This window comes from Nelumbo nucifera, chromosome 7 (genome assembly GCF_055504915.1).
Source record: "Nelumbo nucifera cultivar China Antique chromosome 7, China Antique-T2T, whole genome shotgun sequence".
In the NCBI taxonomy this organism is placed as follows: Eukaryota; Viridiplantae; Streptophyta; class Magnoliopsida; order Proteales; family Nelumbonaceae; genus Nelumbo; species Nelumbo nucifera.
This window is the reverse complement of record NC_142655.1, coordinates 35,947,569-36,091,747: the sequence shown is the minus strand read 5'-3', so window position 1 is coordinate 36,091,747 and position 144,179 is coordinate 35,947,569. Positions and strand designations below refer to the sequence as shown.

Genomic DNA, 144,179 nt, shown 5'->3' with positions numbered 1-144,179 from the left:
TACTGTCCTGAGTTGCCTGCCTTTGCCACGTGTCGGGCGATTGCGAGGTCGGGCCAAATTTCCCTTCATCAATTGCCCCCCACTCCCTACAACAAGGGTCCTGTCTTGGCGCGGGGAGTTCGTAAGGTAGCAGGAGGGTTTTGGTCCGTGCTGAGGGCACTCGATTTAATTTGACTTTCAAAAAAGGGCGCGCGTTTGGGAGACGTGACGGCAGTCGTTCGAGAGTTGGGCTGCAGATGCTTTTATTGCGAGGAGACGTGCGCCGACACCCCGTCAATTTCGAGAAGGTGCGTGCTGACACCCGTCCTCTGACAGGACGTGCGTGATGCTCCGTCAATTTCAGAAAGACGTGCGCTGATTGGTCTCGGAAGACGTGCGCTGTGGGTCGTTGGATTGGCTTCGATCTGGGCCGTCGCTTTCCGGCCGCTGTTGATATAAATAGCGTGCGGGGGGGGGGGGGGGGGGGCGTCCTTGCTACTGTTGTACATCTTGAGCTCGCGCCTAAGTTTCAGTTCGCGTCCAGGCTTTTCAGCTCGCGTCCCAGGTTCCTTGCTTGTTCGAGCTTTCGTGGTCTGCTTCAGTCTTCTTCCCGGGTGAGTGCTTTTGGAATCCCGTTCCGTTTCCCGATGTCTAGTTCGGAGGGTTCAGACTGTTCAAGCGGATCTGATGTAGGTTCTACGAACCAGTTTGCGTCCCCCGGTAGTTCAAGTGAGCCCGATGTAGGTCCTGAGGAAGGGGTCGGGCCCACAGCCCGAGGTGCTTCGGGTAGGTCGGCGTCCACCTCCCGTCATGGCCGGGTTGTAGATCAGTTCGGCCCTTCGACTATGACGCCTGAGGGACTTCAATCCCTCATAGACTACTACGACTTGCCCGGGGAGCACGGTTACTTCATCCCTACGGGCAGCTTCCCTTGGGAACACGGTCCTAATGAGATCGTGATTTTCCGGGAACAGCTTGCTGCGGGGCTGCGACTGCCCTTTCATCCTCTTCTCATCGAGGTTCTAAACCACTTCGATGTGACGATTGGCCGGCTTCACCCAAACTCTATTAGAAATTTAGTGGGGACGATCTCCTGATTTTGTGACGAGAACTTTCCTTTGGATCTGGAGATTTTCTCCTCTATTTTAATGCTGAAAAAACAAGCGGGTCCCCTTCCTGGGCGTAGGCGGGCATACTACCTGTCTCCTCGCCCGGGCTTCAAGCTCTTACACGGACTCCCTAATAAGGTCCCGGCATGGAAGCAGGACTATTTCGGGGTGCGAAGTGCGCTGGGGTGGCCATTTCAGACCGGCTGGGGGATGGCCGCTCCCGATTCCGGCATCACACTTGATAAGGAGACGGCGAAGGACCTCCGGCAATGGGCGCGGCTTGGGCTGGATTGTCAATGGTATCTGACGGAGGCCAAGCTTATTGCTACGGGCCTGAGTTCGGGTAGGTTCTTTCCCTAGTGATCCTGTCTTGCTCTTCTTTTACGTCTTACTGATGCCGAACTCCTTTTCGCAGGTACGATGGACTCTCGAGGGGCCCGAGGTGGGCACTTGTTCCAGGGCATGAAGAGGAGAAAACGGGTGGCTAAGCGAGCTCGCGCTGAGCCATCCCAGGGTGCGGAGCCCGAGGTGCCGGATTATCCTGCAGAGGAGCCCGAGATGGTTCCTCCTTTGCAGGAGCCGGCGGGGGCTCCTTATGCCGAAACCACACACACGGGGGCTCCCGCTTACTCCGAGTCTGCCCATACGCGAGCTGGGCCGTCGGGCTCGGAGGCCCCAGGGGACTTCAGGAGCGTGCTATCGCCTATTCATGCTCTTCAACGGAGTAAGGAGGCGATGTTTCCCAAGGAAGTTATGGCGTGGACCGAGCTCCCTCTGCACCAAGTGGCCTGCCGTGCTGTTACTCATGCCATGGTGGTAAGTGCTCCCTTCTTTAGAGTTCGGCTTTTATTCTTCTATTCGTTCCTTTGATCCCGTTTTCCTTTGATAGGTGAACTCTTCCATTCACGCCTTGGCGAACCAGGTGGAGAGATGCTCGAGGCAGGCGCGAGCTGTTGAGGAGGCTGCTCGAACTGCTGAGGAGAATGCTCGTGCTGCTGAGGCTGCTGCTCGCCTCGCGCGGTCTAGGCAGGCGAGGTCTCAGAGAGATGCCGAGGCCATGGGAGTGGTGGTGAAGCATATGGCGGAATTAAAGCTGGACCTGGAGCACCAGGTTGAGTATCTTCAGGAGGATATCAGGGAGAGGACTCAGATCTTCTCTCAAGGCATCGAAGACGCGAAGAAGAAAGCTGTCAGTGATTATATTGCTTCGCCGGATTTCGATGATTTGATGGTGGACTCCTATAGGAGGGGTTTCAAGCTAAGCCGGTGGATGATCCGGAATACGTACCCCGACCTCGATACCAGTGCCATATCCACTTTGCGCATTACTCAAGAGATGACTAATGCTGCGGATGCCGAACCGGACTCCGAGGGGGAGGCAGGTCCTTTGGGTGTTGTCGAAGTGGCTTCTGATAATGATGAAGTAGCCCTTGGCTTGTAATGGCCTTTTTTTTTTTTGAATGTACACATCTGAAATGAAATGGCTTTTTGTTCAAGTGCTGGTTATGTCTTCGAGCTGCGTTTTTTGCCGAACTGACCATTTCGGTCCTTCAGTTCATTTTCTGACACCTTTATCTGAAATAAAATGGCTGTTTTTCTGGTCGTCTTCGAGCTGCGTTTTTTGCCGAACTGACCATTTCGGTCCTTCAGTTCGTTTTCTACCTAGGCTTCGGGGTGCTTGCCTTGGTGGTTTATAGGTAGTATCTTCTTAAGTTGACGACGTTCCATGCTCGGGGTACTTGTTTTCCTTCTAGGGTTCCGAGCTCGTATGCTCCCCCACCGAGTGCTTTCATTACTCTGTAGGGTCCTTCCCAGTTTGGTCCAAGTTTCCCTACGCCGGGTTCGGGCACCATAACCTTACGGAGAACCAGGTCGTCGATGCGGAAGTTCCTCTTCTTTACTCGCGCGTTGTAATACCGAGCTACCTTTTGTTGGTAGGCCGTAGTTCGGATGTGCGCGAGGTCTCTCACTTCGTCCAGTAGGTCGAGGTTGGTGCGTAACTCGCCCTCGTTTGTTTGTTCGTCGTACGCTTCTAGTCGCAACGTAGGCACTTCGATTTCTGCCGGGATCACCGCCTCGATGCCGTAGGTGAGGTTAAAGGGGGTCTCTCCTATGGCGGTTTTTTCCATGGTTCGGTGAGCCCATAGAACACTTGGTAGTTCATTTGCCCACAAGCCTTTGGCTCGGTCTAATCGTGCTTTCAGTCCGCGGAGGATGGCTCTGTTCATTACTTCTGTTTGGCCATTTGCCTGCGGGTGTGCGACCGATGTGAAGTTCTGACTAATTCCCATACTTTGGCACCATTCTTGGAACTTGATATCTTCGAACTGTTTGTCGTTGTCAAAGATCAGTACCTGAGGTAGGGGCTATAACTATTGCTAGGGGTTCAGCTTCTATCCACTTTGTGAAGTAATCTATTGCAACCACTAGGAATTGTCTCCCGCCTGTCGCTGGTGGGAATGGCCCCAGGAGGTCGATGCCCCATTGGGCGAAGGGTCATGGGCTGGTGAGGTATTTGAGGTCGGCAGCGGGCTGATGGTGGATGTTGGCATGCTTCTGACATTTGTCGCATTTTCTGACGAGCTCGATTGCCTCTGTCTTCATTGTCGGCCAGTAGTATCCTTGTCGAAGTGCCTTTTGGGCGAGGGCTCTGCCCCCCAGGTGTCCGCCGCACAAGCCTTCATGGATGTCGCGGAGTACCAGCTCGGCTTCGGCTGGGCGCAAGCATCGCAGATAGGGGAGCGTGTAGGATCGTCGGTACAATCGTTCGTCTATCATGACGTATTTGGCTGTCTGGCGCTGCACCCTCTTGGCTGCATTGCGGTCCGCGGGGAGGGTTTTGTCTAACAGGAAGCTCGCGAGTGGGTCGATCCAGCTCGACTTTGCTTCGGTGACGGGAGTGACCTCTTCTGCCCCACCGAGAATGCTGGGCCGAGGTAAGTCCTCTACGTACACGGTTCTCCTGGCGTTGTGGCTCGTGCTAGCCAGTCGGGACAGGGCATCGGTCTCAGCGTTCTCTAACCTCGGGATTTGCTTGATGAAGTGTGACTGGAAGTTGAGCAGAGCCTCCTTTACTTTTGCCAAATATGCAATCATTGTGAGCTCGCGCGCTTCGTATTCGCCTGTAACTTGGTTGACCACGAGCTGGGAATCACTACAGATAACCATGTGCTTTGCTCCGACGTTGTGTGCTAGGTTTAGCCCGGCTATCAGTGCCTCATACTCCAGTTTTAGCCCGACCTTGTGCGTATTCCAGTTTTGTTCCGCTCGGGCCGCGTAGCACTATTCCAGCCCCGCTACCTTGTTGGTTCGAAGAGCCATCTACGTGAAGGATCCAGGGCTCCTCATCCCAGTTCGCGCTTGGTCTAACCAGGAGGGATGCCACACTGACTGCTACTTCACAGGGTTCGGACTCATTTGGCTTGGGAGCTCTGAGTTCGCCCGAACTGGGGATCTCGAGCTCGACCAGCTCAGTTCGAGGCTAAACGTGCATTCTGCGATAAAATTTGTCAAGGCTTGGGCCTTAATGGCAGTTCTTGGCTTGTACTGGAGATCGTACTCGCTGAGTTCGATGGCCCACTTCGTCAGCCGGCCGGAAACCTCGGGTTTGAGTAAAACTTGTCTCAGAGGTTTGTCGGTCAGGACAATGACGGTGTGAGCCTGGAAGTACGGGCAGAGTTTCCGTGCTGCTACCACCAATGCATATGCTAGCTTTTCTATCTGCGGGTACCTTGTCTCTGCTCCCTGCAAGATTTTACTAACATAATATATGGGTTGTTGGACCCGGTCTGCTTCCTTTACTAGTACCGAACTGACCACCTCGTCGCTAGCCGAGAGGTACAGTTCTAAGACTTCGCCTTCCTCGGGCCTAGCTAAGGTTGGCACACTGGCGAGGTAGCCTTTTAGCTCGTCAAACACGAGCTGACAGTCTTGGGTCCATTCGAACCCTTTGCCTTTGATTGCTTTGAAGAAGGGTAGGCAGCGATCTGCCGACTTGGACATGAAGCGACTTAGAGCGGCTATGCGGCCGTTTAGCCTCTGGACTTCTTTTATTTTCCGAGGTGGTCTCATATCTAGGATGGCTTTTATTTTGTCCGGGTTGGCCTCGATACCGCGTCGATTGACAACGTAGCCCAGGAATTTGCCCGAGGTGATGCCAAAGATACATTTGTTGGGGTTCAATTTCATGTTATACTGACGCAGGATTTGGAAGACAGAATCTAAGTCTTGTATTAATTCTTGGGAAAACTGTGTTTTGACGACCATGTCGTCTACATATCACTCTATCTTTTTGCCGATCAGGGGCCAAAACAGCATATTTACAAGTCTTTGAAAGGTCGCCCCGGCGTTTTTTAACCCGAAGGGCATGACCTTGTAACAGTATAGACCGAACTCGGTTATGAAGCTGGTTTTCTCCTCGTCGGATTGGTCCATCCTGATTTGGTTGTAGCCTGAGTAGGCATCCAGGAAGCTTAGCAATTCATGTCCCGAGGTCGCGTCCACTAGGCGGTCGATCCTAGGAAGGGGGAAGCAGTCTTTCGGACAAGCTCAGTTCAAGTCAGTGTAGTCGACGCACATGCGCCACTTGTCGTTCGCCTTTTTCACCAGCACAGGGTTGACCACCCAGCTCGGGTAATGGACTTCCCTTACGAAGTCTGCTGCGAGGAGCTTCTCGACTTCCTCGTCGACCGCTTTCCAGCGCTCTGGGGCTAAGTTCCGTTTCTTCTGTCTAACGGGTCTGACTAAAGGGTTAGTGTTAAGTTTGTGAGTTATAAGACCAGGGTCAATACCAGGCATATCGGCCGCGGACCATGCAAAAATATCTAAATTTTGGAGTAAAAAACTTACCAGTTCGGTCCGTAGGGGTTCTTTGACAAAAGCACCAATCTGGACTGCGCGAGCTGGGTCCGTAGGCGAGGTCGGGATCGCGACTGTTTCTTCTATGGGCGAGGCTCGTTCTTCGCCTTGCTCCGCGAGCCGCTCCAGATCGAGGTCGCCGGCCGCCTTGGACTTTCCCTTTAGGGCAGCAACGTAGCACTTGCGGGACTCGAGTTGGTCGCCTCGCACTACCCCCACACCGAAGTCCGTAGGGAACTTAATGGCCAAATAGTAGGTGGAGACCACCGCCCACAGGATATGCGTGATTGGCCGCCCTATTATGGCATTGTCTGGGGAGGGGGTCGCGACCACCAGGAAGTCGTGGTTGAGTCTGACCGCACAAGGCAACGTGCCGACTTCCACGGGCACCGTTATTTTTCCAAGGGGCCTGACTTCCTCCCCGCTGAAGCCCACTAGGGGAGTGCTTGCGGGCTTTAGTTCGCTCCTTGGCAGCTGTAGCCGATCAAACGCCGATTTAAAGAGGATGTCCGCCAAGCTGCCCGAATCTACGAGCACACGCCTAACCTCGAAGTCGCTGATCCTTAGTTTAATGACAAGCGCGTCATCGTGAGGGTAGCGAACTCCTCGCGCGTCGTCTTCTGTGAAGAGGATTGGCTCTTCGGTCTTTGGCCTTTTCGGAGGGTTCCGCTCCTCGAGGACTGCTTCGCGAACCGAAGTCCGGGCTGCTGCCGATGTGCACCCCGCTACCACCGAACCTCCCACAATTACATGGATGGTTCCCCGAATTGGCCTCTCTGTCGGAGGCTGTCACTGCATCGGTTCGGCAGGCCTGCTACTAGTCTCGGGGGTGTCCTTTTCGTGCTCACCTAGCCGATCCGCTTTATTGCTATTATTGTTGTGCTGTACAAAGTTCCTTAAGTATCCACGACGGATGAGCCCCTCTATTTCGTCTCGGAGGTTATTGCACTGCTCGGTACTGTGACCATGGTCCCTATGGAAACTACAATACAAATTCTTGTTTCTTTCGTTCGGATTTCCCTTTAGGCGAGGTGACCATTTCACATACGGGGCGTCCTTAATCGTCATTAAGATCTCGGTATGCCTCGTGTTCAGTGGCGTGTAATCCGTCTGAACTGGCAGGGAAGCTCGGAACGACTGGTTCGGTTTTGGGTCCCGGGCTGGGTTTTTTCGGTCGGCTAAGTTAGAGGGCTCGCCATCCCTCTTTCTTTTCTCGTTCCCGCCCTCAGTTCGCTGGTTGATTTCCTCCTCCGTCCTCATGAACTTGTCCGCGAGCTTGAGGAACTCGGCCACGGTCGCGGGTTGGTTGGCTACCATGTGCCATTTGAACTCCTTGTGCGTCACCCCTCTTTTTGCTGCGGCAAGCTGCACCGCAGGGTCTAACCGCGGTATCTGTAAGCATGCTTCATTGAATCGTTTGATGTAGCCCCGTATGGGTTCTCCTTCCCTTTGGACTACCCCGAAGATGCTTTCCTCTGCTCTCGGGCACCATTTGCTGGTGACAAAGTGTGCAGTGAAGACCTGCACGAACTGAGCCCAACACTTTATCGACCCGGGGGCCAGGTTCCTGTACCAAGTGCGGGCTACCCCCATGAGGGTGGTGGTGAAAGCCACGCACATGCATGATTCGCTGGCTCTGGCGAGGTGCATTTGGGACTGGAAAGCATCAACGTGGTCGTTGGGGTCGAAGGACCCGTCATACTTGTCTAGAGGCGGGAGCTTGAAATCTCTGGGCAGGGGGCTGCCAGGAGTTTTGACGCGAGGGGGGAAGGAACTGAGAGAATCGGGGCAACTCCTACCTCATCCGAGCTCATCTCGCCTTTGCCTCTGAGCTCTGACAGGACGCATGTGGTGGTTCGTCGACCTCGACGGTGCCTTCGCTGTTGAGTGGGCCTTGTACTGGCGCTGCTGGCCTTCGTGTTGCCGAGCTCGATGGGCCCGGAGTGCTGGTAGTCCATTTCTGCCAGTGCGCCGAATCGGTTTTCCACGAGTGGGAACTCCGGTTTGGAGCCCCGAGGTGCCGATCTCACGGGCGAGGTTCCTGACCCGCCTGCGAGTTGCGAGGCGGGGATGACTTTTCTCTCTCTCCGGCCTAGGGACGAGGCCTGGCTGTTTGGGGGGATCTGGGGCCTGGAGGCCTTTCCTTGGTGGAAGCGTCCATCCTGCGGAGAGGCCTTGACCGGCTTCGGAGCAGGGTGGCGAGGTGGAAGTAATGGTTGGTTCGGTGGCAGTTGGGGGAACTGCTGTTGATAGTGATATTGGGAGAGGTTGTGCAACACTTGGTGCTGGTGAAGCTGGTGTTGCTGGAATTGTTGCATCTGGGCTTGCATTGCCTGCATGCACTGCATTAGGTCGTCCAACCGATTTTGGCTAGCTGCCAGGGGGATGGCGGTTGGTTCAGTGAGGGTATTTTCGATAGGGAGAGGAAAGGGGATGTTTGTGGCAGATAGGTTTGCAGGCGCCAATGCTTGTGGCGTATTCAGATTGGGAATTCCGTCCACCGAGAGGGGGATGGTGAACTGTCCAACACACACCACGGGAACTTGAGGCTGTTCCCCGGTGGTGTTTGTCTCTGTGCCGCGTCCGGCGTTGCTGGAGGAGGCCATGAGTATTGAGTTTTTCAAGGAAGAAGAAAGGGGTGTGAAAGTTTTGGAGGGAGGCCTTTTGAAGCGTTTCCACAGACGGCGCCAATTGATGATGCACAATCCGGCCGCCCTTAGCTGTCAACGATCTTGCCTCTGAACTGAGTGGCAGGGACCTGAAACGGAAGGAGAAGAGAAGCTCCGGGGAGAACCCGGCGTAAGGGCTCCGAAGCTCAAGTTAGAGTCTTTCAAAGGCAAGATAGACCAGATAGCGCAAAAGTTAGCATACCTCGTTCCTGGGGGGTAGGAGCCTTTTATAACCACCTCGCGCACTCACTTCCAGGCTTCCGTCAGATCGGGCATGATTACTTCTGAACCCCTGCCAGATCGGAGCCGTCTCTGCGGCTAGTGATGACGATTGTAGGTGGCGGTAGCAGAAAGCCGTTTGAAGTGCAGCTGTCAGGCGTCAGATCCCAAATCAGTCAGGTGCGTCGCCCTTGGATACGGACGTCCTTGGTGTCGGGTACGTTTGGTCAGCCTGGTGTTTCGGAAGCGAAGTGTTGGAGTGGCGAGCGAGGTGTCTTGAGTTCGGTTTGGAGTGTTCCGAGCTGCCATGGGCCAGCTCGGGTCAGCTTTGTGAGGCTTGGGGCCCAGTATAGTTCGTGCTCCTTGCAGGGAGCTCGGGTTCTCAGTAGGGAGCTCGCTCTTAATAGGGAGCTCGGGCTCCCAGTAGGGAGCTTGCTCTTAATAGGGAGCTCGGACTCAGTAGGGAGCTCGGGCTCCCAGTAGGGAGCTCGGGTTCTTATTTAGGGAGCTCGGACCCTTAACAGGGAGCTCGCTCTTAACAGGGAGCTCGGGCTCCTAGTAGGGAGCTCGGACTCTTGGTAGGGAGCTCGGACTCAGTAGAGCGGTCTAGAGTTCGGGCTCGGTAGTGAGCTTGGACTTGCTTCCGATGTTCGCTTCGGGCACTCTACTGTCCCGAGTTGCTTGCCTTTGCCACGTGTCGGGCGATTACGAGGTCGGGCCAAATTTCCCTTCATCAGAATGGTTCAAGAATTCAATAGTCTAGGTTAAACCATGATATCATAATTAAATAATAAAAAATAAAAAATAGACAGAAATACTCAAAGCTATGAAAAACAGGAACGTTTATATAAAGAGACATCCTTGATATTTTACATTCATCACATTATATAAAAAAGAATTGTTTTTATTAATAATGAAAATGGAGTAAAATGTTTAAATTTTACATAAAAATAGATCCATTTTTGTGTTATGTTAAAAGCGACAGCTCATATCATAGTTAAATAATAGAATTTTAAAAATACAAAAGATTATAGAATAATTTTAATCTAAGAATATCTCTGATATTATTATTATTATTATTATTATTATTATTATTATTATTATTATTATTATTATTATCTAAAATTGCCACATGCAATGCACGTGCTCATTCACTAGTATATATATACACCAGACCTCAAGTAGTAGTTCAATCATCCCCTAAACCACCTTTTGAATAGTCATTAAGATGATCTACCAGACCTCTACATCCCTCTAGAATGTACCATTTAAATGAGTATCTACTTCTCAATGATGGATATGAGCCAAAAAGTTCTAAAGAGGCTATATTACACAAAGACAAAGAGCAATGGTTGATGATAATGCAAGAAAAAATGAAATCCTTGCAAGACAACCATGCTTATGATCTCGTGAAATTTCCTAAAGGCAAAAGAGAACTCAAGAACAAGTGGGTATTCAAAATTAAGGTAGATTGGGAGTGATTCAAAGACTCAATACAAGGCTCATCTAGTTGTGAAAGGTTTCAGGCAATGATTAAAATATTGATATGATACTCCTAGTATTAAACGTAACATTTTGGTATTGGTGTAGCCAAGGTTTAAAGTATCGGAAACACCAAGTGTATCAGAAAGGCAATTTTAAGAGACGTATTGAGATACATTTTGGATATGCATGCGTATCGAAGAAAAACTAAGATACACATAAATATGCTTTGAAACACTATAAATACTTTAATAAATCATAAAAATACATAACAACACTAAATATAAGACCTAAATGAGGTGTATATACATTAAATTAATATATTTTAATGGTTTTGTCAAGAAATATATTGTAATTAATTATAATTTCATTAAAAATCCTATACTTAACTATAATTTATAAATTATAATTCTAAAGTTTTGATGTTTAATGGGATGGGAAAAAACCAACTCTCTTATCCAACCATAAAATATGCATCAACACAACTTCTAAGTGAAAATATACTTAATAATTATTTATTTTCAAAAAATATAAAAAATAAATAAACATTATATAATATATTCAAAAAATAGTTATTAGAGAAGAAATTTCAATTGCCTTGTGGAATATATGATAAATCATCCATAGAATTATAATATATTCAATCATTGTGATCAAATGATAAAATATAATTAATTATTTATTTTTTAATTCTATAAGTATAAAAATAAAAAAATCTTAAAGAAGAATTTTCAATTGGTGTTGTCAAACAATAAAATATAATTAATTATTATTTATTTTATTCTAAAAATATAAAAAATCAAAAAAATATTAAAGAAGAAATTTCAATTGCTCAATGGATATGATAGATAAATCTATAGATCTAAAACATATTTAGTCTTTATATGCAGAGAAAATTTTATATTTTCCCCAAATAACTCATGAAATTTCCATAAATCTACAGATAACACAAAAAAATGTGATTTTGGAGGTAAGAAATGTAGATTAACATAAATTTATACATTCAAGAAAAAATAAATCATAAGATATTATAAAAAATTGAAAAACAAATTTACCTATTTTTTACCATATTTTTCAAAATTTGAAAAATCTTAAAAAAAATAACGATTCACACCTATTTCTTGCAAAATTTTGCAAATGTAGCACTCTAGGAATGAGGTTTGGAGTTTTAGAATCATTTGGGGGGTGAAAGAATCTTACTTTTTCCCTTTATTTTTTTTTTTTTTGGTTTTTGGCCGTATCTTTTTCGTCGATACGCTACCGATACACCCCCGATACGCATGAAAAAAGATGATACACATGATTTCCATGCGTATCCTGTATCTGTTTTTAAAAGATACACCCCGTATCGGGTGTATCATATCAAAATTTTAAACCTTAGGTGTAGCAAATATGCTTGGATACATTGATACACAAACATTTTGAAATTTTTAAAAGGTCTTAGACCTCTTTCCTAATCTTTTGATTATTATAAAATGAAAAGAAAACCAAATAATATAAAAACATCAATATCATCCATATCTATATGCACCAATACCTATGTTTCGATATCAGGCATATAGATATTTTAATCCATGGTTTCAACCAAAGAAAGGGAGTTAACTTTGAAGAAATTTTCACTTGTAGTAAAGATGTCCTCCATTAGGGTGGTTATTGCTATGACTGCTAGCATGGACTTAGAATTTCAGTAGCTTGATGTGAAGACTGTATTTCTCCATGGAGATTTGGAAGAAGAAATTTACATAGAACAACTAAAGGGGTTCCAAGTCAAGAGAAAAGAGAATTGGGTATGCAAGCTGAGAAAAAGTCTGTATGGACTCGGGCAAGCTCCAAAGTAATGGTGCAAGAAATGTGAATCATTTATAATGAATCATGGATTCAACAAAACCTCATTTAACCACCACTATGTTTTGTGATGTATTTTTCAAGCAGAGACATCATCATCCTTCTTCTATATGTCGATGACATGTTGATTGTTGGCCAAGACACTAAGAAGATAGAGAAGTTGAAGAAGAAGTTGGGCAAATCATTTGCTATGAAGGATTTGGGACCGGCCAAGCAAATTTTGGGCATAAGGTTTCTTTGAGATATGAAGAATAGAAAGCTATGGCTGTCTTAAGAGGGGCACATTGAAAAGATACTTGAGAGGTTCAACACGAGCAAACCTAAACCAATTAGAACTCTACTTGTAGGACATTTTAGATTGAGTGCACAATTGTGTCCTACACAAGTGGGGAAGAAAATGAAGAAATGAAAGATGTGCTTTATGCATCAACTGTGGGAAGTTTTATGTGTGTTATGGTATTCTCAAGGCCTGACCTCACTCGTGCCATTGGAGTTGTGAGTAGATTTCTGTGAAATGGATCCTTAGATACCTCCGAGGCACCTCCAAAATGAGTTTATGCTTTGGGAAAGGCAATCTTGTATAGATGGTTACATAGGCACTGGTATGGCTAGTGATTTGGATTAAAAAAAAATCCATAATTGGATATTTGATTACTTTCCGAGGGGGAACGTCTACTGGTAGTTAAAACTTCAAAAGTTTATTTCCTTGTCCACCATTGAAGCTGAATTCATAGCCATCACTAAGGCAAGTAAGGAGCTACTATGGACAAAGAAGTTAACATAACAACTTAGGTTAAAATAAAAGATATATTCCACCTAGATAACCAAAGTGTCAACCACCTCAGTAAAAACTCCACATTTCATTCAAGGTCTAAGCACATTGATGTTAGATATCAATGGATATGCAATTGGAACTTGAGATGCATATACTAATGAAAATTGGTCAAATATGATGACCAAGACAATAACAGTTGAGAAGTCTGCCTTTGCAAAAGTGAAAGGTTTGGTAGAGCCCTCCTCATAACTCGTAAGAGAAGATTTATTGAATTTTCCCTCCTCATGAGGAGGATGAGTTATCAATTCTTAGCCTTGTAGTCCTGTGGCCTTGTGGCCTCATAGGATGGCAGTCTCATAGCATTGTAACCCCATGGATTCGTTGTTTCTTTCGGTAAGCTTTGTCAATAGGTGCTTCAATATTCCCTCAATTATTGGCATGTCACATCTCCACCTTGTCGCATCTCAGCTTCACATAGCTCCAGCCTCGTGGTTCCTCCTCCGACATCACTTTCCAACCACGCTCCTCTGCCCGCAGACCTCACTGGCTGTATGATCTTGGCCTCGTGCCTCTTTGTATTCCATAAGCTCGTGCTTATGTTTTCAAGGACCTCCTAACACTACAGTGAGTAGGGGTGCTCACGGTTCGGTTATTCGAACCGTGGGCTTATTTTTTAAATTGAATCAGGGTTACTGGTTTTTGGAAAACTGGTAACCAAAATCGAATCAAAGCTGATCAAGTTAATTGGTTGACCGGTTTAGTTAATCATCGATTCAATTTATCGGTTCATTGGTTTTTTATTATTTATAATATATATTATAAAAAACATATAAATATATAATAAAACACTAGAAATATATATAATAAATAATAAATAATAAATTATATGTTATATTTATATATTTATATATAATGCATATTTATTAATTTATAATGTATAAAAAATATAAAGTATACATAAATATACAATATATATAAAAATATGTATACTGGTCGGTTTGATTAACCGCCAATTTCCTATTTTGGTTAACCAAACCGAACCGGTCATTTCAGTTAACCAAATTTTTGGTTTGTTTTGATCGGTTCAGTTTTTCGATTTTTCTTGCTCATCCCTAATAGTGAGGCAATTAATGATTTAGGTATCTCAAATGATTGAAGTTTTAGAAGTTGAATTGTTACCCTCTTCTATGTATATGTGTATCATTTAAATAGAGGAAGGGTGAGTAGTGTATCATCTACTGCTAATTGGTGCAACAAGAAAACACCAAGGTCATCCTCTGTATAAAGAAGAAGTATTCATCTTCTTGTATATTGTTCTGTTTATCCTCTTGTAAAAACCAGAGACATTGTAACCCCATCATTGGAAGTGATAGTGGAAGTTTTTTGGACTAGTGTCCCATGTTTTTTCCCTTCAAAGATTCAAAAGGGTTTTCAATGTTAAAAATTCTTGTGTATATACTTGCCTTTCGTTCTTACTCTATTATTTTGTTTCCGCTATACTGCCTATTTATTTGCCTTAGAAATCACACACCTCCTTCATGACACTTTGAAGGGCACTTAATCTCCTAGGGTTTATTAAAACAATCATTCTAACTATTCATAAGCCTATTTTAATATCCTTTACTAAAACAATTGTAAGACTATTGGACTGTATATTTAACTTCTGGGCTTGGGCACAAACCGATTTGTTTGACTATTCATAAGGGGAAGGGGAATTTCCAAAATTTTCTTTCATCATATTGTTTGGGACTAAGGTTTGGAGTCTTGAAATGTTCCAGTTCTTAGATTGGTCCTCTATTATGTCTACCACTTTCAAACCTCTATCTAGGTCCTGTTGAGTAGGGTCAGTGTTGTAAATTTTTGGGCCTCTAGGAGTCCACCTAAAGATGCCCAATATGCATGTTCCAATGTAATTCTTTTATTAGGTACTCTAAATAATGGTGCTCACACACTATGCCTTTGCAACCCCAAGAGGCTCTATCAGGGGTTTAATTACCTCAACCCATACACTCCTCTCTTCTTTTACTTTCTCTAGCCCAAATTTGGAGACATTAGCAGCATTGGCCCATTCTGATTTTCTTAGGCCCATAACTCCCTCTTTATGGGTTTATGCATGAGATTCCAATTAGGAAGAACCCTGGATTTCTTCTTCATATCTTTTCCATAGATGAACTATTTTTGAATTGATTCCATGTTTCTAACGTATTCCACAGCACATGATTCCAATTAGGAAGAAGGTACATGAGTGTGTATCAAAAGGGCTCCCAAATATTTCTCTCTCTTAAGCCTAATAGAATGTTTAAAAACTTAGATATTATTTTTTGCAATCCCCTAGGAATATTTTTAGAAATGGTAATTGATGACTTTTGGAAATTAGGGTTTTGGCTCAATGCTTTTGCAAATAGATGAATCATTCTTTAATTTCGTGGTAATTGCAATTAAGGCATTTGCATAAATAATAGAGTAGTCATCTAAAGTGAATGATAGGTATTATTGAGCCCAGTTTTCATAATTTATTTTTCCTTCTTCCTAATTCACTTATTATTTATCTCTTTAATGGCTCCATACAAAGAACAAAAAACATATGAGGATAAAGGATCACCCTATTTTATTCCCTTTGTTGATTTGGGATTTGTAAAAGGTGCTCTTTTTTTTAGCACTTTGTAAGATACTGATTTGATGCACTCAATGTCAATTTTACAGTTTATATATCCTGTCTTCCATTTTCTTCTTCATGGAGTTATAGAGTTCACATACTATTAGTATATTGTTAGTTATTTGCCTATTTTTCACAAACATTTTGGTATAGAGAAATAATTTTACCCAAAATAGTCCTACTAGCCAAAATCTTGGTCAATAGACCTAAACTGGTCAGAACTTGTTGGGCCATCTTATCTCATCTTATTTAATTTCACCTACGACTTTGACACACCTTCATTTTGAGGTCAACAAAAGAAGAAAAAAATAGGAAGAGAGGGAAGAGGAAAAAAATGAAGGAGAATTTGTGATGGCCTTCTTGCTTGCAATAAGAATTTGCGATGAACATCTCACTTGTGATCAAAATTTGTAATGGGTCATTTCACCTACAACTTTGATGCATCTTCTTTTTGAAGTCAACAGAAGAAGATGAGGATTTGTGATGGCAATCTTACATGTTATGAAGATTTGCAATGGATGAGAATTTTGATAAACATCTCATCACTTGTGATGAATATTTATGAAGGGCCATCTCACCTCATCTCATCTCACGTGCGACTTTAGAGCATCTCCATTTTGAGGTCAACAGAAGAAGAAGAAGAAGAAGAAGAAGAAGAAGAAGAAGAAGGGAAGAAAGGTTTCAATGTTTTCCTGATGACAAGCTTGTTGAGAAAAACATCACCAATCAAGAAATGGGTGGTAGATTTCTCAAGGACAATAGCGAGACATTAAAGCTATGTTTGGTTTGAAAGAAAGAGCAAGGAAAGGACAGTGTAAAGGTTTCCCCACCTTTCCCTTCCTTTCCCTACTTTTTCCTTCAAACCAAATACAGCCTAAATTCTCATGTGGCAAGAACTAACCACTTGAAAACTAACAAGTATTCAATTCTCATGTGGCAAAAGTGGCTTTCAAATATTACAAAGGCCCTCTTCTTAGACCTTCAAAAGATACCAAATGTTGCATTCTCAGCAATCTGCTATACACCCATGGACACATGTTTGCATGCATGTAGCCCATAGTTGAGAGAGGGAGAAAAGGGAAAAGATGGAGGGCAGGAAATGCAATGGACACATGTCAGCATGCAGCAGTTTAAAGCGAGGAGAAAAGCAAAGAGAGAAAAAAGAGTGTGAGAGAGAATAAGATAGGGAAAACAAAGGGAGAGTGAGGGAGAAAAAAAAGAAGGGAAAAAGCCTCTTGAGAAAGAAAGACCTAGAGAGGTACTTGTGTCAATACCAAAGCTTAAAGCAATTCCCCCATTCTCAATGTTAAGACCCGGACTGTACTATAGATGATATACTATAGATGATAGTCACAAAGACTGGATCTGCTCCTCATACATGGCGCCTCACACCGATCATAAAGGCACATCCCACCATGCATTGAGAACATCTCCCATACTTATGTGTTATTATTTACGGGAGATGTTCTCCATGCATGGTGGGATGTGCCTGTGAGGTCGTTGTGAGGCACCTTGTGTAAGGAATAGATCCCAATTCATAGTCACATGCTATGGCATGTGAATAGAATACAACAACACACTAATGATAGGGGTGGAATTAGTCAATTGTCAGAAAAATTAAGGATACTTCAAGAGATTATTTAAACAATAGGGATAGTATTAATCAATTTCCTAAAACATAGGGATACCTAAAAAATCAGTAGTTAAAGTTTAAACCACCTGTTCCTGAGGTTTGAGGTATTGAGAGTTGATTTTAGAGCCACCATGATTTCCACCTCCCTCACATCTTTTTCCAAATTTGCATTTTCATATATAATTTGATCCTTAGAAACCTTTAAACCAATTAAATGAAGGGCTTCATCAATCCTATTAGATCCTTCTTACATGAATCTTTCATTAAATTTGTGTACAGACTTTTTATGTCATTAGAGTTGGTCGCTCATTCTCTTTGCTTCATTTTTTAGGGTAAATTACAAAGACCCCCCTTTTACTATAATCTTGAGATAAAGACTCCCTTCCATTAACCTTCCGTTAAGTCTGCCGTTACAATATTTTTTTGTTTCCACAGTTTGGGGCATGTTGGGCTATCAGTTGCTAGATTCATGTGGTGATTACAAGTCGCCCGCGGGTCTTGTGGCGTACGGTTCGGTGAGCTGTTCCTATGTTCGTGGTAATGGTGTTCGTGAGGGCATGGCACGCGAAATGGTTTTGGAAAAGCTAGTGTTGTCAGCGGGTTGAGCTCACCCCAGCTCGGCCGCACACCTAATGTTGGTTGCCACATGTTGGTTTGTCAAGTTGTCTTGTTGAGTTGGACGATATCTTGCCAACAACGTCCACATGTCGATAATTGCATGGGGTGACCAACATGGTTTAAAGTATCGATACGATACGCCTCGTATCGGGCGTATCGTATCGTATCTTTTGAAAAAGATATGCTCCGAAATGCTTATTTCCAGGTGTTTCGGAACCCCAACTTTTTTAAATAATAAAGAACATGTTTTTAGCTTCCAAAAAACCAAAATTTTGAAAAAAAAAACTAAAAAAGAGTAGTGTTTCGAGCGTTTCTAAGTACTGATATGATACTGTCAATATGTGTAATCGTATCGATACTTTGAACCTTGGTGACCAAAATGCCCCTCATCAGGTAGTATAGAGATTAAAAAATATTGTAACGGAAAATTTCAACGAAAGGGGGTTTTTGTCTCACGGTCATAGTATAGGGGGGCCTTTGTCACAGACCCCATAGTACAGGGGTCTTTATAATTTACCCTTTTTTTAATTTTAAACATTCTATTTCTGTCTTCTTATTACAGTTGTAGTTGTAGTGTAAAAGAAATGGCATTATTTTGTACACTTGTTTTATTCAAGACCTTTGAGCTGAGAATTACTCATTTTGACTTAATATCGTAATTACGTCAGGGAAAACTTTGGTTGTTGGGGGCCAACAGCCTTTCCTATTCAGAAAGCTTCTGGATTGTGTACGTTATTATAAGAGTGGGCAAATTAGTAATTGTCCATTAATTTATTTTGAATAAAAACAAAAGCATGCCTATGAATTAGTAAACTGCCGTAAACGAGCCCAACCTAGAATTCTCTCAACAGGAAAGGTTATTGGCCCCAACAGCCAAAGTTAATCCATTGCGTCTTTGCATAACTTTCTCTTTTTGATAATGGACACATATCACACCCTTGGGGCAACCTCATCACTCAAATAGGCCTCGGGGGCTAACCATGGTAATTTCACTCCATCCTTAATGATGATTATAACGAGGGACCATTATTATTGTTCGGTTAACCATTTTTAATTATAATGGGCTGATCATTGTTTAGTTAAAACCAAAAATTGAACTGAAATTTTTGGTTTTGGTTTATTTAGTTCGATTTTTTTTTTGTTTTCAGTTTTTTCAGCTTGATTAATTTAGTTTTAAAAATTTTTTGTTTTGATTTCTGTTTTCAAGATTAAAAATTTTATTAATCAAAAAAACCAAATTAATCAAAATTTATTATATACATAATATAATATATATTATTAATATGTAAAATATAATATATTATAATATCTATAATATACATTAAGATATATATATATATATTATAATATACAAAAATATATTAATATGTATAATATATAATATATAATATATAATATGTATTAGTATAATATTAATAAAATCTGGTTTTAATCGAAAACCAAACCGAAAAATTCAGTTCCGGTTTTTTTGATTTTTTTAATAATTCAGTTTTGATTCGATTTTATATTTTATAAGTTTGGTTTTTAATTATTCAGTCTATTTAACCGAATAATCCGAATGCTCACTAGCTGCGTCCTCTGATTCGTTAATGCTAGAATAACACTCAACCGCCTAGTCACTACTTAATTGGCCTTGGCCTTTATTGCACCCTAAGGTGTGAAAGTTGTTACAAAGAGCCAATAACGCAGCCATCAGGAGGACCTCGCCTATAAATAAGGGTAGGAACCACTGGTAAGGCTCTTATGCACTCCTTTTTTTTTTTTTTTGAAAGCCCTTAGGCAACTTCATTCAACTTTCAATCTCAGTTACATCCTTGGTCAATAAACTTAGGAGTAAATGACCAGGTTTGAGAAGAGAGACAAGTAAGAGAAAATTTGGCTATGTGGTGAGCTACTTGGTTACCAGATCTTAGAGTAAAAGTAACTGAGGAACCGTCAAGGTAATTAAGGAGACTCCTACAACTTGATAAGAGAGTAAGGATACTCCAAGGAGGATTAGGGTTTTCCTCCAACAAGAGCTTGATAATTGATTCATTATCACCTTCAAAGATGGTATGAGAGAAACCCATGGAAATGGCGAACTTGATACTTTCCAAAAGAGCAGTGGTTTCAGACACAACTGGAGGAGATAGATTGATCGGAATGGCTCATGCAAAAATGAAGGAAACCGTGTGATCTCTCACAACAAAACCCACACTTGACTTTTGAGTGGAGTTAGCGCCATCAAAGTTTATTTTTAAAAAGCTGTTGGGGGCTTTGTCCAAAGCACTAGCTGCACCAATCTATTGCCTGCATGATCCATCAAGTTATCATGATAATTAGAGAAGATCAAAAAGTTGTGAAAAGCTAAGTTGGTGGCACGATGAGCAATAAACTGAGGAGCCCCAGGCTTGTTCTTAAAGATGAGTGCATTCCTTGCAAACCAAATATGCCAAAGAAGAGAAATTATTTTTAGTAAGCCAACATCAGTGATGCACCTTGATTTAAAGAGCTTAATCCAGGATGTGATCCAATCTGCCAAACTCCTTTCTGAATTTAGATCAGAACGGATAGAAATATCTGCACCAAACCAAACTTGCTTAGCAAAAGGGCAATTGAGAAGTAAGTGTTCAAGTGATTCTTCTTCATTGTCACAAAAAGAGCAAGAAATGGGTATATGTTTCAACGCCACTTCCAGTCTTCTTTTAACAGGAAGAGCATCATGCATAATCCTCCAAATAAAAATTTTTGGTTTAGGAGGAATGAATTTCAGACTCTAGAAATAGTGCCATGAGATCCTGTTACCTAAGAGATGAGTAGAGGATTGTAACGGTTTTTCAGATAATAAGAGTTTAAACCCCGAGGCTGTTGTATAATTCCCATGCAGAGTAAGGGTCCAAATCAAAGTGCCTTGCATCTCTGCATGCGGAGTAAGAAGAACCACTATTAATTTTGAGTCTCCAAAAGTTTGAGTTCTTGACATATTTAGCATGGAGATTTTTGCCCACAGAGCATTGGGGTTTTTCAATAAACGCCAACCTAACTTAATAATGAGCGCCAAATTTCTTAAAATTTGCATCACAGAATCCAAGGCCACCAAAATCCTTAGGAAACATAAATGAAGACTAGTTTCGGAGATGTAAGGAATTGGAGCTCAAGTCCGACCACCAAAAGTTACGGCAAACACTGTTCAGCTCATTACAAACTGATGTCGGCAATAGATACATTTGCATTACATATTGGGGTAATGCCTGAAGAGTAGATTTTATGAGCACACTTCTTCTAGCATGAAAGAGGGTATTCCTTTTCCAAGTCGATAGCTTCAATTTCAGTCGATCTACCAAATAATTCCATTCAATAGTCTTAGCTCTTCCTAAGAAGAGAGGTCCACCCAAATACTTTTCTCCTCATTTCATGAAGGACACACCAAAGATGCTAGCTTTGCGGATTCATATTCTTCTATGAGTGTTGGTACTGAAGTAAATGGATGATTTGCCAAAATTAATCTCTTGACTAGACCAGTTACAAAACGTTTACTACAAACCCAGAAAGCGATTTGCCTCAGTATAACTGCATTTTCCAAAGAGAAGAAGATCGTCTACAAACATCAAGTGAGACATATGGATGGCGGTTCTGGTGAAGTTGAATCCATGAATTTCCCTTTCCTAAAGCTTAGATTCAAAAAGCCTGAACAACACTTCCATACACAAAATAAAGCGGTAGGGCGATAGTGGGCACCCTTGTCGCAATCCTCTACATTGACAGAAAGGAGTACTTGGTTTGCCATTTACAAGTACCGCAAATTGGGTTGTAGAGACACATTGATAAATTATGTTACTAATTTCAGCTTAGACACCAAAGTGATGAAGAACAAATCGCAAAAATGACCATTCCATTTTGTCATAAGCTTTAGCCAAATCGAGTTTAAGAAGAAAGTTTCCAACTCTACCTTTTTGCTTCTTCATGCTATGAAGGAACTCTTGAGTGATTATTGTATTGTCAGTAATATTTCGCCCAGGTGTGAAGGCACTTTCGAATGGGGAGATCAGTTTGGGGAGAATCAATTTCAGACGATTACAAACAACCTTAGCAACAATCTTGTAAAGAACATTGCTCAAGCCAATGGGTCTAAAGACTTTTGCACTTTCAACTGTCTACGCCTTTGGGATCAAGCAAATATAAGTAGAGTTCATAGGTTTAATGTCCTTTGGAGCTCTGAAAATATGTTGAACCCAATTTGTAATGTCATTGGCCACAACTGACCATTGCGGCTGTAAGATGCCAGCATGCATTCCATCTGGCCTTGGCGATTTCCAGGGATTGATCCCAAATAATGCACTCTTTACCTCCTCAGTAGAGGGAATGCGAGAAAGCCAATCATTCTCTTCAGGAGAGAGAATAATGCCTAAATTTGGATCTTGGGCATTTGATAGATCTGGAATAGAAGAAGTAAAAAGATCCGTAAAGTATGAAACCAAAGTTTTGAAGGGATGAGAGATCAATCATATGGATGGCCAAACCCTGCAGGTAGGTTGGGAAAATTTTCAAAAATTTCTCTCTCCCATGTGGGAATCACATTCCCAATTTTAGAAAACTGCATTTTCAATGATCAATCTTGAACCTGAACCAGACCAGATCTGAAACAAAAAGGTAGGAGAGGGATATATCAGATATGGAGTAATAGTAACCCCCAACGAAGGTGTTCACGCCCAAGGAAAATACCAAAAACTGCTCCCACTGAAGATGACACAACGTAGGGAGGAGCAGAATCAGCAGGGTGGTTCTTCAGCAAGAACCGAATTCTTCAGCAAAACCTCCATGGAGGGTAGGTGAGCACGACTTCTGATTATCTTTTCTCCAAAAGATAATATCAAGAACTCTTCTTGATTGCTCCTATAGGTGGAGATTGAAATGGTAATGGCGGCAATAGCAGGAGAAGGCAAGAGCAGAAAATGGCGTTAGTCCAACTATATGTTGTCTTCTCTCTTGAATTAGTAAGACTAAAGGATGATTTGGGGTCCGCCCTTCTCCTCTATTTATAGCCTTAAAGAGAGGTTCTCCTAATCCCATTAGGAGTTTCCTAATCCAAATCTTGTATTTGGATCTGGACTCTCTTTAAGAGATAAGGATAAACCCTTATCTTATCTAAAGATAAAGATCAGCCCTCCTAATCCAATTAGAAGTTTCCTTATCCAAATTTTTATTTGGATCTAGACTCTCTGAGTGGATAGGGACAATCCCTTATCCTATCTACTGATCTAAATTCCATAACCACCCCTCTTTAATTAATCTAATTAAGCCAATTCGAATTAGGCTTTAGGCCCATTAAGTCCATGTGCTCACTTATCCTCCAAACTGCTGCCCAGTTGAATATCCTTGTATGGCGTGGGACCCAAACATTGATCTACACATCAGCCATAGGGGTTCAGCCCAGCCTCTGTTACAAGGCCTAGCCGAACTCACTGTAGGAGACAGTGAACCCCTGAGTTCATCACCACGGGCTCTTAATGGGCCCAACATTAACACTAAATGGTCATTGGGTCAAGCCACCTTATAAAAACCCAAGGACTGTGGGCAGATGCAAGATTAGCCCATTAGGTATTACCCTCAATGGTCTTACACTTAACCTCTCAGCCCATAATGATCAAACACTGCCCAACAAAGGAGGACCTCTCCCTCGGCTGCAAGGTACAGTGTTGCACTCTCTACTTACATGGATCCCGGGAATTAAAACCTTTTGCAAACATTTTGAAACCATAATATATATATATATTGCAAAACAAATTTCAACGGTTGAAATCGGTTGCCGACAGCTTTGGTTTCCATCATAGAGAGTGCATCCCTGATCATTCACTTTGTCCGACAAAGGGGCTGATCCTGTAACTATGATCAACCACTCAGATGAATTCCCGGACTATCCCAACATTCCCAGGTTTTGATCCCCTCTAAGGTTCTCATTGATTGGCATATCAAAGACAGCCAAATACAACACCTACTGCAGTATCATAATCGAGTCTAGGGGTCAGGTGTAACATTCCAGTTTTTCCCATCTACCTCCAAGGTCTAAGGCAATACTGGAATTCTGGTCTGGTTCAGTGTTTCTAGAAAACCTACACTGCATGTACCTCAGGTCACACCCTGGCAGCTGAGACAAGCTACCCTAACCAACTTGGCGGCACATCAGTGTCAGCCTTGGCAGGATAAATCTCCCCAGATCTATCCAACGGCTGTGAAGATTCTAAACTAACTCGAGTCTCATATGTGTCCAGTTTAAGGGTATTACACAGAAACACACCATAATAACATGAATCAAATATGTAGTTTATTTATTTACATTAAATGTCATAAAGTACATCATTCTGATTGGAGCTAAGGGCATACACTATCTAACAGCTCCCACTTGCACTTAGGTTCAATCGGGTACAAGCCGGAGTCCCAGACTTTCAATGTGTTTCTCAAACACTTTCTGTGTCAGTGGCTTAGTCAATGGGTCTGTCACATTGTCCACTGATGCTATTTTTTAACATCAATCACCCATAGATCCAGTGTTGTCACACAACAGTGGAATGGGTGATGTGTTGAATTCCAAACTCTAGAATGAATACCTTCATTCATTAGGCAGCCTCACTTGCGGCATTGTATCCGGCTTCGGCTGTGGAATCCGTCGTGGACCCCTATTTGCTGCTTTTCTAGCAAATAGCACACGATCCTATCATGAAAACGTATCCAGATGTAGACTTTCTATTATCTGGATCTGACTGGAAGTCAGCATCAGTATACCCATGGATCTGTAGTGAACTACCATCAAATACTAGACAAAACTCTTTTTTCCTTCGAAGGTACTTGAGTATGTTTTTTACAATAGTCCAATGCTCCTGCCCTAGATTTGACTGGAATCCGCTTACCACACTCACTGCCTAAGCAATGTCAGGACGAGTGCACAACTGGCATACATGATGCTCCCTACAGCTGAGGCATTGGGAACGTCCTTCATGCCCTCAATCTCTTCAGGAGTCTTGGGAGACATACCCTTGGAGAGAGTGACTCCATGCCTGAAAGGAACATTTCCTTTCTTGGAGTTCTCCATGCTGTATCTCTTTTCTATCTTGTCAGTGTAAGCAGATTGGGATAATCTTATTATCCTCTTCGATCTATCTCTATAAAGCCGAAGACCCAGTATGTAGGAGGCTTCTCCAAGATTTTAAATGGAGAATTGTTGTGAAAGTCATACTTTCACAGTAGTCAACATTCCTACATCATTCCCAATGAATAGAATGTCATCTACATACAGAACCAGGAATGTAACCTTACTCCCACTAGATTTCCTATAAACACAGGGCTCATCCGGATTTTGCTCAAAGTTAAACTTTTTGACGGTAGAGTCAAACCGAATGTTCCAACTCCTAGAAGCTTGCTTAAGTCCATATATGGACTGGTTTAGTTTACATACCATGTGTTCCTGACCCGCAGCCACAAAACCTTGCGGTTGTTGCATATAGATATCTTCAATAAGATCTCCATTCAGGAACGCAGTTTTGACATCCATTTGCCAAATCTCACAATCATGGTACGCTACTACAACTAGTAGGATCCTAATGAATTTAAGCATGGCAACGGGCGAAAAGGTTTCCTCATAATTGATTCCTTCTTTCTGAGTGTACCCTTTCACCACAAGACGAGCCTTGTAGGTCTCAACCTTACCATCAGGGCCCTTTTTCCTCTTATAGATCCATTTGCAACCAATTGCTTTTACCCTAGGGGGCGGATCTACCAGAGTCCAGACTCCATCGGTCTCCATTGAGTCAATCTCAGCTCTCATGGCATCTACCCACTTCAAAGAATCTATGTCCAACATAGCTTCCATATAAGTCACAGGATCCTCCTCACTGGTCGTGACTTCCACTAAGTAACTATCCTGGTCATAGTCGAAACGAACTAGAGACCTGGAAACCCAGGTAGATCTTGTAGGTTGGTCATTACCTGGAGCTTGTGGGACATCTCCCACTACCTCTGAGCTCTCCTCATCAAGAACAACTTCTTGACGATGATTGTTCAGGATGTAATCATCTTCCAAGAAATGGGCATTTCGTCTACAGAACACCTTCTGTTCTCCTAGGTCATAGAATAGGTAACCCACAAAGCCTTTGGGGTAGCATATGAATAGGCAACGGCTGGTCTTGGATTCCAATTTGTCTGCACTCGTTCTTTTAACATGTCAGACAACCCCAAATCTTCAAGTGTCTCACACTTGGTTTCATACCGGTCTAAAGCTCATAGGGAGTCTTCAAAATTGATTTGGTTGGAACCTGGTTCAGCATGTATATCGCTGTTTCTAATGCGTAACCCCAAAAGGATGTGGGTAACTCTGAGTGTACGAGAAGTGATCAAACCATATCCAATAAAGTCTGGCTCCTCTCAGACACACCGTTTAGTTGTGGTGTCGCAAGAGGAGCTAACTGTAATACTATCCCATTTACCTTCAAGTAGTCCCTGAATTCGTAAGAGAGATACTCGCCACATTGATCTGATCGAAGGGTCTTAGTTTCTCTCCCTAACTGCTTCTCGACCTCTTGTCTGAACTCTTTGAACTTTTCAAAGGATTCAGACTTGTGTATCATTAGGTACACGTAACCATACCGTGAGTAATCATCGGTAAATGTTAAAAAATAAATGTGTTGGTTACGTGTCCTAAAACTCATGGGACTACATACATCAGTATGTATAAGGTCAAGCGTGTCTGTACATCTTTTAAGCTTACCGTTAAATGGTTGTTTCGTCATCTTACCCTAAAGGCAAGGTTCACAGGTTGGAAGATCTTCTACAGTTGGAAAATCCAAAGGACTATCATTTACCAATCTTGTGATACAATCTATATTAATATGGCCAAGTCGGAAATGCCACATACACGTGGGGTTAACTGTATCACAGGTTCTTTTCTTAGGGATATCATCCGACGTAGTTTCGGTTATGTTAGTTTCCAGAGAATGATGGAGAACATAGAGACCATTCTCAAGATTTTTGTATGCGAGGAATTTGTTATTTATTTTGATAGTAATCGTATTACTAAAGAGAATAGAATATCCATCTGCACAGTTTTAAAACAGAAATCATATTTCTTCTCAAATTCTATACATAAAGACAATCTTTCAGTACAATAATTCATTCACTAAAAATTAACTCTATAGTTCCTATAGCTGTAAATGCAACAATTAAAGAAGTCCCCAAGTAAAGAGTCACTTCTCTGTCACTCAGTCTTCTGCTTATCCTGAACCCCTACAGTAAGTTACACGCATGAGTCGAAGCCCCGGAGTCAATACACCAGGAAGCAGAAATTACCAACAAATTGGTTTCTATGAAAAAGGATTTGAAATTACCTTGTTTCTTGGATTCCAAGTACTGAGGACAGTTCCTCTTCCAGTGGTCGGCCTGCTTGCTGAAGTGACAAGCATCCGATGTTGTCTTTCCTCTGCCTTTTGGTCTTAGCATCTTTCTTCTGAGACTTTCTCTTTGCCTTCCTCTTTTTCTTGCCCGATTTACCAGCTTCAACAAGCATGGCAATGGGCTCATCCTTCTTAATCAATTCCTCGGCCCTCTACAACATATTGTTGAGTTCTTGGATGCTAACATTTAGCTTATTCATGTTGTAGTTCATGATGAACTGATTGAAGAAAGGAGGCAAAGAATTTAGGATGGCGTACACCTTAGTGACATGGTCAAGTCCGGATCCAAGAGCCTCAAGTTCATTGATATATCCCATCATCTTAAGACAATGGTCATGAACCTATTGGTTCTTGGACATATGCGCGGTCATGAACTGTTTCAAGACCTTCTGTCGAATAGAACGATTCTGCTCTTCGTACATCATCCTCAGACTGTCCAAGATATATCCTTGGACAATTCGATCTGATTGAACTGTCAGTGTATCAGATTGTCTAAGGATGCAATGATGTAGCAGCAGGCAAGGGAATTTTTCTCTTTCCATTCTTGGTAGTCTCTCCTACGGGCTTCAGAAGCCTTATCTCCTGGACGTTCCGGAGCAGGGTTTTTAGCTACTTTGTCCAACTTTTCTGATGTCAGGACCAGCATAAGGTTTCGGTATCAATCAGCGTAGTTTGGGTCCTTAAGTTTGTTGTCATCCAACAATTTAGCGAATTGTCTATTTGCCATTTCTAATAAAAAGCAAACATTAGTCCACAACCGTATTTGATTCATGTTATCTACATAGATATAACTTTTAATCTATGTTTCATTCCCATTTATTCATCTTCGAGATTTCCCTCCTATCTCAGTGACGGATACTGGGAATTATGTCTCTGGAAATATGGAAAATCACATAGGGTGCATGGAGCCAACTATTTCAATTGCATAACCCCACCACCTTTCTGTGAAGGATCATATCCACTCATCTTATGAGCTTTCCCTTTGGCCTCTGTCAGACAAGGTTCATTGCAATTTTAAGTTAAACATTTTTATCCAGTGAGTACTTACCCATCATATTCGTGAACGCCAAGGTACCGTGAGAGAGTCTTCCATTTTAGGATAGGCCCCTCCCACATCGGTCTATGACGCCCCTATCATCTTATGAAACATTCCAACAGATCCAACAACAAATGGACAGCCCAATTTTATGGTGCATTTCCTCATTACTGAATGACCATCTTCGTGCTAATGATGGAAGGCCTTTAGAGAGTTCTCCATATGAATCTCCCTATCACATGCACTCATATTTCAGCGGAGGGAACAAAAATTACGCCCTAGTTTAATTTAGGTCAAACCAAAGTGGCTCTCACTGACTTTCATAAAGCCAGATTTCGATAGGCCCTAAACTGCTAGGGTTCCGCAAGGTTCCTCTTGGGGAGGAAGCTGATGTGGGGCCCACCATGAAGGAAGATCATCCAATGATCTTAAGGACATTGGTGTGCACAAGAGCCACTATCGTATCATCATGGGCCAAGTACTTATGGCCCATGAACGTTGCACATCACACATCCATACATCACATGCATGAAAAACAGAATTGATCCAATCAATTAATATCTGTAAAACCCATAATTAAAGCCCATAATTATCCATAATATTACTGATTAATATTGTCTAGGTATATGGGCTGAATTGCAAGGAGCAGTTCGGCCCATATAGCTTTTATGCAGTTAATGGGCTAAAGCAGTTTTAACACATTAAAACTGGGTTTTACAGGTGTGGGCTGCATTACATCTTGAAATAAACCATCAACTCCTGGACCCAAGAATGAAAAATTAGGGTTGAAAACAGCCCTCATCGAACCACAGATCCGGTCCAATCAGTTTGGTCCAATTTGGTTTGAATGGGTCTAGGTTTTGATTTTTAATTCAATATTTAATTCAAGATTATGATCTGAAATTAAATTACTGATAAAAGACATTCAAGAATCAGTACAAGGGTTGTTCGTAGATCTGCTACCCTATAAAACAGAGGTTAGTTTGCAGTTTGTAGTTTCTCAAACTGCAAATCACAGATGAGCGAACCCTAATATGTGAAAATCTCCTCCTTGTGCCTTCTGCTTCAACTTTGAATGAAATAAAAATAGAAAACCTAATTTCTATTAATATTACATCAAATCGAATTCCTATACATTCAGTCTAAAAATTAAAAAAAAAATATTTACAGACCAAGAATGTAAAAGAACAGCAAAATGCAGGTTTCTTGCACCAAAAAAAAGATTTCGATCTACACCGTATGAACAACCCATAAATCAAGAAAAATATAAAGAACTATTCTAAATAAAATTCAGATTTATAAAAATTTAATTTTAGATCAATCGCCCAAAAATCTAGGAACCGATTTTCCAGAAAATCACCAATCTGTGCAAATCGGGTAGAACGCCTTCTACCCATTTGCATAGTTTCAGATCTGGTTAATTTTGATTCAAGATTTGAACATGGATCTAATACCACTGAAGGGATGAAAGATCCATCATATGTAAGGCCGAACCCTGCAGGTAGGTTGGGCGAAATTTCAAAAATTTCTCTCTCTCCCATGTGGGAATCACATTCCCTATTTTAGAAAACTGCATTTTCAATGATCAATCTTGAACCTGAACCAGACCAGATTTGAAACCAAAAGGTAGGAGAGGGATATACCTGATATAGAGTAATAGTAACCCCCAACGAAGGTGTTCACGTTCAAGGAAAATACCAAAAACTGCTCCCACTGAAGATGACACAGCGTAGGGAGGAGCAGAATTAGCAGGGTGGTTCTTCAGCAAAAACCAAATTCTTCAGCAAGAACTCCATGGAAGGTAGGTGAGCACAACTCTAATTATCTTTTCTCCAAAAGATAATATCAAGAATTCTTCTTGATCGCTCCTATAGGTGGAGATCGAAATGGTAATGGCGGCAATAGCAGGAGAAGGCAAGAGCAGAAAATGGCGTTAGTCCAACTATATGTTGTCTTCTCTCTTGAATTAGTAAGACTAAAGGATGATTTGGGGTCCACCCTTCTCCTCTATTTATAGCCTTAAAGAGAGGTTCTCCTAATCCCATTAGGAGTTTCCTAATCCAAATCTTGTATTTGGATCTGGACTCTCTTTAAGAGATAAGGATAAACCCTTATCTTATCTAAAGATAAAGATCAGCCCTCCTAATCCAATTAGAAGTTTCCTTATCCAAATTTTTATTTGGATCTAGACTCTCTGAGTGGATAGGGACAATCCCTTATCCTATCTACTGATCTAAATTCCATAACCACCCCTCTTTAATTAATCTAATTAAGCCAATTCGAATTAGGCTTTAGGCCCATTAAGTCCATGTGCTCACTTATCCTCCAAACTGCTGCCCAGTTGAATATCCTTGTATGGCGTGGGACCCAAACATTGATCTACACATCAGCCATAGGGGTTCAGCCCAGCCTCTGTTACAAGGCCTAGCCGAACTCACTGTAGGAGACAGTGAACCCCTGAGTTCATCACCACGGGCTCTTAATGGGCCCAACATTAACACTAAATGGTCATTGGGTCAAGCCACCTTATAAAAACCCAAGGACTGTGGGCAGATGCAAGATTAGCCCATTAGGTATTACCCTCAATGGTCTTACACTTAACCTCTCAGCCCATAATGATCAAACACTGCCCAACAAAGGAGGACCTCTCCCTCGGCTGCAAGGTACAGTGTTGCACTCTCTACTCACATGGATCCCGGGAATTAAAACCTTTTGCAAACATTTTGAAACCATAATATATATATGTATACCTCTATATAAATATATTTTGCAAAACAAATTTCAACGATCGAAATCGGCTGCCGGTAGCTTTGGTTTCCATCAGAGAGAGTGCATCCCTGATCATTCACTTTGTCCGACAAAGGGGCTGATCCTATAACTATGATCACACACTCAAATGAATTCTCGGACTGTCCCAACATACCTAGGTTTTGACCCCCTCTAAGGATCTCACTGATTGACATATCAAAAACAGCCCAATCCAACACGTAGTCCGGTATTGGAATTCTGGTCCAGGGCAATATTGGAATTCTAGTTTTGTCCATCTATCTCCAAGGTCTAAGGCAATATTGGAATTCTGGTCCGATTCAGGGTTTCAAGAAAACCCACACTAGATGTACCTCAAGTCACACCCTAGCAGCTGAGACAAGCCACCCCAACCAATTTGGCGGCACATCAGTGTTAGCCTTGGCAGGATAAATCTCCCCAGATCTATCCAACGGTTGTGAAGATTCTAAAATAACACGAGTCTCATATGTATCCAGTTTAAGGGTATTACACAGAAACACACTATAATAACGTGAATCAAATATGTACTTTATTTCTTTACATTAAATGTCATAAAGTACATCATTCTAATTGGAGCTAAGGGCATACACTGTCTAACAAGTTTGTGAGATTTCAGCATCATTGGTGGTCCAATTTCCAATGAAATTTTTAAGATAGTAAATTCCATTATTTCTTCTTCTATTGGTAGTTGAGATGTGAAAGAATTTAGTGCATCTATCACCATGCAAAGTCCAATCAGCCTGGGCGCGCTGCTTCCAGTATTGTTCTTGTCGCTTCAACCTACATTCAAGGTCATTTTGAATTCTGGAAATGTCTTGAAGTGTTTTTGGAGAAGCAGAGAGCGATTGAAGTTGAAGCAATTCAGATTCAAGATGGTTGATTGTACGTCGCATTTGGCTACAAGATAAATTGCTCCATTTCTTCAAATCAGATAAAACAGAATGGATCTTGAAATGTAGTGGATTAAGGTTGGATTCCCATAGATTTGTGAATACACTACTGAAATCTTGTTCATGAATCCACAGTTGTTCTGAAAGAATAGTAATATGGTGAGCATTCCAACACTTCTTTGATTGCAAGAGAATTGGGTTATGGTCACTACCATAGCGAGCAAGATGTTGCACATATGCTGAAGGGAACAAACCAATCCAATCAGTGGATGCCAGGAATCTATCAAGCCGTTGACATATAAATTTGACAGGACCTCTGTTGTTTGACCAAGTAAAGCGGGGACCCGAGAAACCAAGGTCAATAAGATTGCAATCAGCCATCGCCATGGAAAGGAAGTTGTTTGAGTGGGAAAAAACAATTAATGCCACCAAAATTTTCAGATGGTGATAGAATTAAATTAAGATCTCCACATGCGATCCAAGGGCGGCTGGCATTAGCATAAAAGTCCCTCAATTCATCAACAAAATTTCTTCGATCAGAATAGGTTGGCGGGACATAGAAACAAAGGAGATCCCACTCCTGGTAATGAGGTTTATTCTTATCAGTGCAGTAGACAACATTATCAACAATTTTCAGAAACTCAATAGAGAGGGTAGAATGCCAGCCGAACCAAATGCCTCCCGATCTCCCAATAGAAGGAATTATTTCAATATGATATCTAGAAAGATTTTTGAGAATACACTGTGATTTTTCCAAGCCATTTTTTGTTTCAGAAATAAAGAAAATATCGGGTTTGTGCATGGAGAGGAGCCTTGTCAAACGGGACACTATCAAGGGGCTCCCCCCGCCTTGACAGTTCCAAGAAAGGATTTTCATGGCTCCTAGTGGGGCAGTTTAGGCCCTGCCGCCTCAACCGTGGGAGTCAGTTGAGCAACAATATGAAGAGATCTGGTACGAGCTTGCTTCTTTAATCTGGTTCGGCTACTATTTTCCGTTGTAGGATGGATTCCATCAGTAAATTGGGGGTCATTTTCAATATCCTTCAATTGGAATTCTTCAAAGCTCCTCTTCCGCTTGTTGGAGTGTTTATCTCTATCAAATGGCTCAGAATCAATGAACATTGGTTCGGAATCACTTCTGTTACTTGACAAAGAATGACTCTGAGTTAATAAGGATTTCATCGAGGCAGAGCTTGGAGTAACACACCTGATTTGGCGGAAATACTTTCAGAGTTGGATAAAGTAATCCCGCCATCCACTTGGGAAGAGTTGTCGGAATCTAAAGCTTCACAAATAGATGGTGTTGTCCTGGATGCTTTGGGGCATAGAGGTGCTGTGTTCAAATACTGGAGTTAAATTTGGAGAAAAAGATGGCGCCTCATGCAATAATTTTCCATCTGATTTGGCGTTGTACTTGTTCTTGCCCTCTTACTTTTGCACCTCGGTTCTTAATTACTTCAGATAACTTAACTGTCAGAGACCTTACCCTTGGAATCACACTTTGGGGCATGGTTTTCAAAATCGGACTGAACCGGAAAAACCGGGAACCGGTCAGGTGACCAGTTCCATTTTTTCTCAAAACCAGATATTTTACAAAAAAACATTGATTTGGTCAGTAAATCGTTGAATCGGGCAGTTGAACCGTTCAAACCATTCAAACCGTTCAATAGTTTTGACCATTTTTTAATTTTTTTTTTTGTTAAAACGATCGATTTGAACGATCAAATTGTTCAACCCGAGAACCGGACCCCTGACCAATTCGTTCTCCAAGTCGGTTTTAGGGCCTCTGGTGTCTTTTTGTTACCAAGAGCCAATAACTCAGCCATCAAGAGGACCTTGCCACAGGTGCTTCTGTAGTTACTTTTGCTCTCCTCTTACCTCTGCACCTCGGCTCTTAATTACCTAAGATAACTTAACTGTCGGAGCCCTTGCCCATGGAACCATACTTTGGGGGCATCTGGCGTCTTTTTGTGCTGACACATTGAGACCCTCGGCAAGATCATCTTGGGAATTCCAAGACTACCCTTGCTGCAATATTCGAAATCATCAGGCTCTATAATTTGGGGCTTCCATTTGAATTATTTTGGGGTTTCTTTTGCGAGGAGACTAAATCAGCTCATAATTCGGGGTTTCTATATGCCTTTGCATCAGTGCAAATTAATGAAATTGCTTCTTAAACAAATTAAGCCTAAGAGAATGGGGGAGAGCTTAATCAATAAGCAAAATTCATGTAAATTTCTTCATTTCTATCTGTCCATTACACGTATAAACTAGATGTTCATTAGACACTAGTAAATCAAGATCGATTATATATATATTCCGTATTGGGAAGAGTATAAATACAAATTTGTATCGTGCAAATACATATAAAATAATACAAAATACAAGGTTTTGCACTCTACAAATTTGTATTTGTATTTCTTCTAAACTGAGCCTAATGTTCAAATACTACAACATATATACCAAAACCTAGAGACTGAATTATACTATTACGTACCACAACCTGGATTAACTTTTGTTTTCAAAAGAAGCAAAATCTCCGGCCGGCTGATGAGCTTTGATAAGATCTCCGGCCCCCTAACGTTCCTTGCCAACGTCCTTATTTATAGCTTCTTTTCCTTTTGGGGTCTCCGGCATCTGCATCCCCTTCTTTGCTCTTTCTAAGGCTTCCAGATTGCTGCTGCGGCCATCAACTACCAGTGCCCTTGGGCTGTTGTGAAGTTTTGGACCATCGCTCTCCATATGTTGACGTTCCCATTCTGCCTCCAACTTATCTTCTTCTTCTTCTTCTTCTTGGTTCTGATGATCTCCTTGTTCTCCTTCCACGTTGACTTCGTCCTCTGCCATGTCTCCATCTTCAGGGTCATAAGCTTCATCGTCATCTTTGATCCAGCAATTTTCAAGGTTCAGTCCAATCGAGTAGTCTTCCTTAGCTTTTGGGTTCTGATCAGGGCTTTTGATCACCCAGTTTGCACCCCCACCCACTAGCTCTAGAGAAATAAAGCCTGGTGCAATTGCTCCGGCTCCGGCCTTCCTCACTAGCTTTTTGGTTCTGCTGCTCATGCTCATGGGTAGACCCGCTCTGTCATTCCTAGCAAACAACTTCGTCCTTCTATTCGATCTTTACCTTTTGCCAGTTGAGATGCTTATAGTCTTTTCCATGCAATTAATCCATCTATGGACGTAGTAGTTTCTTCAAGAGCAAGAGGGACTCTCCAGCTACAGTTTCCTAGTTTATATAAATTATGATCTTCATCATATCTAACTTAGAATAGAATAGCAAGTCAGTATATCTTGAAGAGGAAAGGAATGTTGTATTTGAAGAGGAAAGGAATCTCCTTGAGAGATTCTCTCATTATTGTTTTATCCTCAATAGAAGCACACAGGTACGTGAGTTCACATCTCTGTCCCCTTGGTACAGAGAATTTCCTGTACCAGATCAATAGCAATCTGCCACATCATTTAAAACAAATCATTTTAATTTTAAAATAGGGACAACAGGATGATGTGGCAGATTGTTATTGGTTCTGCACTAGGTTGGCATTTTTCCAGTTCGAAATGTACACTGAAATTGATAAACGTTTTTATGTTTTCTGACGGTATGGCCGGATAACGGGCGTCCTGAATGGGTTTTTCCGACCCATTGTTAATAACTTTAAATATTATCTGCAAATTATACCCGTTTTTTCTCGATTCGGAAGGGGATGAAGTTGATGGGTTTTCTCGACCCATTAGTGGTCAAGTCGAGGTTCAACCCGACCCATTTATTAACCAACCTACTTTATAGTTTTGGAAAATTAAGATAGGTACCTTGGCCTGTACCTTACGGGTACGTAGTAAGGGTGGCAATATTCCCATTTCCCCGATCCCTACGGGGACGAGGCAAGTATGGATGGGGATGATTTCCCCTCTAGAGAAGAGAGATGGGAAAATTTTTATCCCGAGTTAATTAATAAGTAAACTCATTTAATCTAATTAATTATTTATTTAAATAATAAATTTATTAATTTATGAATAAATTATAATAAAAATAATTAATTAACAGTAATTATTAACAACTTGAAAGCAAAATAATATTAATTAAAAATCAAATGAAGTATAAACTTTTCAAAAGGCCTTTCTTTCAGAAGCCCAAGTGAATTATAAATAACAGTAATTAATAGTAATTAGTTTAATATATGATTTTCTTATTTCATAGTAATTAATGAAATTATAATTATATAATTAAAGGTTTAATGCATTAAATTTATAAATAACTAATTTTGAGTTTTAAATTCACTAAACAAGCACAATTAACTAATTTTATATGTAACACCCCCTAAGTTTATAAACTCAATAACATAATCAATTAACTAAAGATAAGTTAACTTATAACTTAATTAAATTTATTTAACTAAATTATCTTAATGAATTATTAACTAAAGTAATTTAATTAAAATAAATTATTAATAAAAATGTTAGTTTTATAAATATTTTTTATTAATTTAAAATCCAATTAAAATAATAATAATTAATGAAACCTAATAAAATAAAGCTTTATCTTATAATAACAAAAACTATTAAATTATAATAAAAATAATTACAGATTAATTAATAAAAATAGTATATTAACTCATATAACATTATTTTCATTAACTCACTTGTTTAATTATGTTTAATTAAAAATATTAATTTCATTATGTTTAATTAACAAGCATAATATTGAATTAGTTTCCTTCAATTTTTCATTTTCTCAATAGCTGATCTTCTAGAAGCAATTGGAGCTCCAGCTAGCTCCAAATGAACACTTGCTTCTCTATATACTCTTGGCCTTATAACAGAGTTTAAATCTTTTGTAACTGCCAATATCAGGGGTGAGCAAATGGACAGGTTCTACCCGAAACTGAATGGAACCAACCTTGAACTGACCCTACCCAACTTGTTACATAATGTTTATATTTCCAGTCTTTCTAAAAAATCTCCTTTAAACAGTTTCTTAGTTTACCAAAGACAATAATTCTTATTTTTACTTTCACCCTAATTTTTTCTTTGTTAAGGATTGTACTTTGGGGAAATTCTTCTTCAACGGCATAGTATGAATGTGTTATATCAACTAGCTTTTGGCAATAGTATTTCAAATAAAGATAGATAATTATATCTCTTATAGGTGAATGTGTTTCTATTGATCAGCGGCATTCATGTCTTAGTAATTCTGCCTTCAAAATTGTTCATAGAATCCTTGTTGGAAGGGTTAGAAATCAAGTTTGACATGGCCGAATCAGGTTTGGTGGCTGGCTGAATTTACAAAATTTTATAACCCAATGCAGGAACCAATTTTCCAGTAATTTTGAAATATAAATTTTTTTTTATCGATCTTGGACTAAACCAGACCAAATTTGAAACCCAAATTAAAACTGATCTTACCTGATATGGAGACCACAAAACACAAAGATTTTGTGGGACCCACAAAGGTTTCATACAAGTTCATTTGGGTTTGGGCCTACCTCTAGAAGAGATTAGGCCAAATTCGTTGCTCAAGGTAGTGAGCCCCTGACCCAATCAACTTGGGCTAAGTTTGGGCCTAACATTTAACCTAAATGATCCTTGGATTCTGCCACCCTATGAAAACCTGAGGATAATGGACTTATGTAAGATAAATCCTATCAAGTAATCAGCCCTATAATGGTTTCTTACACCTAACCTCTCAGCCCATAATCATCAGAGCACTGCCCACAAGGAAGGCCTCTTCCTTGACTACAAAATGCAGTGCCACACTCTCTACTATGATGGATTCCGGGATTAAAACCTTTTGCAAACCCTTTTCATAAAATAGTAATTTAAAATATAAATACATTTTGAAAATCATATTTCAAATATAGTTGAAATCCACTACTGACAATTTATGTTTCCATTAGAGAGAGTGCAAAGCCTGATATTCACTTTGTCTGACAAAGGGGTTGATCCTATCACTATGATCACCCACTCAAGTAATTTCCCAAACTGCCCCAACATGCCCATGTATTTGACCCTTGATGAATCTCACTAGTTGGCACATCAAAGACAGCTCAGTCCAATACCTAGTGTAGTATCATAATCAAATCTATGGTTAAGTGCAACTTTCCAATTTTACCCATCTATTTCCAAGTCCAGGGCATAACTGGATATTTCTTCAGGTTCAATGTTTCTTTTAAACAACCACTAGCTGTGCTTAGGGCTAACCCTAGCAACTAAGACAAGCTACTCAACTAATTCAGCAATACACTAGTGTCAATCTTGTTAGGATAAAGTCCACAAGTCTTTCCAATGATTAAGAACATTCTAAACTAACACGAGTCTCATAAGTGTCCAGTTTAAGGAGTAATTTGGGCATACACTTTCTAACAATCCTTAGTCATTTGAGCTTACAATGTTACCCAATACTACTACTATTTGTAGTGCCAATCAATTTGATAAAAATTCCTTGTCTTCCCATCCCCTTCCACCCACCCTTTCTCCATCCACTTCTATTGCACCATTGGAATTGTTTTTCTCTTTTTTTTTTTTTTTTGATGTGTAAGGTCCTGCTCCTACTAGTTCTATCAATGGTTGAAAGTTTTATGTTGTTTTTGTTGATGACTAGAATATATACTTAGTTGTTTCCTCTTACTCACAAGGCTATGGATCAGTTAGGATCAAGTAGGCACACATAGTGAGCACATTGACTAAGCACTTTTCATACAATTGTCAAAATAGTTATTTAAGTTCTCATTGAACATGCTTAAAAATGTTGTGCCTACTAGATCCAAACTCACTTTCTATTGCTAAAGGTGTTTATAGCCATAGGTTAGAAGAAGAAGAAGAAGAAAAGTGAAATAAAAGTGGGTGGTAATGTCTATTGTCCAACCCTAATTTAGTATTTAAAAGATATTTCAAATGTACAAGAAAGGACAAAACTACCCCCATTAGTAGGCAGTTAGCAAGAAATAAGTTATATAACATAAGCCTAGGCCCTTTAAGCAATACATGAAAAGAACATTACAACCCAACCTATATACTTTATATCCCACAACAATCCCCCTTAAGTTGAGCATAGACACCTATCATGTGCAACTTACACAACAACGCCTTAAATTGTTGAAAACATTGGTAATTGTTTCCTTGAGGCTATGTAAAGAATACATAGATCTCCAAATTCAAGTTTTTCTCTAATAAAATGTCTATCGATTTCTTTATGTTTAGTCCTATCGCGCTGAATTGGATTGCTAGAAATATTGATAGTTACTTGATTTTCATAATAAATCTTCATGGGACCAGAAATTTCCATTCCGAACTCCTTCAACAAGATCCAAATCCACAATAGTTCATCCACTCCATGTACTGGCTCTATGTTCTTCTACAACACTTGATCTAGCCACTCCATGTGCCCAATAGTAAATCTCTTATCTCCTGTAGATCTTGGCCAATCAGCATTGAAGTATGCCTCACATTCTATTATATCATATTTCTTAAACAATAAATCATTTTCTTGGGTAGGTCTTTAGGTATCTAAGAATTCTTTCAACAACTTTCATGTGTAAAACTCTAGGAGCATGAATAAATTGACTCACTATATGCACAATATATATGCAATAAATACCTTGTCTAGTGAGGGGTAGGTAAAGAAGCTTTTCCACTAGTCATTGACATCTCTCCTTGTCATGATATAGCTCCTCATCCCCCTCTCTTAACCCATGGTTTCATTCAATATATAGGAGTATTAGTGGATCTACTCCCATGCTTCCTAGTTGTTTCTTTCACAAAATCCAAGGCATACTTCCTCTGAAATTTATAAATTCCCTCCTTGGATTCTGTTTCTTTGATTTCAAGGAAATATCCTAGAGAATCCAAGTTCTTAATTTGCAATTATAAGGCTAAGAAGCATTTCAACATTTGAACCTCATCTACATCATTTCTAGCCACCACCATTTTATCAACATATATAACTAATGTAATAAGTCTCTCATTTATCCTCTTATAAAGTAAGGTGTGATTACCACTAATTTGTATCCCATACTCTACATTGTCATACATAGCCTCTTAAGCCAAGATCTAAGAAATGATTTTAGATTATACAAAGCCCTCTTTAATCTACATACTACGGATAGAAACACTTGTAAATTTCTTCCTGGTAATTTCCATTCAATAATGCATTTTTGACATCAAGCTAATGCAATTCCCAAGAGTAGTTAGCTACCAAGGATAGAAGCACCTATATAGTATTCTCACAACTAGAGAAAATGTTTCCTTGTAATCTATGCCCTCCTTTTGTGTGAACTTTGCAACTAGCCTTTATATCTCTCAACCGAGCCATCAACTTTAAAATTTATAGTAGACACCCACTTCACCGTATTATGTCCTTCCCATTTAGTAGATCCACTAAATCCCATGTATTGGCCTTTTAATAAAACCCTCGCTTCCTTATTCATTGCTTTTCTCCATTTAGGACCAGAAATAGCTTCAAATTACTTGGAAAGAGTATCAATTAAAGATAAAATAAACATAAAGGAGTTATAAGCAAAGGATAAGTGAGAATAAGAGACAAACCATGAAATAAGGTTAATAACACATGAACAAATATATTTATGTAAAGAAATGGGAGCATCCAAATATAAAATAGAAAAAGTACCTTAGCCATGTGTGGTGGCAACTAAAGTTATAGGAGCAACCTCCTAAGGCACATCAAGACTCGATAAACCAAGAGAAGAAGGAAAAGCTAGAGTAGGTGTTCCATTAGGAGTAAGGGTTTCCTCAAGCTCAAGCAACAACACAAGGAACTAACCTCTAAGGAAACCTTTTCCATCCACTAGTCTCCCCTTGAAGGGAATTTCGGCAAGGTTCAAAGAAAGATTGTGAATCAAATAAGGTGACATCCTTGGTAATGAACCTTCTTTTAGTATAGAGATCAAGACCTTTGCAACCTTTTTTAGTAGGAGAGTAACTGAGAAATACCTCCTACATAGCCTTATGATCCAACCTTGATCTTTCAAAATCCTTGACATAAATAAAACATACATAATCAAAAACTCTAGGAGGTAGAAATTTTAAGCAAGTTAAGATGACGAATAGAAATAAAAGTATTCATGTCCAACATCCTGAATGACATCTCGTTAATTGGATGAGATGCTGTGGGAATTACATAAGACCATTATTTCTTTGAAACTTTGTGCAAAAATAATAGTGCTAGAGTTATTTAATATAAATGGTGGTTCTTCTCTTTAGTAACTCCATTCTATTATGGAGTATAGGCATAGGAAGATTGATATAGAGTGCCTTCATCCTCAAGGAGTATATTTATAGAATGTTTAAAGTATTCAACAACAATGTCTAAATAAAACTGTTTAATCTTCTTCCCAAGTTGGGTTTCCACCATCTTATAGCAAACCATAGAGATTATTGGAACTTCACTACAATCTTTCATCAAATAAATCCTTATGAATCTTGGGAAATGATCAATAAACATAATAAAGTATTGATAACCATCCATAAAGATAATAGGTGAGAGATGCTACACATCAAAATGAACATGATCAAAAAATGAAGTGACTTTATTCATAGAACTTGGATAATTTGTTTTACAATGGTTTGACAACTGACATACTTCACAAAAAAAAAAGACTCTTAATAGACACATTTTCAAACAACCCAAGTAACAAAGTTTTCAATAAAGGAAAAGACAAATGCCCTAATCTATCATGTCAAAGATAGACCTTAGTAACTAACTCCTTGCTATTTTCTTGAAAAGCTATCTTCATGTCTTCATTGAGGTAGTAGACTCATAACTTGATGACCACTGCCAATCAATTGCCACGTCACTTAGTCCTAGAGAACATAATGAATAGGAAAAAAGTCATACTATAATTCAAATTCTTAGTTAGAAATAGAAACCAAATTAGTAGTGAAATTAAGAACATGCAACATTGATTTAAGAGAGAGTTATGACCAAACCTAGGGTTTTAGAAAAGTAGTTGTCAAAAATAAGAAAATAAAGAAGGAAGATGAATAGGAAAAAGGAGAGGTGAAACGAACAACTTAAAGAACAAATTAAAGTGTTCTTATACAAAGGTTTTTAGCTATATGTAGGTTGAGAAGAATTAGTAGTAGTAGTAGTAGTAGAAGAAGAAGAAGAAGAAGAAGAGAAGTCAAATAGAAAAGGGTGGAAATGTTATTGCCTAGGCATAACTTAGTATGCAAAACAAATTTCAAATATATAGGAAAGAACTACCTCCCATTAATAGATAGTAAAAAGTGTTGGTACTTTTTTTGGGTTTTGTGTGATTCAAATTAAATGCACATTGCTTTCTATTTTCTTTTCGTTTTGTTTGTTGGTGGAGTGTCTTGAGTCCCACATGGACTGGGAAGAGAAATCCCTTTGGTTTATTTATTGTTTTGTACACTTGGTTTATGTCTTAAGGGACTTCTAGAGAGTGCATTTGGATCAAGCGCATGCGTTAAAATTGGTTCACACACGTGCATCGATGCCCGTCGCACTATGTCGTGCTGTGTTGTGCCATGCACATGGGTCCAAGGATCCTATTTCTTCTTATCTTTATTTATTTTTAAGGTGTTAAACTTTTTAATTCTTCAGAGTCCACTTTCTATAATTCCTTTTGTAACTATACACTCTCCTAATTGTGGGAGAACTCCCATGTTTTGTGGAGATGTTTTGTTTTTGGTAAGCATTTTTAAGGCATTACAACTTTGCATCTTGCAACTTGCTTTTTCTCTTGGAGTTTTACACTTTCCTACATTGTTTTTTCTCACTATTGAATCATATTGGACATACATAACACATTAGCTTGTTACTTTAGGTTGTGAATGCACACAACCCCAAGGCTAAGAGTTGTATCCTAGGAACCAACTACTAGAAACCTTTTACACTGACAGAAATACTCTAAGAGACGGTGAAATCGGTTTTAAGGAGAGAAAACACTTGAGACAACTTAGTTGTTTTTGATAAGTTTACACCCCCACTGACAGAAATATTCACATGTCTTATGCAACATTTGGTCAGCCTTTTCATTTCTTTTGGTTTTTTAAATAAAATAATCAAAAAGTGGGGTTTCTTTTTGGGGAATGGGGTCATTGAATCCTATCATCACCGCCCACTTCTTTAATCTTCATCGCCTTGCTAAGTTTGATTGATCCATGTAAAATAATTATGTTTTCTATGTATATCAGAGTGAATATACCACGTGTCTTTGGTCGGTGGGCCTCGATCGATCTGGGCCATCGGATCATGTACATAAATGGAGAGCAACAGACCAATAACCGGTCACCTAACTGGTTTCATTTAACCCTAAAACTATTTTTTGGCCAAAAACCATTGATTTGGTCTGCAAATTACTAAGCCGAGTGATTGAACCATCAAACTTTTTGACTCAAGAATGGTTTTTATCTGTTATTTGTGTTTTTTATTTTTTTTTATTTTTCATCTGAGCAAGTTATCTGTTCGGACCTGATAATCAAACCATTTAACCCAAAATCAGACCCATAGAAAGCTATTGTAAGAGCTATTGGGAAAACCAAAAACCAAAAAACCCAATCCTAACCCTATCGACACTATGATCATTACTTGTAGTTTGACGAGATGACTTAGTCCGACATTCAAGCTGTCCGCCAACAGGGTATATATTATAATAATATTAAATATAATATTTAATGGCATAGGCCACTTGGCCAAATGCCCGGTCCGGGCCTGGGGTATAGCTATTATCATTTGGTCCCAAACCCAGCCTAGCCCGGCCCATGATCACCCCCTCAGTACTTCGTTGTTCTCAGTTCACGTACTTGTGAGAGTAGGAACCCAGAAACCTCAAAGCTGAAACCCTAACTCCAGTCTACTCGTCTCCTTTGATTTTACCTTTCACATCTCATCGCATTCCTCTTTCTCATCTCCATTTGTATTCGGTAAGAGTCCGTTGCTACTGTAAGCCAGAAATGTGAAGATGAAATCTATTTTTCACAATCCAAGAATGCTGCTGCCAACGGCCTAACACCGAAGTAGCCTATAGCGGTGTAGCCAAGTAAGTTTATTTTGAACTTTGAAGCCCATGGAATGATGGAAACCTGATTGAGTTCCCTCATACGGAGCCAATTTTACCAATGCTGCTCATTTTTTCCTGAAAGAGATTTTGTTCACTTCACTGCCCAATAGTTGATTGAATTAGTTTTCATTTGGTCAGTTAAAAAATTAGTTTTCGTTTTTTTTTTTTTTTTGTATGAGAATGAATTAGTTCTGTTTCAAGTTTTGACAAAATCTCCATAGGTACATTTCCACAACAATTGGATTGTAATGGGATATCTGACAATGTTAACAAATCGTATTCCAATCTCAATTTGGAAAATCCTTCGAATTCTTATCCAATAGAATCGGATATACCTCAATTGAAATTTGATTCTATCCGTCTAAGGGCTACTAAAGAACTTAACAGTGAACACTGATGCATCATCCGATATGTTACAGGAAGGAGGGTGAGGCTCACCCAAAAGAAGAAGCTGGAAGACCCATTCCGCGCTTGTTCGAGCTCCTTAGTCTGCAACCACTCTAAATCCACTCTAATTAAGAGGAAGCAACCTCAACTGTTCTAGAATCAAGGTATCATTATCCAATCCAATGTTAATTCTCTCTGAGATATTACCCCTTTCTTCTATTTGTCTCACTCCATCTCACCCTTCATTTTAAATTTAGAGCCCAAGAAGATTTTTCTGTTGGCGACCTTCAATAGACTCCTCGTCTTCCCCCGGATCAACCATGGGAGAAGTTGGAGCTCAAATATTCGAAGCTTAGTTAATGTGGTTGTTGCTGAGATCCATCCCGCTTGGGCGAAAGAAGAGAATGCTCAAGATCAGCCCTTTTTTCTTTCAAAGGGGGTTAGACAGTTTCTCGACAGTGTCGATAGGGTTAGGATTGGGGTTTCTAGTGCATCAGTAGTAGGAACAAATGATGATGTAAGCACGGAGACTTGTAAATCCTATGCACCACTAAACTGCAAAAAAAAAACATTTTGGTGCTAGAGTTACTGAGGTTGTTTGGAAGACCTCAAAAGTTGGCCATGTTCGAAATGCAATCCTTGCCAAGCCAAAAATTGGTGCCAAACCTGTTCCTTCCCATCCAGCTGAATATAACAGGTTGATGAACGCCTTCAGTCGGGCTGGTAATGTCAATGAAGTTCTTTGACTCTTGCGTGATATGAAAGAAGCACAATGCCATCCCAATGTTCTATGCCATAACACTGTTCTTAATAACTCTGCATTTTGATGCCTTAAGGGCATCAATTCAGGGGTATTTTCTGCCTTAGAATAGTCAAGATGTGTCTTTTTCCTAGTTAAATGCAATGCTTTGGCCTCTAAGGGTCTCTGTGCAAATTCTAGGGAAAATTGTAAAGTTTTCATGGCTGAAATGCAGATTTTGGGAAGCTGGTGTGAAGTCCAACTGAGAAATGCAGTGTTTTTGTAAAGAACTGAAAGCAGGAGGGTGCCTCCTAGCTACTAAACCCAGTTTGGCGCCCCTCCTACTGTATTAGCATGCTCCCCACGCCTTAGCAAACCCTAAGGTGCCTTTTAACCCATTCTTTTCACTCTTAACAAACCCTAGCCACCCCTAACTGCTAAATCCTCACCTTCCATCCCTTCTAATCTCCACCATCCATTGTAGGATACTCTCTTTTTAGCACTCTAACCCTAAGAGCCACCTATTCTACTAATTCTCACCATTCATCTCCCCACCATTAAATCTTAGCCACTCCCCCCATCTTATATCTCAGTCGTTCAATCTACGGCACCTCATATTCTTTTAATCTTAACCTTTCAACCCTAGATGTTCTAATCTACACCCTCCATTTCTGGGCGCCCAAATCTCAGCCTACATAATATTGAGTGCCCTCTCCTTCCATCTTCAGCCATAGGATCACCCCAAAACCATCTTAGCCATCCATTAGAAACCCTAGGGCATCCCTAACTTTGTTAAATCCCAGCTGCCGCCCCCCCATCTTTCTTTCTATTTCCAGTTGTGTCCACCATTCTCTATAAAAAGGGTCTCAGGGGCTTTATCGAAGGGGTTGGTCAATTCATCCAGTTACAAGGCTAAGGTTTCTTGAGGAGTTCAAGGGTTGTAGAAGGGGAGGATGCCCAATTCTTGTTAGGAGGGATTTTTGCAAGTTGCTCAACCATTCTGCAACTACCGCCACTAGATCTAATCAACCATTCTTTTCTTTTCTTCTATTTTTATTTCTGCAATCTTTTAGATTTAATTATTGTTCATTTCTCTGTTTTGAAGATCTGAATTCGTTCGGTTCAAGGCTAAGGTGTCTCGAGGGGTTCGAGGGTTGTAGAAAGGACGGACGCCTGGTTCTTGTCAGAAGGGGTTCCTGCAAGTTGTTCAACCATTTTGCAACTACTGCCACCGGATCCGGATTCTAGATCATTTTTTATTTATTTCTTTTATTTCCTTTCTTGATTCCCATACTTTATCAAATTCTGATTTTTATTTATTGTCTTGTTTAAATTCGAAACATTTAATTTCAACAATAATAGATTTTATTTTCGTATTTTCTACCATTCTCGATTGCATTCTCTTGTCCGGATCTAAGTGTATATTAATTTTTCACTTGCTTTCCTATGGATACAACCCGTTCTCACCCATTTACTACGTTAGTATTTGTTTGAGAAATGGTAAAAATTATAAATGTTTAAATTGGTGTTCTGGGGTGTTTAACGACGCGCTTCCGGACACACCAGTTCTCAATTGCCTTGCAGTGGCCAATCGCTTTGATGACATTGATGATGTGTTGGCGGAGATGGACTATGGTGGTATAGTTCCAAATGTATCCACGTTCAACATCTTGGTAAAAGCGTACTCTTGCCATTCTTTTCTGTTTAAGGTGGCTTTTAAGGTCTTAAATAAGATGTCTGAACATGGGTGTAGTCCATGCAAGGTCTATGCAAGAAAGGAGAAATTCAATACACTAAAGATTTGATTGAGACCATGTGGAATGATGGTTTCCCTCCAAATACTGAAACTTACAACATCTTGATTGATGCGCTTTGCAAGTTTGGGAATTTTTGTGAGATTGAGCCAATCTTTGAGGAAAACAAATCAAAGGGGTGGAAGCCAAATGCTTTCAGTTATAATATTTATTTGAATGGTCTTTGTAAAGCAGGTAGAGTCGAGGAAGCTTTTAGAAAATTAGAAAGCATGGTGCATGATGGATTATATCTCACCACTTAGACTCTTAATATCATTCTCAATTGCCTCTGCTATAATTTAAAGGTTTGTGAGGCAAAGAATCTCTTAGACTTGTGCCATGACTTGGGATGGGATGTGAGTTCTGTAAATTATAATACTGTGATGACTGGTTTCTATAAAGTTGGTCAATGGTTAAGCATTTTTCCACTCTTGACTAACATGTTAAAGAAGGGGGTTTCTCCTAACACTAGGACATGTAACATTGTGACTCGCAGTCTCTGCAAAGTTTGAAAGCTGAGGAAAGCAAAACATATGGTTGAGAGCAAATCACATGGGCTTTACAGTGCAAGAAACATAGTTGAAGCTGATTACTTACTTTCTAGAATGACAACCAAAGACAAGATTGATACTGCTATGTCAGCTAATAGCATCTGGATTGGGATGCTCTGTAGAAAAGGACAATATGAAATGACAAGATATCATTTTGACAAGTGTCTCAAGAAGGGTTTCCAACCTAATGTGGTTTCATACTCTATTCTAATTGATGGATATATGAAAAATGGTCAGATAAGAGAAGGATTGCAGCTACTGGATAGAATGCTAGATCAGGGTGTGGTTCCAAATATTGCAGTGTATGATTCAATAATAAGGGCATTCTATAGCCAAGGTTTCTGCCATAGCAGCAAGATATTGCATATTCTGACAACCATTGATAAAATGCTTCAGAAGAGTTAAGCTGGTTATCATAAACCTGGAAAGAATGTCTCTTTGCATTTGGAGGTCCGAGCTCATGACAGTTAGTATTCCTCTTTGCTTTCATTTAGCATACATGTTAGCATTTGCTATACTTTCTATATGATTTTTTTTTATAAAATAGCTTTATAATTTCTGAGTTTGGAAATTGTAGCTGTTACATTTTCGAGTGACTTCATTTTTTCTTACTTTGGGCATTACTTTCTTTCAGGAATTTAGTCTTATACTCAATAGTATTACTTATGTGGCATGATAAGCGGTTTTATATACATGCATCCTTACCATGGTAAGTCCATTCTCACATATTAATTTTATCCACAGTTTCAATGTGTTAAATAGGCATTTGTAAGTGGAAATATGTGAACATTCATTTACAAGTATTGGTAATATGTGAACATTCTTTACAAGTATTTCCTTACATATGAAATATAAGATAAATAGCATGTTCAAGAAGAGGAAATATGTGAACATTCATTTAATTGGTAATATGATGATGCTTCATTTTTTTATCATATGGTGATGCACAAGCTAACTCAACTTTCAAGGTATATTGTTCAAAAAAGAAAAAAATTGAATATCGACATACATTAATTTGGATTGGTCCAATATCCATTTTATTATTGCAAAAGCAAATGGTTTGGATTTCCATAATTTGGACTTTGATTGGATTGAATTTGGATTGGAATTATTGGTTCCTATCAGATTAGATCAGATCCAATCCATTGACAGCCCTAAATGTCATCAAATTAAGCTTCATTCTATTGTAAGAATTTAATTGCTTACCTAAATCTCATAAAGTTATTTAGCTCCAAATATCCAAAATTTACTGCTTTGGCCCTCCTTTTCCTTATAAGAAGATTTGGTGGTCTCACATTCCTCCTAGAAGTGGACAAATATATATAGAACAAAGCATATAAAAGTGGATAAATATATATTTCATAAGAGAAAGGGTGACATCTAGAGAAATGTGCCTACCATATGTTGCATCTAATTTACAACTAGCTGATGTTTTCACAAAAGGAGTTGCAAGAAATAAACTTGAACATGATCTAGGCAAGTTGGGAATGTGTGGCATCTACTTCCAACTCAAGGGAGAATGTTGAGATTCAACAGTTTCTTTTTATTTTCTTGTTTATAATCATTAGTTAGTGTTATTGGGCCCAAGGCCTAGTTGTGTTGTTTTCTCGAGTTGTTTTTATGTTATGAACAGTAGACACCCTATTAAGGGTGTTAGTCTTTGTAATGAGTCTTTTTTATATGTATATAAGATAATGAGAGGGGTAGCCAAATTATTATTGTCTTCTCCCCATATCTTCTTCTCTTCTTACGAAGAACTCTCTCTTTCTCTCTTCTTTTTAATTGTTATCAAATCATATTATTGTTTTTTCTTTTCTAGTATATAAAAGATAAGTTGAAAATCAATTAAACACGGAAATAAAAGAATAAGATCGGATAAAGGTAGGGAATATGAAAATGCACAATTTCTCAAATATTGTGAAGAAAATGGAATAATACATGAAATAACAAATCCGTACACACCTGAATAAAATGAAATAACTGAAAGAAAAAATAAAACAAGGAAATGTTAAATGCAATGTTAAAAAGTTCAAGATTAACTTCCAATATGTAAGGGGAAGCTATTATGTCTGCTTATCATATACTAAATAGAACTCCCTCTAGGAAATCTAAAAAAAAAAGAACCTTACGAATTATGGAGAGTACACACACTTAGTATAAAATATCTAAAAGTGTGGGGGTTTTTATCTAAAGTGGACCTTCCTAAACCTAAGAAGAGGAAACTAGGACCTAAAAGTAGTGATTATGTATTTATTAGGTATGCTAAAAATAGTGCAGCATATAGATTCCTAATTCTACAAACAAAATATAATACATTAGAGTTGAACACTATAGTTGAATCTAAAGATGCAGAATTTTTTTGAGAATATGTTTCCAATGAAATGAAGGAATATAGAAAGGACAAAATAAATTAGGCAAACTAGTGAACAAACTAGTAAGACAAATAAGAGTGTGATGAACAAGAACATAGGAACAAGAGACCTAGAAAGGAAACAAACTTAGAAGATGATTTCGTTACTTATTTGGTGGAGGATAATCCTAAAATGTATCAAGAGGCTACAACATCTATAGTTCATCCTTTTGAAGAGAAGTTATTGATAGTGAGCTAGAGCCAATTATGGCGAACCATACTTGGGAATTGGTAGACCTACCTCTAGGAACTAAAATTATTGGTTATAAGTAGATGTTTAGGAATAAACAAAAACTCAATGGAACAATAGGCAAATTCAAGGCAAAGGGGTATAAATAAAAATGGGGTGTAGATTATTTTGACACCTATTCTATGGTAACAAAAATAACAACCATCAGGGTCCTAATTGCCATAGCTTGTATATATAAATTATTTATACATCAAATGGATGTAATTTCCTCAATGGGGATTTACAAGAAAAAATATATATAGATCGGCCCAGAGGATTTAGATCTCTAGGACAAGAACATAAAGTCTACAAACTAGTTAAGTCCTTATATTTACTTAAACAAGCTCCTAAACAATGGAATGAAAAATTTAGTAGTGCTCTAATAACGAATAGGTTTATAGTAAGTGATATAGATAGTTGTGTATATAGTAATTCATTGAAAATTAGGAGTTATAATATGCTTATATGTAAATGACATGTTAATTTTTTGTATGATTTAGAAGTGATTAAAAAACAAAGCCATTCTTTTCATCTATCTTTGACATGAAAGATATGGGAGAAGTAGATGTAATCCTAAGAATAAGAAATCTGATGGTTGGTGTTGACACAATCTCATTATATTGAAAGAATGTTAGAGAAATTTAATCAATCTGATTATGTGCCTATAATAACACTTTATGATTCTAGTGTTAAATTAAAGAAAAATAAAGGTGATGTTATTTCTCAACACGAGTATGCTAGAATCATAGGTAGTTTGATATTCTTGATGAACTATATATACATGGATATTGTGTTTTTTGTTGGCAAATTAAGTAGATATGCCCATAATCTCGAACATGAGCATTGGAATACTTTAATTATAAAGTTATCATGATGGGTATCTATTACATTTTAATAAATAGCTAATTAACTGTATTAAAAGGTTTGTTGTGATGCAAATTGCATCTCAAGTTTAGATAAGACCAAATCTACTAGTAGTGGAGTCATATCATGAAAGTCCACCAAACAAACTTATATTGCATGGTCAATAATAGAATCTGAATTCATTGCTTTAAAAAAAGCTGGTGTAGAGACTCGATGGCTTCGTAATTTATTGACTGACCTGCCTTGTGGACAAAATCAATCCCTTTTATTTCTTTGTATTGTCACAGACAAACAGCAATTTCTAGAGCCAAAAGTAGTAGCTATAATCGAAAGAGTCAACATATTCAACTAAGACACTACATAGTAAGAAGATTACTAGGTGATGATGTGATCGCACTTGAATTCATGAGGTCAAAGAAAAATTTAGCAAATCCTCTGATAAGGGACCAAGTAGAAAATTAGTCTTAGATACATCAAGGGGGATGAGTTTAAAGCCCATAAATTAAACAAGCAATGTGGTGGCAACCCAACCTCTGTAATTGGAGATCTCATGAAAGAGGTTCAATGGATAATAACAAGTCACTATAAATTGGTATAGCACTACCATAATATGTTTTGATAGCGGCCAACCATATGGTGTAAATAGTACTACTACAATGCAAGGAGGTTGAGTAATTTACTTTTAATGAATTAATAGCCCTTATGGGTGGTGTAGATAGTTGTAATACACACTTGATGAACTAACCTATACGAGTGTAGAGATGGGACTGCCTCTTATGAGAACACAGGCTTTGTTTTCTAGAGCCCTAATGAAAATCCAAGCAAGAGTGCATGGCCAAAATGTACCAAACTATTAGAACCAATTGCTATAGAGGGTGAAATGTGTATTGTAAGTGCATGAATTATAGCCAAGGAATCTGGTTCAAGATTTAGTTTTACCAAATTTTAGTAGTACATCCCTTATATGCACTAGGTGTCGATTCAAGTCTATAAGACATCACCACTAATTTGTTTTCTTCTCAAAGTATGCCTAATCAATGTTGTTTTAATTTGAACCATGTGGAGGATTGTTGATGCTTTCTGTTGGGTTTTGCATGATTCAAATTAAATGTACATTGCTTTCTATTTTCTTTTTGTTTTGTTTGTTAGTTGAGTGTCTTGAGTCCTACATGGAATAAGAAGGGAACTCCTTTTGGGTTTATCTATTGTTTTGTGCATTTAGTTTATGTCTTATGGGGCTTGTGGAGAGAATGCACCTGGACCAATGCATGCACGCACAAATCAGGTCAAGGCAAGCCGGGTTGTGCTCACATGCGTGCACCTGCTATGTTGTGTGATGTCGTGCTCTATAGTGCACGTGGGTTCAGGCTCTTATTTCTTCTTAATTTTATTTGCTTTTTAAGGTGCTTAACTTTTAAATTTTTTAGCCCACTTTCTAATGTTCCTTTTGTAACCACCATGCTCTCCTAATCGTAGTAGAACTCTCAAGTTTAGTCAAGATGTTTTGTTTTTGGAAAGGCTTTTCAGTTGCCAAGGCAATTGAAACTCTGCATCTTGCACATATTGCTTCTTTTCTTTGAGTTTTGCTCTCTCCTACATTGGTTTTCTCACTGTTGAAATGTATTCGACATACATAACATACTTATTCGCTGCTTTAGACAATGAGTGCACACAATTTCAAGGCTGAGAGTTTTTGTATCCTAGAGACCAAATGCTAAAATGGGTCCATTGACTGCAAACACTAGCATAGCATTGAGACTATTCTTTCTCTTTATTCATCTATTGGGATAATGCAGTTCAAATTGTGGTCTATCTAATTAGTAGAATGTGAACACCCATTTTAAAAAACTCTCCCCTTATGAGAAATTGTTTCACTCTACAACTATCGTTTTCTTAAAACTTTTGGTTGCCTCTGTTATCCTTTGTGTCCTTACAACAAGCATAAATTTGATAATTTTCGTTCTCTCCGTTGTGTGGTGTCTCAGCTATCGTGAAATTTTTATGGACTGTTCCATATTGCCAGCCTACGTCCTTCTGACCTACTTCCTCCATGACTCCATGTGTTGACATGTCCCTCACTAGCTGATCACAAATATGATCTTTAGGCTGTGTTTGGTTGCAGTGCAAATCTATTTATACTGGATGCAAAATTATGCTAACACATGATTTGAGTGTCTTTTTTGTTTCAAATTTCATCTTAACTTGAACTCCTCTCTCTCTCTCTCTCTCTCTCTCTCTCTCTCTCTCTCTCTCTCTCTCTCTCTCTCTCTCTCTCTATCTATCTATCTATCTATCTCCGTTGGTTCTCTTTTATTCCCACTCTCTGGCCATAGTGGATGGATGTTGGTACTTTAACACACATTCTACTACTACATGTCTATTTGATTTTTTTACTCTCACAATATTTGCATCGTAAAAGGACAGCCATGCCATGCAAATGATTCCTCAGAAGCTGAACTCTGGGCAATCATCCAAGGTTTAAGAAGCCTAACTCTTTTGGGAATCCTGAAAGCCACTGTTATATCTGATGCAAATTAAGTAAGTCTTGATGAAGATAAAAGGAACCGATGAAAACATTAGATGGAATGAACAAACTCTAATGGACCATGGCAACTTTCTTCTTACTCTTTTATAATATGAATCTGTTAATATGTAAATGTAAAGGATGTAGCTGTCGCTCATGTTGCTCATAGTTTAGTTAAAAAAGCTAATGTAAATAGAACTAAATCTTTTTGTACCAACTTACCCCTCCAATGGCCCAATCCAATACAAATTCAATGAAAACTATAAAAGAAACTACAGAAAATATATTAGAAACTTCACAAAAAAAAAAACATAACATACAATACAAAAACTAAAAGAAAACATAAAAATAAAAATAAAAACCATAAAAACTAACAAATAGGGGTGTCAATGAACCAGTTTTTGGGTTGGACTCCGTCCAAATCAAAATCAATTTGGATGGATTAGACAAACCAATTTGATATATTGAATTAGACCAGCCCAAGTTTAATGGTCTAAAGTATTTATTGAATTGGATTGGGTCTGATCCATCCATAATGGATTAATATTGGATTGGGTCAAATTGAACCAATACTCAATCTACTAATAGAAGAAAAAAAATACAGGTTTCAATGGACCAAGTTTGGGTTGGAACTGATCTAAATTAAAATCAATTTGAATAGATTAGACAGTTCAGACATTAAATTGGACCAAAACAAAATGACTTATATTGGATTGGACCAAATCCGGTCCAATTGACACTACTGACAAATAATAGATATTATAGAGAAAGAGAGATCTAAAGCGGATGAAAAAATAAACATTCAAATTGGAGTGAATTCAAAATCAGTGTTGAGCTGTCAACTGTAGGATCGGAATCAGAGTTGATGCATCAAGCATGTTGAGATGCAGGACAATCCTGGTGTCAGGTGGATGGATTCCAATATAACGGTTGACTGTGCTTTATTCCTTAACTTTTATATTTAATTAAATGAAGTAAAGAAGTTGGTATTGAGAGAGATGGAAGATTGGAATGGAAAAAATCGGAGGGGGAGAATCGAGATTATGAATGGACAACTGGGATTTGGACGGACCATTGAACATATGAATTATGTGATATGTCCACTCCAATCCGAAATAAACATTCGACATTTGATTCTGGACTGGTCCATCCACCCCGTACAAGTGGGATTTGAATTGGATGGGGTCCAATCCCAACTTGGTCCATTGACACCCTTTAACCGTAGGGGTGCCTTCATACGGTGGCCCCTTGGTAAATGATCATCAGATCAACCTCTCACTCCATCATCCACTTCCACTATGGACACATCTACTCCATCTTCTTCTAAAACACTTATGGATGCCCACTCCTCTCCCTTTATGGAAACTGCCACTTCTATTACTACAGAATTTGGTTCACCGACTCCCAAAATGCCTTCCACAGTTCCACTGATTCCATCTTGGCAATCTATTGAGAACCAGCCCATGTTGACTAGGCTGGTTCTCTGTAGATTGCCAAGAATCACTCTAATGGCTACTTGTTCACATGATGATATTAAAGCCATGTGCAGTACAAGATCAAGGTTCAAAAAATTGTTTTCCCAATACACCCCTACAGGGGTTGTATCGGGTCAGGGCCTCCATCAGAAAAAAAATAAATGTGGAACTAAAAAAAGGGGCAGCTACTGGCCGATACGCCCGATACTTTGAACCTTGCACAAGATATCCTGTTCCTCTAGTTCTGTTGCATAATGTGGATTTTATTGAGACTACATGCTTCACAACTATCAACAAGGATCCCAATCCCAAATGGCGAGAGGCAATACTAGCAAAAAGAAAATTACAAAATAGCAGAGATTCAAAACATTCAAGGCAAAAATAAATGACATATTTCTAACTTACAATACCTTTTTCTTCAATTGTACATCATTTAGTTTAACATACCAGTTACAATAAATAAATTGGATTTTCTAACTATCCATCAACAATATCGCCCAACCCACCCAAATAGACTTGATACGCTTAAATCACCACAACCAGCACTGAGGTTTCCAACCAGTGCTGTCCTCCCAAGTCAAATGAGACCTGCCTGAAAAGAAAATCTGGAGAACTATTGGATTTTTCCGTTTTATTATGTTTCATGAAACATTTCATCTTCACTTGGTAGCGACTGCTTGATGTATGTGGGGCTTGCTAGTCCGCTTCCTTCTGTCATCATCGACCGAACTGCCTGCACAACGATATCTTTTTTTCATGTTATCCCTGAATAAGATGGTAAAGACAACAAGTATACACTTTCAAACAAGGGAGCGGCTTGGATCTGCGGAAACAGGGAAGTATTCTCTGATACACAATAACTTGCCACCTGTTGTAGGGGCAACTCAAGTACACCAGGAATCAGTAGAAAGACAGTTGCAACTCAAAAGCCATCTAAGATTCATGAGCTATATCTAAATAAGATTGAAGTTTTGACCACATCCAGATCTAAACAGTAAAAGCAAGAAAGACACAGCTGTGTAATGCTTCAAACTGAATTTAGTCCCAGCTAAATTCAGTTTGAAGCTTTAAGTCTCAACTGGCCATGCAAGAATGACCATCTTTTCTTTATCTTGGTTTAAAAGGATAGGGATGTAAGTACCTCTCAATCTTTCCATATTTGTTTATACAGATTACAGATAAAATTGGATTAGTGGCAGATCAAATCCAGTAGGCTAATTAAGTGATTAACCTCTCCTTTGTCAATATAATTGAATCTGCTCAGATGTTACTTAAATTAAAAGAAATAAAATCTGCACCTTCTCTATTTCATTGCTAATGAGAGGGGTCTCTCTCAAGAATTGTAGAGCTCTGTCTCTACCCTGTCCCAACCTGCTCAAATATTTAAAAACATGAGACCCAATAACCAGCAAGATCATAAAACCATGCATTGAAACATCTAAAAGCAAGTCTTTACTTTCTATCATTTCCATGTGTGTGAGAAACAGAGTAATGGTCCGTGATACAGAAAAAACATAACAGAAATTCCCAGTATTCAGCATCTTCCAAGTGGTCAAGAAAATTTAAGTTACTATAGAGATCGTATTGCAAATTAGAAATTTTGTGCTTGATCCATCCAGTGCATACATCTGGATGTTTCTTTACAGATTTTGTGAATAATTTTGAGAGGAAACTGTTAGTAGGTTAAACATGAAAAAATCTTGCTGAAATTATGCAGGTTACCCAGTAAAGCATAAAAATATTGCCCCAAATGCCTAAACCTTGACAAAACATTGCCTAGGTGTTTTTTGCACTTCAACATGGTGCTTCCAAAAGGGACAACACATATCAAAAACCAAAAGAGGCATTCCTAAGAGATAAGGCATAAAATTACATGTTATTTCCATATAAGGAATACCATCAAAGTGTTATTGAAGGATGCACTTGGATACATTAGGGAAACTCGTACAAATCCCACAACTACATTAATAACATTAAATTTAAGGTTGAAATAACCATGAATAAGATCTACGTAAGAAATGCATACTTTAGTTGTACATATGAAGAAATACATAACAATCAATAATTCAATATACCAATATATGGATATATCATACATCTTCATTAATAATGCATCAATCAAGAGTCCAAGACACATATTGCATTGATTCTTACAAATTATTACATGCCTGAAGCCATTATTTAAGTTCAATTATCAATTAAGAAAATTACAAAAATATATAATTAACTTAAGACGTATATTAAATTCATAAGAATGTGGAAGATCCAAAACATAAATCATGTGCAACTATTACATTTAATTACTAAATCAATTGTTTTCTATTTTATTAATTTTTATATTAATAAAAAAGTAAACTTAATCTTAAATTCTCAAATGTTTTCTAAATAATATTTTTATTTTTCCAGATAATAAATATGTTCTTATTTAATGTAAACTAAAATATCAGTTAATAATTTATAAAAATATATAATCTTAATTAAAAAATATCAGATCTATTAGAATTTCTATGATACATATCATATGCGAATTCATAAATTTTAATTACTAAAATAATTATTCTATTATTAGTATTTTTATTTCTATAAATTTTCCAAAAATAAAAATAATTACTTGATATATTCATATAAAATATTACTATTTAGATCACATGTGCCCCCAAGTCAAATGAAACTATGTTATTTTACTCATTAGCATGACATGGGAAGATGGACTAGTGTATGATCATACTTCTGATTCAGGTGACCTAGGTTCAAATCTTACTAACTGAAAGTTGAAATTTTTATTCTGTATTTAATAAGGAGAAATAAATGGCAAGACTTGAAAATCTATAATTAATGGGTGTTAATGGTGGTAATTAAGGGGTCTAATTTGAAATTTGACATGTAAGAAGACCATAATTAATGGGGCTAATGGCGATAATAAATAGACTGGAAATGAGTAAAACACAACTAATGGCACAATTAATGAGGCATGATTTGAATTTCACAAAAAAAAAAAAAGAAAAACAAATGGTTTGTATCGGCCCATATTGGTTTGTTCCAGCCAATACAAACTTATACAAGGCCAATACAACTGATATTTTGTGGCACAAGTGGAATAACTGGCACCATCTCGATTCCACCTGTTTTGCATATCATATCAAGTGTCCAGGATACTGATATAACATGTCCATATTGAAAACGTTGGTTGCACTGATACCTATTTTAAATTTTTAAGTGAGCAGTATTGATTGGACTGATATTTAAAAGAGGATATATTGAATGGTTAACATCAAGGAGCAAACATGCATATCAAGTAAGAGAAACCTTTCACCCTTGTAGAATGTAATGCTGTAATAGATGATTGGTTAGCTTATAAGACAAACCTATGTTCCCCATAGCTGTACCAGGAACCCTTCTTTACCACAACATCCATCATTTCAGCACAATCCAATATGCAACCCTGCAATCCAAATCAATCAGACCAGATATAGTATGGTTTGAAGTTGCAGACAGAAAAAAAAAATATTAATATTTCTTGATAACGAAACTGACCAGTTTATTTACACCTTCTCCAAATATGATGTCAAACTCTGCTTGCTTGTAGGGCCTTGACACCTATACAATTAGCTAGTAAGAAACAGATCTTAACATTTATTTTTGATAGGTATTGGTAAATTTATTGAATATGAACAAAAAAAATTGAGTATGCTGAGGTGTATGTAAAGGAACAATAGGTAATTTATGTGTATTTATACATGCCCAGTTATCACCATATGGTAAAAGTGGTAGAAGGGTGTACGCCTCCAATATATTTCATCTAATAAAATAAGTGAGAGGATAGCTTGACATTCTATTGACCTACCTACATTTCCTGTTCTCCTTTTTCTCTCTTCTCTACTCTTATTGTTCTTCAACTCTAAGGCAATAATAGCTGCTAAAAATAATCTCTACATAATCCTAGTTCGTATGATACTGTCCTGATTATAGAAAGGATTCTTCGCCACCAGTGACCTGCTCACATCAGCAGTCGTACAGGCATGTAAACTACAGATCAAGAATAGTTTACCATTCATCAGAACGTGATTTTTGAAAGATTTACATTAAGTTTCATGATCAGATGATGAAAGCTTATATATTTTTGTATTTACTGGGGTAAAAATAACAGAAAATCAGTTCTGGATTTGCTAAACCCTATATTTTAGACTACGAACTATTTCGGTATGAGATTACAGGATTTTTTTTTTATTGGAAACGGTAACTTCAATAAATAACTTTAAAATAACTTTCCAGATTTAAGTACAGCTGTCAACCCCTAAGTAGGTGTTGAAACCCAGTTATCTTTTTTACAAAACTGCCCAGAACATACTCTCCCTCACAGTCCCTTGTTTAGCCAACGTGTCAGCTAAACCCTTAGCTGATCTCCTTGTCCATTTGAAGCATGCACCGATCTCCCTTGTTGTATTGTGGATTTCCCTTATGGGCTGTCTATAAATCCAGGCTCCCAACTTACCATATTGCAGCCACTCAATCAACAATTTAGAGTCTCCCTCAATCTCAATTTGGTGTAACCCCAACTGTTTTGCATATCTTACACCTTGAAGCAAGGCCATCACCTCCGCTCTCAATGAGCCCCCCACTCCTATTGGTCTTGAAAACAAAGCCACAATTCTGCCATTTTCGTCTCTGAAAACTCCTATACCTGAAGGGCCCGGGTTACCTCTTGAACTCCCATCAAAATTCAATTTCACTCTTTAATGTGTTGGTGGGGACCACAATTCCTGCACAATAGGTTTCATGGAAGTTGTAGAAGCCACCACTTCCCAATTCCTGTAAATGTCCTCAGCTGAGAAGTCTTAAAACAAATCCAAAATTTTCAACCAATGAATAGTCATAATAATTATCCTTTCTACAATTGCCTCGCACTTCTCCACGCCTTTAAAGATTCTATTATTCTTTTCTTCCCAAACTGACCATAAGATAGCTACTCTTGTGGCTCTCCACATTAATCTTCCACACCTCTTTGGTTGCCTGAAAAAGCTTGGGTCAAAAAGGCTTGCCACATCTGGGGGAGGTGTCCACCTACAACCAAAGATAGAAGAGAACCAAGTCCAAATAAAGCATACAAGCCAGATCCCAAGCAGAGGCTACAAACATGGGGTGATAGACAAACATTTGGCCTTTTTCTTTGCAACAAATCTAGAGTATTGATTTTTTGGATAACCACCTCCCAACAAAAAGCTAGAACTTTTAGGGGTACAAGCTGACACCAAATATCCTTTGAAGGAAAGCTCCGTTCAGGGTTTGATGATTGAATGAGGATATCAAAAAAGGAAGAGCAAGTGAACACACCAGAAGGGGAAGGTTTCCAAAGAGATTGTCCACACAAGATTGATCCAGGTAAGTTGACCCTAGAAGTTTAATTAATTCATCCATCATTGTCATTTCCGACTCCCTTAGACCTCTCCTCAAACCCAAGTCCCAAGAGTTATCAGTAAAGACTGAAGAGATCACTTTTCTTTTATTTTCAGAGAGTGAATAAATAAAAGGGAACCTTTCATTAAGGGAAGTGTCTCCAACCCAAGCATCTTCCCGAAATAAGACCTTATTTCCTGCACAAGCATCAAATTTGACATAAGGAATGAAGGTAAAATACCATGAATAGCTTTCCAGGGAGAGCACTGGGAAATCCCTGGGCCGACTCCTGCATCCCAACCATTGTCGGCCAATCCATGAATGCTAATAATTACTTTATGCCAAAGTCTGTCATGTTCCAAAGGCAATCTCCACAACCATTTCCCCAATAATGTTGTATTTCTTAGCCTAAGATTTCCTATTCCTAGTCCCCCTTCATCTCTACTTCGAGAAACCACCTCCCACTTCACTAGGTGGTCTCTTTTGGTGTCTCCTGGTTCCCAAAGGAAGCCCCTCATAATCTTCTCTAGCTGGTTTGCTACTTTCACCGGTATCCTAAAGGTAGATAGGAAATACACCGGTAAGTTAGCCAACGTCAACTTTATCAGGGTTATCCTATCTCCCAAAGAAATGTAATTTCTCTTCCAATTCGCAAGTCTCTTTGTAAATCTCTCAATCACTGGGTACCAAAAACTATCCATATTAGGATTTCCTCCCAAAGGTAGTCCTAGATACTGTAATGGCCAATCTCCTATCTCACACCCCAATATTCCAGCTTATCGAATCACCTCTTCACTCCCTAAATTTACTCCTGCCACACAACTCTTGCCCCAAATGATCTTTAGGTTAGAGATCCTCTCAAATTTATGGACTATCCTTTTTAGGTTCATGAGTTCTTTAGTTTTCCCTTCACAAAACATAATAATGTCATCTGCAAATTGTAAATGTGTAACCACCACTTCATCCCTTCCAACTCTCCAGCCTCTAATCATATTGTTGGCATCTTCCCTTATGATCAACTCACTCAACACATCAGTTACCAGAGTAAATAAGAAGGGAGATAGAGGATCTCCTTGTCTTAGGCCCCTTTTGGCAGGAAAAAAATCTCTTGCTGCTTCATTTACCAGAATTGAAAAATGACATGAAGTAATGCAACCCTTCACCCATTTACACCATCTCTCTCCGAAACCCCTACGCTTAAGAATCTCCAACAAAAACTCGCAATCCACCATGTCATAGGCTTTCTCTAAATCTAGTTTGCACACCAGTCCCTTTTGTTTTTTCCTTCTTCTAACCTCTACACATTCATTGACAATAAGGATTTGATCAATTATTTGTCTTCCAAACACAAAAGCCCCTTGATTTGGAGAAATCATCGAGGGAAGAACATATTCTATTCTTAGAGCTAAAACCTTGGAAATGATTTTGTACATGCTACCTATCAGACTTATGGCCCTAAAATCCTTCGGTTGAATTGCATCCACTTTCTTTGGAATCAAAGTGATGAAGGTTGCATTTGCACCTGAGTTAAATTTGCCCCTCTCATGGAACTCATCAAACACCTCCATCAAGTCACCCCAATTATTTCCCAACAATCTTGATAGAAAGCCATCGTAAAACCATCAGGTCCTGGGGCTTTTGATCTCGCCATTGAGAAAGCTGCATTTTTGACTTCCTGAACCTCAAATTTCCTTTCCAAGGAGTCCAACAGCTCTCGGTTCCCAACCCCCCAATCCAGGTCAGGATATTGAGATCAAATGGAGAACAATACTTCACTGCAATCTATTAGGATACTGCAATTTATCAGGATGTTCATATCTAGCAAATCATCTGAAGTAATTTCAAGTGCCAACCATCTGCAGTGGTCACAATCTATCAGGATGTTCATTGGAAGGGAAAGTTTGGTTATCATAATGGAAAGTCCAAGGAACCAGATGAAGATCCTGTCCATTATATGTTGGAGTTGGAGAATCTTATGAATATGTCCCTATTGCTGGATTCAATGCAACCTGATATCTTTAGTTGTTTCTTTTTCTTAAAATGGACTTGGAGATTAAGCATGCAGTTTTTAGAAACCTATTTTCGGGTAAAAAAACTATACCAGGATTTATTAGCTTAGCCAGAAAACCACTCACCATCACCAGGGGGAGAGGACCTTGGCTAATTAGTTTGCATCATTGAGACGAATGTGGAAGGAACTAGATTACTATGGTTCCTATACACCTATGTGTAAGGCTGATTTTGCTACATATAAAAGCAAAGTGGAAAGAAGTTATATCTTCGAGTTCCTGGCTGATTCAAATCAAAATTTGAGATGGTGAGAATACAGATCTTAAGTAGAGAGGAACTCCCCACCTTGAACCAAGTCTATGCTCAAGTTCAAAGTGAGAAGAGTAGGGGAATCACAATGGAACATTATGAGACTCCTACTTTTGAGAAATCTGCTTTGGCTACAGTTCCACTAGAAGGATTGACAGGATAAGGGATCCAAAACTGATAAGGAGAAGACGGAATGTACCTACAGTGGTAAGGATTGACATGACAGGGATCACTATTGGAAATTACATGACCATCCTCCTGGATTCAACAAAAAGGGAAAGAATTATTCTGCCAACAAGTCTACAACATATTCCTCTTCTCAGTCTTCATCTAGTTTGCCATCATCCTCATCTCATTTCAAGGTGTATCCCATGAAACATCTATTGGGAGTTCTAAGAGGCTGGTTACTATTCCAGTATTCCCAAAGAAGAATTAGAGACGCTTCACCAAAAGGCATCTCAAATGGAGAGTGTTACAACCTGAGAATAAAGGGAGAAACAAGGAGAAAAAGAAGGGAAAAAGGTAGAGAAAGCTGTCTTGTACAGTAGAGAACAAGAAGAAAGTGAAATGAGAAAGAAAAAGGGTCTAAAGGAAGAAGATAAGAACCATTCTCTTCTCCTTGTCGACCTGCACTGTTATTCACTTCTTTAAAATATGCAAAAGTACAAAAATGCCCTATCAAGTGATTCTTAACAAGGGAAAATACAATGCCATGTCAAGTGACTAAAATGCCCCTTACAGGCATACATTTCAACACTCCCCCTCAAGCTGGAGCATATATATCATAGAGATCCAGCTTGTTACAAATATTATCCATCCTAGTACGGCACAAGCTCTTGGTAAACAAATCTGCCAGCTAATTTTCTGAGTTGATATAAGGAGTAATAATATCACCATTTACCACCTTTTCCCTTACAAAATGACAATCAACTTCTATATGCTTGGTCCTCTTATGGAAGACCGGATTGGAAGCAATGTGAGTAGTAGCCTGGTTATCAAAAAACAACTTCATAGGCTTCCCTATAGGAATACCTATCTATTGAAGTAGATATTTCATCCATATCAACTCGCAAGTGGTGTGGGCCACTGCTCCATACTCAACCTCAACACTACTCCTAGCAACTACACTTTGCTTCTTACTTTTCCAAGTAATGAGATTACCACACAAAAAGGTATAGTACTTTGTAGTAGGCCCCCTATGGACCCTATCCATTAAGGAACCTACCCAATCTGCATTGGAATATCCCTCTATGGTTAAATCTCCCCCTTTCTTGTATAGTAACCCCTGGGCTGGAGAACCTTTCAAATATCTCAACACTATTACAATACCTTCCCATTGAATGACTGTAGGATTCTGCATGCACTGACTCAAAACCCCTACACTGAAGGAGATATTCGAACGGGTGATGGTAAGATAAATCACATTGCCAACTAATCTTTGATACCTTCCAGGATCACTGAATGGCTCCCCCTAACTATTAGCCATTTTCACATTAGGATCCATAGAGGTCTCAACTGGTTTGGCCCCTTGAAGACCCATCTCATCCAACAAATCTAAGACATACTTGCATTGTGACAAGGAGATTCCCCACTTCGAGCGAGCTACTTCAATACCTAAGAAATACTTCCTTTTGAAGATAAAGGAAAAATTTTAATAAACAGAAAAGAAGATACAAGAAAGGTGATAAGCAATCACCCGAGAGGAAACAACACTCCAAAGAAGAACGCAAGTGAAGTTGACAAAGGCCCAAACAAATAGGACCAACCCAACTACAACAAAACCCTTACAAAACCAGAAAATGAAAAACAAGAACAAACAAAAACAAAACCTTGACCCTAAAACCAAAACTGACACTTGCAAGAACAACAAACCCACACCATGTACCCAACCACACAAAGGAGTCCCGATCAATAACTTTTCTTATCAGTTTTTTGAGAGCAGTCTTCTATTCATTTTCTGACTGATCTTTTAGGATTTTGACGAGCTTGTTAGGCCCTATGCCAAACAAACCTCCTTTTATCTGTGCAAAAACCTTAGAAATCAGGATCTGCTGTTGACTTTTTCTATTCTTTTGAGTTCTAAATCTTCTAACTGTATTTAGAGCTCCCATGGCTTCTTCCAACCTCCCCACCGACTTCTGACCCCTATCTGAACCCACCACCTCTCAAAATCTTCTTCAGGCTTCTTGATAACATCCCCACAACCTCCAGCAAACGCTTTCCTCTCTTGAATGAGTGAGTTACCCGATTTGCAGTCAACCACTGGAGCAATAGGTTCATCTTATCAGCAAACGCTTTCCCTTTCCTCCACAGACCTGAATGCTTCCTTTACCCCCCTTTACCCAAGAAAACCAGCCCCGAAATTTTTCTAACTACCTCATGGATCTCATCCGGCATCGGTTCATCTTCACTATCCTCCCCTAAATTAGCTTTCAACCCCCCCCTGCTTTCTTCTAAGGGAAAAGTTCTACACTTTTTCCTTTTGTATGTTCTTACCCCACGCCAATCTCCCACATCTCTCTTGAGACCCAATATTACCTATGCCACGAGTGTAGTCTGCAAATGCATGCCCCCAAGACCATACAAGCTGCCCAAGGTGCCTAAAATCATCATTCATCACTAGACTAGAAAGGGTATAATGTTTTCTAATCATGGACATCTCAGCATTGAAGTATATAATGATATTGATTGAGACAAATTGGTTACTGACAAGATACCTACTTCAAGTTATTCTGCATTTATGTGTGGCAACTTCGTCACGTAAAAAGAAATTAAAAAAGAAAAAACTTGGCCACATGACTCAATAAGAAACAACCTGGAGAGGCAAGATCTAGTGCAGAGGCTGAACTCAGATCTATGGCTTAAGACACTACTTGCAGAGCTAGGCTTTGTTACTGATTGACCTGAGTTTGTACTATCATTGAGGATATCAAAACTGATAATAAGCTGGTTAATAAATGAGGAAAAAGTGAATTGGATATATAGAAATCTTATGAAGAAATTCTAATGCTTGACCAGTAATATTCAAAATAAGGTTCAATTGGTAAGTAGGGTGGCAAATGGCATGGATTATTCTTTGGCTAAGCAAGTAGTAAATAGAAATCACGTTCTCTGGGCTGAAATGAATTTTTTCCTTTTGGGGGAGATAGCAGGGCTATCATCCATTGGGTTTTTCCTTTGATGGCTTTCCTGCATTGGGTTTTTGTTTTCTGGGGTTTTCCTCTATTGTATATTTTTGTAAATTTTACTAATGAAAAGTTTCTGTTACTGATCAAAAAGAAAACAAGACAGATATCACTATGGCTCATAACCTAGTACAGTTCTCTGGGCTGAAATGAAAATTTTCCTTTTGGGGGAGAAAGCAAGGCTATCATCCATTGGGTTTTTCCTTTGATGGCTTCAGTATTGGGTTTTTGTTTACTTGGGTTTTCCTCTATTGCATATTTTTGTAAATTTTACTAATGAAAAGTTTCTGTTACTGATCAAAAAGAAAACAAGGCAGCTATCACTATGGCTCATAACCTGGTACAGATTGATCATAATAAACATATTGAGGTAGGTCATCATTTTATTGAAGTGAAGCATCTAAGTGGACAGATTTGTATAGCCTATATTACTACCCAATTGCAATTAGTGGATACTCTTACTAGTGTTTTAAAAGCGCAAGGTGCAAAAAAGGCACAGGGGCCAATTTGTGCCCAAGACACAAGGCGAGGTGCATGCCTGTTTGAAGCAAGGCGCAAAAATACAAAACAAATGCTAAAAATTCAAAAAAAATATGTCAGAAAATTCAAAAAAATCAAAAAATCAAAAAAAAAATATTAAACATAATATTAATAAAAAATATAAAATTAAATTTTAAAATAAATGTTTTAAAAACCTATTATCTAAAATTAAAATACATAAACATAACATTTAAAGTGTATTCAAATGAAAATCTAAAATAAAATCAAACATATAAACCATTTTCAAGCATGTAAAACCCACAATCTCTTTTTTTCCTCAATTGCATTACTTCGAGTAGCTAATGTGATGTAAAACATATTACATTCCTGAATCTAAGAGCCGCCTTTGTGCCACGCCCCTCAAGGCAAGCCCAAACAAGTCCATATTAGGGCATAATGGGTAATAATGGTTATTTATACATGCCAAGTCATTGCTATATCGTAAAAGGATAGAAGTACATATTCTTCCAATATAGTTGATCTAAAAAAATAAGTGCATGGATGGTCAGACATGACCTATCCATGTTTCCTATTATCCTTTTCATCTTCTTCTCTATTCTCTATTCTTGTTCATCAACTCTAAAGCTATAATAACTCCCAAAAAAAAAAAATCTCTACATAATCCTAGTGATATTGTATGAAGCTTTTTTTGTAAGTTTTAGTACAAAGCTTCTTGCTAGTTGCTAGGACACCAACAGATGTTAATAGAAAAGTACAGCAACAGTAAATTAGATTGTAGCTTTTTTTGGATACATAGATGCCTTGCATGTCCACCATGTGTGGTTTAAGGATGATGAAGTGTTCCTAATAATAAAAACAGGGCAAGTGAGTTAAAAATAAAAATCCCAATTCCATGCTTTCTTGATATTCCTACGCTCTTTTAGAATCTTCTACTTGCACCAAGTCACTCCTTACTGCCAGTCATTGGTTGTCCATGCACATGACAATCTTACAGGGAGTCATGAGTGTAACCAGAAACTGTCTTTAATCCTGCCACTAATTGGGGCTACTCCTTGATTCTCTTTAATGAAGTCATTTCTAGTTCTGTCTTATTTTCTCCACTCATCCTCCTCAACTACACTATTTTTCTAAACATATTATTTCTTAGCACTGAGTAACATATAACATTGCTTGTTTTATAGCCATCGGATTAAAATTTCCTTTCAGTTTTATTTGTACGATCTGGTTATAAGACACACCGGATGAAGATGTTCTGCATCTATGTTTTGCCAGCTGATATGTGAAGATTATTGGGATTATTTTCTCCCTGTTCAAAATAGAGATGTGGTTTCCAAGGTCACCAAAAGAGATTTTTGCTTTTTTTTATCAATAACAGTAACTTTTATTGAAATAGATTAAAGAAAGATACAGTATAAGGGAGGGGTGAAAACGCTTACCCCCCCTAGCAATAAGGATCATATTACAATACAGCCCAAAAAAGATTTTCTCTTCCCACCCGTTGTTTAGCCAAAAAATCTGCCAGAGAATTGGCACACCTCTTGGCCCACTGAACCTGAATTTGCATGTTTCGAGTAATCTGGTTGATTTTCTTTTTTTCATTTGAGAACTTCCACATGCTAGAATCTTCCTCCTGCAACCAGTTAACTGTCAGCCTTGAATCTCCTTCCACCAACAGGTTTCTGATTTTCAACTGCTTGGCTCTTTTGATCCCTTCCAAAGCTGCCAAAATTTCAGCTCTCAATGAATCCCTCCAGCCTATAGGTGCTGAGAACATGGCAATAATTCGACCTTCTTCATTCTGGAACACTCCACCTATACCTGAAGGACCTGGATTTCCTTCATTGCTACCATCAAAGTTCAATTTAATGTATCCCGAAGCTGGTGGAGTCCAAGCTGGATTGGGAGAAGAAGTCAAGGGAGCAGACCAAGCCACTTCTTCCCACTTTCGAATGATGTCTCCTGCTGAGCAACCTTCAAATATCTTCATAGACTTGACCCAATGACCCACCCTAACATATATTAATTCAATGATAGCTTCCCTACTTCTTTCTTTCTCATGAAAAGTTCTTTGATTTCTTTCCTCCCACACACTCCAGAAAACAGCTTCTCTAGCACATCTCCATAGGAGTTTACCACTCTTTTTTAAACCCCTCACTGATGTAGTACTAAATAAGCTCTGCACACTTGGAGGGGGGGTCCATCTGCAACCAAAAAGAGAGAAAAACCAACACCAGATTTCTGCTACAAAGGGGCGAGAAACTAAAAGGTGATAACAGCTCTCACCATTCTTCTTACATAAAATGCACCAGTGCGGGGATAAACACCAATTAGGCCTTTTCTTTTGAAGTAAGTCACAAGTGTAACACTTTTCTAGGATAGCTTCCTAGCAAAAGGCACCTACTCTGGGAGGGATTGGTCTACCCCAAACTTTTGAGACTGGGAAAGGAGAACCTAGGATCGGATTGGACTATGTTAATTCTTTGAAAAAAGAAGAGCAAGAAAAAATACCCGACGAAACAAGAGACCACATCCTACTGTCCACTCTAGAGGGGTCAATAACTACCTCCTCCAGAATCTTAAGCAAGTTAGAGATGGAAGCCAATTCAGAATCTCTGAGAGCCCTTCTAAAACCCAGATTCCAATTAACTACCGAATCAGACAAAGTAAGAAAGGTAGCTACAGGCTCATTTTTAAACCTTGAGAGGGAAAACAAAGAGGGGAACTGCTCTTTCAAAGTAATGTCTCCCACCCAAATATGTTCCTAGAACCTCACAGACGTACCAGAACAAAGGTCATACCTAATAAAAGGAAGAAAAGAAGGAAGGATGCATGAATAGACTTCCAAGGAGACGCCCTTGTAGCCCTAGATGAGATCCCCGTGTCCCAGACGTCTGCCTCTTGCCCATGAATACTTAGGATTATTTTAGTTCACAAGTTCTCCCTTTCTTTATTCAATCTCCACAACCATTTCCCCAAAAGAGCTTCATTCTTCCTCTTTAAGTTACCCACACCCAGACCACCATCACTTTTGGCTTTTGTAACCAAGTCCCACCTAACTCTTTGGTTCCTTTTCTCCTCCCCTGGCTCCCATAAGAAATCCCTCATTAACTTCTCCAAAATCCTACATACTCCCTCAGGAATTCTAAACACAAACAGAAAGTAAACTGGAAGGTTTGCCAAGGTTGACTTTATGAGAGTTATCCTACCACCCAAAGATAAAGTAGTTTTTCTTTTCAAGAGGCTAGTCTTTTTGTGAATCTATCAATCATCGGGTTCCAAAAGCTCCTGTTGGTAGGGTTATCCCCTAGTGGAAACCCCAGATATTTCAATGGCCATTGAACAATCTCACATCCCAAAACTTGGGCCCTTTCTTCCACCTCTCTGACACTCATATTGATGTCAATCACACAACTCTTATCAAAGTTTACTTTGAGGTTAGTCACTTGTTCAAAAACCTTGATCACCATCTTTAAATTACTAACCCACCGAATTTCCTTCCCACCACAAAACAGAATTGTGTCATCTGCAAATTGTAAATGAGTGATCGGAACCCTGTCCCTCCCAACTCTCCAACCATTTACCAATCCTCTAGCATCTGTTTTCTCAATAAGCCTCCCTAACACTTCAGCAATCAAGGTAAACAGGAAGGGGGAGAGGGGGCCCCCTTGCCTAATACCCCTTGTAGCTGGAAAATGATATGTCACCCTCCCATTCACCAGTATAGAATAGTGGCACGTTCTAATACACCCTTTTATCCACTTGCACCACCTCTGCCCAAAACCCACGAACTCTAGTACTTCTAGCAATAAGGACCAAACAACCAAATCATAAGCCTTTTCCAGATCCAATTTGCATACCAGCCCTTTCTTCCCTCTTCTTTTAAAATCCTCTACACTCTCATTTGCTATTACAATTTGTTTAATCTTCACAAAAGCACCTTGATTAGAGGATATGATTGTGGGAAGCACCTCTTTAATTCTTCAAGATAACACCTTAGCAATGACCTTATAGAGGCTATTTACCAAACTAATGGATCTAAACTCTTCAGGGTGGCAAGCTCCCTCCTTTTTTGGAATTAAGGCAATAAAGGTAGAGTACAAACCTGGATTCATCACCCCTCTTTCGAAGAATTCCGAGAAAACACTTTGGATATCAGCCTTAATTATCTCCCAACAATCTTGATAAAAAGCCATCGTGAGACTATCAGGGCCCAGGGCTTTAGATCTATCTATAGAGAAGATGGCATCCCTTATTTCTTTCAAATCAAACTCTCTTTCCAATGAGATTTTTGCATTTTGTCCAGTCCTAAATGGAAGCATGAAGACAAAGATATCTTCGACTTGTGTGCCATTTGCAATCTACTGGCAGTTGTGGAAGGAGAGAGAGAGAGAGAACAATTTTTGCATACCAACACAGATGTCATGCCCATCTTGTATCAATCATTGGTAAAAGGATTTTTGATTGGGTTATGATTCTTCCAGAATTTGCAGATGATTGTAAAACTCTTTTGGATTCGGTTTTTTTGTCAGTTTTAGAACTGGATTTTTTTTTTTTTGGGGGGGGGGGGGGGGGATTCTTGATTTATCTAGGTGATCCCTCGTCACCCACCCCTCATACTCGTTTTCTTTTCATCTAATAAAATATTCACTACCCAAAAGTATAGGACACAGGAAATTCATCACTCCACTTAAACATGCTGCTCTAATACTACATACACCATCATCAACTTTTCCCTCATTATAGATAATCAATCCAAGGTACCAGATGTGGTAACTATGGAGTACCCCTAAATCACAAATTTTAATTACAGAACCATTTTTACTAGTATTTTCACAAAAATTGCAATGCATGTACTCTTAGTCTGACTTAACTTGAAACAATTTTATTAGAAAGCATCTTTCCATTGTTCTAGCACTGCATTCAGCCCATCATTAGTCTTATCAATCAAACTAAATGAAAGCGCTCTCCATATTGCAAAATACAAGACCAACACTCACAAGATTTTCTTATTAAAATCCAAGGTAGGTCTATTTGTTTTACTAAGTAGGCAGAAGATAAAACTTTTGGGAATTGTAAATATTATGTCAAAACAAATCAGAAAAAGAAAAAGAACCAAGGAACATAATAGATAAGTATGAACCAACAAATTATATTTTATAACTTTTATGTCATAAACTGGGACCAACATTGGATAATGGCCTTTTTTATATCATATCTTGCAAACTATAAACTAAAATCTTTTCAAAAAAAAAGTGAATATTATTGTCAACTCCAGGATTTTCAGGATTTGCAGGTGTTACTCTTGGCATAGATGCTATGTTTCAAGTATATTAGGTTTACCTTGCTTTTTTGCACTCTGGCACGTACTCTAACCCCAATATCTTCATCACCTTTAACCTGCAACAATTTATGATTACTTATTGAGCCAGATTCAAGCGAAACTTTCAATAAACCAGCTATTAATTTGTAAGTATTCTAAGCATTCAGGTTCCTTTGGGCTTACAGACTTTATCTTCCCTGTAGGGCGTATCTCAAGACGAAGTGAAGCAAAGAACTTTAAAGCAATTCCTCCACTGGTAACTTCAGGATTCCCATAAAACACCCCAATCTTACAAAATGCACATATAATAAATTGGCCATCAAATGAGAGATAATTGCAACTTAAGGAAGTTATACATCATTTATAAGAAGTTAGAACCATATAGGTAAAATGTGAGGCACAGCCAAGAATGCATGGCACCTAAAAGAATTTTTATACAGGCATCCATATAGGATTATGGTGATACTCTGATTTATTGCTCTAGAGACAAGCATATAAAATTACAGTTAACAGTCCATAGAAATAGAAATGCATAGATTGTCACCATAACTGAACAGACTTATCTATCTATATATATACTAAAACAAAGCAGTCTAGAAATTTTCTCCTTCTTTTGATATTTTTATTATTTTAGTGATTTTATCTCTAACCAATTAACTTCCTGAATTTGATTTGTTATTGGCCACATCTGATGGCTTTCATAGAGCCATGCTTCATCACAATTCTAAGAGGTTTATCATGTCTCAAACCTCTCCTAAATCGTGCCCAACTAGGAAACCACTTCTCACCATCACAACTCACATTATTTCTCGGTTTTTGACAAAAAGAAGCGGCTGAACAGAATTTCCCCAACTCCTCTTTTCTGTTCTTCACGATCAAACTTCCCCAACTCCTTTGAACTCTCTTTGATACTCTTATTTTGGACGAAAAACCATAGTGAAATGACTCTGTTTTGGACAAAAAACAGGGGTGGAAGGTCAATAAGTCATTGCCCAAACAGGTAATATCCCCTTCCCCATCTCCTTTATTCTTCCTCTATTCCAAACCCACATTAAATATCTCTGTTTTGGACTAATAATAGGGGCGGAAAGGCACTGTCTTGGACAAAAAAAGAGGGGGCGACACCACTTTGCAGGCATTAAGAATTCGTTTTGTTCTTGAATCCAGATACAAACTACCATTTCCTCCATTTTTTGAATTCCAAAATGTAGTGCAAACATCGTAGATGTGATTATGAAGAAAATATTTATAAAGAAAACCAAAAAAAAAAGAAAAAAAATTGTTGTAAAATAACCCGTTTTAACAATCGGGTGAAGAAGATGAGAGAATACGGGTTGACATCAAGCCACCAACCCGTTTTTGAATTCAATTATTATATGACAGGCTGGCATCGGCCCGTGTATAAATAACAAAATAACTCAACACGGTTAAAGTGTTAAACATGTAATGTATACATGGTTACATGCGTTATACATGTGTAATCATGTTTAAATATTACTAAAATAACATTATTCCTAAAACATACATAGTTACACGTGTTATACATGTGAAAGCATGTTTGCACTATTACTAAAATTTTTTTTTTTGATCATCTATTATTACTATTACTAAAATATATACACGGTTACAAATAAGATATTTCAATTACAGATGATTAAAATATATTAATTATATAAGTTAAAATAGAAATACAGAATAGTAAGTTTAATTATTTCATAAGGGTTAACAAATTAATTATATTAAATTACTTAACTAAAAATATATTTAATTAATTAAAAATAAATTCGCTTAGAAAATTCAGATAGAAAATTCATATGATAATTTACTATGTCACTGGAAAATAGGATAAATTTACTAGAAAATAAATATGATAATTTATTTCATAGAAAATAATATGATAAACTCACTAGAAAATATGATAAATTAATAGAAAATAATTTCACTAGAAAAATATGATAATTTCCAGAAATTAATAGAAACAATACAAAATTACCAATATTTAAGAAAAACTGTCATAATTACAAAAAAGTGTCCAAAAAATACCAAAAATGAATTAACATTTTTTCCAACAAATATGATGAATTACCAAAAATCAACAAAAATAATTATCATTAATCTTCAAAAAATAATAGTAATTAACAGAGATTAATTAAGAAAATAAAAAATTTACAAATATTACCAGAAAAATATGATAATTTCTAAAAATTAATAGAAACAATAGAAAATTACCAATATTTAAGAAAATTTGTCATAATTACCAAAAATTGTCCAAAAAATTACCAGAAACGAATTAACATTATTTCCGATAAATATGATAAATTACCAAAAATAAACATAAATAATTATCATTAATTTTCAAAAAAAAATAATTCTAATTAACAGAATTAATCAAGAAAATAACAAAAAAATAGTATTCAATTGGTAGACCAAGGTTTAAAGTATCAATACGTATTGCAGTTATCGTGTGTATTGTATCAGTATCAAAGGTCACCGGTACTTGAAATACTGAGTTTGGGAATTTTGAATGCCCGAGATGTTAGAAGTCGTCCTAAGTAGACCATATCAAGCAAAAGAGCATCTAAAACAACTAAAAAAATACCTTGTGTCTTATTTGGTTCAAGAAAATGAGAGTACATCCGGCTTTTGAGGCATTGCCTGACATTTTACGCAAAGCTTGGCTCATGAGGCGTGCTTGCAGACCCATTTGTTGCATCCCAATCTCCCCCTAACAACAATCCAATAGGGAATGCATGAAATATTGTTATCTGGAGGGAACCTTAAGTAAAAGATCAATTTTGATTACTTACTTCAATTTCAGCTCGTGGGGTTAGAGCTGAGACCGAATCAACACAGATGAGATCTATGGCACCAGATCTGCACATACGATCCGCAGCTGAGACGAAATTATGTCAGTTAAATCATTTATTGGCAAGTATCTCATCATTTATAGTGTACAAAATTCCATGTCAACTAAACAAGCTTCAGATCCAGGATGTGATCCATCAACTAGAAAATCCAAGACAGTGAAATCAAGGTCAGAGAATAATTATTTACTTTCCAATGCCATCTCCCCACTATCAGGTTGGCAAACAATCAAATTTTCAACATCCACTCCCAAAGCCCTTGAATATGCTGGATCAAAAGCATGCTCTGCATCAACAAGCATGGCATTGCCTCCTAGTCTCTGTGCAATTCAACATAGCAATGCATCAGGTTGGTCTCTATACAGTTATCACCATATAAAGGAAACACATCATCTTACACTAGAATTAGAAAGCAAAAGTAAAACTCAAAAAGTACATCACCTGTACTTCTGCAATCGCATGGAGTGCTAGTGTAGTCTTACCACTACTCTCTGGACCAAATATCTGGTAAGTCAGAATGTTAAATTTTATAAGACTTTTAAAGCCAGAGGATCTCTTAATGAGATAAATTTATTCCAAAATCTAAATAACACACAACTCAATATAGAATAAAATCATTTCATTAAAGGTCAAATCCTACAATCAATTTATATTTTTAAGGTCAAAACACTTCCTATCTTCTCTTTTTTGTTTTTTTTTTCCTTTTTGTTTTTTTTTTCTGTTTTGTGTATGTGTGTGTTGGGGGTAAAGGGGTCATATGCATACCAAAATATAATACAAGAGCTTAAAAGTCAATAGAATATTAACAGAGAAAGTATAGGAAATTAACTTGAACTACGCAAATTGAAGTATAAAGAGTCATTAGTAGGGCTGGCAATTTTGACTCAAACCCATTTGACCCATCCAACCATACCCACCCATTTGAATAGTGGATCAATATGGGTCAAGTGACCCATTAGGATAAGGGGAAAATGGTCAGGGTGGGTTGGATTGAGGGTGCCCATTGGGTCACAGAGGGTTAGGTGTTTAGCATTTGAAAATTTTTTTCTTCATTTCAAATTTTCTACCCAAAGTTCCTAACTTCACCTTCCCAATTTCACAAGAAGTGAAAAAAAATTGTTAAACCCAATACAAGGCAAACCCAGAGTATATTAAAGGGGTAATCCCAAGTATATTAAAGGCCACTTGCCCTTCTCACACCCAGAGTCTCTGCCATGGAACCCAACACCCCTTCATCAAGATTGATACCTGCCACCACACTTTTATCCCAATTAACACTTAGGTTGGACACAATCTCAAAAGGGTTACAAAAGATCAAAATATCATCAAGAAGGCGAGTCACCAAAACAATATCTATCCCCATTGTCCAACCTCTGAAGAGCTGCAAGTTATTGACTCTTGAGATCAACCTACTAAAAAACCTAAGCCACCAAAGTAAACAGAAAAGGTGAGAGCAGATCACCTTGTTTGAGGCCTCGAATGCCCTCAAAGAAATCTACCACTGACCCATTAACAATGACTGAGAAATGACTTGTTTGCAAATATCTTTAATCCACTTGCATCACAACTTCTCTGGATGTTAATCAGGAAATCCCAGCCACTAGACCATAGGCTTTTTTTATCAGCAAAAGATTAATTATATTAATAGGTGAAAGAAATAAGTTATAGAAAAGTGGATATCCATTAACCCAAGAATACAAAGCCCTGATGCAACGATGGCCAATAACAATTTACAATAGAGCCCAAAATAATTGCTGCCTAAATACCCCTTGTTTAGCTAAAGTGTCGGCCATGCCATTAGTCATCCTGCTTGTCCAAGTAAAAGAGGCATTCAAGTCCCCTTTCAGGCTTCCTATCGCTCTAAAGCCATGCCTATAAATCCAAGGTACATTATTTCTAGAAGTGGTCCAAGAAATAACCACTTTTGAGTCTCCTTCGACTTCTAGGTTTCTGAAGTTTGATTGTGTAGAGAGACTAGGCCGAATGAGCCCTAGCCCATTACTATCTTATTGTTAGTTCTTCCTTGTTGTTTTGTTCTTAATGGGCCTTTAATCCTTTTTTATGTTTTCTAAGTATGTTAATGAGATGGACGCCCACTTAAGGGCAGACTTGTAATTTATTTACTTAGAAAGATTAATAAAAGATTAGAGAGGTGGAAGAGGAGATTATCAAACTCCTTCTTTCTCTCTTCTTCTCCATCTTTCCTTCATCTTCTTGCTGTCTTCTTGTTCTTCTCTTCCCCTTCTGCTATAATCTTTAATATTTCTACTGTTTTTTATACACTGAATCATATCTTGGTATCAGAGTAGGTCTTCCTTCTCTTTTGTTTTTTCTTTTCTTTTCCCATACACCCTTCGATTAAAAGAGTGTATGGAGAGATATGTTGCTGATTATTCAAAGAACTTTTATGCCTATTTGGTAGAGGGTTTGGAGAGTCAAAATATGGTTGTAGATTGCCAAGAAAATGGGGCTGCTGATTTTTTGCCCAAAACCCTATCCGTCTAGAGAGTTTCCAATTACAGGTTGAAGAGACTGTTTGGTGTGGCGCTCAAGGCTTAGAGGGTTCCTTTTGATCTCCAAAAGTGGGTGGTTGCAGTTGGAAGAGGTTTGGGAAGCTTTGGTTGGAACGGCTGCTTCTTCTCTCTTTCTCCCCAAAGGCAGAGTGCAGTGAAACCCTAGCTTTGGGACTTTTACGTGTTAGACTAACCTCAGCTAGGTCTATAAAGTTTGGAAACCTTGTTTTTTTATTTTCATTTGGTCAATGGTGCAATCTGGAAGTGAGATGAAGCAAATCCCGGTGTCTGGGGTTGGTCCATTAGATTCCATTTTGACAGGAGTGACTACAATCAAACTGGATGACTTCAGCCAAGGAGATTTGGGATAGTGTTTCATAAACTTATTCTGGGGTTGGTCCATTAGATTCCATTTTGACAGGAGTGACTACAATCAAACTGGATGGCTTGCAAGGGCCTACAAGCTGAAGAATGATGTGAAAAGTCTGAAACAGGGGGAGAAGAGTATAGCCATCTACTACTCAATGTTGAAGTCACTATGGCTAGAGATTGATGTTATGGAGCAGTTATATGGGAGAGCACCAAGGATGCAAAGACATTCAGAAAATTTGTGGAAAGAAAAAAGGTGTTTGAGTTTCTTATAGGACTTAACCCTGAGTTTGATATTACAAAACAAAATATTCTAGCCAAGGATGAAGTAACTTGCTCAAGCATATTCTATGGTAAGCAGTGAAGAGAGCAAACGACAGGTACAATTACAAGGCCCACCACCTTCAAAACATTTTGCACATGCTGGAATAAAACCAAAGGGGCCAACTAGGAAGAAAGAGGTGATATGTGAATACTGCAAGAAGTCGAAACATACTAAGGATACTTGTTGGAAACTTCATCCAGATCTTCTCCCAAATAGGTTCAGAACAGCAATAACAACTTTAAGAAAGGTGGTTAGTCTGGAAAGCTCAAGAATGCAAATGTTTCTACAGCATCTAAAGGAGGAAATAGAGAAGGCGAAGAAAAATCTGTTGTGGAGGCAGAATTTGAGAGATATTGGAGGTTAATTAATCATTTGGAGACTACTATTGCAACTTCCTCCTTAGGCAACACCACTTTATCCGCATTTGCCCATTCAGGTACTCGTGCTTCTACAAATCATGCTACGGCCACAGATAATCGTAGAATTCCTTGGATTAATGATTTTGGTGCTTCAAACCATATGACCAATGTTAGACGGTGTACGCCCTTAGCTCCAATCAGATTGATGTACAGATACATTTATTATAAATGAATAAAAGTACATAATTGTTTCACGTTATCATTGGTGTGTTTCTATATAATTACCCCTTAAACTGGACACTTATGAGACTCATGTTAATTTAGAATGTTCTCAGCCATTGGATAGACTTGGGGAGTTTATCCTGCCAAGGCTGACACCAGTGTTTTAAAAGGCATCGGAGGCGTATGCCTAGAGGTGCGCCTCCAGGCGTGGCGCTTCCAAAACACCTTGAGGCGTATGCCAGAGGCGTTGACACCTCGCCTCTTGCGCTTTTTTTACGAGGCATGCTAGAGGCGTACGCCTCATGCGCCTCATGCACATCTTATATAAAAAGACAGAAAAAAAGGAAAAAGAAAAACAAGAAAAGGAAAGGAAAAGAAAGGGAAGGGAAAGAAAAGGAAAGAGAAGAAAAAAAGGAGAAAATGAAAGAAAAGAAAAGGAAATCCATTTTCCAACTATGCCCTAGACCATGGAGACTGATGGGCGAAACTGGAAAGTTACACATGACCCCTAGACTTGATTATGGTACTGCACTAGGTGTCGGATCGGGTTTCTTTGATATGTCAATCAGTGAAATCCTTTGGGGGTCAAAACCTGGGTATGTTGGGGCAGTCTGAGAATTCACTTGAGTGGGTGATCATAGTGATAGGACCAGCCCCTTTGTTGGACAAAGTGAATGTTCGGTATTGCACTCTCTCTGATGGAAACCAAAACTGTCGGCAGTTGATTTCAACCGTGCTTGAGATTTGTTTTGCAAAATATATTTATATGATATATATATATATATTATTTTTTAAGAAAAGTGTTTGCAAAAGGTTTTAATCCCGGGACCCATTCGAGCAAAGAGTGCAACACTGCACCTTGCAGTCAGGGAAGAGGTCCTTCCCTGTCAGGCGGTGTTTGATCATTGTGACTGAGAGGTTGAGTGTAAGAGACCATTAAGGGTTGCTTACCTGATGGGTTGTATCTTACTTAAGTCCATTATCCTTGGATCTTCATAGGATGGCTGGACTCGGGGATCATTTAATTGTAAATGTTGGGCCCATTTTGAGCCCGTACTGATGGACTCGGGTTCACTACATCTAGAAGTGAATTCGGCCAGGCCTTTTCATAGAGGTTGGGTCGAACCCATGTGGGCTTATGTAAGGTCATTGTTGGGGTCCCACACCATACAAATTGAACCTAAATGGGCCAACATCTATTTGGGACATGAGCCACTTGCTTAATGGGCCTAAGGCCCATGATTAATGTGATTAATCAAGTGGTCACATAACTACTTAAGCTATCATGTGACTTGGGCGAATATGGGTTTGGAGCACCCATTCTCATAAGAGGATAAGACTTATCCACTAATAGAGTCCAGATCCAAATAAAGATTTGGATTACAAACCTCCTAATTCAATTAGGAGTGGTGCTTCTCAAGGTTTAAGAAAAGAGAGATCGAACTGCTTCAGATCACTCTCTGCTTTTAGTTCTCTCTCTACTCTTGCCACCCAGAAACCCTGGTTCGATCTCCAAGTCTTGGGAATGATCTTGATCAGTTCTACCTCTGATTTTTGCAAGAAAAATTCAGAGAAATTTCGTGCTCACTTCCCTTGTTCGACCCATACAGTTGGATTGCAGTTTTGCTGAAAACTGCGTTGTTGAACCGACTTCACTCCAAGCTGCGCCATCTTCAGTGGAAGCTGGTTTTGGGATTCAATTTGGGCGTGAGCTACCACTTTGGGAGCTACATCTGTGGAATTCGTATCAGGTATACATCTCCCTCCTTTTGGTTTCAAACCTGATCTGGTTTCGATGCAAGAACGATCCTTGAAAAATGCAGTTTTTCTGAAACAAGGGAACACGATTCCCGAAAGGCAGAAAGAAATTTTGAAATTTCGCCCAACCGTCTAGCATGGTTCGGCCATCCATGTGATGGATATTACCTTCCTTCAACCAACATATGACATATCTAACATTTTTCGTTCATATCAACTCCTCTCTGGTAGAGAGAAGATTTCCCTTGTCGATAGGCCTCTTGCTCCCATCTCTAGCAAAGGGAATATTAGAGCCTTTGACTCCGTTGTTTTATCCCCTATCCTTCATGTTCCCAAACTTAACACTAACCTTTTATTTGTTGATAGCTTAACTAAATCAATGAATTGCAGCGTAACCTTCTTTCCTACTCATTGTATTTTTCAAGACCTAAAAACTCAGAGGATGACTGGGAGTGGCCATGAGAAATATGGAATATATTTGTTGGATATCTCTAGTCGAAGTCCTGGACCACCTAGTGGAGTAGCTTTGGAGTCTATTTCATTAGAGTCAGATGATAAAGTCATGTTATGTCATTTAAGATTTGGTCATTTGTCTTTTTCTTCTTTGAGTCATTTGTTTCCAGAAATGTTTTAAGGGAATATCCCTATTTGAGTCATATGAACTTGCAAAACATTGTAGACAACCTTTTTTAGTGAATAATAAAAAAACAGTTTCTCCTTTCCATATTGTGCACTCTGATGTGTGGGGGCCATACCATCTATCTGCTATAGGGGGTTACAAGTATTGCATCCTTTTCATTGATGATTTTTCTCGTTACACTTGGACTTACCTTACGAGATCCCGGGATGAAATGCCAAATATTGTACAAAAATGTCATGAACTTAATCTTACCTAGTTTAATACTCGGATCAAAATATTCCGATCTGATAATGCAAAGGAATATTTTGAGAAGAGCCTTTCCTCCTACTTTGATACCTTTGGAGTTATTCATCAGAGTTCTTGTTCCTACACTCCACAACAAAATGGAGTGGCAAAAAGGAGGAACCGACATGTGGTTGAGGTTGCTAGGAGACTCCTTTTTGCTTCTCATGTTCTTGTTAAGTTTTGGGGGGATGCTTTTCTTAGAGATACATACTTGATAAACCGGATGCCTTCCCGAGTTCTGGGTTTTAAAACCCCCTTTAACCTCTTAATTCCAAATCTCTTCTCTCTTCCTCTCTGTGTGTTTGGGTGAATTTGCTATGTTCATGTTCACAGTCATCAGAAACATAAGTTTGAGCCTAAAGCACACAAGTGTGTCTTCTTAAGATATGCCTCCACACAAAAGGGGTATTGTTGTTTTGATCCGGTTCGTGGCACTTGCTTTGTTTCCAGAGATGTCACATTTGCTGAGTTTGTTCCTTTCTTTGGTACTTCTCCTGAGGGGGAGCATTTAGAGGAGTTATTTGCTATGTCACCATCTGTTCCTCTTCTGATCCCTATTGAGTTCTCTATTGAGTCTCCTCTCATCGAGTCTTCTATTGGGTCTTCTTCTTGTGTTACTGCTCCCCCTCCTCCTGCTCATCCTCCCACATTTACTTCCCATCCTATTGTCCACAGGTGGTACTAGAGACAAAGACTCAGGGATGTGCAAGTTGTTTGCTATGTCACCTTCTACCACTTTTGATACCTTTATTGACATTGATCTCCCTATTGCTCTTCGCAAAGGCAAACGGAAGTGTACAACTCATTGCATTTCCAAACACCTGTCCTATAGCCTTCTTTCCCCCATCTATTATTCCTTTCTTGCCTCTACTTCTTCACATATAACTCCCAAATCTGTCTCAAAAGCCTTGTCCAAACCAGAATGGAGGGATGCTATGATGACTGAATTAGATGCTTTGCATAAGAACAATACTTGGGAAATTGTGGATTTGCTTGCAAGAAAGGAACCGGTTGGTTGTAAGTGGGTGTTCACTATCAAGTATCATTCAGATGGTACAATTGAAAGGTTTAAGGCCCATTTGGTTGCTAAAGGATATACTCAGACGTATGGTATTGATTACTTGGAGACCTTTGCCCCAGTGGCTAAAATGACTTCAGTTTGAGTTTTGCTCTCTTTAGTTGCTACTTTTTATTAGCCACTATGTCAATTCAATGTTAAAAATGCTTTCTTGAATGGAAACCTACATGAAGAGACCTATATGCCTTTACCTCCAGGGGTGTATGAGAAAGAGAAGCAGGGAAAAGTCTGTAAACTGAAGAAGTCTCTTTATGGCCTCAAGCAATCTCCTAAGGTCATTGTGGGAAGAAAGAAGCTTGTGTATTTTTTCAGACAAGGGAAGAACCCTAGAAGAACTGTTAGACCTAATCCTTCTAAGGGTTGTCCACTTGCTAAAATCTTTAGAGTTGTTTTCAAACTTTCCTATGGATGACTTACAAAGAAATTGGAAAGAGATTGCTTCCATCGCTAGGTGCAAGAGGACTCTTTGTCCCTCTTGGTCCCCCCTCCACTGGGTGTTATAAAGTTAAATTTTGATGGCAGTAGTGTAGGGAACCCAGGGCCATCAAGGATTGGAGGAGTCTTCAAGAATGAGGAAGGGATTGTTATTGCTTTGTTCTCTGGCCCTATTGGAGAAGGCGACTCTCTTAGGGCTGAGATCCTTGCTGCGCTTGAAGGAATTCGTAGAGCAAAGGAATTAAATATTAGTCGTTTGATCCTAGAAGGTGATTCGAAGGTGGTGGTTAGCTGGCTGAAGAAAGAGGATAGCGAATTGTGGAACTATAACAATGAAAAGAAGCAATTCTTATGGTTATGTAGGGACATTGAGATACAATACAGTTGGGTGAAGAGGAGTACCAACTCATTTGCAGATGGGCTGGCCAAGCAAGGGGTGAATAGGGAGTCTTTTTTTGGGCTAGTCTTTAATTTTTTCTCTTTGTATTCCCTTTGTTTTCAGTTTTTGGGGAGCTAAGGTATTTTATCTCCCCTCTTGTATCCATAATCCTTCTTTTCTTTTAATTAATGAAGTTGTTGTTATTGATCAAAAAAAAATCTCCTAAAGCCTAGTTTAACAAATTTCAGGCTGCCCTTGTTACTTTTGGTTACACATAGACTCAGTCTAATCATACCTTGTTTGTTAAGAGGAAAGATTCCTTAGTGACCCTTTTGATTGTCTATATTGATGATAATGTGGTTACTGGTAATGATACTTAGGAAGTTACCCATCTCAAAAGATTTCTTAACACTGAGTTTGAGACTAAAGACTTGGGTGAACTCAGATATTTCTTGGGAATTGAAGTTGTCAAGTCTAAGGATGGTATCTTCATTTCTCAACGTAAGTATGTTCTTGATCTTCTTGCAAAGACTGGCAAACCAAGTGTTAGACCAGCTTCCACTCCTATAAGCCTCAATCATAAGTTGTCAGCTACTAATGGTGAACTGTTGACTGATAGGGGAGTGTTCCAAAGACTGCTTGGGAAGTTATTATATCTTTGCATGACTCGACCAAATATTTCCTATGCAATTAGTGTAATTAGTCAATTCATGCATTCTCCAGAGATACACATTTAGCAGCTGCTGAGAGGGTTCTGTGTTATTTGAAAGGGACTCTAGAGAAGGGTATCTTGTTTGCTAAGCATGGACAATGAAGCTACAAGCATACACTGATGCTAATTGAGCTGGATGTATTGATGATAGGAGGTCCACTTCAAGTTATTGTGCTATGGTGACAGGGAACATTGTATCATGGAGTAAGAAGTAGTCTGTAGTGGCTAGATCCTCGGCTGAAGCAGAGTATAGGGCAATGGCACATGGAGATTCAAAACTTTTGTGGTTGAGATCACTTTTAGAATAATTGGGTATTGACTGTGAGAAACCAATGATACTAGATTGTAACAATCAGGCTGAATGGGAGGGGAGTGTAGAGAGACTAGGCTGAATGGGCCCTAGCCCATTACTATCTTATTGTTAGTTCTTCCTTGTTGTTTTGTTCTTAATGGGCCTTTAATCCTTTTTTATGTTTTCTAAGTATGTTGATGATGTGGATGCCCACTTAAGGGCAGACTTGTAATTTATCTAATCTTATTAAGATTAATAAAAAATTAGAGAGGTGGAAGAGGAGATTATCAAACTCCTTTCTCTCTTCTTCTTCTTGTTGTCTTCTTCTTCTTCTCTTCCCCTTCTGCTATAATCTGAAATTTTTTTACTGTTTTTTCTGGACCGCATCACATCTGATTGTTTAGCAAATTTTAAGCCTTGTAACAATGCCATCAGTTCAGCCTTTAGTTTGTCCCCTTCTCCTATAGGTCCCAAGTACATAGCCAACATTTTGCCTGAGGAATCTCTAAAAACACCACCAATACCCAATATTCTCAGGTTACCCATAGAGTTCCTGTTAAAATCTAAATATATCTTATCCCTTGCTGGGGGCTTTCATTCCATCATCTTCCTTTCCTTTGCTTTAGAAGAGTGGGCCACCAAATTCATGCCCTTATTATATCAGTCGTTGTAAAGTAAATTTTGGAAGATATCAAGAGTTTTTATCCAATGAGCCACTTTTATCTTCCTCCTTTGACCTATGTTTCTCATTAAAAATTCTTGCATTTCTGTCCTCCCAAATGGTCCACACCACTACTGCTCTAACCGTTTTCTACATTATTACCCCTCTTTTTGTTGGCTACCTTAGGAAGTTTGGATTGAAGAGGCTGACTACATCTTGAGGAGTTGTCTGCTTGCAACCAAAAAGAGAGCAAAAAGACTCCCAAATAAAAAGCACAAAGGGACAAGAGATAGTAAGTGGAGTAAGGATAAAACAAAAGAAGCACACATGGAGAAAGGCATTTATTCGGACTCCTCTTTTCACGCATTTCACAAGTTTTCACTTTCCCAAGAAGCACAATACTTAAACTTTGGATGGTATGTGCTTACACCCAATCTTTTTCACAAGGATACTTGTATAAAAACATCCTTTGATCCACTTGCACCACAACCCTCCAAAACCAGAACTTCTCAAGATGTTAATTAGGAACTCCCAATCCACTAGATCATAGGTTTTTCTATTTTTTTATCAACAAAAGATTAATTATATTACCAGGTGAAAGAAATAAGTTACAACAGAGTGGATATCCATTCACCCAAGAATACAGAACCGTAATACAACAATGCCCGATAACAATTTACAATAGAGCCCAAAATAATTGCTGCCTAAATACCCCTTGCTCTAGAATGTCAGCCATCCTACTTGTCCAAGTAAGAGAGGCATCCAAGTCCATTTTCAGGCTTTTTATCTCCCTTAAGGCATGTCCATAAATCCAAGGTACGTTATTTCTAGAAGTGGTCCAAGAAATAACCACTTTGGAGTCTCCATCAACTTCCAGGTTTCTAAAGTTTGATTGCTTAGTAAATTTCAAGCCTTGTAATAGTGCCACCAGTTCAGCCTTTAGTGAGTCCCCTTCTCCTATATGTCCCGAGTACATAGCCAACAATTTGCTTGAGTCTCTAAACACACCACCAATACCTACCATTCTCTAGTTACCCATAGACCTCCTGTCAAAATTTAACTTTATCCCTTGTTGGGGGTTTCCATTCCATCATCTTTCTTTCCTTTGCTTTAGAAGAGTGTGCCACCTCATTCCATGTCCTTATTATATCAGTCACGTAAAGTAAAACTTTGGAAGATATCAAGAGTTTTTATCCAAATCATTGTTGTCTTCAACCTCTCACCCCAATCCCCATAGTGGCGCTTCAAGTTTTTTTGTAAGCCACACTTTGTGCCACTCCCCATCAAAGGATACATCAACCGATCAAGCAACCAGGTATGGCTTCACCTCTGCCACCTTGAGCTTCACTGCTCGAAGGTTAATAGTCTCAAATTCAACTAGAACACCGCCCAATGACTCTGCTATCTTCTCAAAACATGGAACCTTCCACAGGTTGAATGGAAGACCAAGGTTAATTTCAAATGTTCCCACATCCAAATCTCCAATATTACAAGAAGGGAACCAATTTTTTATCAACACTAGCCCCATGCCAGTCTCTACTATATAGAAGTCAATCTTCCCGCCGTCAATGTCCAATAATGCTCTCCTTTCATCAAACGGAAAGAGATAAACTTCAGAGTGAGCTTCCATTTTTGATTTAGTCTATTCCAGGATAAACTCCCAATCTATCATTTTGTTTGGAGCCTTAACTATCCTTCGCTTCTCCCAACCTTCTCTGTCATTGTTCAATACCATTTTTTGTAGATTAATGGCACTACTTATTATTAAGCCCTGTGAGTTTTCAGGTTGCGAGTGTTCTTTTGCATTTCCCCCATTCTCACCTGTCTTACTTGACTCCAAGGAGGGCTCCAATAAAATATTCATAGCCACTCATACATGGGACAAAGTATGAGCCCCAAACATCAATGTGTATCAAGTTGAAAGCAACATCAATCCTTCTATTACTTATAGGATATATGTACATTGTTTTCAGAGATGACAAACTTCACATTGCATACTCAAACCAGACACAGACTGACACAAGTTCGGAAACAAAAACTTAATGGACTTAAAAGAAACATTATCGAGGCAACAATGCCACAACTTCAAAAGACTCAAATTTTCATCTTGACATGACTCAGTTTGGAACAGTATTCCTTGCTCAAAGGCTTGATCAAAAAGATAAACTCTATCAGCTTCATGCCCAGTTCCAATCATCCTCTCGTTTCAGGTCCTAGAAAACACCATGAGAAGGGGAAAAGGTCACTGAACAATTACAAGATTTGGTAGAGAGCTAACAGATAAAAGGTTTTTGTACAACTGACGAGCGTGAAGAACAAAGCTCAAGGAAAAATCACGAGTAAGTTGAACTTACCCCAAACCAAAGATTGGGGTCTGAGATCAATCAGCTATAGTGATTTTGCCATCCCACGGAGCCAATTTATAAGAGGTGAGGTGGGAAGGAATACCAGTCATATGTGCACTAGCTCCAAAGTCTACAATCCATAAGCTAGTAGAAGATGATTAACAAGTGCAATACTTGTTTTTGCAAAAGCACTGGAAGGATTAATAGAGCTAGTAGAGGTAAAGGACTTATCAAGCTAAGTCAGTAGGATCCTAAGTTTCTCCATCAAACCGGAGGGATCATGTGTGGGGGATTGTACATTAGAAGGACAATCAGCTCCAATAGTAGCAAGATGAGCATTACCCTACTTTGTTATTTTAAACTTTTCAGGCTTCAAATGTAGATTCAATTTCCAACACTTGTCTTTCGTATGTTTTGGCTTATTGCAATAATCACATACCACCTCATCATGCTTTTCATTAACACCCTGTCTATTTGTACTCGACTTGAATTTTCAAGACATGTTGGTGGAATGATCCATCACTGAGGTCTGCATCATGGCAACCCTTCTACTCTCCTCTCCCTGTACTAAGGAGTATGCAGTAGCAAGAGAAACAATATTTGCACTCAAAATATGTTGTCAAGTAAAATCATACTCACCATTCAACCCTGCCAAGAAGTTAAACACTCAATTCTTCTCAACATACTTCCGGTATTGCTCACCATCCTCAGGGTTCTTCCATTCCAAGGCCTTCAAATGGTCAATTTCTTCCCATAGAGACTGCAAAGAAGAGAAGTACATGGCTACATATTACAAGCTTCTCTTCGAAGTTGGTAGACTCGGTTTGTATTTTTTTCCTGAGAGTATATAGTTATAAATCGATCCCAAATATCCTCAGTACAGTAGTGGAGAGGAACATGTAGTTATGGGCAATATGTGGCTGTATCGAACACACCAGCCATGGCATAACCAAGGAATTATCCTATTCCCATTTAGTAAGTTTGGGGTCGTCAGATTTCAATTTCCCCTCTTTACCAGTAATAAATCTCAGCTTACCCCTCCCTCCAATAGTAAGCTTGGCTAATTGAGACCACTCTAGGAAATTGGTTCCATCAAGTCTTACAGTGGTTATCATACCACTAGAGACATTGACATTGCTCGAAAGCACTCTGGAAATAGTCTGTAACTCCTCGAGCATGTCCATTTGAGTTGGGTAGGCTTCTTAATAGCTCTACAGCACTCCAACAACCAACCGACATGCACAAGACCCACCAAAAATGGGAAACACTCAATTGGAGTCCAATAAAAGGCCCAAAACTAAATTGGCGGCAATATACGAGGGGGAAAAAGCCTCCCGAAGAAAGATTAGGGATTATAAAATTGTGGAACCACTTACCATACCTCCAAAAATGTCAAACGAACCAAACACAAGTTTCAAGCAAGCATCGAACTCAGACAAAGAGGAAAAAATCCAAACATTGAACCAATAATTTTATGTAATTTCCGATTGTAAAATCCGGGAAAAATTGTAGGAACATCAGGTGAAGATAAGAACCATACCAAAAGTCCCTAAAATCAAGGCACACCAAAGTAGACCAATTTCAACAGTTGTCACTGTTACCTATACTGACTGCTGGCATCATCTGGTTGTGATCTAACATCGGCAGGTCTTCTTAAGTTCAGGAGTTAACAAAAAAACTAATCCAAGGTTCCTTCCCGCTCCGATACCAAGTTGTAAGAGTGTGGGAGGAAGAGGAGAAAAGGAGACGAAGAAGGTGTGTCACTATTCACACCCAAAACATTACTTTTTATATTAAATATAGTAATTACATCTATGTCCCTATATGGGTGCCCAAAATACAAATAAAGAGAAACGACAACAATACCCCTAAGCCAAATACATATTCTCAACACTTGATATTGTGCAAAGAGTTCAGTATGCATTTATGTAGTTTCTTTCATTGTACCAGACAGATAGAAACACCTGGTCTTGTTTATGTTTAGATCAGGAGAGCAATGAGTTTGAGTATTCCAGATAACCCCACGAGTATCTTATGAACAAAAAACCAATAAGCTTATCCAAAAGGATATAATTATAACATGAAACTATCAATTAAATAAAAAAGGTAGGGAGGAACATGAAATCCCAGAATATTCTTGTAGAAAGAGACTCAAAGGTAGTAGTGGGCTGGACCAGCTGGCTGAGAACAAACAGTCAAGGTTTATGGGAATACAGGGACATAATGAAGGAGATACAAATGCTGTCAATGAAACTAGATGTCACATTTCAATGGGTAAGAAGATCTGCAAAAATTTTGGCAGATTCATTTGCCAAGCAAGGAGCAACTAGATATCAGATGTTCTTCAGATTTTTCCAAATATTTGTAATATTTTATGTAATATAGGAAAGGCGTGCAGGGCATTTGTAAAGAGGGATATCTTTGTAGGTGTACTTGATTATAAACTTTTCTTTTTCATTTAATAATAAAATTCTCAGTTATATATCAAAAAAAAATATCAATTAAATGAACAAGAGGAATCAGAAAGTAAACAGAATTTACCTCTACAATTCTCCCTTTTGGAAGGCCACCACCCAGGGCAATGTCTAATGTCAAACAGCCACTTGGAAAAGTTTCACTGCACCAAGCACACTTTTTAATTTAACTCTACTTTCTGGATTAAATCATAAGTGGGGGATATGATGATGCAAGGGCCATCGTCATGGAAAAATATAAAATACTAAAAGACATGGATACTGATTAGAGCCAAGCCCAAATATCCAGAAAGAAAGATGCAACATCCATGCCCTTCTTTTCCTGATCCACAAAGTTCATGTCCTTTTCCACTGCAGCATGCTGTGGATCCATCATCTAACACTTAAAGGATAGATAACATACACTAGAGCTCCACCAGCACTTCCCAATCTTGTAACGCTTCCTTTTCCAAATGAATTGTTTATGTCGTTCATTGCTGCTTCCAATGCTTTTTGCTGGGAGAAAATATTAAAATGGAGATCTTTTTTATTATTGTTAACCATAAGTGTTTAAGTAAACCATTTTGCATCAGATTAGTTTTCATTTGAAGGAAAAGTTAATGCAATCATGAGATTACAAAATTAAAATAATAATGATAATAATAATAATAATAATGTTCTCTGTACTACAAGTATTCGTTGATAGGACAAATAATGTTCTCAGCCAGTTTAACCTAAGTTTGTAAGCCAAAACAATGCCATGGATGCTCTTTTTCTGACAAATATGTGGTAATATTTTTATTACTGTCTGTTGAGAAAATGTTCATACCATCTTAAACAAAAATTGCAGAATACTGTCTTTGTTGGCACATACATTTTGCTACATGAAGAAGATGATAAGCACTCCACATAGCTCTAGTCAACAAATAAAATAACCACATAACTGCTTATGTACAATTATTAAGATCCTTGGAAATTTAAAAAAAAAAAAAGGCGTCTTAAAAATTGTCATATCCCTCCTCTGGGACTAAACAACTTCTTGAATATTCTTGTTTTGGGTTTTCACTTTGGACAATTCATTAGCCCAGTTAAAATCACGGCAATATCACTGTGCCCAAAACCATACTATGCAATTGAGGCAATACCAACCACTTCACTAACTAGTCAAGTCAATACTCATGATGCAATCACTTGAGACAACTAAGCATCAACTAGGTTGTCGAGCTGACTAACAACTAACAACTACTCAACCTAAACAAACATAACGTTATTTTTAAACTTTATGTTTAAAAATGATTGTTTGACAGTATATAAATAGAAATAACGCATATAATAAAAGAAGATGGTCACTGAGTTCTTTTTTCTTCCAATTGGTGGTATGCTTGTAAGGAGTTGTTGTACACAAAAAAGCAAGCAAATGGTCAAAGATTGAACTCTTCCTTTGAAAAAAGAACCCTATAACTCTTTACCCTAGCCTAACCCAGCCTTCTATATATTTTCTAAACAAAGATTGTAAACTATATGTTCTATGTCACTCTTTTATTGCATATTCGTAGGCTATGTTTAACTAATATATGAGATTCAATAAATATCATAAATGATGATGCAATAGCCAATGCTAGAAAATCTGTGGGAGAGACATCAGATTTTGCAATTACAATGGGTTTTCACCAAGGTTCAACACTTAGCCCTTATTTATTTGCATTGATCATAGAAGAATTGACAAAACATATTAAGGAAGAGGTCCCAAATGCATGTTCTTTGCTAATGACATTATTTTAACTGATTAAAATAAACAGCAAATGTATTGTGCACAACTAATAATAGGGTGGTGGGGTGTGTGTGTGTGTGTGTAATGCAATGGTTAATATCCATTGTATTTTTTTTATGAATAATAATAAATTTACCCCTTGCTTAGCTAACATATCTAACAAAGTATTTGCTGATCTCCCCACCCACTGTACAGTGACCAACATATTCCTTGTCAACCAACTGAATTTCTTCATTTCATTCTTGTATCGCCACATAGCCTCTTCAGAATTTTTCAACCAACCCACCACCACTTTGGAGTCCCCCTCAATTATTAGTTGTTGTACCCCCAGCTGGTTTGCAAATTGCACCCCTTGTACAGCAGCTAAAAGTTCTGCCCTGATGGAGTTCCCAAATCCCAAGGGACCTGAGTAAAGCAACAAAATCTCTCCCTTCGCATTTCTCAAAGCACCCCCCATTTCGGATAAACCTGGATTACCCATGCTACTTCCATCAAAGTTCAACTTTAGTGAGCCTTCGGATGGAGGAGACCAGTTGTAATTAATTTGTCCTTTAGAGATGAACTCCTCGCTATTGCTGACCAATTTCTCCAAAGGTCATTAATGGAGAATTGATGAAAGATTTCCAAGGTCTTCAGCCAAAGTATTGCCCTATTGTAATCTCTTTTTATTTAATCATTCAATGAAATCATTTTGTGTTGCTGTTCAAAAAATAAAAAAGAACATATGATAGTAACTTTAATAATAATAGGAGCGCTAATGAGGATACACTTAGGATTGGAAATTAAGAGATAATGTAATGTGACCTTTTTTGGTACCTTGGTTCGATAGTTAATGACAAAAGAGAGATTGATGAGGATGTTGCCCATAGAATTAGAGTGGGATGGGCAAAATGGAGAGGTGCATCTAGAGTGTTATGTGATAGACGAACACCACTTAGATTGAAAGGAAAATTTTATATAACTTTTTAAGGCCAGCTATGTTGTATGGAGCAGAATGCTTTTTTTTATTTATTTTTGAAGGGCTACACAACGGGGGGTAGCCCATCCCCAACCCAGGTGGCAAGCGGGATTCGATCCCAATTCTCAGCTACACCTAGCAGGAGACCTTACCAACCAGCTGGTTGGCACCTTTGCTTGTACGGAACAAAATGTTGGGCAATCAAGAAACATGTCCAAAAAATGAGTGTGGCAAAAATGTGTATGCTGAGATGGATGAGTGGAAAAACTGAAAAAGAATAGGATCATAAATAAAGTGATTTGAAAAGAACCTAGGAGTAGATCCAAGAGGTGATAAAATGAGAGAAAATAGAATAACATGGTTGGGTCACATGCATAGAAGACCAACAACAACACTTGTAAGAAGAAATGATCTATTTCAAGTTGAAGGGGCTAGAAGGGCTAGGAACAGACCTAAAAGGACATGGGTCGAAATAGTTGGAAATGATTTAACTGCCCATAATTAAACAATGGATATGGAATTAAATATAACAGAATGACAAAACAGGATTCATTTTGCCAACCCCATATAGTTGGGATGAGGATTGGATGATGACGATGACAATTTTAGGACACGAACAACTAGCCAGCATAACCACACTGCATTAATAGCAGTGAGTGGATTGGGGACAGGCCTAACCTTTGGCATTTTTGCATGAAATGACTATTCTCATATTCAAACCCATATCTCATGCTATCAGCCCAAGATTTTACCGTTGCACCAAGCAATGACCCCCTACTGATTTACTGATTCAAAGGAACCAAGTAGCAGCTTCAATAGATGATTTGGTCAATGCAAAGAAGACCATCTACAGCACCCATAAGAAGTGATATGTTACAAGTTGATGGGGCTAAAAGAGGTAGGAGCAGACCAAAATGGGCATGGGTTGTAGTACGAAATGATTTAAGGGGTCATAATTTAACAATGGATATCGCACTGAACAGAATGGAATGGCAAAACAGGATTCATGTAGCCAGATGATGAGGATGGTGATGGCAATGATCTGCATACTTGATATGGAAGTAGGTATGCACTATCAGATCTACCTCCATAAGGTTAGCATAGTCTGCCAGTAATAAACAATAATAACCAAATATGACTTCATGACAATACTATCATAAAGGTACAGCCTTCAAAAATCTATGAATTATAAATTATTTTGCAGGGGTTCACAACCATATCAACTTTTGCCAGAATAACCATGGCTATTTTCCCCCGTCAATTTTTTCCCCACTTGTTTCAATGCCTAGACAAGTTAATCTCAGTTCAGATATTGTGCCTTTCACATCTAAACTGCATATTGATTGAAATAGTACAGGCTTCTTGTTAAGTATTTGATAAACACATGTCTTCTTGGAAATAAAAGGGACCTACTACTGCAAGTCTGCAGATCTCCTTCCAAGTTTTCCAATGTGCTGGAATTAAATTAACTACAGAGATCATGTTACGGTATTTTTTTTCTCCTTAATACTTAAAGCATGTAACTGAAAAACTGACCAAACAGTTAAGACGTAAGAAATGTTCTAGTCACTATGTATTTAAAAAAAATGGAGGAGAGTGGCCCAAGCAAAAAGGAAAGTGGCCATAGCATCTTCTTTAAAAATCAATATATTTTCACTCTTTAGAATATAAAGGACTTCTCTTATTCTATAAACAAACCTATAGCATCAAAACTGAAAATATGAAAACAATTAAAAACCAATGTATACACTTGAAATGTCAATTCTGCAATATGTAAGGTATAACTTCAATTAGATTTACATTCCTAAATTGGCAACCCCATGATAATGTTTGTTGTCTTTGGACAAAGAATTTATACTTCCAACCAATGCCTGAGGTAGGATTTACAGAACACTCCAGCAAAATCATGCAGCCATAGGCATCATTCAAGAAAAACCCCAGATTGGATTCAAATACTGTAGGAGAGACCCAAGTTCTAAGTTACATATTTGGTGATAAATTTGGATTAGTATTTGCATCTTACAAGCAGAATTCAGCTAAGGGTTTACATTGAAATCAGAATTTTCCAATCTACATGCTTGACATTAGAGAAGAAAAAAGAAAGCTAGAGGTTTTTTTATAATAGATAGACTTTAACATTATGAGGTTTCTGAATGCTGTGATCATGAGTTTGCTTTCTTCCCATCAGGTCATAGTTGTAAAATACTAAAATCACTTCCAGCACAAAAGCTTCAAAAGCAAAAGTAGAACATGAATGAACTATCAAAAAAAAAAAAAAGCAGAACATTATTGATCAAAAAAAAGGCAGAACATAACTGCAATCCAAACAAAATCAAGAAGGTTTCAAATGGAGTTTCCAATACGTAGTTGTATAATGTAGAGAATAGTATATGGAATAACAAATATGATAACTGATAATAATTGAAAACCAATGTGCTCCAAGTCTGAATGTATACTTCCAACTAATACCAAAGATGGGATTTACAGCATTCCAGCAAAACCATTGACCATTTACATGTCATTCAAGCAAAACCAAAATCGGACTAAAATACTGTAGGATGGACCAAAGCTAAAAGTTCTATCATTGGTGTGAAATTCGTTTCCATTGACCATTACACATGGGCGTTTCTTCTTCCTACCAATTCCTAGTTACAAAATCACTTCAATATTAACACTTCAAGAGTAAAAGCACAACGTTACTAAATAAAAATCAACAAGGTATGCATATTAAGCATGGAATAGCATCCGATATCTCTACTAAATTTTTGGTCAATAGGAACCATGGGACTAATTTGAGCAAAGAAGAACCATAGAATCTGAGTTTTACTAAATTGTATTTTAAGAAAACAGAGATGGGACTACAGTTTGAACAAACTCTGACATGGATTCCTATCGAGATAGTTACCTGGCGATAATAAGACGTCTTCAACTACATACAGTTACATGGGGACTGTGAAAATGAGAAGAGAGAAACTTACTCGGTCGATAGAACGGGGGTCTGTGTCGCCAAAGAGAGCACCATTTCCTTTTACTTCGAACTCACATCGGATCCTCGAGAACTTCCCCGTGAACTCCGGCGAGAACGGGAGACGAGAGGATGGAAATTGCAGAGTAGAGGAAAAGAATGTTGTAAAAACATGAGAAGGAAAGCAGCTAGTTTTTATTGGGAATATCCAAGCCATACCTTGCGTACGAGAGAGAGAGAGAGAGATTTTAATGGAGGCTCTGCAACAGAGTAAAAGATACTTAAAAGTTAAAACTTGAAGACAAGAACAGAAAGTGATTTTCTGAGAAGTGAGAAAGTGAAAGGTCACTTTAGTCATTTTAGCTTAGAGCACAGGGAGATGGTTTCGCAGTCCGAATCGTCTGCGTTTCCACTTTCGACTCGAACAGATTTCCTTTGAGTTCGATAAATTGATGACACGTTGTCGGATTTATACGTCAGCAAAACCTTTATATGCTCCCATGTGAATCTAATCTAATCCATCTAATATATACCATGTATCTATAATATTCTATATATCAATATAGGCCACGTTTCCATTACCCTGTTTTTCCTTAATTCTATATATCTCCTCCTCAGTACTCTCTTCTCTCATTCTCTATTAGAATTCCATCTTTTTCATTTTCCTAAATCATCACCGCTTAGCTAATTTCCTCCTCGAATTTTTTATATGTTCATCTTTTATTATTATCCTCTTTTTTCTTCTAAATTATCTTTAATTCATATTTATCTATCTAATTTAAGAAAAACTTTTTTCTCCTAAATTATCTCTAATTCATATTTATCTTTTAAATTATCTATAATTTAGGAAGACTTTTTCCTAAATTCTCTCTGATTCTTATTTATCCTCTCCGCCATTTTTCATCTGTATATACTAAAGAAAGTTTGAATTAATAATTTTAAATATTATAACAAAATTATATAATAACTTTAAAGTATTTATTAAAAACAAAAAAAAAATATGATAGATTTAATGATATTTAGATTATTAATAATTTTATATTTATGAAATTCATAATGAAATTATGTAATGATAATATAGATTATAATTATATGGATTAAAAATTATGTAATAACAATAAAAATTATAATTTTATGGATTAAAAATTTTAGTAACAAGATTATTTAAATAGTAAAAATTAAAAAAATATTATTTAAATATTTTAACAACAAAATATTAAAAATAGCTAAATAATTATATAACAAATTATTTAATGTTATGTAATAACTAAATAATATTTTAAAATTTCAACAACAAAATTATTTAAATTTATTTATAAAACTTTAAAATATTTGAATAACTTAATATTTTAAATAATAATATTAAAACAAATAAATAATTATATAAAAAAGTGTTTAATATTATGTCATAACTTTCAAATAAATAAAATTTAAACAATGGAAAATTTTAATTATTTATTGTACTTTCATCATAAATTTATTTTCAATAATTATGCATTTTTGTTATAAATTATCAATAATTATTGGAGATTAAATTATTGTTATTTACTAGAGATTTAACTATTAATTTAGTTGAAATTAAGAGTGCTCATGAGTCAGGTCGATTCAATTACAAATTGTTTAGCCAGCCAAACTCACTTGGTAGGCTTGGGGGCATGGTCACTTAAAATTGATCGACCATTAGTGAAAACCGGCCAACTCAAGTTGTATTAGTTTAGGTCAGTTGGTTCAAAAGATTTAAACTTAAAAAAAAATAATTTCAAATTTAAAGAATTACAACAAATATTATTGAAAAAAAATAAATTAAAATTTTAAATTTATAATATAAAATATTTTAGACTAAGAGATATGTGGATTTTCCCACTTCCCTGTATTAGAAAAATTGTCCTTAAAATATAACATTTTAATAATATATCTATGGCCGGATTAGTTCGATTTTGGTCGTTTTACAAATGTCCAAACCAAAATTGACCCAATCTAGTTAGGTTGGGAAATTGTTGAACTAAAACGATTGGAAATACTAGAAAGCTGATCAACTCGGGTTGACTTGGGTCGGTTTGATGAACCCTAGCTGAAATTAATTATTATTATTATTATTATTATTATTATTATTATTATTATTATTATTATTATTATTGTATTGCAATAATTATTAAAAGTAGTATATAAAATATAAATAATTATTAGTTGTTTAAAAAATTAAAATATAAAACAATTGTCTACTATTATGTATTTATATTGTTCAACTTTCACTTAATAAAGCCCGTGCATCACATGAGTCCCCGCTAGCATTATATCTATACATCAAGAGCCCTCTCCTCCCATTTTCCCTTTTTCTCTTCTCTCCTTAAATCTCGATCTCTCCTTCCTTTCCCCATCCCTACTCTCTCTCTCTCTCTCTCTTTCCTTCCCTTCCCTTCCCCTACTCAGGCCCCTCAATAGGCCACGTCAGCAAGGTTGGCCTCAACCATCTACATACAAACCACACTATTACACCGAAATCATAGTATACTAGAGAATCATCGTTCAGTCGAACAATGACTGTAACAATCATTTGGTTCTCCTTCGACCCTGTCATTCTGTAAGTCATTGTATCAATTGGTTGAAAGTATTACATCTATTTCAATCCATCGCTTGAATAGATGTTAGAGCACCCCACCGCTTGCAAATCATTCATCCATGTTTGTCATTCACTTTCAATTTTCTTTAGTTGTTTAAATAACTTTTTTAAAACTTTTAATCACTTCCTATGAATGAAATGGAAATATTGATCTCTTGGAAATAGTAATTTTTAGTCTTGTGTTACTAGAGGTTTAGAATGATTGATTTTGGTATATGCAGGTTTTAACTATGTCATAACCTTTCAATTTTTTTTTATTTAACTTTGAATAATGACTAATTTATTAAGATTTTGGATCTTCATGCCAAGTGATGATGCACAATCTGGCCAGTCTTAGCTATCGATGATCTTGCCCCTGAACTGAGTAACAGGGACCTGAAACGGAGGGAGAAGAGAAGCTCCAGGGAAAACCCGGCGTAAGGGCTCCGAAGCTCAAGTTAGAATCCTTCAAAGGCAAGAATAACCAGATAGCGCGAAAGTTAGCATACCTCGTTCCTAGGGGGTAGAAGCCTTTTATAACCACCTCGCACACTCACTTTCAGGCTTCCGTCAGGTCGGGCATGATTACTTCTGAACTCCTGCTAGTTCGGATGTCATTTCCTCTGGCCGGGCAGAACCGCCACTGTTCCTTTTGTCGGAGCCGTCTCTGCGGCTAGTGACGACGATTGCAGGTGGCGGTGGCAGGAAGCCGTTTGAAATGCGGCTATCAAGCGTCAGATCCCAAATCAGTCAGGCGGGTCGCCCTTGGATACGGACGTCCTTGGTGTCGGGTACGTTTGGCTGGCCTGGTGCTTTGGAAGTGGTGTTGGAGTGGCGAGCGAGGTGTCTTGAGTTCGGTTTAGAGTGTTCCGAGCTGCCATGGGCCAGCTCGGGTCAGCTTTGTGAGGCTTGGGGCCCAGTATAGTTCGTGCTCCTTGCAGGGAGCTCAGGTTCTCAGTAAGGAGCTCGCTCTTAATAGGGAGCTTGGACTCCCAGTAGGAAGCTTCTTAATAGGGAGCTCGGATTTTAGGGAGCTCGGGTTCTTACTTAGGGAGCTCGGACCCTTAACAGGGAGCTCGCTCTTAACAGGGAGCTCGGGCTCCTAGTAGGGAGCTCGGATTTTAGGGAGCTCGGGTTCTTACTTAGGGAGCTCGGACCCTTAACGGGGAGCTCGCTCTTAACAGGGAGCTCGGGCTCCTAGTAGGGAGCTCGGGCTCCTAGTAGGGAGCTCGGACTTAGGGAGCTCGGGTTCTTAGGGAGCTCGGACCTTTAACAGGGAGCTCGCTCTTAACAGGGAGCTTGGGCTCCTAGTAGGGAGCTCGGACCTTTAACAGGGAGCTCGCTCTTAACAAGGAGCTCGGACTAAGTACAGCGGTCTGGAGTTCGGGCTTGGTAGTGAGCTTAGACTTCCTTCTGATGTTCGCTGGGCGCTCTACTGTCCCAAGCTGCTTGCCTTTGCCACGTGTCGGGTGATCGCGAGGTCGGGCCAAATTTCCCTTCATCACCAAGTGTAGTCATTAGATTGCAAAGCCATGATACTAACAACGCCTAGGTTTTCAAGCATGGCATCTTTCATGGAAACTTACAGCTCCAGAACCTATTGTTTTAGGTGCTTCTCCAGCCAAAGCCACAAGATGAGAATGTGAATGTGAACTTGGATGGTGCACAAAATTTTATATCTATTTTTTATTATATTTTTAACACCTAATTTTTGTTCGGTCCATCGCCTGAGCCATCAATTCACCTCAAACACCCGATCAGACCATTCCAACCTCTCTAAAACACCCAAAAACCAAAAAAAAAAAACCTAAATTTCCCTTGAGAGCCCTCAGATCCACCATTAAACCTACCCAATACCTAATTGATATCCCCAATCGGCCCTCACTTACACCTCAACCATTAGATCAGACACAACCATCCGATCCAAAACATCCTAAAACACTTACACCTGAAATTTGAACTCAATATTCCTTCGTTCACCTGTCCATCAAACAAATATTCCATTTCAACCATTCTCGCACCCACAACCCATATATCTACTTGATCCAAACACATATAGACCAATCAAACTTTTCCAATCACCCCATGATACCAAAAAACCCCTACATATGAAATTCCAACCCAAAACACCTCCATTCACCCTTAATCATACTAAGATTCCGTTTCAAGGTTCCAAATCGATCAGATTACAAACCTGCCCGATCCGGGCCTAATTGACTGAATCTAACCCTACCAATCACTCCAGACTACCAAAAAATCATATTCTATGAAATTTCACCCAAAATTGCCTTTTTTTGCCCCTTCATCACACAAAGATTCCATTTTGAGCCTTCAAATTAATCGAATCAAGCCCTCTCCTTATCCTCCCAATTCAGGCCCAGTTGGGCCAATCCAACCCTACCAATCAACTTGGAATGTCCAGAAACCCGGTCCCATGAAATTTCATTCAAAACTACCCCCGTTTATCTCTTCCTCCAAGAAGATTTCGTTTCAGCTAATTTCACTAGCCCTCACCTATAGAACCCCTCATCTACGGTCAGACCCATCTCAACCCTCCATTTTGACCCAAAATCTTACCCATTCATCTGAAAACCCTGGTCTAATCTTCATCGACCCTCGTAGACCCAGTTTAACCCAACCTGCTAAAATTACTAAAACACCCCCCATTTTCACATAAATTACGAAATAGCCCCATCTCTTCTAAAAACAAAAGATGCTCCAGCGGCTGACCTTGCTTCCTTGCGTTTTTGCTCGATTCCCTCTCTTCTTCATCCTTTCTTTCCACAGTTTTCGCTTCTTCCCTCTCTCTCTTCTTTCTCTCTTCTCCGTTCACCGCTTTCTCCCCATGTTCTTTTCCATTCGAACTGGAGGCGCAGCAAGCAACGAAGGTCCCTTCCACCATCGAACCACCCCCCTTCTTTCCTTTTCCAGCTTACCTGTTTAGGAAATACAATACCATTAAGTCTTGTTTCCCCATCTTTCGGATCCCTGCTCTTACTGTCACCCGTACCACTTCCAACGCGAAAGAGAGGAGTTGCAGAGCTAACTCCTGCTTGGAACGAACACTCCTGTGCAGCATCGGTGCCTGATTACGCCAGACAATCCGGGACTCTGTGAGATCCTGAAGTTGACCAATCTTATTCCTATCGAAGTTCGGCCAACCTTTGCAGTATCCGGCGACGTCCTGGGAACCTGCGCAATCAGGTAACCTCTTCTCGACCGTTTCTCTGATTTTCCATTTATGATTGATGGGATGAGGAAGGCGAAGAGCCGATACCCTGTAAGCTCATGTAACCTTCCGAATCCTTCCCAGTTCGATTATTAGCTTTGAACATGGTTGTCTGTTCTTCTCTGTGATGCCGGACTGCTTATCTGTTTCCCCGCAATGCTAATCTCTTCCTCGCATGAATCTTTCCTTTTTTTTTTAGTTATATTCGTACTCTCCTTCGTTAATTTCATTTTTGGAATTTATCTCTGATTATCTTAGTATAAATCTTAATTTCAGGTGTTCTATGTTACTGTGTTGGTATGGTTGTGTTTAAATCTTATATGATGAATTTTGCCAAACTATCAGTATGTCTGTAGCTTACTTTTCTTGCCAAACCGCCCTCTTCTTTGATGTATTTCACCAGACTATGGATAGCAATTTTGCAAGCAGTTTTAATTCGGCATAGATAGTTTTAATTTTATGCTAAGAAGTGGATGCTGAATAGAAAGTCAGTGTTTGTTTTATTTTCTACTCCATTGTTCTTTTTGTTTCTTTGTCCTTTATTTTTTTGTTTTATTTTATTCTATTTTATTATTATTTTCTGTTTTTATTCTGATTCTATATGACAATGCATCCTTTTCATTATCTCTAATCAGGGAATTGTTTCTGGTGTATTCAGCATGTGAAGTAACTGTTATGTTTTTTCTCTTTCTATTGTGATAATCGGTTGGATGCTTCTCTTTAGGTTTGCTTGCCTTTAGTTTTTTTATATATAGTCTGTATATACTTGTTCTCAGCACCCATGTGGGCCCCACCTTTGGACCCGGGAGAGGGGTGCTTAATCCCTTCTCTTTCCCCTCCGAGACCTGCCCCGGACTGGATGGACCAGTGCCTTGGGCTGCGGGAGTCACTATTGAGTCAAAACTGTTTTAAAAATCATTCTCGGAGGTCCCATTATCTCCATTTTCCAATTTGATGGGTGGCAACTCCATTTCCAGCCCAAGTGGCAAAGTGAGCCGGTTTTTATGATGCTCACATATATTATTATTATTTTCTTCTTGCTTAAAGGCAAAGTGTCTTGGAGGCAATTAATTGCTAGAGCTTGGTAGGTTTTATCAATTTAGTTTAGTGGCCCTATAACAACCTCAAAAATGATGATGCAATTCCTAATTAGTATGAATTGCAATGTTTCTAAACGGTTCTCTTGGCCCTAAAGTTTGTAAGAAAATGTATTGCTTCCCAGCTACAACCAAAGAGTAACAGTGAAAGGTTGGTTTAAGTTGCAAGTTTGTGTGCACTTTTTCTTTTATTTTCTTCTCTTTAATCTCTTATGTTCTTCTCATTCTTGCATCTTACTTCTTGTCTTTTTACTAGATAATAACCATCTAATAGTATTTTATTCAAAAGTTTCAAGTTTGTGTACACTTTTTCTTTTATTTTCTTCTCTCTAATATGCTATGTTCTTCTCATTCTTGCATCTTACTTCTTGTCTTTTTTACTAGATAATGACCTTTTTCTAATTTGCACATGAAAAAAATTAGGATTTATAGGTTTGTTACCTGAATATCACCGAGAAAAATGGACCCCAGGATCTTCCATGGGTGAGATGCAAAATTGAATGGCTAAAAGTGTTGCCTAATTAATGGTAAGGGTGCTTGAAATTGTGCTTTAAAGAAATGAACTTTTACAGATTTTAAAAAAATTTGTATTGAAAGCTTACATAAGAGGGAAATTAACTTCTACTTATTCTATAAATTTGCACTTGATTCCATGGGTGAGATAAAACTAAATGGCTAAAAATGTGGTTCATTTCTATAGAATTGTGCAAAACAGTTTTCAGATTATGAAGGATTGGATCATTTTTATGGAATTAATCACGACAAATTTTAGTTTAGGAAGGATTGTTTTATTCATTTTAAATTATGAAGTCATATTTACCTTTGGAGACCATCCGTGAATCTTTTGCAGGGATTAGAATCTTATTCTTTTTTGTTTGTACTAAACCAAAGCAAGTATTTATTTATATTCAATGGATACAAGATTCATTCATGTTACCTGTTTTTCCTTTCCTTCAACAAACCAGGAGTGGATGCATAGTGGATTGAAGAAACACTAAAGCATGATTAACAAGGTTGCATTTCTTACAGGTATTTTTCTTGCTTTTCTTCTACTAAAGCTACTTTCAAACCCTGTTCCTTCCTTCCATCTCTCTCTCTCTCTCTCTCTTTTAATTTAAAGCAGCTAGGTTTTATTTTCTAATTCACCATTTTTCCATTTCTTAAACCCACTGCATGGACCATTTTTGTGCAGGAGAGGCAGTGCCTGTTGGCATCAAATATTCTCAAGTGGAACCATGACTGGTATAGTTCATATGTTGAGTAATTTCATAAATGGATAAGAATGTGGCTATCTTGTTAAAATTTGCCCCTTCTCTTCATTTTGATTTATCTGAAATCCTCCCTAACAATTAAAGTAAATGGTGTATTTTACTGTTCCACTTAGGATGATCTCTTGATCTTTTCTCTTTTGGTTCATATTTTTGGTTTTTGGAGAAACTTGTCATCATATTTTGGATTTTGAGTTTGATACAATCAACAAAGAAGTAATGGGGGTTAGGAGATAGAATTTTGTTAAATCCTATCTATGTGGGTATAAAGGTTGTAAAACAATGTTAGCTTTTGAAGATACAAATTTAAGCAAGTCCTAACTAATGGAGACTCAATTTCCATTAGGAGTTAGGAGGCCACTGTCACACAATCCCCAAATTCCTTTTGCATCGGTGGTATGGTTTGGATCTCCTATGCAATTAAGATTAGGGAATATGTTTCAAAATTCTTGGATTCATTGTTTGTATTGCCATATTACCTCCCTTTGTACAACACATGATATTTTTGTTATTCTTGGTTAGATTATATTATATTTTCTTGGTTGTTGATCCTCATGTTCATACATGTTTTTTGGGAATGGGCTGAAGCCTGAAGGACAAGTGCCAAAAGAGAATAATGGGTTTGGCTACCTCTTTAAGTATACCGAATTACCTGTTCATTTCTATTTGTGAAATGTGAATATCATATGGTTTTAATAAAGCTGAAATTCACTGTTCATTTCTCCCAAGATCCAACTCTCCAGGTCTGCATATTCTGCCTAGCCTACGAAGCTCCTGATTACGACGGATAGAATCTTTTAACTCATGAAACTCTAAGTGGGGTTTAGATTTTGTATATCACTCACCTAGCAGACACCTCTAAGGCATCAAGAATCTTACACGTGGCAGCACATCCAGAACGATGGCCCCAATTCCATATCTTTCTTCTACCCCATTGCATAAAAGATGACACACCCGTTTCTGTCGGTTTCTCAAATTTTCAACGGCCATTACCACCCAAAAGGCCAAAAGAGTTGATTAAGAAAAAGGGGCCCACAAAGCTTTAGATTGGCCAAATCACCCTCCACATGGCAAAAATGGATGCAATGCATATCATACTCACGTGTCCTATGCAGCATTTGGTCAGATTTTTCATTTCTTTTGGTTTTTTAAATAAAATAATCAGAAAGTGGGGTTTCTTTTTGGGGAATGGTGTCATTGAATCCTATCATCACCGCCCAATTCTTTAATCTTCATCGCCTTGCTAAATTTGATTGATCCATGTAAAATAATTATGCTTCCTATGTATATAAGAGTGAATGTACCACGTGTCCTTGGTCGGTGGGCCTCGATTGATCTGGGCCGTCGGATCATGTACATAAATGGGGAGCAACAAACCAGTAACCGGTCACCTAACTGGTTTTGTTTAACCCTAAAACTGCTTTTTGGCCAAAAACCGTTGATTTAGTCTACAAACTACTGACCCGAGTGGGTATAGCTGTTCTCATTTGGTCCCAAACCCGGCCTGGCCCGGCCCATGATCACCCCCTCTCGGTACTTCGTTGTTCTTAGTTCACATACTTGTGAGAGTAGGAACCCAGAAACATCATGGCTGAAACCCTAACTCCAGTCTACTCATCTCCTTTGATTTTACCTTTCACATCTCATCGCATCCCTCTTTCTCATCTCCATTTGTATTCGATAAGAGTCTGTTGCTACTGTAAGCCGGAAATGTGAAGATGAAATCTATTTTTCACAATCCAAGAATGCTGCCGCCAACGGCCTAACACCGAAGTAGCCTGTAGCGGTGTAGCCAAGTAAGTTTATTTTGAACTTTGAAGCCCATGGAATGATGGAAACCTGATTGAGTTCCCTCATACGGAGCCGATTTTACCAATGCCCCTCATTTTTTCCTGAAAGAGATTCTGTTCACTTCACTGCCCAATAGTTGATTGAATTAGTTTTCATTTGGTCAGTTAAATTAGTTTTCTTTTTTTTTTGTATGAGAATGAATTAGTTCTGTTTCAAGTTTTGACAAAATCTCCATAGGTATGTTTCCACAACAATCGGATTGTAATGGGATATCCGACAATGTTAACAAATCGTATTCCAATCTCAATTTGGAAAATCCTTCGAATTCTTATCCAATAGAATTGGATATACCTCAATTGGAATTTGATTCTATCTGTCTGCAGGCCTACTAAAGAACTTAACAGTGAACACTAATGCATCATCCGATATGTTACAGGAAGGAGGGTGAGGCTCACCCAAAAGAAGAAGCTGGGAGAGCCATTCTGTGCTTGTTCAAGCTCCTTACTCTGCAACCACTCTAAATCCGCTCTAATTAAGAGGAAGCAAGCTCAATTGTTTTGGAATCAAGGTATCATTATCCAATCCAATGTTATTCTCTCTGAGGTATTATCCCTTTCTTCTATTTGTCTCACTCCATCTCACCCTTCATTTTAAATTTAGAGCCCAAGAAGATTTTTCTGTTGGCGACCTTCAATAGACTCCTCGTCTTCCCCCAGATCAACCACGGGAGAAGTTGGAGCTTAAATATTCGAAGCTTAGTTAATGTGGCTGTTGCTGAGATCCATCCCACTTGGGCGGAAGAAGAGAATGCTCAAGATCAGCCCTTTTTTCTTTCGAAGGGGGTTAGACAGTTTCTCGACAGTGTCGATAGGGTTAGGATTGGGGTTTCTAGTGCATCATCAGTAGGAACAAATGATGATGAAAGCGTGGAGACTTGTAAATCCCATGCACCACTAAACCGCAGAGAAAAAGATTTTGGTACTAGAGTTATTGAGGTTGTTTGGAAGACCTCAAAAGTTGGCCATGCTCGAAATGCAATCCTTGCCAAGCCAAAAATTGGTGCTAGACCTGTTCCTTCCCACCCAGCTGAATATAACAGGTTGATGAAGGTCTTCAGTCGGGCCGGTAATGTCGATGAAGTTCTTCGACTCTTGCGTGATATGAAAGAAGCACAATGCCATTCCAATGTTCTATGCTATAACACTGTTCTCAATTGCCTTGCAGTGGCCAATCGCTTTGATGACATTGATGCTGTGTTGGCGGAGATGGACTATGGTGGTATAGTTCCAAATGTATCCACGTTCAACATCTTGGTAAAAGCATACTCTTGCCATTCTTTTCAGTTTAAGGTGGCTTTTGAGGTCTTAAAGAAGATGTCTGAACATGGGTGTAGTCCAGATGTGATTACTTACTCGACATTGATAACTGGTCTTTCTAGGGCTGGAAGACATCAGGATGCCTATGCTGTGTTAGATAGGATGCTTGCCAACAATGTGCTTCCTAATGTTTATACTTATACTCCTCTTTTGCAAGGTCTATGCAAGAAAGGAGAAATTCAAAATGCTAAAGATTTGATTGAGACCATGTGGAATAATGGTTGCCCTCCAAATACTGAAACTTACAATATCTTGATTGATGCGCTTTGCAAGTTTGGGAATTTTGGTGAGGTTGAGTCAATCTTTGAGGAAAACAAATCGAAGGGGTGGAAGCCAAATGCTGTCAGTTATAATATTTATTTGAATGGTCTTTGTAAAGTAGGTAGAGTCGAGGAAGCTTTTAGAAAATTAGAAAGCATGGTGCATGATGGATTATATCTCACCACTCAGACTCTTAATATCATTCTTGATTGCCTCTGCTATAATTTAAAGGTTTGTGAGGCAAAGAATCTCTTAGACTTGTGCCATGACTTGGGATGGGATGTGAGTTCTGTAAATTATAATACTGTGATGACTGGTTTCTATAAAGTTGGTCAATGGTTAAGCATTTTTCCACTCTTGACTAACATGTTAAATAAGGGGGTTTCGCCTAACACTAGGACATATAACATTGTGATTCGCAGTCTCTGCAAAGTTGGAAAATTGAGGAGAGCAAAACATATGGTTGAGAGCAAATCACATGGGCTTTACAGTGCAAGAAACATAGTTGAAGCTGAATACTTACTTTCTAGAATGACAACTAAAGACAAGATTGATACTGCTATGTCAGCTAACAGCATCTGGATTGGGATGCTCTGTAGAAAAGGACAATATGAAATGACAAGATATCATTTTGACAAGTGTCTCAAGAAGGGTTTCCAACCTGATGTGGTTTCATACTCTATTCTAATTGATGGATATATGAAAAATGGTCAGATAGGAGAAGGATTGCAGTTGCTGGACAGAATGCTAGATCAGGGTGTGGTTCCAAATATTGCAGTGTATGATTCAATAATCAGGGCATTCTGTAGCCGAGGTTTCTGCCATAGCAGCAAGATATTGCATATTCTGACAACGATTGATAAAATGCTTCAGAAGAGTTAAGCTGATTATCATAGGCCTGGAAAGAATGTTTCTTTGCATTTGGAGGTCCGAGCTCATGACAGGTAGTATTCCTCTTTGCTTTCATTTAGCATACATGCTAGCATTTGCTATATTTTCTATATGATTTTTTTTTTTATAAAATAGCTTTATAATTTCTGAGTTTGGAAATTGTTACATTTGCGAGTGACTTCATTTTTTTCTTACTTTGGGCATTGCTTTCTTTCAGGAATTTAATCTTATGCTCAATAGTATTACTTATGTGGCATGATAAGTGGTTTTATATACATGCATCCTTACCATGGTAAGTCTGTTCTCACATATTAATTCTATCCACAGTTTCAATGTGTTAAATAGGCATTTGTAAAGTGGTTTCTATTTTTACCCTTTGTGTAGTTGCATTTGAGATGGACCTTCCAACTTCTGATTGACAAATTTTACATCTGGCTTCTTAATTTACAAAGATGACATGCATTGGTAACCATTGAAACTATAGCCATTTTATTTTATAGTTGCCTAGCTTCCCATAGGCCGACATTTTATCAAAATAACTAGGCATTATGTGAGTTAGGAGTTGGGCTAAGAGATGCGAGTTAGCAAGATCAGCTAGATACCTAAAAATAAAAGTTTTTCTTTACAAGTATTTCCTTACATATGAAATATAAGATAAATAGCATGTTCAATAAGAGGAAATATGTGCAACATTCATTTAATTGGTAATATGATGATGCTTCATTTTTTGATCATATGGTGATGCTCAAGCTAACTCAACTTTCAAGGTATATTGTTCAAAAAAGAAAAAAAAAATTAATATGGACATACATTAATTTGGATTGGTTCAATATCCATTTTATTATTGCAAAAGCAAATGGTTTGGATTTCCATAATTTGGATTTTGATTGGAATTATTGGTTCCTATCAGATTAGATCAGATCCAATCCATTGACTGCCCTAAATGTCATCAAATTAAGCTTCATTCTATTGTAAGAAGTTAATTGCTTACCTAAATCTCATAAAGTTATTTAGCTCCAAATATAAAAAATTTACTGCTTTGGCCCTCCTTTTCCTTATAAGAAGATTTGGTGGTCTCACATTCCTCCTAGACTCAATTTTTTTTGGAAGCTAGGCTTAGAAAAATAAATACATGTGGTTTGGTGCAAAAGAAGAATTGATGCAGGTTATACGTCTCTCCTCGTGCTTGTACTTTGTGCCTTGGGGATGGGGAATTGGCAGAGCACATCCTTCTTCACTGACTGGAAATCAGGGAACTTAGCACCATTTCCTCAACCTTGTTGGTTATAGTTGGACCATGTTTGAGCATATTATAGATCTTATTTGGCAATGACAAAGTAAAGACTTGGAAAGAGGGGATGTGCCACAGTTTCTCATGCTGTTGTGTGTGATGTCTGGGTGGAAAGGAACAATCACATGTTTGAGAACAAGGTGATCTCTTGATGATGTGATTGCCTATATTTTTTTTATTTATGCAACATTGCAACTTGTGTGTGGTAAATAATGAAGTTTTCAATGGCATCTCTTTGAAGATATGCAGAGAAAGTTGGTGGACATTTTATTTTATTCCCCTATGAGTTCTATTCCCTGGGAGTCTTCACTTTCATTTGCAGAAGCTCCGACGCCGAATGGAACGCAAAGTAGCTTTCCGGTGACCTTGAAGCCTCGGCTGCATCAACTTATGAGTTGCAGAGAAAACTTGTTCAAGCTGCTCTCGCGAGCAACTCTTTTCTGGCGGGGTTCAGTCTTCCTTCTCCTTGATCACTCCATCCTCTACTGTCTTTCAGGTGATTATTGGTGGCGGAGGTGGTGGTGCTTTCATTGGAGGTGGAGCTGCTGCTGGAGGTTCTGGAGGCGGTGCTACAGCTGCTGAGGCACCTCCATCCGAGGAGAAGAAGGAAGAGGAAGAGAGTGATGACGACATGGGATTCTCGCTCTTCCATTAGTCTGTCTTTCTACACAATACCCTAAATTGTTAGCAAGTTGTTTTACTTTTACCTGATTTTATATCCGCCTGAATTTACTCGAGAATTTGTATAATATATTGGTATTGCAGTTTTGAGGTATGAATTTATCTTTGATGAATATTAAACAAAAAAAAGAAAAACCACTGGCGGATGTTAGATAGTGAAAATGGGGAAGACTGCTATTGATCAAAAAAAAAAAAAATGGGGAAGACTGCCCAGTGGTTTCAAGGACTGTTAGGGGGAAAGAAAGAAGAGCCGCCGGCTGGGGCCGGTGTGTTAGGGGGAAAGCCGGAGAAGGAGAAGTGGAATTTTGTCAGATCTTTTAGGGACGAAGAGCGTGTTGTGCCAGCTATTGTGAATGGGGAAGAAAGGAAGGTGCTTCATGTTGGGACGTGGACGGTGAGCGACTGTGAATGGGGAAGAAAGAAAGGGGTCATACAGGGAAGGAGCTTCGTGTTCCTACGTGGATGTTGTTGAACAGAACAAACATGCGATAGCCATTGCCGAGTAATTGCTGTCGTGGCTGAGGCTGTAGTAGCTGCAGCCCAGTCCGCTGTGGCGGTTGTGAAATTGACGAATAATGGGCGGTGCGCCACCGCGTACGTTAGCAGCAACAGTGGGAAGAGAGAAGTGTTGGTTGCTGTTAAGATTCAAGTAGCTTTTCGAGGTTATCTGGTTAGTTAGTATTCATTTCTTCCATTCTGTTTTTCTTCCCTCTAAGAAGTTCCATGAATTTTTTTCCAAAATTACCAATGCTCCCATCTTCAGAGCCGAATGGTCGTGATTTTCTCGTTTTCAGTCTTAAAATCAGAATAAATAAGAAAGAAGAGAAAACAAATGGGGGCAAAACTGATAGGGTTCGTATGTGAATGTAGTGCTCGGAGTCCAGCATTTTTCTTCGTAATGGCCATTATTGCTGTCAGATTGTGGTTCTGATTCGAGAAACCAGGACAAAAGCACTAGGCAATAACGTGTTAGATATTCTGAGAGAAGGTTCTGATCCCCTGAACTTCAACTTTTACCTTCTTTCTATGTTTATGTTTGGGGGGCCAAGGGGGACTGAGGAGCTCTTTTTCTCCGTAACTTTTATTTGTTCGCCATTAGAGAGATCAGAGAGAAGTCGATTCTTGTTATCTGAAAGTAAATGATTTTGGTAATCGTCTTTCCCTCCCTTTTTTCCCGTTTTAATTTAGTTCGTGAATGGGTATTACCTGGCTCTGTTTCTGATCATAACTCTAGCTTCTTACTAATCTCCATTAATGGACACTGGAAACACTCAAGCTTAATTAAGAGTACATACAGTACATACTGTCTTAGAAAATGGATGGGATTTACAATTTTACAGAGCAGGATTACACGTGCCTATGATGTGGGCCACTCTTCTTAAGGAAGCAATAGCAAGAGACGTTTGAAAGGTGGTGGTTAGGAACAATGATTATGAATTTGTCTTTGCAGGAGATAAATTAGTAATAGGTGAGCTTCTGGTCTTTAACTTACAACAATGATTATGAATTTGTCCTTGCAAATTCAAACACCAAGAAAACAAGAAACTTGCCTGCCCGTACGGACACCCCTGCGTTCGACACAGTACCCTTCAAAAAGAATTCAGAATTCTTGTTAACGATAAGTCGAAATCTGTGAAAAAGAGAAAACGTTTCGAGGCATGGAGGCCGATTATGGTACTAGAAAAGCATGATACGTAGAAAACTAATGACCAATCGGCTGCAATCCCGCAACGAATCAGCTGGTATTCAACAAACTCGAGCAAGGTGTTGTGATTGGTCAAACAATTAACGTTGTTCCTTTTATCACACCTTTCCAATTCCAACATCTGTAATGTAGTATCTTCTATATCTACCGTAGCGGAGCAAGTTCTGGATAGCCCATTGCAGCGCCATTCGAGTTGCGCCTACATCCTCCACTACAACTACTATTTTCCCATCTTCGTCGCCACCTCCAACCCCAACTCCTCCTCTACGACTTAATTCCCCTCCCACTTCGAGCAGACCTGACTTCTCTGCCGTCGTGTCGCCAACTGGTCGTTCTCGAGCTTTCTAAGCACTACGGATGAGTCAATCGGCATAAAGGGCACTTGCTGCAAAAGACAATCCGCGACCATCGGTTGAACAACGGACAACAGGCTCCCACTGTCGTCTATCGACATCCACTTCTCGCTATCGGAGTGACGGATTTTTTCTAAAGATTGATGCCAATTCATAGCATAGCATTGTGTATAAAGTGGGGGTTTTTGACATTTTGAATGTTTATAGCTTTGCAGTGGAGGCCAGAAATCTGCATTGGGCCTGTTTGTACTTTTTTTTTTTTTTTTTTTTTAAATTATTTATTTAGTTAGAAAGGAATCATTTACTAACAAACTATAATTACTAGCAAAGAGGTAACTAGATTAGGGTTATCAATGGGTTGGATCTACCTAGATCTATACCCGGCAACCCGTTATTAAGTCGAGCTTGGTCATAATTTTAGGCCCATGGGATCGGGCTCATGCCTCAAGCATTGGGCTCGACTTTCTTTTCGGGCCAAGCTTGGGCCTAAAGCACCGAACCCGACTTTTTTTTTTTCGAGATGGGTTCAGGCTTTCTTATAAAAAGCCTGGTCCGAGCCTGAGCCCAACTTGATACTATATATTAAATAATAATAATATATTTTATTTAATAAATATATATAATATTTTTTCATTGTTTTTCTTCTCTTTTTTTTCAAGTAATAGTGAGATGTTTATTATTTTTGAGTTTTTGATGGTTTTTAATATAAATAAAACACTTTTTATTAAATAAAAAAGAAAAACCTTTCTAGCCGATCTCGGGCTTGGGCCCAGACTTCGGGCTTTATATGAGGGTCGGGCTCTGACTCAAGACTTAGGCCTGATGGTTAGGCTGGGCTGGGGCTCGGGCCTGTATTCTGTTGATACATATACAAAGCCCAAGCGGACCCATGAATAGGTCTAGGTCTACCAAATGGATCCAAACTGGCCGAACCTATTATAACAGTTCAGTTCTACGATTTTGTCTCTATTAATGGTTGGGTTTATTTTGTCTTGTATTGAGCATCAAACACCTACATGGGTAGTATCCATGTTTTTCTTTATCTTCTTTGCCCGTAGCACGGGGCCTTTCTGCTAGTATATACTTATTACGAAACTGTCTTTTCTCCTTGCGCTAAACGGGTCACTGCAACTCTGCAAGGAGCTCGTGCATGTATCCAATCGCATGAGACACACGTATCCGAATTTCACTTCTCCCATTTCTTTTTCTTCTTCATGTTTTGTTTCCCATGCTCCCCTCCCTACCTCTTTGCTGCCCCCTCTTTCTCTCCTGTCGAGCAAGCGACTCCCTCTTCAATTCCTCTCTCTCAGTTCTCTATCTGTATCTCTCCTACTCTCGGTTGCTTAGTGATAGTTGCAGTTGCCATGTTTGTGGTTCCAACAATCCATATCTACCTCGGCCCATCGTCTTCATCTTTTCCTTTGTAGCTAAAAAATGATTGAACCCTAAAATAGGAGGTTTTGGTAGGGGCTTTTGGCCATGGAGGTAGAGGCGATCGTAGCCATGGAGAGGCCGTGGTGGTGGCCGTCGTGACCAAGATAGGGCGACTGGTTAAGGAAGGAAGATCAGAAGCTTAGATCAGAAGTGGGTCCCTATTGCCTTAGTGACAATAACAACCTTCCTCAATGATGGAAACTGCTATTTGTGGCACATTATTCTGGCAAAACTGTCTGTGATTCCAGTAAGGAGGGGTTATTGGGGTAATACCTTCGACTCAGAAGTTGTCAACAGAACTCCGTATTTAGTGGATGGATCTCAGTTCAGGTTTGTATTTATTTATTTTTTCTTTCTTCTTCCCCATGGCTGAAACAGGGCTCTATCCCCATCTTCTTTTTATTCTTTACTAGGCTGAAAACAAGGTATTTTGCTCTTGCTACTACAGGGCTCCTGAACACATATTTAGTGCAACTGGATACACAACATCCATTGACATTTGGTCAGCTGGTTGTGATTTTGCTGAGCTCCTTCTGGGAAAGGTAGGCAATTGTCTACACACCTTTGATGTTAAATCCCACATTATCAGATAGTGATCAAATCAATGTTTTAGCATGGTTCCTTTAATCTTGTGCTAATTCTCTGGATTTCTAATGACTCCTCTTTTGCAAATTGTGATTTCTTAATTTTTAAATATTATTGGATGAATTATTATTTTCCTATAATTTTTCATTGCCACATTGGTCAAAACTGAGATGGATTTCTCCCTTTCGAATTTGTCCAGGTTGGTTTGTAAATCAGATGGTCATGACGTCTATTTCTTTTATCTCATTTTAATCAATCATCAATTATAGGGGCTTCTACTGAATAAAAGCATTCATTTTCATTGGGTTTGTTTCAACATAAATTGGATAATTTTTTTTATGCTGCAATATTTCAACTTTGCAGGCTTTATTTAGATCTTTTACTTTCATTGTTATAGATTGCTGGTGGGAGGTGTAAAAAATATAGATGCAAGTTCATTTCGTGTAGTGGTGCTCAGCATGTAAGGAATTAGATTTGTTTTGATGAATGCATGTAAGGACTCAGATTGTTTATGGACTTTTGGTGGTAGTACACTTAGCTAGTTAGGATGCGTTTAGTACTCTGATAACTACTTTTTCCCCCAATATTTGGTGAAGGGTACTGGCAAGAACTTCATTCTACTTTTTTCCCCAATATTTGGTGAAGGGTACTGGCAAGGACTTCATGTCTTCATTCCTAGAGTTTTTATAATTTAATTGCTCTTGGATTTTGATATGTTTATTTGATTAGGTTATGTAATTTTTGACTTTAACCATTAGTTAGTTTGTCAATAATTTTTGTTTTTTCTTTTTAAATCTCTTTATTCTTAGAGTTGTTTACTAACATTTCGCTTTCTGATAAGGACCGGTCTACTCTTATAATTTTCTGCTTTCTGTTGCTTTTATCTCTTGCATATTCCTAACTCATTTACCAGGATAGGTTGTTTCTGTACTCAAAATGATGAATGATATGAATTGCTTATTGTAACCATATCTAACTATTTACACTGCTGAATTTTGTATCTTTGACAAGGCAAAGATGCAGAGTGGAGTGATAAGGATCTTGAACAAACTGCGGAAGCTGTTGGTTATGGGGCTGTTAAGTGAGTTATCTATTCCTATTCCTTCCTGTTCTCTTTTCTTTGGGACTTGGTTAAATATTTCCTATGATGTGTAAGTGGCAAATTAGTTGCACCCTTGCAGGAAGATTCTACAGAGAAGTCCCACCTCTGTTGCTAATTTGGAATCTTGCTCCTTTAAATCCTGCTAACATTAGCTCAACTTCTACTTAATATAAATTACTTCTACCTCCCTTGGGATTTCAATGAAATACTAAGATAGTAAGACTTCCTTTCAGGTTTACCTATTATTTTATGCTCCCTTTAATCATGGAACCACAGGGGTTTTGTTAATTGAAGAGACAAAATTTAGACAAAAATGCAATTTTGCCTCTTATATGTTTTGAAATTGGTAGAAGTAATTTATATTAAGTAGTTCTTTGTTACATTGAACCATTGAGTTGCAAAAAACCATTGATGGTCAATGACATGGTGACTGGTTGAACTACTGAACTGTTTGACCTAGTCAACAGGTCATGGATAAGAGATTTAATCTTTTTTTTTGTTTTTTATTTGTAATCATTATTTCTCATTTATCACACTTGTTTTTTGTTTATATAGTGAATATATAATATTAGAGATTGCCCAAATTCTTCTACCTTTTTTTGTAACTTTCCATAATTTTCTGTAATTTTATCTATTTATAATATTTGTGTTCAATTTATGATGTCATGGGTTAACCAATTTGAATCATACAATTGAACTACTGACCCACCACCTGGATGGATCCTTTCTCTATTGTTAGGGAAAGGAACAAGCCCTGAATAATAATAACAAATTGGAAAAATGCTGTTATGCTGTATTGTGAAGTAAAGTTTGACAAGAAATGTGAGATTTATGGTATTTTAGTATACATTTTTTGTATCATGAAATGTCCTATGACAGCACTTTGTATTTTTGTCCTTTCCTTTTGGCTCAATAACTGGGTTATCTTGTGCATATATTCTAACTACTTCAATAAGAGCATGCTTTTGTGCTAATTTAATTCTGATATATTGGTCACTCTAGGCCTTCTTATTCTTTTTCTAAACTCTGTTTAATTTGCTTTTTGCAAGTCTTATTTTTTTTTGTTCGAATCTAATGATTTGGTTCATGAATCTTACAATTTATTATGATTTCATGTTTCTTTACTATGTTATTTTTTAGTAGGTTCATTGGCAAAGTAACTTTTTTTCTAAGATACTTTCACTGAAAAAATACCTTCTCAACTTCTTTTTTTTCTATACAATAATTTAACTTCTCCAAGCCCCTGCAACGCAGGGGCCCCTCCACTAGTTTTAATAATTATTGGAATAGTTTGCTAAACAATAATTTCTGAAATTTCTAAACAATAATTATAATGTCAATTTATTTTGATATTTTTCTACATGATTTTTAATAAATTTACAATTACTGAAATTTTTTAATGAATAACAATTATGATTAAATATCTGAAAATCACAGAACTTTTCAATAATATTTAATAATTATTGGAATATTTCATTAAAAAACAATTTCAGTAATTGTAATATCAATTTATTTTGACATTTTTACTAAATAATTATTATTAAATTATTAAAATTATAATAAAATCATTGAAATTTTCATGAAAATTAATGAAATTAATTTTATGCAAATTAATTTCTATTGTTAATTTTTTTATTACCTAAAAATTAATGAAAACAACAACAATAATAAGAATAAGAATAAGAAGTTAATTTTCATTGGATTTAAGAAAATAGTAAAAACTATTTTTCATCAATATTTGATAATTTCATTTAATTTCAGAAAATAATTATATTTAATATTCACTAATTATTGAATTCTGAAAATTCCAATAAATATCTAGAGATATGAAAAATTTCTTTGGAAATTCCATCATGATTTTAAAATATTGGGAACTACAATAAATATTGAAAATTTCTATAAATACCTGAAAATACGAATAATTTCCTAATAAACTTTTAGAAAATTTAATTTTCACTAATATTCTAAAAATATTTTAAAAGTTTGAATATATGATTATTATTAGAATAATTTTAAAATTTTCACTAATATTCGAATTATTATTTGAATAATTTAAAAATTCCAATATAAATATGAATATTTGATTATTATTGGTAACTAATTTTTATTGATTTTCTGAAATTATTAGTAATTAATTTTATTTGGGAATTCCATTAAATTTTTTAATTCCAATCATATTTTCTAAAATTCAAGTAGGGTCCATTTGCTTCACATTCGGAATCAGAATGGAAATCCTTCATAGTCATAATTAATCAAAATGTTTATTCTCATAGTTTGTTTGGTTAAGATAGAAATGGGAATGGGGATTAGAATTAACAGGAATGGGATTCCATTCCCAAGAGAGGGGCTGGGAATGGCCATTCCCTCAATTGGGGGAATGCCACTCCAGTAGAAATGGGAATGGGATTCTAATTCCACCCAACCAAAAAGTTGAATTGGAATAGCCCATTCCGATTCTAATTCCAAACCCCCTATTCTTGCGAACTAAATGAGGCCTATTTTCTTTCATTGCATATTACTTTATTTATATTTATTATACGTCAAATACCAGCTCATTGAATGTATGATTAATATTTACCTATTATTGATGTATATTAGTGTCCATTAATTATTATTTCTCATCTAATGTTATTTATTTTTGTTACACTATTTACTTTTCAATAGTTGATAATTTACTATATCTTTTTGATCATTTTGTCATTAATTTGAACATTGGGTTTTCCCGTGCATTACACGGGACCCAACCAGTATATATATATATATATATATATAGCAAGATAGTCCACATCACCTACTCACCTTGCTTTTCCTTGCTCTATTACCCAAACCCAACATACTCCTTGACCCTCTCTTCTCTCCCCCTTCCCACCACTCCCAATTTGCCATCTCAGCACCCTCTCTCTTCATTCCTCTCCCTTCCCATTGGGTTCTCTCTCTCTCTCTCTCTCTCTCTCTCCCCCCACAACTCATGTCTCTCAATTTCTATAACAACCTAACTTGTCTCCTTAATTTGCTCAATATATGTTTTATCCTCTTCTTCACTTCTATCTTTAATTCCCCTCTATTATCTCCACTTTTCCATAAAAATAGAGCCATAATTTATTAAGATTTTGTTTTCCAAATGAAACAATATTTATATCTATAGACGTAATTTCAAGCAAAGAGAGGGGAATAAGGGGAATTCAATGTTTCCTATATATTCATGGCATTTTCCATTATGGTTAAATAATCTATTCTTAAATAATAATCTATTGTTAAATAATACATTAGTTATGAAAATTATTAAAAATTTCTAGTAAATATTCCACCAAAAATTATGAAATAATTATTTCAAAAATCATTCATTATTTAATAAATATTAAATAATTTAATAATCTACCAAAATTTAATAAATAATCCATTGTTTAATAAATTTTGGTTATTAATAAATGTTCAAAATTTTAACGTTTAGCGTAATTTACATTAATCATCATAATTTAATAATTTCTCATTAAATTTTTACAACAATAATTTATTGATAAAAGATATTATGAATAAGCATAATTTACCAATTTCTATAAACTCAAATAATTATAGTTAACAATTATCAAATAATTTAGGGAGACTCTTTAACTAATAATCCCTAATTATTTTTTAAATAAGTAATTAAAAAAATTAATCTATGAAAAAATTCTCCAAAATTATTTAAATGATAATCCATTATTATTATTCAACTAAATAATTATGAAAAAGATTTAGAAAAATTAAATTAGGAAATTAATCTATTAGAATTTGTTTCATAATTATTTAAATAACAATTCATTATTTTTATTTCAACAAATAATTATTAGATAATTTAGGAAAATTATTAAGTCTATCCACACCGATCTAGATCACTTGGTTGACTTCGATCGTACTTGGTTTTACATTAATTGACAAGAAATGGCTTACTTTTAATTAAAAATAATGTAATTTACCATAATTACATTAATTTACTATAATTATATTTAAATTGATTAATAGTAAATAGTTTACATTAATTTACTATTATTGTAAATAATTAATTTACTATACATTACTACTAATCAATAGCAATTTTAATATTTTTTTTTGGAAATTATCATAAAATATTATAATTTATTGTTATTTAATTTACTATTAGTTAATTAGTTATAGAAAATTATTAGAATTGTAGGGATGGCAATTTTCCCTATAAAATTGGGGCCCTACCTTGCCGCGCCCCAAATGGGGCAATTTTTCTCAAATCTTAAACGAGGACAGGGCAGAGACAGGATGGGAACAAAAAAAATATTTTTGCCCCAAATTAGGGATGGGGTTTGCATATAATTCCCCGAACCCGATGGTAAATTAGTAAAATATCCGTAGATTTAATATTGATTTTTAAAATATCTCTAAGTTTCCTCGTATTCTTGTAATCCTAGGATCCCATAATTTCTTTTATAAAATACCCCCAATTTGTCATAATCCTATTTGTAAAATATCCATAAATTAGATTTTTTTTAAGTGGTTGCATTAGGGTGGGGAAACTTTGGGGATTCCCTATCCCTGACGGGGAATGGGTGCCTCGCCCTGAACCCGTTGTCCTGTGCATCGCACGAGCCCCCACTAGTATATATATATATATAACAGGTCATGTCAGATGGCCTCTCCTTACTCCATTATCCCAATTGAGATTTCTAAAGGGCGTGCAAGATTCCCATTAGAAGCCTTGGAGTTGCCATCTCAGTATGACAATCTCCCTTTTTTCTCCTTTTTTTTAGGAAACTAATAAAACTCATATAGTTAGTACATATTTTGTAGGAAAAGATATAAGAATCTTTTGTAAAGCCAATCCTTACTAAAATTTGTTCCTATCCCCCACTAGCCACATGGCACCACTATCCCCACTTTCTCCACTAAGTTATCTTTCTTATCTCTAAATCCTAATTATCTCATAAATTACATTTAATTTAGGAGAGAGTTTCTACTACATAATCTATTAATATTTTGTCGGGATCAATAGTTCAACTTTTAGGTCAAATGTATTAATATTTGATGTCATAATTAAATAATAAAAATTAAGAAAAAGATAAAATGAAAAAAATAAAAAAATTTGCAATAAAAACATTTGTGTACATCTCTAATATTGTATATTCATCATATTAAACAAAAAAAGTGTGATAAATAAGAATTATTTTTATACATATGGAAATATAAAAATTGTCAAAATAATTTGAAAATTGTCCATTTTTAATTATAAGGGAAAAATGTAATTTTAACTATTATTTTTCACCTCATTCAAATCCCTCACATTAAGTTATATATTTGAGGAGTTAACACCCATTCTCTCTTATTAAGTCTTATATTTAAGTTATTTTTTCACTAATAAATGCTACTAATTAGATATATACCCAATACTTTTAATAATATAAAATCATAATCCAAGTGATGACTAAGCAATATCAAATTGGTCAACCCATGAAGCCATAGTTGGACAATAAAATTCTTAAATATAAATAAATATAGAAAATTATAAAAATGTAGAAAAATTAGACACATTTATGATATTTTTATTAATCAAATTAAAAAGTAAGATTAATAAATAAGAATTATTTTTATTGACGATGAAAATGAAATACATAATCTAAAACTATCAAAAAATGAAATTATTATTTTCCTATTGGACGGAGATCAATAATTCAACTTCTGGGTCAAATTTGTTAACCTTTATTGTCATAATTAAATAATAAAAAATAATGAAATATAACAACACAAAAATGAAAAAAATAAAAAAGTTTTACAAAAAAAGAACCTTTGGGCACATGTACAATATCATATATCTATCATATTAAACAATGTTTGTATACACACAATTGAATACATCTATTATTCTATATTTATACTACTACTAAAAACATGGATAAGATTGTAGAACTTTCTTTTGACTAATTGTGTGGTTTAAAATGTAATTTCAATTGTGAATTTGGACTAAAATTACACCATTTTTTGAATTTAATATCTATTTAATTGTGAGGTTTAAAATGTAATTTCAATTGTTAATTTCCACATAATTCAATTTCCTCTCTTTAAATCTTACATTTTTTTGACAAATGAACAAATAAGATACACTACGAAGATAAAGGATTACAAAAAGAAAAGTCCAACCAAGTAGCTAGGCCTATCAATGATACCTAAAACCTTGTAGCCCAATATGAGGTGTTCACATAATTCGATTTGGATTTTGCAATATGCATTCAATTAATAATAAAAAACAAAAAATATTTGATTTTTATAAAAAGTTTTGGATACATTATTATTGCTATCATTATGATCATTTAGAATTGCCACGCGCAAAGCACGTACATACTTACTAGTAAATAATAAAAGGCAAAGCCAAGCCCAAACCCAACCCATGAGTAGGTCTAAATGCAGCTAAAAGACATGCTAAAAGTGCTATTAATATAAAATATTGAACCATGCATTGATATCAATTCAAAATGGTTTGGATTTAATTTATTTGAAGATATAAAGAAGTATTCGGAAACTAGTGTTTTAACCAGACGTTGACTCGATCGGTCAAACCGTCCAAATTGTCACCGAGCCAAGATTCTAGGTCTTGACTAAAACCTAGGATTTGCTCAAAACTTGTTGACTTGGTCAAAACTATTTTGACCCAGGCGGTTGAACTATTGACTCATTCGACCCAATCACTAGGCCACACGTTGTACTCTCAATGTAGATGTAAATTTCAGGAGGTGATAGCTTTGCTCTTGGATGTCTGATTGGGGTGATTTTTGTTTATCATGGGTAACTTTTTGAGATCTATACATCCCAATGAGCAAAAAGCCTTACCCCCTTTTTGGCCCCAAATTGCAATTTATACCTTTTTTTACAAATAAAATATTAAAAACTAAACTAAAAACATAAAATAAGATGAATTTCTTAAAGTACCCCTATGGTTTTGGAAATTGACGAACTCTACCCTTATTGTTTACATATTGTCTTAAAGTATCCCCAAGTTTAGAGGTGTAAAACGGGTTGTCCCGCCCTCCCCTAGGATAACTTGGGGGGTTGACATGGCACGACCCATGGCCCAAGCTTGTGCAGGCTCATGCCGTGCCGTGGGCCGGGTTGGTCCGTGGGCCAATCCTTGGGCTAGACCGAGCCGTGGACCGACCAAAGCTATTTATTTGAAAATTTTGCCTTAAAATTTTAATTTTATATGAATTTTGATGTATACAATTGCTTATATACAATAGTTAAATAAATTAGTACAATAAAATTGAAAACAATTGTTTATTTTATTAATATGTTATATACTATATATTATTATATAATTTTTATTTATATAAATATATTCTATATTATATATATAAATATATATAATATATATGGGCCATGCTGGGCCTTGCCACGGGTGGCACGGCCTGCTTCCGCAGACTAAAACCCCAGGCCCAACATGGCCCATACAATCATGCCGGGCTTAACATGACCCGCATAACATCGTGCTGAGCCATGCCAAAGTCGGGTCACCCACGGCCCGATTTACATCTCTACCTAAGTTTTCTGGCAATTGACATCATCGATAAGTATTAACAGAAAAGTGAAAGGTTGAATTTTCCCTACACTATTCTTCAAATTTTCAAAATAAAATCCAACTAATGAAATATTTTAGGAAGATGAGAAAGTGTATCACAACTCCGAAAATGATGTTTCAGAGACGGTAAAACCTCTCAACGTCACGACTCTGACTAACTCTCGACCGAAGTGGCTTTGTTGTCGCAGCTAGAAGGGGGAGATATATCAACGAATTGGCTGTAATTTACACTGATAAATGAGTGTGAGTATGCAAAAACAAGAAATTTTATTTTCACTGCGTAGACTTGTGTTTGACTACTCGTTCAAGATGGAGAGGACTCGGTTATCATGATTAGCTAACTTCAATTAGATGCTTTGGTAATCCTGACCTAGGAATCTACGATTTCAACAAGTCTGAATCCTGAGTTAGACCTTCAAATTCCTGAACTCTAAGTAATTATAAATTATAAACTACAATTGAAGTATGGTTGATAACGTTAAACGGTTGAGGCCGAAGCTGTGGATGATGAGGGAGTCCGAAACTTTTCATCTAAGTCAAAGTCCCAGACACCTCCGATGAGGGGAAATCAATGGGAGATAAGGAAGAAATCAGATAGTTGTGATGCTAAGAACTTGGTTTAACAAACCTCGGAAAGAAGCTAGAACCAATGAGTTGTTGATGTTGTTGCTACTGAGGTTGTTGTAGTAGTAGTTGTTGTTGATGCCAAAGAAGTTGTCAATTCTAGTTCCACTAGGGATCATTTGCTGATTTGTTCAGTTCATCGAGGAAGGACCATTGGAGAAAAAGTATCAATATGAAATTGTGATTTGTTTTGAAGTTGGCCATTGTTGTTTGACGGCAATATTTTGCCACTAATTCCCATGGAGCTATAGAAATCAATGCTCCTGGAGAACTTAGACATCATTTTTGGTGAAAGAACAATAAAGAATTGGAAGAGAAAATTGGACTTTTAGCATCAGAGAACAAAACCAATTAACATCAATTAATTAATCATTTAGAACATGGATTTATGTTTCTCAGACACTCTCTCTCTCTCTCTCTCCCTCCACTGGTTTGGTTTCATGGATAAAACAATTACAAAAATTAAAATGAGTAAAACAAAGAGAAACTCGTAGATCTTGTGGAAAAGGTCCCTAAGAGAAAGCTTGATTGATTGACATAAAGGAATGAGGAGTGGTTACATTTATAGGGGCGGAAATAATATTATAAAAGATTCCATTTGAGAGGTAGAGTTCATGAGAGGTTCAACTCTACAAATGAAATGTATGTTGTGGTAGTGTTACCTAAAACCCAAAAATCAATCTAAGTCCAGAATCATTCTATTATTGGCATTGAAAGCAAGAGTACTAGTCAAACAGTTTAAGAATTCATATGTTTAGGAATTTTAAAATGGTATTTTAGGAATTTAAAAAGATATATCAATCACATGGTCCCACATGTGAACAAAGTGTGACAAAAAGTTAACGACAAGAGAGGTTTTAGACAATTATCAAAAAACTTAAGGGTGCTTTAACACTATACGTAAATAGTAATGGTAGAGTTAATCGATTTCCTAAACCATAGAGGTACTTTAAGAAATTTGCCCTAAATAATGCATAGATTACATGTAGAATATAATAATACATTAATTATTGATAAAATATATGTTCATACCTATATATATATATATATATATACCTACAACAGACATGACATTTACCGATAGACAAAATATGTCGCTAAATGGCATAAATCTGTCGGTATATCCATATCCAAGTTATACCGACGGATAATAATTCTGTCGGTATTATACCTTGATGCTATAAGGATATACCGGTGAAATAATGACCATCGGTATAGGTGCATTGCCTTTATCAATGGTTAAATTGTCCGTTCTAATAGCATATAGTGACAAATTCACCATCGCCATAGCATGGTTGTAGATGGTTGGATATTTGGATTTAGTGATTGATATTTCTGTCGATATAGTTACATTACCTTTATCATCGGTATTGTATAATATATTATAGAGACAAATGCCAATATTTGTTGGTATTTTATAAGGAATATGGTGATGGATTTAGTATATGTCGATAAAACATACTTATACCAACAGGTTTTAACTATTTGTAAATATCATCGTTGGTATAAATGTAGTTTTGGTGACAAATAAAAATTTCATTGGTATTTTTAAAGATATATAGCGATGGATGCCAATTTTCATCAGTAAAACGATATCTATATCGACGGATTTATGACTGTCAGTAAAGGCGTCCGTCAGTATATGTACATTTTTTGTAGTGATATATAATTTTTGTAGTGATATGTGGTGTGTGTGTGTGTGTGTGTGTGTGTGTGTGTGTGTGTGTGTGTGTGTGTGCGTACACATATATAATTTTGTTCACATTCAAGGTCTAACTCATTTGACCTAGATGGTCAAACTGGTGACCCATGTCTCGGAGGAAAACATAATGCGAGCATTGCTATTTCTTGCTCCCGTGCTAAATTTTTTTCCTCTGAAACCCTACATTCGTCTGTTTGTTTTCTCACATAGCCGGAAACAAAAATTGATTCTTTTGTCATTATAACTTCTAATGAGAACCAATCATTTATCTTCTGATATAGCCGATTAGCCAAAAGTGATTCCTTTTACTTCTCAATTGTGGTTTTTTGATAGTAGTTTTAACACAATTTTTCCTCAAAATAATTCAATTCTATAAGCTACTAAAATCGATTTCTTTTGCTCCCTAAGTTTAGGGTTTTTTTTATTCACATAATAGTCTTAACAGGAGCAATTTGCTAGTCGTTCCATCCCACGTTCAAAACCTTGCTTCTACACAAGCTTAGAAGAATTAGTGACAATGACCATTCCCACCTGTTAGGTTGTTACTACGTGCATCGCTGTTAGCAATAGACTTAACTTAAATGTTGGTGATGAATAGCAAAAAACTTCAATATGGTTGGGAGTAGCAACTTGCAGCTAGAAAGGTAGTGGTGGGCTTAGTTTAGAGGAGACTCAAATTACTTGGGTTCAAAGTGTTAGAAAGATAATGGAATTAATTAGGTGTTAATGGATGGGTAGTTGTAAATGGGCCCCTAATTTTAGATATTTCAAAACTAAGGGTAAAGAAGTATCGGTGTTTTCATAACTTCATGATCGATTTATTAGTTAGGGCATAGTTCTATTTGCATAAAGGAAGGGAAACACATTGATAATCATGGCTTCTAATCCTTGATGTTTCAAAGCCTTTGCCTTGGCTTTTCCACATGTCAACAAAAGAAACCTATAGCTTTAAGCTCAATAGTCTGTGTTGAGGATCTATTGATGGTATGTTTTTATGTATTGTCTTTCTTGATTTTTGTTTATTAAATATATTATTCCTTCTAATTTTGTTTATATGAAATGAGTTTGCAATTGAAGTTATTGGAGTTGTGTTTCCTTTTTGGTTACTTGGTTTTTGTTTATTATATGTTTGCAAATTATGTTGATGACAAGTTTATTAAGCTAATTTTGAATCTCAAAAAATGTTAATTAAGTTGACTCATATTAAAATAAAAAATGTTTCATAGGGGAAGATTTTTCCTTGAAATTTAAAGCATTCTATAGGCGCTTTGTTTAATACTTAAAAGTGGTAGATTAATTTTGAGGGCTTGCTTCAAGTACTTAAGTGTTTGGAAAGCATTAGGTTGGTCCAAGGATTAATTTCCAAGTCTGACCTCATCAAGAATTAATTTGCATAACAGAATCTTTAGCCATGCTTTGAGTAGTTTTGTATAGTTGTCAAGAATAAGGCCTTGGATATACTATGGTGACATTGTTCTAGAATTAGGCAAGCACTAGTCAAGTGGTTACTATAATTTTTTTTTGCATTTCTATTTGCTTATTTTCTTGTTTATGTTTTATTGAAATCCATACTATTCTGATATAATACGTTTCTATGAGATGTTTGCATATTGTTGAAAGTAGCATGGTTTTGTTAATCAAGTATATAGAGAATAACAATATAGAGCATATCTTGCTTGGTAAGCCTCTATTTAATCAAATCTCCTTTCATATTCAAGTACAATATTTATGGGGTTTATAGTATTCAATATTCTATTACTTGGATGTTAAACTTTATTGGTTAATGGTAAAGTAGAATGGTTTTTTGTTACATTTAAGATTGGACTAAATTGTATTAGAATTCTTGAATATAGCTATAGCTTAATCTAGAGATTTACAAACTGACCTATTATACTAAAAATTCTTTACTAAGCAATTCATGACAGGAACTTTATGGTATAATACTACTTTTTATCAAAAGAAAAGTATCTTCACATATTGGAAGCGCATATTAGGAGTCTTTTAATCCAATTACTTTATATCGTACCATTGGAGAGTAATACTAGATATGTGCAAACTAAACTAGTGATTGCACAAATGGGTTTGATAATCTGTTTTGTTTCCTTTGTTTGGATCTCTTAACTCAAACCGCCATTGGATTTCTTTTCTACTATATCATTTATATTTTGACCATCTAACTTAAATAGCTATGAATTAATACATTAGATGTTAGTTGTTTGGTTACGAAAAATATCATTATTTATATTGGTAATGATTACAACCATCACTATTTATCAAAAAAAAAAGCTAATTACCATCGCCATATTACCATATATGGAACAATATGATTTATGAAGTGAACTACAAAACTAACCACTAAATGTACATACAAGTAGTGGTCATTGAATATATTTCCCCCCCCATCCCCTTTCTTTTATGCTTTTATATACTAATTGAATTAATTTTATGCAGATCTTGAATGACTTTTTTATTATGGATTGAACATGATCTAGGGCTTTGAGGGCCTCTTTATTTTGTAAGTAGCATTGTAGCTGCCTTATCATATTAATCTTTCTTACTTATTTGTAGTGAATCTCCATTATATTGTACTTGGTCTTGGGTCTCTTTTGATGTATGGGTTTAAGTTGATATCTTTCATAAATCATATTGTTCAATATATGATAATATGGTGATGGCAATAAGCATTATCTATGCAAATAATGTTATTTCTCAAAACAGCAAATAACTGAAAACTAACATATTGATTCATAGTTATAAAGTGAACTACAAAATTGACTACTAAATCTATGTATGATTGATGGTCATTGAATATATTTACTCCCTCCCCTTTCTTTTTTGCATTTATATATACTAACTAAACTTTTTATGTAGATCTTGAAGGATTTTTTTTTTATTATGGACCAAGCAAGATCTAGGGCCTTGAAGGCCACTTGTTTTATAAGTATTGCTGTAGATGCCTTTTTATATTGATCTTTCATATTTATTGGTAGTGGATCTCCATCTTAATGAACTTCGTTTTAGCTCTCTTTTTGAAGTGTAGGTTTATGTTGATCATGATTCTTCTCCCAATTACAATAACAATTATTTGTTGATTTGGGGAAATTTGCATTGATATCACATTTTCTCTCAACATTATCTAGGGGATCACTCACCTACCTAAGCCTTTTGTGTCTTTGTTTTCTTAATTATATGATGAAATTAATACTATTAATGAATACCTAAAACCAGAGTATCACACACCTTGTTGTGTGGAGAAATTAACACATGTTCAGAGGTTCTATTCTTCAATGATAAGTGTGAGTTAAGTCTAGGCATCTCCAACCTTTAAATTTAATTCAGAATTAAACATCTCATCCCCAAGTTAAGCTTCAATTACTTGTGGTTCCCATTATTTTTTCAAATTTGAATATGAAGCTTCAATTTCAAAAATAATATCAAATCCTTGTTTCATAGCCTTTACCATTAGTCAAACTATTTTAGCTATTTAAGAAATCCAATTTATTATTGGGAGTTATAGTGGATTTGAAGTGTTGGTAGCCCTAAAAAATGCAACCTTCCTATATTGTAAGAAATAATAGAACCAGCCTATATAATCCCTTGATCCACCTCAATATTACCTTTGTACTACTACTACTACTTGTAGCACTTTTTAGCCTAAAATTTGACCATTGAAACCTTCTCTAACCTGTTGTAAATGACAATAGGTTTTAACCTCCTTTTGACCCTTAAAACAACTTCATATTGCTTCAAATCACTACAATTTTGTCTTGTTTTACCCTTGGAAACTCCACTCTAATAAAATAGAAAAAAATGTAAAATCTTACTTCTTTGGAAAGGGGAATGCATTCAGAAAAGTAAACTGGGTACAAAGATTAATTAATGGATTGTGGGTTTTATAAGGTATAACTTTAATGGGTAAGCTCTAAAATTTATAAAACCTACTCTTTAAATTTTGAAGATTTGTCTTTAAATTTAGGCAGATGTAAACTCTTATAAAATACATTACCTTACAACTTTTTGAGAACACAATAGTTCTGAAGTTCAATACAATTAGTTGTCTATAAATGAGAGTGGTATAGATTATAAGTGACTACATGCATATATTTATAATAAGGTCAAATAATGTCTAAATTATATGTAATTCCCCCTCCATAGTCGAGTGTTGTAATAGCTAACAATATTAGAAAAAGAAGAGGTTCCTCTATGTTTATGTTCTGTGTCATGAGCCGCTAGGCTATTCTTGGTTTCAAAGAAAATAAGAGAGGAATAGAAAATTGAACTGAGCTTCTTGTGGTTTTCCATAATAAATTACCATCAATTTCTTTGTTCTCTCTTATGTCCTATTAAACTAAATATATCCTTAACATGTCTTACAAAAATGCATTAATTGAATAAGAACTTCCTACAAAACATTTATTTCTCTTATTTCCTATTAAATTAAATGTTGCCTTAGCTTCTTTTGCAAGGATACAATAATTAGATCCAGGATTGGGTGCTAGTATTGTGTAAGAGGTTGATAGATGTGGACTTTAACATTAAACTCATTCTCATGGACTTGCTAAGTAGCAGATAGATTTAATGTTATGATAGGGATGGAAATTGAACAACTCATTTGGTCGTGGCGAGAAAAGGCTTTCAAAATCTTTAAAAAATGGGTCAATGATCATTCAACTTAGTTGCTTGATGTTTTATCACTTGATGTTTCTTTTGGTTTTGTTGTTTAGTCTCTAATTTATTGATTTAATTTTACTTGTATTTTTATGTTTTGTTTTATTTAATGAATTACCAAAATAGATAATTAGTTTGTAATTTATTAAGAGATGACTTCAAAATCAATATGAGGAATTTCTTATGATACATCAGTGTAAAATAATATATTTTAAGCAATCTTTTTTAATTAATTTTCACCTATACTCGTGGTTATAACCCATTGCAAAAAATGTAGCTTTATAACCTATTCTTATGCTTAAACCGCATATAGAAGTCCTTTTGTAGTGGTTACACCGATGGATTTTAACAAAAAAAAAACATTAGTATAAATTTTTAAATAACTTTTTACAAAACATTTATCAATGGATAGGAGAGTCAATAAAAAAATAATTGGATTTCCGTTGGTAATGGTTGTACAAATCCATTAGTAAAAATAATAAAGTAGGTTTTTTTGCCTCTTTACTGATGGTTGTAGTTGCAACTATTTTAGTTACAACCATCAGTATTGTACATAGGTTTATATTGATGGAATTCAAATCTATTGGTATAACACAAAAATAGTTTTATCAACTAATTTTTTGTGTTCTACCAACACATTTGCTCCATTGGTAAAAGTCACTCATTTTGTAGTGTAAAGTTGGAGTATAGATGTGAGTTGTATATTTTCCACCAATAAATTTATAGTATTAGATAAAGCATAAGAGGCGTTGTTTTTCTTTGAAGACCTCAAGTATGTATATGGTTTACTTAAAATGCCAAAAAACTTTGACACATAGAGGCTAATGTTTTTTTTAGGCATAGGGTGTTTTGCTTATTTGAGTCTAGACAAGATTGTTATATGAGACTTTGTTGTGGTTAATATTTGGATTATTCACTAACAACTTGTCCTTTTATACTTTAATTTTATTTGTTAATGTTCATTTTATTTTTTTGGATTAACTTATGAATTTTTATGATGTTATTTTTGTGTATGAAATTCTTAGTCGTTATGTTGATAATTAACCTATGATAAATGTATTTTGACAAAGTATATTAATATGATGTATGTATAGGGTAATTCATATATATATATATATTTATACATATATATATGTGTATATGTATATGTGTATGCGTATATGTATATGTATATATATATATATATAGCGAGAGCAAGAGAGAGAGAGAGAGAGAGAGAGAGAGAGAGGTTATTGGAACCCACTAAATATATGTCTGTAGAGGAACACATGCTAATCTTCTTGATGACAATTGGACATAATGAAAAGAAATAGGAATATTAAAGAACAATTTCAACATTTTGGAGAGACAATAACTACACATTTTAACAATGCATTGCTGTCATTTACTGCATTATCCATGAGTAACGTAAGGCCCATTGATTTCATAATCATCCCTTGACACATTTGATATAACTAGAGATATTGGTCCTACTTTAAGATATCTCATGGTAATTTTATATAATTAAAGTTACGTAGTTAAGTGTATAATATATTTTTTTATCATATACAATGCAAAATTTCATTGGAGTGATTAATGATACACTCATTTGTACTTGGGTATTAGAATGAAAGTAAATACCATATTGTAGTGGGACAAAATTAGAGTGCACTTAAAATGTAATGGTTGTAGGTGATTTAACTTGCACTTCACATTTGTAGTAGTTCTGAGGGAATTGCAAATGGTTTACGTGCTTTTGTAGAGACAATTCTTAACCCAAATATGAAACTTTCTAAAACCTACTTTAGTAAGCAGGTATCATCTAAATAAACTCAATTGTTTTATTAAAGTATCCATTACATTAAATTTATGATATTTATATGGAAATATTATATTGTTGATGTGGGATATCCAAATATGAAGGGGTGATTCACTCCATATCAATGTGTCTAATACCATCCCATCTCCCTAACTTTTGACGTGGTGGATAACCAAGGGCTAAGGAAAAACATTTCAATAATTTTTACTCATCACTTTATATTTTTGTAATGTGATCGAGCAATGTTTTAGAGTTCTTAAAAACATTTTTCTTATTCTTAAATGCATGTTATCATACCCAATGATGTCGCAAGTTATGATAGTATGGCTGACAAATACTTCAATGACTGTGAAAATGAAGATGTTATATTGGATGAAATTACAAAACCAAACAAAGTTGAACTTGGAATTGTCAACAAGAGATGATAGTTACTTAGATTATGGAGAAAGAGATTCTACCACCGCTGGTTATATCTGGGCATACCGCTACAATCATTGCAATGACGAAAAGAACATCTAAGGTGGTCGAGGATGACTTGGAGGGGCGATATAAAGGAATGGAGACATAAAAGGTGGGAGAGAAAGGAAAAAGAAAAGGGGAGAGGAATGTGTGAAGTAGCCGAAGGAAATGGAGAAGAGATTGGGAGAGAGAGGTTGTTGTCACCACTTTATTCTCGTTGAAGGATGAAGATGAATAGTAAAAATAGGCGGTTAAGTTAAATCGTCTATTGTTGGAATGGTCAATGGTATTTGGTAATTTTTTAAACTTTGGCAGTAGTTCAGTCATTTTTGGTTCAAGCCCGAGATGCTAGGTGGATAACTTGGATTTTGGGTTAAACAAAAAAAGTGTTGATATGGGTCTAAGAGTGTATAGTTGTTTTGTGTGTGTGGGACAATGAGATTGGGTGAAACAAAATATTTTAATGTGGAGGGGCAAATAACGGTATTTATTGTTGAAATTTGACAGGGTAGGGTTTTTATGCATTTTGAATTGATTGGAAGGTCAAGTTGTCCCAATTGGGCTCAGATCAAGCATATACGAATGTGGCTTAATTCAGACATTGTTGAGTCTTGAAACAGAATATTTGTATGATGGAAGGGTAATCAACATATTTTAGGCTGAAATTTTGTTGGTAATAATTTGAAGATGTCTAGGGTTTGATGGAAGCCCCTGACGGATTCAAGAGTGTCAAGATCATAGGAATTTGGGTCAACGAGAAGTTTTAAGAAGGAATATTTGGTTTAATGAAGGGCTAAATAGGAAAGTTTTGGGTTGAAAATTTATGGGTGGGTATACTGACCTGTCTAGAGTTCAATGGTGTAGTCTAATTGGTTAAGAGGTATTAGGATCAAGGGAATCTAGGTTGTGGGTTTTGATGCCAATGGGAAGGCTAAAAAATGGAATCTTGGTTTGATGGAGAGGTAAACGGAGTAATATTAAGTTGAAATTTCATGGGTAGGTATTTTAGGAGGTCTTAGGTCTGATGGTAGTGTATAATCTAATGGTTGATGTGTAAATAGAGGTTAATCGAGGCCATTGGATTGGGATTAGGTAGGTTCAATGATGGATTTTAGGGCTTTTGGACTAAGATTTGGGTTCTTTGGGTGTTTTAGTGTTTTAGAGGGATCATGAATGTTTGATTAACTATTTGGGGTGAATTAGGGGTTCAAGTGGTGGACTAAACAAAAATGGGGTACTGACAACTGCCCTTCATTGTTGCGAGGTAACCAACTACAAACCAATAAAGACCAAAAGAAGCACATAGAGATTTTTGCGAAGGATAAGCTTGGAAGAGGGTTAATAAGAAGAAGGCAGATTAAGGCAAAGAAGAAGGGTTCCCATGTTGCATTGTTCTATCGTGAAAATGCCAATTATTCTTGGTAAAGTGACTCCTTATAGGTATCAAGAGCATTTCGAAATCAGGGTTTATTTAGCATAAAGTAAAGCAACATTTTAAAGAAACAAAACATAGCATTAAAAGTAGTTCATTGTTCTAGCGGTGCATTAGCTAGCCGAAGCTGCAACTTGTTGGCTCCTGTGGCCAATGTTGTCAAGCTATGTTAGCACGTATCATCATTGCTGCTCATGGAAAGGCACCCCAAGGAAGCAAAGTCCTATACAAACATGGAGACATGCCCCGCCGAGGAAAGGGGAACCTTCCAAGAACCTTTTGAGAACCCCGACGAGAAACCTAATCCCGACGACCCAATGGAACTCATCCGACTATGGCATGAATGTTTGGATATATAAAGGCATCTCCCCTTTGAGGTAAAGGACTTTTGGTTCTCAATCCACTCTTCCTTTTATTTCATAAACTACAGTTTTGACTAGTCTGACCTCTTTGGCTTGTCCTAATTGATCATCCTCCCCCCTTTTATTGACATGAGTGTCGGAGTGCCTTCACGAGGAAAAACTCCTTGGATTAGACAAAATCAGATTGGCATTATCTCTGGTCCCGACCGCTTTTGAGCTCGTTGCCCATTACGGGGATCCTGGTCAAAGTGTAGCTCCCCTCCATAGGAAGGTCAGCCACAAGCCCAGGTCGACCCCATCCAATTCAAAACTCTACAATAGGGACAAGTCCCCCCAATAGTATAGGTGCCCACGACAGTTGCCTTGGACCGAGGACCCCAAAAGGCGCCTTACAGACCAACCGAAGATTAGGAACGAGTGCGAACAATCCCATTTGTCTTAGAAGTCCGTCTCCCAACCTCGGACTTGAGGCAACGATGCTCACACTTAGTTCCACCATGCCAGTACTCCACTCCCCTCAAAAGAGCGACTCGACCAACATTCACATCACTAGCAACCATAGATCTCGCTTACCAAGTAAAGCTCCATCCGAGACTAACGAGTATCGCCCAAGATAGAGAAAGCAACAGATGTTGGTTAGGCTGACTGGAATGCAAAAATTAAGAACATACGAGAAAGACTAAATGAGCTGGAAAACACCCAAACAAACTACAACACGACCCCTCCAGTATCCCGTCCTACAGAGCAGTGCTATGCAAAGGAGTCAGTCTTCATGCAAGTGACCGTAGACGAACTCCCTCCCATCGAGTGTTGGCCCCTACAGTTTGAGTAATATGATGAGACATGGGATCCTCGCGATCACATCAAGTGATCCAAGGTTGTAAAGATGCTGCACAACTCATCCGAAGGTGTTATATGCAAGGCTTTCATCATGACCCTCCAAGGCATGGCTTGGATGTGGTACACCACCCTACCACCACAGTCTATTGCCTCTTAGGAGCATCTTGAAATATGATTCTTGGCACAATTCACCACTAGCCGCCAACATTGGAAGACCTCGACCAACCTCATGAAGGTGCGACAGAAAGAAGGTGAGACGCTAAGGGATTACTTGACAAGGTTCAACACCGAGGCCCTCCAAGCCCATCATGAATGGGATGTGCTCATCTAGGTTTAGCTTCTCTCTAGAAAGGAATCCTCCTCCTACTTTGATCATGCTCATGACATATGCATAGACATACGTGAATGTTGAAGAAGCCCAAGCGCTGAGCAAACAGGAGGAGATAGCTTGACACGACTAAAAGTGCCGAAATAGGAACAATGGAAAGACAAACCAGACAACAAAAGGCCAGACCGCCATGGAGACCGAAAACTAAGAAACCCACCGTTGACATACCATAACTTCACCCTGTTTAACATATTGTGGACTGAGGTAGTAATGCAAATCCATGACCGCAACGTCGTCTGATAGTTGGAGAAGATGAAGTCCCAGGGCAACAAGAGGAACTAGGACAAATATTGTGACTTCTATCGAGACCAAGGTCATGAGACCCAGAGCCATCGTGACCTCTGCCACAACTTGGAAGACCTTGTCCAATGAGTGTACCTCAATGGGCATCAAGGAGCAGAGACCGAGAAAAGAGCATTAAGGCTGTTCATAAGAATGCCCAACCCGACCAAACTGACCAACCCAGACCGACCCAACCCGAGTCGGCCGGGTTTTCATTAGTACCGGTCGGTTTCGGGTTGGGAAAATATATAAACCGATATATTAGGTCGGTTTTGGTTTTCTTGTGTGAAAACCGAAACCAACCCGACCCGAACCGAACTAGTCTTCTTCTAGTTCGGTAGTTCCTAGTTTGAGTAGTTTCCTACTTAACTATAACTAGTCTTCTACTAGAATTAGAAGGCCCATTAGGCAATTACAATTAGAATTGGCAATCTATCCTAATTTCTAACTTTCTATAATCTTTTACACCAAATAGGTAACCCATTAGGCAATTACGATTAGAATTCAATTAGGTGTCCTTTTGTACAAGAGCAAAACCGAAACCGACCCAAATCAACCCAACCCGACTCAAACCGACCAGGTCGGTTTGGCCTATCAGTGGGTCGGTTTTGGTTTTCACCTCAGGTAACCCGACCAGGTCGGGTCGGTTGGGAAAACCTCAATAAACCGACCCAACCCGACCCGTGAACACCCTTAAAGAGCATGCAACACTAATGTGCCCATAGCTCGAGCCCCTCCTATTGAGATCATCGTTGTTATCTCAGGCGGTTGGCCTTGGGAGGTGAGAGAAGCTTGGCTCGAAAGGCCTATGGCTGGTTGCACCAGATCGTCGATGGGGTATCGAAGAATCCGAAGCAGGAACCTCCATTACCTTCACTAACAATGACCTCAGGGAGGTATAAGTGTCACATTACGATGCCTTGGTAATATCGGCGGAAATTGCCAACTTTGAGGTATGTCAGATCCTCATGAACATGGAAAGCACAGAGGATATTGTATTTGAGGAGGTGTTTGAGAAGCTCGAAATAGGGAAGGAGTGCCTGTTAGGCAGTTATGCCCTTAGCTCCAATCAAATTGATGTACTTATTAACATTTACTATAAATGAATAAAGTGCATAATTGATTCATGTTATTTTGGTGTGTTTCTATGTAAGACCCTTAAACTGGACACTAATGAGACTCATGTTAGTTTAGAATTTTTATAGCCATTGGATAGACCAAGGGAGGTTTATCCTGCCAAGGCTGACACTAATGTGCTGCCAAGAAGTTTGGGGAGGCTAGTCTCAAGCCACCAGGGTGAGACCCAAAGCACATGTCGTGTGGGTTTTCTTGAAACTCTGAACTAGACCATTTTCCAGTTATGCCTTGGACCTTGGAGATAGATGGGCAAAACTAGAAAGTTACACCTAACCTCTAGACTCGATTATGGTACTACACTAGGTGTTGGATTGGGCTGTCTTTGATATGCCAATCAGTGAGATCCTTAACGGGGCCAAAACCTGGGTATGTTGGGACAGTCTGAGAATTCACCTGAGTGGGTGATCATAGTAACAGAATCAACCCCTTTGTCGGACAAAGTGAACGATCGAGGAATGCACTTTCTCTGATGGAAACCTAAACTACCGACAATTGATTTCAAACTTGTTGAAATTTGTTTTGCAAAATATATTTATATAGAGATATACTTATGTATTATGGTTTCACAAAATGTTTGCAAAAGGTTTTAATTATCGGGATCCATGTGAGTAGAGAGTGCAACACTATACCTTGCAGGCGAGGGAGAGGTCCTCTCTTGTTGGGTAGTGCTAGATCATTATGGGCTGAGAGATTAAGTGTAAGACCATTGAGTGTTGTACCTGATGGGCTAATCTTGCATCTGCCCACAGTCCTTGGGCTTTTACAAGATGGCTGGGCTGTGTTCTGTAGTGAATTCGGCCAAGCCTAGTAACAAAGGCTGGACTGAACCCATGTGGCTGATGTGTAGATCAATGCTAGGGTCCTATGCCAAACAAAGAGAGCCAAACTAGCCAGCATTTAAAGGGTAAAGTGAGCAGTGTGACTTAATGGGCCTAAGGCCCATTTCGAACTGGGTTTAAGTGTTTTAATTAAATGGGCGAATTTTGGTTTATAATCTAATTAGGATTAGCAGTTGGATAAGATAAGTCTTATCCACTTGAGAGTCCAGATCCAAATATTTTATTTGGGTCAAGAAACTCCTTCCTAATTGGATTAGGAAGCTGATCCAGAGAAGGTTATAAATAGGGGCGGATTCTACAGAAAGACTTCTTCTTTTCTACAACCTTTTTCTCCCTCTGCTCTTGCTGCCTTGCCTAGTTCGATCTCCACTTCTTTGAGTGATCAAGAACTGTTCTTGATATTGTTTCTTGGTGAAGGAACAATTTGAAGTCGTGCTCACACAACCCTACTCGATTCTTACTGAAGAATCACAGGTTCTTGCTAAAGAACCCTTCTTGCTGATCCTGCCTCAACATTCACTATGTCATTTTTAGTAGAGGCGGATTTAGTGACATCTTTGGGTGTGAACACCTACGTTGGGAGTTACTGTTATTCCGTATCAGGTATATCCCTCTCCCTCTTTTGGTTTCAGATTTGGTCTGGTTTGTTTCAAGAAAGATCCTTGAAATGTAGTTTTCCTAAATTAGGGAATACGATTCCCGGATGGGAGAAAGAAATTTTTGGAATTTCTCGTTGCCATCGTACATGGTTCGGACATCCATATGATGGATATCCCATCCCTTTAGTGGTATTAGAGCCATGTTCAAATTCTTGAACAAAATCAGACCTGATTTGAACCTGCGCAAATGGGCAGAATCGGTTCTACCCGATTTGTGCAGATTCCAGTTTTTCTGGGAATTGGTTCCCAGTTGTGGGCATATGATCTGAAAGATAAATTCTTTATTTTTTCTGTTATATGTATGGAATTGTTCTATGGATGTTTCTTGAATTTTGGGCTGCATGTGTGGTGGAGATCGAAATCTTTTTGGCACCAAGTGTAGCGCACCCTATTTTTCTATTCGATTTGGTCTGTAAATATTTTTTTTTTATTTTTATTTTTAGACAAATTGTATAGGATTTGATCTGATGTAATAATTGAAAATTAGGGTTTTCTATTTTTTTATATCCGAAGAATTGCTAGAGCGCATGTAGGAAAAGAAGACTTTTCGTAGATACAAGATCTACTATCTACGTTTTGCAAAAATCAATTCTGCTTTCTGCAATTAATTTGTTTCTTGCAAGTTTGCAGATTGTCCAAGACTATCACACGACAACCCTCTGATTTTGTTTATTGCTGATTTTGATTGTCTTGCTTAGTTTCTTTTATTTTTCAGATCATAATCTTGAATTGGATCTTGCAATGGACACCAAACCCTAGGACGATTTGATCCAGATTGGACCAAACTAGTTGGACCGAATCTGTTGTTCAATAGGGACTGTTCTCTGCCCTAGGTTTTGATTATGGGCCAGGGGTTTGATGGCCCATTACAAGATGCAATTCGGCCCACCCTGTAAAACCCTGTTTTGATTAGTTAAAACTGCATCAGCCCTAATCTAGCATAAATTGCTATATGGGCCGAACTATTTTTTGCAGTTTAGCCCATATACCTAGATGATGTTATTAGATAATGCTATGGGCTCTAATGGGCCAATATTGATTTAACTTGAATTAATTAGGGTTTTTTTTCAGTTGATTTATTTGATTGGATCAATTATGTGATGCATGTGATGTATGTACGTGTGATGTGCTGCGTACATGGGCCATAAGAACTTGGCCCATGTTCATTTGATTAGTGGCTCTCTACGCACATCATGGCTGAATGCAAATCATTGCCATGGTGTCGATAAGATCATTGGATGATCTCCCTTCTTGATGGGCCCCATATCAGCTTCCTCCTCAAGAGGAACCGTGTGGAACCCTAACCCGTTTAGGGCCCATCTAAATTTGACTTTAAGAAAGTCAGTGGGAGCCACTTTGGTTTGACCTAAATAAGAACTAGGGCATAACAACTTGTTCCCCCCAGAAAAATATAAGTGCATGTGATTGGGAGATTTATATGATGAACTCTCTGAAGGCCTTCCATCATTAGCATGAAGATGGGCTTATCAGTTATGAGGAGATTGGTGCGCCCGAGATGCGTTGTCAAACACCCGGGACACCAGTTTAATAATTTATATATTTCCAATCCTCAGAACTAAATAAAGAATGTAGTTTAGTGGTGAGGAAGGGGTCGAATCCTTAGGGAAGCAAGGTTAAAAATTATTATTTTCTTCTTGACAAATAAGAAAAAGAAAACAGATTTGGGATTTATAGAAAATAAGAAAATAAAATTTATTAAAGCTGAAATTAAATATTCGGAATTGAAAAAGACGAAATTAAATTCAGAAATTAAATAAAACTAAAATTAACAAGAAAATAAATAAAAATATGCTGAAGTTCGGATCCAGTGGTGGTAGCTTTTCGGGAAGAATTCAGATCTGCAAAAGACAAAGAAAGACAGAAATTAAATCAAACCAAAATAAAAAATTGCAGAAATGAAATTGCTAGAAAAACTGAATAACAAAAAGAAAGAAAATAAAACAAAATAAAAATGGTGGAGCAGCTCCAGTGGCTACAGTTACAGGTTGGACGAACTGCTTGCAGGAACCCCTCCTGACAAGAACTAGGCGTCCTCTTTCCTGTAACCCTTGAACCCCTCAAGAAGACTTGGCCTTGTGAACTGGGCTAACCAACTCCTTCTCAAGGGCCTCTGGGGTGGACAAAACTGAAATTAGAGAGAAAGAGAGGGGCAACTAGTGGGTTTGTGCAGAAAATGAGCACCCCTAGGGTTTAGAAATGGAGGGTTAGGATTAAACCAGATGGATCCTATGGCTAGAGTGAAAAGGAGATTGCGCCTATAAGTATGGAGGGTTGGGATTTAAGCTCCTTGGATTGAATGGTGAAGATTTGGGCGCTTAGGGCTGAATGGTGGAGATTAAAAGGAGTGAGTGGCACCCTAGGGTTAGAATGCTAAAGAGATGGCACCCTAGAATGGAGGGTGGAGATTGGAAGGTGAAGATCTAAGGGTATGGGAGGTTGATAAGGCTTGGATTGTTGAGATTAGATGTTAGGGAGGAGTGGAAGGTGAAGATGATTATTTTCTATCCATCTATCTATTTATCTATCTATCTATCTATCTATCTGTCTATCTATCTGTCTATCTATCTACATTATTCATTATTTATTATAAGTAAATTTTTTCCACAAAAAACTTTTAATTAAAATGTTTGGCAACTCTACTACTTAATTCTATATTGCCCCTCCGAAGTTCCTACCATACTCTCTCTCTCTCTCTCTCTCTCGGTCTAAAATTAGGTCTATCAATGGGATAGGTCTGGTTTGGGATAGCTTGTACATGTCTCATCCCAATAATAAATGAAATTGTTTTGATTTATTTTACTAAATGAAATTATTCATTTATTTATTTTAATAAATTAAATAAATCATTATCCATAATTATTTATTTATTTAATTTACTAACATCTCTCTTTCCTACCACAAGCCCAATATTTAGGGTTGTCAATCGGTTAGATTTGGTTTTAGATAGCTTGGACCAATCTTGTCCCAATAATAAATGAATATTTATTTATTTATTTTATAAAATTAAATTAAAGTAAATTATTATTAAAATATTTATGATTATGCCACTATATAAAACAAAAAATACTATGACAAAAGTCATCTCTCCCTCTTTCACTCTCTCACATAATTATTTATTTATTAAATTTAATATATTACTATCAATAAAATTCTATTTATTTAAATTTAATAAATTATTCACTAAATTAATTTATTTTACTAAAAAATTATCTCTCTCTCTCCTCAAACCCAATATTTAGGGTTGTTAATGGGTTAAAGTTTGGTTCAAGATAGTTTGTCTTATTTATTTATTTCAATAAATTGAATAAATTATTATCAATAAAACTTTATCTATTTAATTTACTGAATTTTTTGATTAACAATTTATTTAGAAATAATTTACTAATAAAATCTTATAACTAACAAATTATTATTGCTACCATAAACAAGTGCTAATAAATAAAATATTCATTTTTATTTCTAAAATATAATTAGTGTTAATAAATAAACTTTCATTTATTTATTAATATTATTAAATTAAATAAATTATTATCCGTGAGCTATTATTTATTTAATTTAGTAATTAAATAAATATAAGCCTAAGATTGGTGACCCACTTTCCTAAATTGAGACTTTTTAGTTTCGGGCTAGACATATAAGCCTAAGACTGGATGGGGCCAAACCTCATTCAGAGGCATTTATTTTTGTATATAAAATATTTTATATTATTTGTCATGTTATAAGAGATAGGGGTTGTGTGGGACCCAATGCCATAAAAGAGAGATAGGGGTAAGGATGACAATTTTCCTTGTCCCCACTAGATACACGTATTCTTGACCTGATTGGGTCATAAATGGAGACTACCTTGATGAATAGGGATGCACTACAAGAAAAATGGTCAAAACAGGCGTTCCTTGACTCTAATTAATTCTCTCATTTTCCTTTTAGGCCCTGTTCACTTTTTGGTAAGTTATTTATCCGAGTAAATGCAATTACCTGGGTAAGTTTTTCCTGGGAAACACTTACCCGGGTAAGTGCATTTACCCATGTTCCTTTATTTCTCATGTAAACAAGGCAATGACCATTTTAGCCATAAAAATCCATTATTAAAAAGGGCATTTTTGTCCCATTCAAGTGCTGGCAACTTTTCCCCTATGTGGGAAAGTTATTTACCCACCTAGGAGATGGGTATTACTTACCCAGGTAAGTGATACCCAGAAAAACAAACTTTCCCTAGTCCCCGCTAATTTTGAAAAAAAAAAAAACATGGGATTCTTGGTCAATGGGAACCAAAATCCCATTGACCAACTTCCCCCCCCCCCCCCCCCCCCCCCCCCCCCCCCCTCTTAAAATCCAAAAAAAACAACAACCCCTTAGAAGAAGACCCCAGTGTAGGACTTTTTCTTCTTTTTGTCCTTCTATTATTGTAACAATTAAAGCATATTTCAATCATTGTCATGGGTTGGTTGTTATGTTACCTAGGCAATAAACTCCTCCAACAATGAATCTAAATGTTAATTTAATATCTTTGTATAAGCAACGATGGCAGGATCTACTCCATAGTTCATAATTCCAACAAAAAACTTGAATTGTAAAAATTTTCATTTTATTTCAGAGAAAAGCTAAAATTTCCTTGGTGGGATGAAATTAGAATTAATCTTAGCTTTTAATAGCAATCATTAGTATTGTACAATGATTTTAAGACTTGTTCTTGAACCTAATTGCTTTTCAACAAAATGAAAAGAAAAAACTTTTATTACAAACAATGGGCAGCTATGAATATTGTTGATGCTCGGATTGGCTGAGGAGAACACTATAAATTTGTTTTGCTCTCTGGACGGGCTGGCTAGTAGATGGATCCGAGAGGCGCTGAGGCTGAGGGCTAGAGGAGCTCGAAGTGTGCTGTGGCTGAGGGCTAGTGAAGGTCGGATGAGGTCAGCTAAGGTCGGTTGAGGCCGAGTACCTGCGAGAAAGGGAATGTCAGAGGTCCCGAGTGATAACCCGAGGCGGGGATTCCAACAGTCAAGTGGGTGCGGGCATAGTAAATAGGGTGGACGAGGTCCAAGGAGTTCGAATGAGGTTGATAGAGAGCAAGAGAGTTTGGAGAGATGAGAGTTTGGGCCAGAGAGAGAGAGACCCCTTACCTTGGGAGTGGCATGCCCTATTTATACTTTAGGTCGCCTGTAGGTGGACACATGTGGACGGTCAGGATGTGATCCGACCATGAAAGGGTGGTCATCCGAGCTTGCCGCATGGGCTGATGCCATTGGTCTTGTATTGGGCACCGACCTCCGCCCTACCAGACGGGCTGATTGGCTCCACCCTTGGCCACGTGTCAATGCGCCAGAGGCCTCCCTAAAGCACCTATATCATTTCCCCCCCCCCCACTCTCTAGGCAGTGATGGAGGTTTTAGCTAAGGACCTTGACTTTGGCCGAAGAGGGTGTCGTTCTTACTGGGAGGCACTGAGTGGCCTTCTATGGCAAGGACCTCAGCTGTAGCTAGGCTGGAGATAGCGGTCTTCGGGCACAGAGGTGCTGGTCCCAATTTCAGAGTTGCTGAGGATAGTCTAGCTTGGGAGCGTGGAGACGTCGGCTATAGCCAAGGCCTTGTTGGAGGTAGTCTGGCCTATGGGCGTGTAGACATTGTCCTCGACTTCGACGGGCTTCTGTTAGTTGCTGTGCTGATCCCAGTCCTTGGGGAGGTTGTGGAGGGCTGAAGAGCACGGAGGCACTAGCCTCGGCTATGGAGAGCTCGATACCATGTCCTCTATAGGTATGAGGTGCATGTGCCCCCCAGCCGTGTGCTTCAGATGAGCTGATGAGTCCGTGCATGGGTCAGGCATCACCGTGTGAGGTGTAGACGACAAGTGGGTGTGTCATGGTTGTGCACGAGATGAATTCCGGTGCTGGGTGTTGTCCGTGCGCATGACGGGTCTCGTCATTAAAAGTCTGGACTGTGCCTGAGGTGGGCATCGGGTCGTGACCGTACGTGAGACAGTGGAGGTGTTTCCTTGTATCTAGTATAGAGGGCTGGACGTTTAGGTCAACTTGGTAGGTAGTCAAGCTGAGCCTTAGATGACAAAGGAAGCTTTGACATAGGCTGGCCTCGGCTTCTCTTGCCTAGGTAGGAGGACTCCTATCTTTGGCCCGACACGTCGACTCGCTTTCCCATTGGTAAGCATCAATTAGCTCATGCTTGCATAAGGATGTTGTTGAATGCTAGGGACTTGCTACTTAACTAGGCATTTGGCAAGGGCCCATTTAGTAGACAGGTCAAAGGGGTGCCTTGGCCAGGAGTATACCTCGGTTGCTACGGGTTGCTTGTCATGTTGTCGGATTGCGGCTTCTATGCGAGGAGGACGACATACATAAAGATGTATGCGTCTGGGGTGACGCTACCTTGAGTTGAGGGTACATGCCCGTCAAGAGGTGGGTAGAGAGAGAGCCGCCGAGCTGGGGTTGTCGCCTGAGGTGATGATGCTTCTAGGTGAGGAGGTGATGTCCTCAGCGAGGAGGAGCTACTGAGGTGCAAGCAGCGCTCGAGGTGGAGGCAGGCGGCGTCCAAGGTGATGGAGCAAGGTGAGCTTGGATAGTCGTCGATGAGCCAAGTTTTCGAGGAGGTCACCAAAGTTTGAGACCCGTTCTGAGTCACCTGGCAT

General features: G+C 37.7%; 3 protein-coding genes and 1 long non-coding RNA gene across 11 annotated transcripts; 2 read left to right on the top strand and 2 right to left on the bottom strand.

Annotated features, from left to right (window-relative positions):
* Window positions 1-21,975: 21,975 nt before the first annotated feature.
* LOC148790358 (uncharacterized) lies at window positions 21,976-32,355 on the bottom strand. The gene is made up of 2 exons (XM_088892273.1): window positions 31,806-32,355; window positions 21,976-22,256 (listed from the first exon to the last, which is right to left on the bottom strand). The coding sequence occupies exons 1-2, from the start codon at window positions 32,353-32,355 to the stop codon at window positions 21,976-21,978; spliced, it is 831 nt and encodes a 276-aa protein (XP_088748399.1).
* An 11,273-nt stretch (window positions 32,356-43,628) lies between these two features.
* LOC104598346 (uncharacterized) lies at window positions 43,629-48,394 on the top strand. Its single transcript, XR_735370.3, has 4 exons — window positions 43,629-43,994; window positions 44,435-44,566; window positions 46,247-47,951; window positions 48,120-48,394. It is a non-coding gene; the product is annotated as an uncharacterized LOC104598346 (long non-coding RNA).
* A 6,951-nt stretch (window positions 48,395-55,345) lies between these two features.
* Window positions 55,346-95,547, bottom strand: RECA1 (recA DNA recombination family protein). 4 transcript variants are annotated; one of them, XM_010260367.3, is made up of 14 exons: window positions 95,440-95,547; window positions 95,104-95,350; window positions 89,821-89,912; window positions 89,485-89,560; window positions 75,012-75,074; window positions 74,761-74,890; window positions 74,514-74,599; window positions 74,306-74,431; window positions 71,890-71,994; window positions 71,727-71,783; window positions 58,522-58,584; window positions 58,353-58,429; window positions 56,286-56,358; window positions 55,346-55,720 (listed from the first exon to the last, which is right to left on the bottom strand). In XM_010260367.3, exons 2-14 carry the CDS (start codon window positions 95,305-95,307, stop codon window positions 55,622-55,624), a joined length of 1,251 nt encoding a protein of 416 aa, XP_010258669.1. In that variant the 5' UTR covers window positions 95,308-95,350; window positions 95,440-95,547; the 3' UTR covers window positions 55,346-55,621. The 4 variants fall into 4 exon arrangements, with proteins under 4 accessions (XP_010258669.1, XP_088748177.1, XP_088748178.1 ...); XM_088892051.1 differs by lacking the exon at window positions 95,440-95,547 and having other exon boundaries at window positions 95,104-95,406; XM_088892052.1 differs by lacking the exons at window positions 71,890-71,994; window positions 95,440-95,547 and having other exon boundaries at window positions 95,104-95,408.
* Window positions 95,548-100,393: 4,846 nt separating this feature from the next.
* LOC104598343 (uncharacterized) lies at window positions 100,394-109,668 on the top strand. Of its 5 annotated transcripts, none has more exons than XM_019197963.2 (8): window positions 100,416-100,893; window positions 102,981-103,044; window positions 103,208-103,257; window positions 105,511-105,642; window positions 105,735-107,655; window positions 107,820-107,894; window positions 108,757-109,033; window positions 109,135-109,668. In XM_019197963.2, the coding sequence occupies exons 3-5, from the start codon at window positions 103,251-103,253 to the stop codon at window positions 107,591-107,593; spliced, it is 1,998 nt and encodes a 665-aa protein (XP_019053508.1). In that variant the 5' UTR covers window positions 100,416-100,893; window positions 102,981-103,044; window positions 103,208-103,250; the 3' UTR covers window positions 107,594-107,655; window positions 107,820-107,894; window positions 108,757-109,033; window positions 109,135-109,668. The 5 variants fall into 5 exon arrangements, with proteins under 5 accessions (XP_019053507.1, XP_019053508.1, XP_019053506.1 ...); XM_019197961.2 differs by having other exon boundaries at window positions 108,754-109,033; XM_088892066.1 differs by having other exon boundaries at window positions 108,513-109,033.
* Window positions 109,669-144,179: the final 34,511 nt, after the last annotated feature.

Bases quoted from the DNA above. Each gene is read 5' to 3' on its own strand.
- LOC148790358 (XM_088892273.1), bottom strand. From the start codon at position 32,355: ATGGCTGATTGCAATCTTATTGACCTTGGTTTCTCGGGTCCCCGCTTT. The intron at 22,257-31,805 runs GTGATAGATGCA...CTTCTATTCCAG, and splicing joins GGCTGATTGGACTTTGCATG to ATCTATCAAATGCCCAAGAT.
- RECA1 (XM_010260367.3), bottom strand. From the start codon at position 95,307: ATGGCTTGGATATTCCCAATAAAAACTAGCTGCTTTCCTTCTCATGTT. The intron at 58,585-71,726 runs GTAAACCTAATA...CTAATTGTATAG, and splicing joins CCAGAGTGCAAAAAAGCAAG to GTGTCAAGGCCCTACAAGCA. The intron at 56,359-58,352 runs GTTTGTCTTATA...ATATTTGAGCAG, and splicing joins TACAGCTATGGGGAACATAG to GTTGGGACAGGGTAGAGACA.
- LOC104598343 (XM_019197962.2), top strand. The intron at 105,643-105,734 runs GTATCATTATCC...TTTTAAATTTAG, and splicing joins TCAATTGTTTTGGAATCAAG to AGCCCAAGAAGATTTTTCTG.